This window comes from Tenrec ecaudatus, chromosome 13 (assembly GCF_050624435.1).
Source record: "Tenrec ecaudatus isolate mTenEca1 chromosome 13, mTenEca1.hap1, whole genome shotgun sequence".
Classification (NCBI taxonomy): Eukaryota; Metazoa; Chordata; class Mammalia; order Afrosoricida; family Tenrecidae; genus Tenrec; species Tenrec ecaudatus.
This window is the reverse complement of record NC_134542.1, coordinates 22,257,434-22,400,251: the sequence shown is the minus strand read 5'-3', so window position 1 is coordinate 22,400,251 and position 142,818 is coordinate 22,257,434. Positions and strand designations below refer to the sequence as shown.

The window sequence follows — 142,818 nt, the reverse complement described above, 5'->3', positions numbered from 1 at the left end:
TTGTCCGTGAAGGGTGGTCTGTGGAGAGCTGAGTCTCCAGAGAAGACTAAAGCCCTCAGGCTCTGGGGCCTTATGTGAGATGCCACGCATCAGAGACACAGGCAGAGAATCCTGGGAAGCGCGCTCCCTTTGCTGAACCTGACTGCGCAGTGCCCTCTCAGCATTATTGAGAAGCAGATTCCGTCGATCATGTCCACCGCCTCATTGCAGCCTTATTGAATATTTAATCACGCCATTTGCCTTCCCAGAAAAGAGCTCACAGAAGCCTGCGCAGTCAGGGGTAAGGAAGGGGGTCGCGGGGTTGGAACTGCCAGGAAGCATGCTGGCTAGGCTTCTCTCTGTGGGAGCACCCCCCGACTGGAAACCCCAATAGAGGACTCTGAGCTGAGGATGTGCAGGTGTCCGGCATCAGGCTGGAGCCTTGGAGACGAGGAGGAAGAGCTGACCTGGTTGCAAGTGACCGTGGCCTGCCACAGAAGGAAATCCAGAGATGTGTGCTTCATTCCCATTCAAGAGCCTGGCTCGAATCCAGCCGACCACAATGTATTTCATGGAGTGGTGAAACCAGAGGAAACCTTCAGATGCCAAGCCATCTTTTCACAGATTGGGAAACTGAGGTCCAGACTGTAACTCATCTCTGGCACCACGCCACCGATGAGTATTCAAGTTGTTTGTATAACCCCAGACTCAGGTTCCATTTTTGCCCATCCACAGTCCGCTAGCTACTCAACCACCAAAGGGAACTTTCAGCATGCAGAAATCCATTACTTAAAGGCCTTCAGTGGTCTCCCAGCTTGCTTAGAATTAGCTGTGATTAACCCTTTGGGTCTTGTTATAAGGCTCTGCATAGATGATTCCTGGACTCCTCTCTCTGATTTCTTCTATCAGCTCTCCCTCAGTCCTTAGGCTCCCGGCACGGTGACCTTCATTGTGTTCTTTAAGAATGACACATTATTCCCATCTTAGGGCTCTGTGCTTACTTACTTCTCTCATTAGGACACTCTGTCTCAGACCTTTGCAGACTTTATTCCTTCTCGCCTTTAGGCCTAAACTCAGGGAAGCCTACCCTGCCTTACCATCTCCTATTTCCCTCCTGTCAACACCTGCTACTGGGTCATTCAGCAAATTTTTGCCCTGTTTCATTACCTTATAAGAGTTATCTCCATAAAATGAACATAACCATATTAGATTAATTTGCTTATTCATCTGTTTTCCAAGTTAAATTAAAATGTGAACTCTGTGAGATCAAGAACTTCATCTTGTGAGGGAAATGAATGTACAAATGTGCTTTACACAATCGACGTATGTATGGATTGTGATAAGAGTTGCATGAGCCCCAATAAAATGATGAAAAAACTAAACAAAAACACTTCATCTTGTTTTCTTCTGTGTCCTTAACAGTGAGTGTGCTCCCTTGTTCCACTGATGAACGAATGAATCTCCGCTGAGCACTTTTTCTAATACCAAAAAGAGTCCATTCTTTTTTGTATCCATTTGCAAATCTCTTTTCTACTTATTCACATCTGGAGACGGGGAGTGGCCAGCCCTGCATAGTGGTTAGTTGAGAATTAAATAAGGGGAGTTTTAGGTCTGAACTTTATCTTCTAAGTTTGGGTTTCCACAGCAGAGCCCAAGGCTGGTGGAGGCAGAGGTGACTCAATACAAGGTCAGCAGGCTGGCTAGGCTTGTGGCTGGAATGTTGAATGAATTCAAGGTCAGCAGGACACTGATAGTTGCCAAGGTCAGGTGGGCTCTTGGCTCAAGTCCAAAGAATTGGAGCTCTGTGACACAGAGATATTATCCTGGCTAGCAGAATGAGACAAACCTTCCCCCACAACCCACTTCAATAGGAGCAGGTCACACCCCCCAGCTCTTTTCAATTGCATCAGGGCTGTGATCTGAGTTGTTAGGTGCCATCGAGCCAGTTCTAGCCCATAGCTACCTTATTTACAACAGATTGAAACTCTGCCCAATCCTGTGTCATCCTCACAATTGTTCTTATACTTGAGCCCATTATTGTAGCCACTGTGTCTATCCATCTTGTCAAGGGTCTCCTTCCCCCCACCACCCCCTTACCCCTGTACTTTATCAAGCATGATATGTTTCTCCAGGGGCTGGTCTCTCATGACACTATGTCCAAAGTATGGAAGACGAAATGTTGCCATCCTTGCCTGTGAGGAGCACTCTGGCCGTATTTCTTCCAAGACAGACTTATTTGTCCTTTGGGCAGTCCATGATACTTTCAAAAGTCTTTGCCAGCACCACAATACAAATGCATCAATTCTTCTTGGGCCTTCCTTATTCAATGTACAATTTTCACATGCATGTGAGGGCACTGAAGATACCTTGACTTGGGTCATGCACATGGTTGTCCCTAAAGTAACCTCCTTGCTCTTCAACCCTTTAAAGAGATCGTGTGCAGCACTCACCCAATACATCTTTTTCTCTTGACTGATGATACTCCCATGGGCATGGATTATGGATCCAAGAAAGACACAATCCTGGACAACGCCAATATATTTTTTACATGATCATAATTTTACCTATTGGTCTAGTTGTGAAGGTTTGTGTTTTCCTTACGATGAGTCAGACTGCATACTGAAGTTTGCAAGTCTGCATCTTCATCATCAAGGGCTTCAAGTCCTCCTCACTTTCAGCAAGCAAGGTTGTTGTGTCATCTTCATGTCGTAGGTTGTTGAAAACCCTTCCTCCAACACTGATGCCATAGTCTTCCCCACATAAGCCAGCTCCCTACAGGAGTAGGAGCTAATCCTTATACAACTACTTTGCTGTCCAAAATGGATCCCTTCATGACGGAGACCTCAACTGCCAAACTACTGAGAATCCTGGCCCAGCCAATTTGACACAAAACCTAACTATAACAATCCCCTCAGTCTTATGCTAACCCTGCTAACTCGGAATCTTTGGTGGTGAGAGTCAGCCTAAGAACCAGCACTTTCCCCAAATACCATAGGTGATCCTTAAAGAATACGTAGGTTTGAGGAGAACTCCCTTAGATCACAAGTTCAAGTCTGCTAGTTAAGCATTCGAAATGATTGTTCCCCTAATAGCTTCTCCATAGGAGCCTTCAGAGTCACACTTGGATTGCCTTGTGAATGCACACACTGAGTCTGAGGTCAGAATTGAGTGTCTTACGGCAAAAAAGCGTGGCCATGGTGATTGATGCTCTGAGTGCTGTTTTGTATTAGTTATCAGCTGCTGTGTAGCAAATTACCCCCAAACTGAATGTGCTGCTCTCATTTGGGAATACTTTTTCTGCTCACTGGCAACTCCTTGAGAAGGATGGGGTAGGGTGATAGGAGTTCAGAGCAGAGATAAGAGAGGAAATTATAATTCATTTCAAATTACAGCTTGTCAGAGGCTCAGGGTAAGTCTTGGATAAGGGAGGAAGGTGGGGTTGTGGTTAAGATGAGATTGTAATATTGCTCTGGTGAAATAGTTAAAGCTTATTGTGCCAACCTGGCCGATAAACACATGTGGGTTAATTGAAGGCCAGAGAGATAAATGCCTCAGTGAGCCTCGCCTTTTGAATTCTCAGTTCTCTTGCTTTGTGATGGTCGGACCAGGGTGCAGCTGACTTAGCCAGTTCCCTGCTTCAGCTGGCAAGGCTTACTTCCTGCAAGACATCATCCAGGAGAAGCCTCATGGACCTACCCTGATGCAGCCCTGGGTGCTGGAGCAGCCACTTGGAGACCCCTGCCAGTGCTGAAATGCTTACCCATTCACTGATTCGACTTTCCTCCTGCAGTCAGTGTCATTGTGTGTGTTTTGTGAGATGGAGGAGGACTTTGTGGATTGGTGTCAGACATATGGGTTAATGTTGGATTTGTGGGCTTGGGCAGCACTGGGTTGGAATGTTTGCTTGATGTGCACTTAACCTTTAGATAAAACTCTCTCTTATACATGAGTTTCTGTGGATTTGTTTCTCTACTGTACCCAGATTAACACATCTGGGTTCTATGATCTATCCTAGAAAGAGGCCAATGGCTTGATGTGATGCTGGAGTAATATGACCATAGTCTTTTCACCAAATTTGTATTGGCTATTTAGTACGTGTTAGCATTGACATAGGTACTTGTAGGTACAAATGTGCAAAAACACGCACTCACACAAACACACATGCGTGTCCTGTTGTGTGTCACTGTAGTTTTAGACAAATCAAAGGAGAAAATGGTACCAACATTCTATTTCCTGTTGGAAACATTTTTCCCTCATGGGATGTTAGTCATGGGGGATTTAGTTTCTACCAAGACACTGGGTTTAATATGGGAGCCTCAAAACTTTATCTCTTCCCATTTTTGTAGACTGGCATCTTCTCAAATTGCTTATATGATCACGGAAATGGATGCTGGCTGAGAAGTAAAAGACACTGTGTGTGTGCATTGCAAGGTGGGAGTGATAGTGCACAGAAAGCTGAAAACAACATTTATTATCTTAGAGTTTCTGTGCATCAGGAATTCAGGCACAGCTAAGCAGGGTACTCTGGCTCAGGTGCTCTCAGAAGGTTGCCATCAAGACATCTGTCAAAGCTCAAGGCTTCACTTGGGAAGAATCCACTTCCAAGCTCACTCATAGGGTAGTTGGCAAGATTCAGGTCTTCCTGGGATGCTGGCTGGAGGGCTGTTGGCTGGAGGTTACCTCCAGGTCCTTGCCATGTGGGCTTCTCCACAGGACACCTTACAACATGGCAGCTGGCTCCCACGAGCAAGCGAGAGGAGCCAGAGAGAGAAAAGTCGAGCAAGAAGGAGATGGCAGTCTTTTGTGTTCTGGTTGCTAAGGTGATAGCCCATCACTGAGGTATTTAATACGTTAGAAACAAGCCAGTGGTCCAGCCCACAGTCAAGGGCAGGGGGATTACACAAGGCCTGAATGTCAGTTGATAGACATCAGTGGCAGCTATTTTAGATGTTGCCTCCTACACCCGAACCTACATTTTTCATTGTCTTTGGACATGGAATATAATCTCCACACATACTGAACCCAGTATGCATTAGTTGAAGGTTCCGTGTGACACCTGGAAATATAATTTAAAAGGCAGTGTTACATAATAAGAAGAGCTCAGATTTTAGGTTTGGTGTTCCCTTTGTGTCAAAGTGGTTACATGGAGGCTGCTAACCACAAGGTTAGCAGTTCAAAACCACCAGCAGCTCCAAGGGAGAAAGCTGGGCTTTCTACTCCCATAAAGAGTTACGGCCTCAGAAACACAGAGGGCCAGCCCTAACCTGTCCTATGGGACCCCCCGGAGTTGGAATTGACTCTTTGGCACTGAGTTTGGTTTTTTGTTTTGGAGGATTTAGGTTCAGAGCTAACTGTTAGAATCTCTGTTTGGGTGCTCAAAGACTGCATGGCCTTGGATTTAATTTTACCAAACTTAAGCTTTCTCTTAAAATTTTGAAGAATGACATTTATTATCTAGTCTTAGAGATGCCCCAAAACACTCAAGATGCACTTGTTGAAATACAGATTCCCAAGTTGGTCCCCAAGAAGTTCTTATTTAGTAGACTTCGGTTGACACCAAGGAATTTCTATCTTTAGCAACAGAATTGTTCCCAGGTGTTCCTAAGGAAAAGGCTATGGCTCGGTGGTAATTATTAGCAAAATGTCTGTTGCCGATAATCGTGCAACTCTTTTGGAGGAAATATATGTTTGGAGAGAGCGGAGTGTGATGTCCTGGAAAACCAACTGTGCTAAAATAGGAAGAGAATTGGGGTCCCGTCCTTGTTCTGACACTGCCTTTCCTGTGGCTTCTTGCCACAAACATGGCAATTTCTGGACCGCTTTTGTAGTTTCACGTTCTGTAAACTCCCTGCTAGCCTTGATGATCACTCTCTAAAGACAGAAGAGATCATAGTTGTTAGCGTAATGACCACATGAACACTCTCCCGTCTCCTGGGAAGCATGCAAGATGGCCTCCATGCTGCGTCTGCTCTGAATGTCTGGGTCAGCTCTGTTCTCCTAACGTTTTGTTCCCAAAGACTCTTCCTTGCAGTCTCTCATTCCTCTACTCTCCTTCTAGTTCATCTGAGCCCAGCAGCATTGAGCATAAAGAAATATATCTGCAAACAACCTCATTTAGAAGAATAAATCCATTAAGGAGCTGAGAACTTTCTGGCGTGAAATGAAAAATATTGATTGCTTCCCACCTGTTCGCAATGAAATCCCATCCAGTTAATTAACCTACTCAGAGATGAAGTTTATTTCTGCCCTTCACCTCAGCTCCAAATCTTTAAAGCCATTAAAACACGTACCTGGTCAATGAATAAATCTTCTCGCAGAGTGGCATTCTGGGCCTTCTGTGATCTGGCTCCAGCCTACGTTTCTGATTTTACTTCCAGCTTCGAGTAACCTTCCAAGCCAGTTCACTGCCATGGAGTCGATTCTGACCCACAGAGACCCCAGTGGGTTTCCAAGACTGGCAATCTTTTTGAGAGGATAAAGCCTCATCTTTCTTCTGAGGAGTAGCTAGTGGGTTCGAACTACTGACTTCATGGTTAGCAACCCAACTTTTAAACCACTGTGCCATCAGGGCTCCTTTCACCTCAGTCAAATTGAAGGACTAAAGTATTCAGGGTTCCCATGGCCAGGCAAATGCCTCTCTCCTTCTCTGGATTCTAATCTATATATCCTAACTCAGTTCAATGCCACTTCTTGAAGAAGTTTGGTTTTTGATCTGTGCTATATCATCCCCACCTCTTCCCACATTCTTCTACCTCTCCTGATTGTTACTAAACTATACCCATGGCCTCCCTATTATAAATGTTCTCAAAACTTTTTGTACCTCCACGATAGTTGCTATTTTATACTATGTATGATGAGCAGACAGATCATTATAGGACGAGGGTCCTGAGGATGCAATTCCAATTGGATTACTCTTATGCACCACATCCCTCCTTAAAATGTTCTACCGGTAAGTGGTGTTCAATATTTCTGAGTGCTTAAATGGAGACTTGTTGATTTAATATTTCCTTTATGTGAATTCAGGAAAGTTGAAATCAAGCTAAAGTGAATGGAAATGCATAAAGATAAATAACCTAGGTGTTTTTGTTGTTGTTAGATGCCATCGAGTGGCTCCAAGTCATAGCAACTCTATGTCCAGCAGAAAGAAACTGCCTAGTCTTGCACCACCTTCACGATTGCTCTTGTGTTTGAGCCCATTGTTGCCTCCACTGTGTCAATCCTCCTTGTAGAAGGTCTTCCCCATTTTTGCTGCCCCTCCACTTTACCAAGTGGAGTCCAAGTGGAGTCCACTTTACCAAATGTAGTCCTTCTCCAGGGACTGGACAACATGTCCAACGTATTTGAGACAAAGTCTCACCATCTTTTAGGCATTCAGGCCAAACATCTTCCAAGACAGATTTGGTTTTGCTTTTAGCAGTCATGGTATTTTCAGTATTGTTTGCCAGCCCCATAACTCAAATGCACTGATTCTTCAGTCTTCCGTAGTCAATATCCAACTTTCACATGTATGTGAGGCAATTGAAGATACCCAGGCTTGAGTCAGGCACACCTTCATCCATCCTCAAAGAACCATGCTTGCTTTGCAATGCTTTAAAGAGGACGTGCGCTGCAGATTTCCTCAATGTACTGCATCATTTGGTCTCTTGCTTGCTGCTTCCATGGGCATTGATTTTGGAGACAAACAAGAGCTACTCCTTGAGGACTTCTAACTCTTCTCCATTTATTGTGAGATTACATTTTGGTCCAGTTGGCAGCATTTTAGTTTTCTTTAAACTGCGTTGTCATCCAGACCGAAGGCTACAACCCTGGATCTTGATCAGCAAGTGCTTCAGTCCTTCTCACTGTCAGCAAGCAAGGTTGGCTGTGCCATCTACAGACGGCAGCTTGTCAATAAGTCTTCCTCCAATGCTGATGTCACATCCTGATGCATATAATCTGGCTTCTCTGATTACTTGCTCAGCATTATCAATTGAATGAGTATGGTGAAAGAAAGCAACCCAAGCACACACATTTCCTGATTTAAAACCACCCACTATTCCCTTGTTTTCACAGCTGCCTCTTGATCCATCTACAGTGTATTAAAGTGTTCTGAAATTCCCGTTTTTCTCTAGGAAATCCATGGTTTGTTATGATGCACAGAATAGAATGCCTTGGCATAGTCAAGAAAACACAAGTAAACATCATTACAGTATTCGTGACTTTCAGTCAAATTCTATCTAACATCGGCAGTGACATGCCTTGTTTTACCTCTTCTGAATCCAACCTGAACGTCTGAAGCCTGTCAATGGACTGCTGAAACTGTTGTTGGATGATCTTCAGCAAAATTTTACTTGCATTTGACATTAATTGATATTGTTCTATAATTTGAGCATGCTATTGGTCACCTTGTATATAAACTAGCTAACACAAAGGGAAGACATGGAGAAATAAAAGAGCTGAATAGGATATTTCAAAGCAATGCTAGAGAAGACAAAGTAGAGTATTATAACAAATGTGAAAAGACCTGGGATAAAAACAACAAGGAAGTATGTTCTCAGAATTCCTCAAGTTGAAAGAACTGAGGGGGAAAACCCAAGCCTTGTATGGTAGTTATATAATCTGTTGTCCATTTGAGAGGATTAAGGGTGAAGGGGTGGAGTTTAGCCTGTCATTCAAATCATACCTTGATGACCTCATTTAGAGGCACTAAGGAGATAAATAGCTCACTGGAGGACACAGGCTCACTCCCTGGGAGACATTGCAGTTGACAAGACACATGGAACTACTCTAGTGCCCTGCGCTGGAGGAGCCACGTGGAGACCCTGCCAGACTGAGATGCTTACAATACTGCTGGATCCACACGACTTCTCACCAACTGGCCTGTGATCTTCCTGTATTCTGCGTCATTGCATGTGGCTTGTGAGTCTGAAGAGGACTTTATAGATTGGTATCAGACATATGGGCTAATCTCGAACCTATGGACTTGATCTGGACTGGGCTGAGATGTTTTCTAAATGTACTCTTTATACAAAGCTCTTTCTTATACACATATAAGTCTCCCTGGATTTGTTTCTCTGGTCTATCTGACTAACACACATTCCATTTCAACATTCAAGGATTCTATGGGCAATATGTTGAACAGCACAAGAACCATTAAAAGAAGATGGAAGGAATGCACTCTCCTGGCTTGAAAGTAAATTAAGCTTAAAACAAAAGCTAATTCAAAATACTGTTAATGACCATTTGGTTTTTTTTGTTATTTATTTATTTATTTATTTATTTATTTATTTGACCATTTGTTTTAAAGAGCCCTCATGACACAATAGTTGAGCACTCGACTGCTCACAGGAAGGCTTATGGTTCAAACCCACCCGATGACTCTGTGGGAGAAGAACCTGCTTCCATGAAATTTACGGCCTCTGGGACAGTTCTGTTCTATCTTATGGAATTGCTATGAGTCAAAACCAACTCAACACCACCCAATACCAGTGAGAGAGAACCAAAAGCAAAAGAAACAAGGGTTCAATTAAATCACCTAGTATCATTAGCAGCAGAGAATCCTATGTCATTTCATAATTCTACGTGGATGAACACCGGGGCTGTATACTTTGACCAGATTTATTCAGTCTGTGTGCTAACCATTTGTAGATTCCATAAACTTGCTTGATGAAAACAAGGAGGACTTGAAGCACTTGCTGATGAAGATCAAGGACTGCAGCCTTCAGTATGGATTTTCCATAGCCTCATATGCATGTAAAAGTTGTACATTCAATAAGGAAGACTGAAGAAGAATTGGTGCACTTGAATTATGGTGCTGGCCAAGAATATTGAATGTGCCATGGAATGCTAGAAGAACAACAAATGGATCTGTCTGAGAAGCAATATAGCCAGCATTCTCTTTAGAGAGCGGATGAGGAGACTGTGTCTCACTTACTTTGGACATGTTACCAGGCAAGGCTAGGTCCCTGGAAAAGGCCACCAGACTGGGTAAAGTGGAGAGGTAGTGAAAGAGAGGAAGATCATCGAGGAGATGGGGTGACATAGTGTCTAAAACAATGAGTTCAAGCATAAAAGCCTGCGAGGATGGTGTTGGACCAGATCATACTTTGTTCTATTGTGATGGAGTCACTATGAGTTGGAACCAATTTGACAGCACCCAACAGAAACAATTTATGGATTGGCCCATTTTGCGAGAGAAGGCTTTCACTGGCTGGTATTTTGAAACAGATTGCCAGCCCTTTCTTCTTCGTCTGCCTTAATCTACAAATTCTGCTGAAGTCTAGTCAGCATCACAGCAACACTGAAAGCTCTCCTGACATGAGCGCTAACCGCCCATGAGATAACAGTGGTCAGGCATTGAACCTGAGTCTCAGGAATTGAACCCAAGTCTCCCACATGGAAGGTGAGCCTTCTACCATTGAAAAATCATTGCCTTCACATACCAGCTCTGAAATGTGTCATCCCACAATTACCTTGTCACTGGAAGTCACACCCCACTGGCAAAACCAGTTGGCGATCCTACCCAATTGAGAAGAGTGGTGGGAAATGAAGTTTTTCATGCATCCTGGGAGAAGAAGAGAATCTTCTTGGGAACGACTGCCATAGCCTCTTAGGAGCTAGTTGACCTTCGGAAAATTACTTAGCTCTCGGAACCCGCGGCCCTCCTGTGTGAAGTGGAGATGACAATAGTCGTCTAACACCTCAGTTGGTTGTGAAACACACGGGATTTAGAACAGTGGCTGGCGCCTTGGAAGTGTTGGATTAATGGTTTGTGCTGTTGTTGTTTAGTGTCCTCAAATCGGTTCTCAAGGCACCACTATTAAATAAACCATAGAGACCGTTCAGCAGAGACTGAACGGGGATAGGGAGACAGCCACCACCTCAGTAATTGGCTTCCCACCAAGGTCAGGTTCTGAGGAGCAAGGGCGAGGGCCTATTCTGTAGGGTCCAAGAGAAGAGGGTTGGGTATGGCCAAAAAACATGGGTCAACACCATGGCCGTCTGACACAAGTGGCCCCCGTGCCTTTCTCTCTGGGCTTCCACCCTCCAGTCCTCCGGTTCAGATCCTTGTGAGAACCAGGTAACACGCTGAATGAGGATTTTTGAAGAGACTTTCTAATGAATGTGCTAGTTACAGAAGTCTAGGAGAATTAGGAGCCCCGGGGTGATACAGACAATTAGCATGCCCGCCTGCTAACCAAAAGGCTGGTGGCTCGTATCCACCCAGAGGCACCTTGGAAGCTAGGCATGGTGATCTGCTTCCAAAACATCAATCACGGAAAACCCGCTGGAGCACAGTTCTGCTCTGATGCATGTCAGGTCTCTGGATGTTGGCGTTGTATCCATGACAACTGGTCGTAGGTAGGTTAAAGGTAACGTATGGGGAACATGTAGTCACCAAGAAGGATAAAACAGGAGGTCTACGCAGCCTGTAAGTCAGAAATCACCAAAGTTGGCGATGGTGTCACCGAGATGACAAGAGAGCAGGAGTCGTGGAGAGGAACTGGTACCCACTGCCAGAACCCCAACAAAACAGAAAGAAGCAAGATGTTTGGGTCATGGTTTCATGGGACATCTTAGTTAATTGGCCTACTCTTTAGTGCTTCTAAGAACCCTGGTGGCACAGTGGTTACAAGCTGGACTATGACCGGAAGGTCCAAAGTTAGAAACCACCAGCTGCTCCATGGGAGAAAGATGAGGCTTTCTACTCCCGTAAACAGTTACAGTCCCCAAAACTCAGGGGGCGTTCTACCCCATCCTATAGGATCGCTAAGGGTCAGCATTGACTAGATGACAGTGAGTGTTTTTTGGTTAGCGCTTCTGTTCTACCTCCTAGTTCATTGCATAGTACTTGGGGTCTTAAAAGCTTGTAGGTAGCCGCCCAAGTTACACACACACACAAATTGGTCTCTATTCACCTGGAACAAGAAATGAATCTCTGAACAATTGTTCTGAGATAAATGTTGGACTTTAAACCCTGAAGTTTTCTTAAAACCAATAGCAGTTTCGCTTAACTAGTTCTGTCTGTCTTGAGCCTTGTGCTCTTTCAAGTTCTACGTGTCTGGGATCAAATGGACAAAAGTAACTCGAAAGATTTGATAGGAAACTGGGGTGGGTGTGGGTGGGTGAGAAGAACAACTCATGAAATGAGGATGAGGATCATAATACAGCTCGGAATGAGCTATCCAGCTAGGCGTATGCTTGGCTGTGCATATTCTCCACAGCAACAACAAGGTAAGTGATAATATAGTTACAATAACAACAGCACGCTAGTGTTGATTAATTATACCAAATGTACTATGCTGATTTAAGATGCTGTTAATCGTAGAAACTGCAGCGGGGAGGAGGTATATGGGCACCCTTTGGACTACCTGCTCAATTTGCTCTGCAAACTCAATACATTTCTGAAAAATAAGGTCATTTTCAAAGAAAACCAATTCCAGCCTCTCTCTCTCTCTCTCTCTCTCTCTCTCTCTCTCTCTCTCTCTCTCTCTCTCTAGCCTCCTTTTAATTCTGCTGATTCCAACCGTTGGCCAACCCCGATGAGGAGCAGAGGACAAGAGGCCTGATGCAGTCCATAGGGATCAGTTGCTGGGATATACAAGCCACCTGGGGATGGGCGCAAACAGCACACCTGTGCCCCAGCTCTCACTCTCTGGGCCTTTACCCGAGCCTCCATCTCCTCTTGTCCCTCCCCCTTCTCTGCCTTTCCTGCTTTCTCCTGGCCAGGTGGCCTGGGCATCTTCTTAGGTGAAAAGTGTCGGATGGAGGGAGCTTGTCTAAGCCACAGAACACCATCGACCCACCATGTGGAGGGAGCCCTTCACTGGAGCCATCTCAGAGTGTGCCCAGCCAGCCCCCGAGCTCCTGGGCTGTTATTTTGAGCCCAGATACAAGCAACCATCCTTACTTCCATGGTCTGTGTGAGAGAGGCAGGGCAGCAGATGCCTGTTGTTGTTGCTGTGCAACACCTGCTCACCTTCTCTTGACCATGGACCCCTCTGCCCCCCTCAGGGGTATCATGCTCCCCTCTCCACTCTCAGTTCACATACTTCATGTAGTGTTAACTCAACCCTGGCTCAGAGACGGTACATCTGTCCTACGCTACATGTCAGCCAATCATCACACCCCATTCTCCTGGAGACAGCGCTTAGTTCAATGTCGTTGTTATTGTTAGGTGCCGCTGAATCAGTTCTGACTCAGAGCTGCCTGATACATGACAGAATGAGACACCGCCTGGTCCCTCGCCATCTCACCCTAGTTAGTAGGCCCGCCCCCATTGTGGCAGCCACTGTGTGTCCATCGTCCCGGGGAGGCTCTTCTTCTTTTTCACTGGCCTTCCACTGGACCAAGATGGTGTCCTTTTCCAGGGACTGGTGTCTTTGTAGGAACTAATACTATTTAGGGGAATTTTGCTAGAAATGCAAAGGCAGAGACTACTGGGTTATTGTTAAGGTGGTGGTGGTTTCGAGATTGGACCTTATAGAAGACATGATGGTGGACTCTTCACTGGCCAACCTGATAGAGGTGATTTTCTAAGCCAAGAGATTCAAATATTGACATGGGGGGACCAAAGAACTCTGTGTGGTGAGACTGCTGCCTTGGGCATTGTAGAATGGTTAGCGTCATCCTGGCATCTACCCAATAGATGCCAATAGCATCCACACCTACAGCCCACTGTTGTGCCCATGAAAACATTTATAAACACTGCCAAGCAGCTCCTGCATGGCACTGTCACCCCTAGTTTGAGAACCTCTGGTCAAAGCTAACCACGGCAGGTGTCTGCCACTTGGCGGGGGTTGGCTCTGGGCAGGAAAGTGACGTAATCTCTTGATTGCATGAGGAGACGTCTTCTAGGAGATTCAGGATAAGGTTTCCTTTTTCTGACCAAAGAGCTGAAGCAAGAGGTAGATTTCCATATTTCCCTGCACATTGCGATATCTGAATATTGCATTTGGAATCGTATTGTGTGCTCGTGTGGGGAGTCACCTGAGAGAAAAATTGACACTCTGAAGACAAAAGGTGGGGAAAACTTGGCTCCTTGATGACATTGTTGAGGCACTTAATTAACCACCCTTGGGTCTCACTGGATCGTTTGATTTCTTGTTCTGAGAGGTGAAAAAGTTTTCTGATTAAGCTAATTTGAGTCAGATTTTCTTTTCTTTTTTTCCACTTCTGCCTAAAATATCCCAACTGACACTGACTTCAGTACTGGTGCAGACAGAGCTGGGAGCTTCTGGAATTCTTATGTGATCACAGAAGATCCTACCTGAGACTGAAGGAAACACGGGGATGCAGAGCCAAGGGGCGAGAAACGAGACAGATTCTAGGGTCCATCGTTGTCCAGGTATATATGAGACAATGTGTTTTCTTTGTTTGACTTTAGCTCATTGCAGTAGAGTTTTCTGTCCCCAGCAAGAAAACATGATCTAACTTCTACAGATGGCAGAGGAAGGAAGTTCCCAGTGTCATGAAGTCAGCTCAGAACAGACGAGTGATAGCAATACTTTGGATGCCAAGCTCCCTAAAGCAATTGTAAGCCTTTGACTCTGTCTATATGAGTAAATTAAAGTGGAACGAGGCACTACCCAATCCCCTCCAAATGGAAAACGTCTGCCTAAAACATTCATTAAATTAATGAACGCGTGGGGCTCAAATACGGGCATTTGTTACTACCTTACTCTTTCCGGACTCAGTGTACATGTTGCCCGGATGCCCATACTAATATGTGATCATGTTACATCCTCTTGGAGCTACAAGAGAAAACAGTTCAATGAAACTTGGCTCTATGCTTTCTTCTCTTTTGGCCGAGGAGTAAACTAAGGCCCAGCAAGAGGACAGCATGGTTACCCAAGGTCACCTAGTTACTGAGCGGCCAAGCTGGACGAGAGGGCAAAACTCCTGGCAATTCTGCCCTGTTCGTTCCCTCTCACCTCATTTGCCTGATATCAGAACCCATTTTCTGAAACGGTCCTAGCAGAGGTTGGGGAAACAGCTTGACCTCCCTGAAAGATTGGAGTCCTTGGGTCCTGCCAACCGTTAATGCCCGCAGCAGCGAATGGGAAGGCTGGAGACTCCAGTATACCCAGAAGTGCCTCTAAAGAAAGGCCTAGCAGTCTGCTTCCTCCCAACCATCCACTGGCAGTCCTACTCTGACGCACCTGGGGTCATCGTGAGTCAGAGGTCACTCCAGGACAACCACTCGGCTTTGGGGAAGGTCTGAAAGCCAGCATGTTGACCATCTCCAGCTTTAGCAGTGGGAGGGGACATGGTGTAATTCTTCCTGGAGCAACTGGGTCAGTCCTGGGAAACTCTGGGGCCACTAGGACGCCTCTCTCCGTTGGGACAGATGGCTAGTCTGGCAAAGCTGGCCCAGCTGCCTACTTTCCTTTGGGCTGAGTGGGGGCCAGCTGGATGCTGGAGTGGGGAGACCATCAGAGAAAGCCAAGTGAGGAGACAGGCCTTCCCAGTGACAGGAGGTACAGAATCTTTTGTGCCACCAACAATTCGATCCAAATTGGAAGCTGACACACAGGTGGAGTGGGCGGGCCCCTGAGATTTGACGGGTTCTCTGAGGCTCTGGCAGCCTATCTTCTCTACCCACCTGCCTAGGACACCCTCCCTCCTTGTTGGGGGTGCAGTCGCTGCCATTAGGCTCACTGAGGGTGCAGATGACAGAGGATGGGACGTGTTTCCTAGGAGGTTTGCTGGAGTAGAAAGGAGCCCCTTGGGTCTGCTCTTTTTAGCATAAAAAGCTAATGCTGCCAGGAGGTTGGAGAAGACAAGAGTGGCCTACTTTACAATGCTGCCTCCTGCAGAGACCCCTGTCACTCAGTTCATTCACAGCCAGATAACCAGGGCTTTTGAGAAAATTCGGCAGCAGAGTTCAAAGAAAAGGAAGCAATGGGCCCTAGAGCAGAGTTGGAGCTCTGCCTCCCCCCACCCCACACCCCTCCAGTCTTACTCACTGAGGTTTGATGGGTTTTGTTGGGTTTTTTTTTTTACCCTGCAGGACTCTGACTCTCCGTTGGAGAACTTTCCAGAGTGCTTGCTGCAGTCAGGCTGCTCGGTGCATGCAAAGCCCAGTTTTCCAGGTGCTGTAGAGTTGTTGGGACTTGTGATGACCCTACATGTGTCAGAGAGAAACTGTATTCCTTAAAAACAAACAAACCAACAAACCTCACTGCCGTAAAGTCGATGCCGACTCCTAGCAACCCTGTAGCACAGGGTAGGCCTGCCCCTGTGGGTTTCCGAGACTGTGGCTCTTTATAGGAGTAGAAAGCCCCCTCTTTCACCTGAGGAGTGCCTGGTGGCTTCAAACTGCTAACCTTACAGGTTGCAGCCCGGGGCTCCACTGTGTTCCTTAGGGTTTTTCCATGGCTGGTTTTGGGGGAGAGGGCTGTGGTGATGTGACATGACTTGATGTAGCTCTTCTCCCCATAGTCTTTATAACTCCCACCAAACTGACTGGGGGAGGGAGGGTATGCAAATGGAACGACGAGGACGCATTCAGGGATTGGTCATTTTTGCCAGTCTGCTGGGTGCAGGAGTCAGCTGTCTCAGAAGCAGGCCGAAGAATCCCACAACTTTCAAGTAAGCAAAGTCACCATCCGGGTATGTGGGAGACCCCTGCCAGAAGGCATGGAGGCAGCAGGGCACCAGACGCTGTGGCCCTGAGACCATGATGCTAGTTGAGGGTGGGTTTCACGGTCCACAGAGGCCGAGGCCCAGGATCCATGTGGCCGAGAGGCCAAGGACCAGCCAGGCATCCCTGCCAGCATAGCGGAAAAGCGGCTTTGTAGACACGAAAACTACATCTTTAATTTCTTATAACCTGTTAGCTCTCGTTATAAACCCCTGTGATGGTAAGCATTGTCTTTGAATTCTGTGTAGTCATTGCAGTGGATTATTGAAACCAGCAGAGAAGTGGAGTGACACGTGACGGATGGTTAGTGGTAGCAGACAAGCGTCCCCCACCAAAAAAAAACACAGAATTGTTTTTTCAAAATTATGTATTTAATTTTTTTTAACAAAACATATCACTTTCAAAGTACTCTCCATGACAATACATTTGACAAATCTGCGATTCCTTTCTTGGAAACATTTTTAAAACTCCTCTGTTTGGATGGGTGACATCACCTCCCTCATTTTTTTCTTCTTCACCTCTTCTATGTCCTCAAATCGCTGTCCTTTCACGGCCTTCTGCATTCGCAGAAACAAAAAGAAGCCACATGGAGTGAAGTCAGGTGGGGAAAGAGGCCTGCTGGTTTTAGCAACAGACTGGCACACTGAGATATGTGCGCAGGTGCATTGTCACGGTGGCAAAACCAGGCCCCTATCTGCTACAAATCAGGTCTTTTTTGTCGCACACAGTTACGCAGTCTTTTCAGAACCTCTAAACAGAAAGCTTGATTAACAGTCTGACTTGGTGGAACGAACTCCAAACTACATCCAGAATGAGGTTTGTCATCAGTCAACATTTCACCTTGTTTGAAATGAGAAAACCACTCGTACCTTTGAATTTTTCCCATAGCACTGTCCTTGAAAGCTGTGTTCAACATCACAACAGTTCCTGTGGCATCTTCTCCCAATTAGGAAACAAAATTTCACAGCCCCACACTGTTCTCAAATCGACCATCACAAAAAACGAGGTGCAAGCAAAACTGCTTTCATGAAAAAATTCTCTGTGGCCCAAGAGAACCTTCCCAGGCAATGCCACTGGGTGCACTAACTCAGAGCAAGTTGCTCAATGCTCACCGGTGGGGGTGGAGGTGAGGGATGCGTACTACGAAAGCTCCATCCCGCCCAGCACAATTCTGGTTTTCTGCAGGGTACCCCTCGTAGGGTAAAGGAAGTTGGGGGCGGAAGGCATGTATGACACCTGCCTTGTCAGTTTGTTGTACTGTCATCCTGTGGTGGTTGGTGTGATGCTGGGAGCTATGTCACTGGTATTTCAAATACCAACAGGGTCGTCCAAGGTGAACAGGTTTCAGCCGAGCAACCAGACTGAGATGAGATTATGAAGAAAGAACAGGCTGTACACTTCTGAAGGACTAGTCTCTGAAAACCTTCTGAATCGTGCCTGAGTATGGTCGGACTTAGAGCCAGAGGATGGTTCCACAGGTTGGAACATACTCAATACGACTGGGGAAGAGCTGGCTCTGCAGACTCAGTTCAGGCATTGTGCAGCTGATGGCTGCCAGAGCCTTCCTCTTCTGAGGAGGGAAGACTCAATGAGAAGAAACAGCTGCAAACAGCCTTTGGTAATCTGAATGCAGAATGTATAATGTATGAATCTAGGAAAAATGGAAGCTGCACAATCTGCAGTGGACCTCAGAGATCAATATCTTACACTTTCATGAGCCGAAGTCGACTGGTATTTGAATGTTGAATCATTTGAATCCTTGGTACTTGAATCATTTTGAATCAGACAATGATATGGTTTACCCTGTCAGAAATGACAAATTCAAGAGCATGGACATCATATTCATTGTCAAAAGAGCATTTCAAGATCTACCTTGAAGATCTCCATTGAAGATGATACGCTCTGTCATAGTCATATGCCTACAAGAAAATCCAATTAATACAATTATTCAAATGAATGCACTGACCACTAAAACTACTGATGAAGAAACTGAATTCTACGAACTTCTTCATTCTGAAGTTGATCAGACATGCACTCTTCCAAGACTTAGAATCATTTTTTTAAAAAACAGTTTATTGGGATACATAAAAACATCATACAATTTAGCACTGTAGTCATATCAAAAAGTATACAATCACTACCACAATCCATTCTAGAACATTTTCTTCCTTCTTGTACGCCTTGTTATTAGAAAAAATGTTAATGATAGGATCACATTGGGAAGAGAAGGTCCATACCTGTCCTTAGCAAGGGGCATTTCCTGCAAGATGAAATCAGAGCATTGTCATCACTTAGGGCACAAGAATGGATTCAAATCCCGTGGCCTTCTGAGCAGATTCCAACCGCAAAGATTCAAATCACAATTCTACCAAAAACTGTGTGATCATGATTGTATTATTGAATCTCTCAAACCTCTATTTCTCATCTGTCACATTGAGGCAACAATGGCACCTGCTCACCGGGAATCTGTGAGGATTAAATGATGAAAATCTCTATCAAGTGTTTATTGCTGTCTGGGATTTGTTTTTAATGCTGCATAGGTTTCGATTATAAAAAGAGGACAAGAAGGTGGAAGAGGAGGAGGAGGAAGTGGAGGACGAGGAGGAGGAGGAGGGATAGAAGCAGCAACAGCATATTCTGAAAATGTACCAGATTTGGGGACGACATGCATCTCAAAGTGCATGTGAAATGGAGACCTCGCTGATTTCCACCACAGCATCGGCCATTACTGATTAAACAATATGCAGTGGTTGAAGGTCTTGGATCTCCCGTGTCTTCCCAACTCTAGTGCTCTCTTCTGTATCTCACAGCTTCTCTCATAATGCTTCAGGAAAGAGGTAAGGTACTGGTTCTCTCCTGCTGTGCAACAAACTAACCCCAAATGGAGTGGCTGAAAACAACACCTCTGTGTTAGGAAGAGCTCTGGTAGCTTAGTGGGTTATGTGCTTGGCTGTTAACCATAAGGTCAGTAGTTTGAACCCACCAACCGCTGCATGAGAGAAAGATGAAGCTTTCTACTGCTGTAAAGATTTAGTCTTGGACACCCACAGGGCAAATCTACTCTGCCCTATAGGGCTGTCATGAGTTGGAATTGATTTGATGGCAGTGGGTTTATGTTTTTAGTTTTATATATCTTATAAGTTTGTGAGCCAAACATTTGAGCAAGACTTGGCTAGGTGATTCTTTCACTCCACTTATTGTTGGCAGAGATAACTTGATACTACTCGGTTGGCAGATAGACTGGGGTGGACAGTCCAAAGTGGTCCCACTTACCTCCCCGGTGCATCCGTAGGAATAGCCGTGATACAGTGCATCAGTAGGAAGAGTCGTGATTCAGTGCAGCAGTAGGAAAAGCTGTGATAGGATCACATCTATATGTCTACAAAGCCAACAGTTGGGGTTGCTTATGCATGACCTCTCCAGAGTAGTCAGATTTATTCCCCCCGCCCCCTTTTCCTGGAGTCAGATGTCTTATATGGAGATTGGTAGGTCCAAAATGAGAACATGTAGACCAATCTTTCTTATGTGAAAATACAAAACATTGGCAAATGCTCTGATTGTTTGTCCTTGTGTGGAGGAGGAAGCTCTTTAAGCCTAAATCTGAATCCACTGCCACAGAGTCAATTCTGACTCATAGCGACCCTATTAGACAGAGGAGAATATTGACTTAGGGTTTCCAAGACTATAAATCTTAATGGCAGCTAATACCGTCCTCTTTCTAAGTCTAAGAGCATGAAAGAAGGTGGCAAAGTGTGATAAATTTTAAATGTGGGTACTTCAAAATACATTGGGAGCAAGATAAAAATAATAAATCACACAGCATAAAAAATAACCACAACATACAGTGGTTAATGTCCTAAGGACAAATAAGTAGTACAAATCAATACAAAAAAAGTCTACAAGGAAATTAGGCAAAGTCAATGAATAGACAATTCCCCAAATAAGAAAAGTACCTGGGTTATAAAAATGTGGAAAATATCCAGCCTTGTTCAAAAAATAGAAATTAAAACCACTGTGAGATTTTTAAAAATCTTTTCAACTTTGGCTGACCCAAAATATTTTATCAGATCCTGGCAGAGATGTAGCAAGCTAGAACTTTCAATTCACTTCCTAGAAAGCAAATTATATAGATACACACACACACACATATATAAGCTTTATAAGTGTCATATTTTTGAACTGCTAATTCTGCTTCTATCAATTTACCTTAAGAAAATAATTATTACTGTACAAAGATTTATGCATAAAGATATTCATTGCATTATAGTACACAATAGCAAAAAATTGGAAAGAATCGAATGATAAACAATTATTCAAATTATACTATGCAGCCATTTAAAATGAGATAAAGTATATTTATTAGCACAAGAATTCTTCCACAAAATATTCTTTTTTTTAAACATTTTATTAGGGGCTCATACAACTCTTATCACAATCCATACATATACATACATCAAGTGTATAAAGTATATCTGAACATTCTTTGCTGTAATCATTTTCAAAGCATTTATTCTCCACTTAAGCCCTGTGCATCAGGTCCTCTTTTTTTTCCCCTCCTTCCCCATTCCCCCTCCCTCATGAGCCCTTGATAATTTATAGATTATTATTTTGTCATATCTTACCCTATCCGGCGTCTCCCTTCACCCCCATTTCTGTTTTCCGTCCCCAGGGAGGAGGTCACATGTAGATCCTTGTAATCGGTTCCCCCTTTCAACCCACTCACCCTCTACTCTCCCAGTATCACCCCTCACACCCCTGGTCCTGAAGGTATCATCCACCCTGGATTCCCTGTGCCTCCAGCTCCTATCTGCACCAGTGTGCAACCTCTGCTCTATCCAGACTTGCAAGGTAGAATTCAGATCATGGTAGTTGGGGGGTAGGAAGCATTTAGGATCTGGGGGAAAGCTGTATTCTTCATCAGTGCTACATCGCACCCTGACTGACTCATCTCCTCCCCTAGACCCCTCTGTGAGGGGATCTCCAGTGGCTGACAAATGGGCTTTGGGTCTCCACTCTGCACTTCCCCCTTGATTCACTATGGTAAAAATTTTTTGTTTTTGATGATGCCTTGTACCTGATCCCTTTGGCACCTCATGATCGCACAGGCTGGTGTGTTCTTCCATGTGGGCTTTGTTGCTTCTGAGCTAGATGGCCACTTGTTTATCTTCAAGCCTTTAAGACTCCAGACACTATCTCTTTTGATAGTTAGGCACCATCAGCTTTCTTCACCACATTTACTTGTTCACCCGCTTTGGCTTCAGCAGTTGTGTCGGGAGGGTGAGCATCATAGAATGCCAATTTAATAGAAGAAATTATTCATGCAGTGAGGGAATGCTTGAGTGGAGGCCCAAGGTCCTTCCGCCACCTTAATACTAAACCTATAAATGTAGGCACATAGATCTATTTCCCCATCCTCATATATATATTTGCATGTACATGTCTTTGTCTAGACCTCTATAAATGCCCTTTGCCTCCTAGCTCTTTCCTCTATTTCCCTTGACTTTCCTCCTGCCCCACTATCATGTTCCGTCCCCTCCTGGGTTATACAGCTATACCTCTTCTTTACGTAACCTTACCCTTGATCATTCCCTACCAGGCCTGCCACTCTCCCCTCACCACCAATTTGGATCCCATGTTGTTCCGTTGTCCCTGGGTTTGTTAACACCACTTCCTTACCCACCACCTCCCCCTATCCCAAGTCCCCCCGGAACTGTCGGTCCTGTTGTTTTTCCTCCAGATAGTTCATCCAGCCTGTCTTATTTAGACAGACCTGTGGAGATAATAACATGCACAAAAACAAGACAGAGGAAAACAAAGCAACATTATACAACCAGACAACAAAATAACAACAACAACAAACCACTGACAAAGAACAAAACAAAACACATCAAAAAAGAAAGGCTTGTAGTTAGTTCAAGGATCGTTTGTTGTCCTGTAGGAGTGTTTTCCAGTCCAGTCTGTTGGGGCACCATGCCCTGGCCCCAAAGTCCACTTTCAGCATTCCCTGGGGACCTTACCACTCCATTCCCTTGCTGTTCCGCTGCACTCCCCCAGTGATTTGCCTCGGTGTGGTGGGATCAGGTCATGCAATTCCCACACTGTGTCTCCGGTGCTGTCCCCTGTATCGACCTTAGTCACTGATTGGCATCATTTCTCATAGTGGGGCCAGCCATGTTGTTCTCTCTGTGGACTGGCTGCTCTACTCAGGAACATCATCATCACGGCCTGGTGGGCCAGGCTGTGCTCCACTCTCTCCTCCTGCCCCTTCATCTTCTCCCGTGTGCTCTGATCAGATATGTTCATCTCCTGGAGCTGCAGAGTCAGTGTCGTCCTTTGGAACAAATTCTTTTCGGGGGAGGGGCAGGAATCCACTTAATTTATGGTGCTGGGGCCAGCCTCCCAGACCTCTCCACTGGTTCCCTACTCCACGCTGGAATGTTGCATTCACACCTTGGGCACTGGGTTGAAGTCTGATCCCTCTTTCCCTGTGGAGATATAAACAATACCCTCCCTTGGGTGGATTAGTGCCCCATGCCCCCGCTCCCCTTTTCTTCCTTATATTCATCCTTTTATTTTTCTTTCCCCACCTCCTCCACCGTTGTCTACCATGTGCATCCCTGGTTTTGATTTGGTCTCTGTCATACTACACAGTCTTCACCCCAAAAATGTTTGTATACAGTAGCTTTTTCCCTGTGCCCCTTTTGCATTTTATTTTTTTTAATGCATTCAACATTAATCCACTTTTGTAAGTTATACAAGGTGATTTCAAAAACTTTGTGGATACAAGAGGAATAAGAGTAATTAAGGACAGGGTAAAGGGTAAACTTTTAGGGTTGTTTAGCCATCATTTAAGTTGTCAAATTCTAGTTTATAATTAAAAACAACTTTGTGGGAAAATGGAATGAAAAGATAAAATAACAATATAAATTTTATTTCTCATCACAAACTCTATCAAGTTCAAAGCATTGTTAACTTTTATTGTGAGTTGGTTGAAGGCTTGTGGGACAAATCAGTTTTCTACTCAACAATTCGTACGCATTTTGTTTCATGTCATTGACTGCAATCCCCACAAGGTTACACTGGCTCTTCCACTTTCTCACTGTGCTTCCTGTTTCCATCCTTCACTCTTCACTCTTCACCTTTTTGAACTTGGTCTTGGGTAAATACTGCCTTCCGATCTGAAATGGTTGAATTTTCTAAAGGGTGTGTATCTTCCTACTGTTATCGTTTTCCTTATAGGCCTATTTATTATTTGGTTGAAAATTGAACCATAAGGATGAGTTAATTAATGACCTGGAGAATGACTAAGTCTCGGAGGTTCCACCTGTCTCTACATTCAGAAGCCTGGTCCTTTTTTATTTTATTTTATTTATTTATTTTATGATTTTGAGTTTTCCTCTTTTATAGCCGGATCAATGCCAGGCCGACTTCTAGCAGCAAGTGACCTTGAATCTCCCCCACTCGTGTGGAGCTGACCAGAGCTGGCTGAAACAACTAGCAGCAAGTGGCCTTGAATCACACACACACACACACACACACACACAAACACACACACACACACACACACACCTGGGGAGCTGACCAGAGCTGGCTAATTGCCTGCTTTATCCTTGACCCGCCGCTCTGCGCATGGCCAGTTTGGCTCAGTGCCCACACCCGGCATGGCCTGTTTGGCTCAGTACCCGCTTTGTTCTCGGCCTGCCACTGTGTACCCAGTATGAATACACCCGGAACCAGGAAGACACCTTACATTCCAAAAACCCAGACATACCTCTATCTCCCAATCCCTGAATACTTTACCTTACATAGACTCGAAACAGCCCAGTTACATGTTCTCTGGCCATATAAGCACCACCTCTGTAGCCTGGGGTGCTACTCCCCTGGCCCAGACACTGTGGACCGTGGGATTTCGCCCAATAAAGCCTGTTTGCTCTAATTCGACTGATTTGGTCTTTGGCGCCTCTCGACTACCTTACACCTCTCACATCTAGAAACTTTTCATTAATCATTTTTCTAGGGGCTCTCATAGCTCTTATCATAATCCATACATCAATTGTATCAAGCACATCTGCACATATGTTGCCATCATCATTTTCAAAACATTTTCCTTCTACTTGAGCCCTTGGTATCAGCTCTCCTCCTCCCCACTCCTAAATCCTAGATAACGTATAAATTATTATTGTTTTCATGTTTTAGAAACTTCTCAGGTGATCCCTTCCCAAGTAGTTGGTCATCATAGCTGGGCACCAAAGAATCTCACACCATGGATGAACCTGGAGGACATTATGCAGACTGAAATACGTCAATGACCAAAGAAAAAGTGTTAGCTGAGGCCATTTTTAAAAAATTACTTTTTTAATAATTTTATTGGGGGCTCATACGACTCTTATCACAATCCATCCATCCATCCATTGTGTCAAGCACATTTGTACATTTGTTGCCATCCTCATTCTCAAAACATTTGCTTTCTGCTTGAGCCCTTGGTATCAGTTCCTCATTTTTCCCTTCCCACCCTGTTTCCCCCTCCCTCATGAACCCTTGATAATTTATAAATTATTATTATTTTATCTTATCTTACACTGTCCGACGTCTCCCTTCCCCTACTTTTCTGTTGTCCATCCCTCAGGGAGGAGGTTATATGTAGATCCTTGTAATCAGTCCCCCCACCATTATTTTTAACACTCAAGGAAACATTTACACACTAAAGAAACATCCTTCCATGGTTACCAGCAGTGAGAGGGGAGGGAAGGTCCATTAGGGACCAGAGGGTAGACAGATGGTAACTCGAGTGGAGGGGAAGGCAAGATACAGTAAGAGGGACCAAAATACTTACTGCCAGGAAGGCGACCCTACGTGTAGCGAAGCTAAAGGACGGAATAGAAGTGCCCCCTTTGTGTTCCTGAGACTGCAGGTCCGTGCAGGAAGAGACAACCTCACCATTCGACCGTGGAGTGGCTGCTGAGTTCGAATGCTGCTTGTGGGTAGCAGTCTAACTCATAACCCACTACCCTACCGGCGCTCCTCAATACGAAGGAGATGAGCAAAAAAAAAAAAAAGATGGAGGCAGGGGGAGTCCCTGCAAAGAGTACAAGAGTTAAGGCAACCAAAGTAAATACTTGGTCCGATGGATTAAAAAACGATCCGTCCCCATGTCCCTGAGACCAGGTCAAGGCACCTCTGAAAGTCATGCTGTCCAGCCCCTAAAGAATTGAGCATTTTGTGATGAGTTGTATGAGCCCCAATAAAATGATTTAAAAAATAAAAGAATTGCGCATTTAACCATGTCAATGCAGTCTTTTTAAAATTAGTCAGTGAAGGGAAACGGATGCCCTTTAAAGATTTGTCTTCAAGATTAGGAAACAAAAGGAAGCCAGATGGAGCCAAAAATCAGAACTACAGAGAGGATGCATAATGACTTCAGATCAGAACTTTTACAAATCACCCTCGTTTGATGAGAAGACTAAGGAGGAGAATTGTCCTGGTAAGGAAGGACTGTCTGGGGACGCTTTCTCAGGCATTTTCCTGCGAAGTTAGCGTCACTAACAAGCCAAAGACTTGACGCACTAGAAAGTTAACAAGCAAAATCCGGGAAGACTGCCCCTACCCCAAAAAAATAAAATAAAATAAGCAACTATTGGGACGAACTTTGTCCTTGATCTGCTTTTGCTTTGACTGGACCACGTTTACCTTTCGGTAGCCATAGATCATTTGATGTGCTGTCTCCAGCATCATACTGGTAAAGCACGTTTCCTAGTTCTTCCAAGAAGTGCCTCTGGATGATCATCCCACCTTTCCATTAATAGCTTTGTCCTGGGAGCACCCTTTGTGGCACCCATGGAACAGAAAGTCTGTTCCACTTTAAATTTTCCATCAGAATCCAATGAGCTCAACAGCTTGAGCTGGCTAAGGGGCTGGTGTTCGTTCCTGGGGTTGGTCCTCAGCATCGGTCCTCCTCAATTAAGGCACAAACAAGACTTTTTCCTCCCTTGAGCATTGAAGTGGATGGTCGGCCACTGTAGGCTTCACTTTCAATATCCACTCATCCTTCTAGGAAATGAGTTATCTATTTGTGAACCACTGATTTTTTTTAAGTTCTAAAATTTATTGTGATGATTGCAAAACTTTTTTTCTTTCCCAGAGTAATTTAATATAGAGGCTATAAAATATATTGTTGCTGTTGTTAGATGTCATCAGGTAAGTTCATACTTACAGAGATTCTATGTACAGTAAAGTAGTGTCAATGTTATGTTAGTGTTATTTTTGTTTTGGTTTTAATCATTTTACTGGGGGCTCATACAACTCTTATCACAATCCATATATACATCAGTTGTGTAAAGCACATTTGTACACTCGTTACCCTCATCATTTTCAAAACATTTGCTCTCCACCTAAGCCCATGGCATCAGCTCTCCCCTCCGTCCTCCCTCATGAACCCTTGATAATTTATACATTATTATTTTGTCATATCTTACACTTTCACCCACTATTTTGCCATCTGTCCTCCAGGGAGGAGGTTATATGTAGATACTTGTAATCGGTTCCCCCTCTACTCTAACCTCCCTCCACCCTCCCAGTATCACTACTCTCACCATTGGTCCTGAAGGGATCATACGTCCTTGATTCCCTATGTTTCCAGTTCCTATCTGTACCAGTGTACATCCTCTGGTCTAGCCAGATTTCTAAGGTAGAATTGGGATCATGATAGTGGGTGGGGAGGAAGCATTTAGGAACTAGAGGAAAGTTGTATGTTTCATTGTTGCTACACTGCACCCTGACAGGCTCGTCTCCTCCCTCCTCCCTGCGACTCTTCTGTTTGGGTCCCCACTCCACACCCTCCATCATTCACAATGATATGATTTTTTGTTCTTTGATGCCTGATACCTCATCCCTAGGACATCTCGTGATCACACAGGCTGGTGTGCTTCCTCCATGTAGGCTTTATTGCTTCCAAGCTAGATGACCACTTGTTTACCTTCAGGTCTTTAAGACCCCAGATGCTATATCTTTTGATAGCTGGGCACCATCAGCTTTCTTCACCACATTTGTTTAAGAACCCCTTTTGTCTTCATCGATCCTGTCAGAAAAGTGAGCATCACAGAATGCTGGATTATTAGAACAAGGTGTTCTTGTGTTAAGGCCCAATGTCCATGTGCAACCTTAATTCTTAACATATAAATATGAGTACATACATAGCTCCATTCCCCTCTCAACATATACATACATTTACATACGCACGTGCCTATTTACATATGTGCATATATTTACATATGCACATGCCTATACTTAGGCCTCTATAAAGGTCCTCTGCCCCCTCGTTCTTTCCCGTATTTCCTTTTCCTTTCCTCATGTCCCACCATCCTGTTCACCTTCATTCAGGTTTATTAATTCCTCGCTGCTACATTACCCTTGATTGAGTCCCACTAGGCATCCTACGACCTTCCTTCCATGGATTTTAGTTCACTTGTTGTTGCCTTGTCCCTGGATTGCCCACCCCCTTTCCTTTCTCCCACCTCCACTTCTCCCATATCACCCCTGGAACCATTGGCCCTGTTCTTTTCACCTCTGAATTATGTATCCCACCTATCTTATCTAGATAGACATGTAGAGACATTAATAAATGCAAAAACAATACAGTAAAAGCCAAATAAAACAACAAAGGAAGTCAAAACCAACAAAACAATAGCAACAACAGCCCCCAAAAAAAGAGCAAATACAAAATAACAATACGAGAAAGCCACTGACAAAAATGGAGAAGCCTATGCATAGTTCAAAGTCCGTTTGTTGGCCATTCCGAGTGTTTTCCATTCAAGTCGGATGGGCTGGCACACTCTGTCTCCAAAGTCTAATTGTGGTATTCCCCGGGGTCTATTTTTGGTATTCTCCGGGGAACCGCTGATCCTTTGGGGACATTGTCTCCATAAAATTTTCTTAAAGCATCAACGAGTTCCCTATTCTTTCACCCAAGCTTCTCCATACGTGTGCTTTCATTCTTGCTTCAATTTTAGCAGAATCTGGGTCGCTCTGGTAGAGGTTCTTTTAAAACAGCTGTCTGATCCAGCTTAGTGCCTCAAGCTAGATCCTGTTCAAACATGTTATCATAAATCAGTGTGAGTTTAATTGAGTCCAAAAAATTGTAATCCGTGCACAGCTCTTTCATAATACACATTTCCACGAACTTTTTGAAGAAGCCTCTCTGTGGAATCAAATTCAATTCATTCTGATCCCATGCGTTTTAGGATAGCATGATTATCTTTAGTGTTTTCACGGCTATCACTGTCAACAGGTCACCAGGCTTCCTCTTTCTTTCAGGCAGTCCATGGTGCGTGTGTGTGTGTGTGTGTGTGTGTGTGTGTAGAACAACTTGGGAGCCATACAAACCTCAGTTTCGACTACTCACAGCCACTTGAAGGTACAGTCTGCTGAGCATTCCCATATGACCCAGTCCACCAGACAAGGGGGCCTGGCCCCAATGGCAGAATCACAATCAACTCCCTCCTGGAACTTGGAATGGAGGCAATGAAAGTTGGAAGCAGCTAGACCAGTGGTTCTCAACCTTCCTCATGCCCCACCCTTTAATTCAGTTCCTCATGTGGTGGTGACCCCCAACCATAAAATTATGCTCGTTGCTACTTTGTAACTGTAATTTTGCTACTGTTATGAATCGTCATGTAAATATCTGATATGCAGGATGTATTTTCAGTGTTACAAATTGAACATAATTAAAGCATAGTGATTCATCACCAAAACAATATGTAATTATATATTGTGAACTATTTATTTCTAATGAAAAATAAATGAAATTTTGTCTTGAAGCATGGGTAACTGTCTTAATATAACAACAGTAAACTACATTGCTACATTTTGCAACAGTTTGCATAAAAAGCCAACAACAGCTTCTTTCTCACCAGATCGGTATATCTGCATGTGGGTGGACCCGCCTGGGGACAGAGGAGTGGTGTCTCAGTTCCTAAGACCATGGGAAATAAATGTTTTCTGATGGTTTTAGGTGACCCCTGTGAAAGGATCGTTTGACAACCCCCAAAAGGGTCGCCACCCACAGGTTGAGAACCACTGAGCTAGACAGACTGTGGAGGCTCCAGAGCAGACATACAGGTCCTGGTAAATGAATGGGTACACAGAGGCATTTGCCAAAAGAGGAGGCGGCAAGGGGAGCGAGGAAGCAGAGTCCCAGTAGGCAGAATATCCCAGGGTCTCACAGTCAGGAGGAGGTGCTTTGGTGTCTGTTGGAGTCTTGGTTCCTTGAGCTGCAGATGTACTCCGAACCCTGCAAGTTTCCCAAGAGTCCACTACAACACAAGCTCGCCTGTGTTGAAACCAGCAAAGAGGATGCCATTCCTCCGGCCCAATGTGCAGCGTTGGAAGCAGACGTGACGGACACATACCAGAATGGTGGTCCTGATTTCAGTCACAAGGCTGATGGTTGATGCAAATGGTTTTATGGGGAGTCTATATAATGTGTGTCATTTTTAAAGCTCTCTTGATTCGCCCTCACTTCCCCTAACAAACAAAACGCCAAATTCCTGAGAGCGAGAGTGAGCAGCTAATTCAGGTGTATGTTCCACCCCACCCCCAGAGACCAGCCAGCTATGACTAGGGGGAAAGGTAGCCCAACACAGACCTGCTCCTGAAGGCTTACTGACAACCAGAGGTTGAGGAAGCTCATCGAGAAAATGGGATCTTTGTGAGCCGAGCAGCCACCCTAAGAAATATTTTCTATGCAGCACATTAACGTATGATCCTCAGCTGGTCACTGATGAGATTTCATTCTATAGCTGAGCTACTTCTAAAGTGTATTATTGTATGCATATTTGTGAGTACATTGAATCGAAGCATGTCATTGTCATACCTAATGAAATCACCAATAATTCTTCTACATCACCTGATATTCCATTCATTTTCAAAATGTCCCGATTGGCTCAGGTGTTTTTTAGTTTTTAATCTAGCTCAATTCACAGCTTAATTTCTTGTCTCATGCAAAATCAGCCCATAAGGGTTGGTTGTCCTCATGCTGGGCCACGGGTTGACTCTTGTCACATCAAGGCTGAGGCCCCGGGCAGCTTATCTTCTGTTACCTGAGAGACTGTCTTGCTCAGCACTTACCCCAGATCCCACACAATTTCCATATGCCCCACTAGAGCACTGGTTCTCAACCTTTCTGATGCCGTGACCCTTTAATACAGTTCCTCATGTTGTGATGAAACCCCGCCTCCCCCCGACCAAAACATTATTTTCGTTGCTACTTCATAACTGTCATTTTGCTACTGTGATGAAACAGCAGTCCCTGTGAAAGGGTCATTTGATCCCCAAAGGGGTCGTGGCCCACAGATTGAGAACCGCTGCACCAGAGACTTCTAGAAATAAATGATCTATGATCACCTGAGCTTTAGAATAGAAGCTTCATTTTACCTATATAAACACCAGGACTTCCTCTTATGGCTTTTAGTGCATGTGAACTCTCTCAAGAATGAAACAAATTAAGGGAAGATTATATTTGGTTTGAGGCCTGTTGTTTAGCATTTGGGAGACACCGCCCCCCAGCTCCCCATCACAACAGCACCATCGGGGTTCAGTATGCATGTAATACTCTGCATCCATTGACTCTCAAGCTTGTGGTGGTTTTGCTTTTAGGAACTAGGACCCACCTCTTCCAGTGTGCCCTGCAGTAGAGACCTCCTGCTGAGAGGCACCCCTCCGTTCGGTGCCCTGGTCCCTGCCAACGCTAGGAGTTGGACCGACTCGGGGCAGAGAGCCGGGTTTGGGGTGTGGTTCAACTCCAAGTCTCTCTCAGTGCTTCTCAGCGTGCTTTTGCCAGATACCCAAGTCCCCAACCTTGAGGTGTTAGGGAGAGGAAACTCAATACCTCTGGGATTCGGGGGAGAAAGGAGGCCAGGCTGTCTGGGGCTTCCTGAAGGGACACTGCTGAGCCGCCCTGACTCCGGTCTGCCGTTCTGCTTCCGGAGCAAAGCTCCCCATCCACAGGCCCCAGATGCACCTCCCATCCCCGAGTGTCCCCACTGTGCGAGCCACGGTGCCAGACCCTCAAAAGTGCTGAGCTAGTGTGAGTATTATCACCCCCATTTTACAGGGTGTGGAAACTGAGACTTGGGGCAAAGACCCCAAGAGGCTCCCAGAAGCCTCCCCTCGCTTTCAGGAAGGGCTGGACAGTTCCTTCCAGGTCCAGGTGGAATCGGGGGGAGGGGGGGGTCTCTCTTTCCAACCTCTGTTGCTGTGTGACAGCTGTGAAGGTTGGAGGAAGTAGGTAGGGGGCAGGTGGAGTCCTGGCCAGACGGCGAGGTCATAAGTGGCTCTGTTGCAACAATGCATTGCTCTCCTTGTAATTAAACGGCTTCTCCCTACACGACTAGCCGGTCACACCTCAGCATCCTCCGGTAGACTGAGCACTGGACTAAGCCAAGGGCAGTGAAGGCTGAGAAGAAGAAGGGTTGGATGAAGAGGTGCCAGGTGGGCAGAAGGGGCCACGTGCCCGGTGAGACCCAGCCTTAGGTGCATCCTCCCTCTTCGGTGGGAAAGGAGTCCGTGTGACCTGGGCAACTGCGATGGGGCCTGATTTTACCTGGAAACTGATTGAGCCCTAAATAAAGCAAAAATAAAACTCAACCCCGCTGCCGTCAAGCCAGCCCCGAAGCACAGTGACCTCAGAGGACACAGGGTGGACTTGCACTCCGTGGGGTTTTCTTGGCTGTCATCTTTACAGAGCGGAGTGTCTGGCCTTTGGGTGCCAACTGCTAACTTTTTGGTTTAGTGTTTTGTTGTTGTTGTTGTTGTTAGGTGCCACTAAGTCAATTCCAACTCATAGCGACCCTGTGTACAACGGGGATGAAACCCTGTCTGGTCCTGTGCCATCCAACACAATGCTCCTGCCTCTGAGCCCTTTTACACGGCCACTGTGTCTATCCTTCTCATCGAGGGCCGTCCTCCCTCTCACTGCCCCGTGACTTTGGCAAGCATGATGTCCTTCTCCAGAGACTGGTCTCGCCTGACAACACATCCAAAGATGAAGTTTCATCATCCTAAGGAGCATCTTGCTGTCCCAGGTTTGTTTATTCTTTTGGTGGTCCATGGTACTTTCGATGGTCTTCACCAATATCATCATTTGAATGCCTCGGTTCTTCTTCAGCCTTCCTTATGCAATACCCGACGTTCGCATGCGTGGGAGAGCATTAAGAACTCCCTGGCTTGGGCCAGGCTCACCTTAGTCCTCAGAGGAGCGTCCTTGCTTCTCCACACCTGAAAGAGGGCTTGTGCAGCAGATAGACCAGTGCAATGTTTGGGTTCGTAGGGACGTACAAAAGACCCGTGTCATCCCGCCACCTGACTTCCCCATCTGGCTTTTAAACTCGGAGAACGGAAATATAAGCTTCACTGTACCTCTCAGGTGACTCTGCATTCACCTCCTTTGAGTAGATGCTGACTCACAGCGACCTTATCAGACAGGGTAGAACTGCCCCAGTGAGTGTCCATGATGGTAACTTTTTACAGACGTCAAAAAAGTCATGTCTTTCTCCCAAGGAGCGGCTGGTGGTTTTGAACTGCTGACCTGGTGGTAATCACTACGCTAACAGGACTTTGCACTGTTTCAAAAAATATACCTGGACTTGGGGAGTGGTTAGAAGGCCTATGGACCCTTTCACATATGCCGTGTTTCTTCTGCAGCCAAGGTTTCCAACTTCTGGATTGTCTGTCTGAAGGTCTGCAGTTACGAGCAGCCAAATGGCGCTGTTTAATAAAGCCCTGCTTCTCGTGTGTGATTCCACCTTCTCAGGCCCTGTCCTGACAACTTGCTTGACGGCGCTTACCACACAGAGCATATTTTCAAAGCCTTTCATGTAATTAGAGTGCGCTATTAATAACTTGCTAGCTATGAATGAAGGCTTGGAACGCGTTTGTAGGAGTTGATTTTGTTCCTGTTGATAGTGGATGCACCCCGCGCACAACACACACTCTCTAATTGCAGTTGAGAGCTAGAAGGGGAGGCTGAATGCCATCCACGCACAGGTCGGTAACCTTTCCACTCGAGAGTTTACGAGTTCAGATTTGTGGAAAGGACCCCAAAGGCCATGTCAGATAGAAAAACATCCCATCCACCTAGAATTCTCTGAGAAAGAGAAAATTCTGTTTCAACTAGTGTTGTCTCTAAGTGGCCACGTTTTCTGTGACATTTGCGATTCTGCCAGACAGGAGCATCTTCTCCACTATCTCTTTGTGTCCAAGGCCAACTCATCCTCGAAGACTCTGCTCCATCCATGCCGCCATCGTCATTCTCTACCGCCCGTACACACACCGTCTCTCCAGCCAACAACGAGGTGTTCTCCGTGATTCTTTGTCTATTCTATTTTCCATGGAGGGCACCTCATTTCCTAGTGGGCACCTCATTATTGGCTGAGCTAGACTTCAAGTTCTTTAAGGCAAGCCTTTTCTTCTTTATTTTCAACCTACGACCACAGTATCTTGCACGGAAATAATAAAGACTGAGCTGCAGAGGTGCCTCGTGGTCATCGCGCCCCACCCCCCCTGTGGACTGACCTTGTTCTTGCTGCACCACACCATTTTCATGGAGCATATTTGAAATCTTAGCGGTCACAGTCGAGTATTAGTTTCCTTTTCTGGATCACGTACGATGCTCCAGGCCAGGGGCTAAACATGGTGCACGAGCTTATTTCTCACAGAAAGAGGGTCGGAGAGGTGCGGTTATTTTCGGAGCCCATCAAATGTGAAGAGATCGGACGACTTCAAAAGGCAAAGGACAAAGTGCAAGACTGTTTATCTTCCGTTCATATAAAAGGAAGCAGGGAGAACTCTGTGTGTTCACCAAATGTGTATAAAACGCTTGTGGGGGGGTGGTGGTGAGAAACTGCTGGTGTTGACTGACAGCTGGGACAATTGGGGAGGGGAGCAGAGGGGGGCACAGGGGCAGACCCAGGTTTGGGAGGAATGAAGCTCCTACAATTGTACGAGCCAAGGAACCTTATCAGACAAAAACAGGACAAGATCATGATCACTCGATTCGTCACAAGGCTTTAGAAGAGAGGGAGGCAAGCGAGGGGCCCGGGAGCCGAAGACTCACTTCAAATGATACCATTTTGCTGCATGTTTTCATATGGTGTTTGCATCATGAGATTTCATTCAAGACCCAAAAGATCTCGGTTTCATTTTGTAAATGCCACTAGCCAACTAACAGCATGACACAAACATTTCCTTTTAAGAGGTAAAATGTAAGGAACCATTTTATTTGTTCACAAGCGGAGAAAAAAAGTTTACCTGAAGCGGGCTGGGGGGCGGGGCGTGCAGCTAAGAAGGAATCCTGGAGTCCTCTGTTCAATGGAAGCAGGATGAGAAGTGGGGGGTAGAGGTTTTTTTTCTCATAATTTAGAAGCAGATACTTGTGCCAGGAGTCTAAAAGGTTTTTGCATGTAATACTGGACCACACATCACTTGCTCTACAAATAGAATTAAGCAAAAGAGTCCTTACTCTTTCAGAAGCATACAGGGGGGAGGGGGGGAAATCAAATAAATACAAAACATACTGGACGGATTGCTAATGGAAGCTGATTTCCTGCAAGTCCTTGGGACCAAGGGGGAGTGCAGATGAGCTGCTAATGCTCTTTCCGTGGGTCTGATGGCCGAGGTTCTCCATTATTGCTGCAGGGTTGGGGGTTCCCAGAGAGAAAGCCACCCCGATAGCATTCAATCTCAGACCTGCTCAATTAGGATGATTTGTCCTGATGATGAATGGAGCTGTTGGATGGATCTGACCGAGCTGCTATCTAATGCACATGTCGAAGAACTCCACAGCCCTGCATCCCCGCCCCCTACTGCCTGGAACTGTAGCCAGCAGGCTGGCTGTACAGTAGGAGTGAATGAGGACGATGGGCAAGCTGCCTTCAGTCAAGAACAGCAGGGCGTCGCAGGCAGTTCCTCCCATCTCCCTGTCTCCTGTGGACAGACAAACCTGAACTTGCAGAGACTTGGGACTGGACACCGGGAAGGCTCTCCGAACAGAAGACTGAAGTCAAGAAGGGGAGGAGTGGATTTTTCTGGAGATCAACAAGAATCTCCTGCATCAGGTGATTTAGTCAGGAATTGTCTTCATTATGAAGCCCCTGGGTGGTGGGATGCAGAGGCACCTCAGAAGAAAGGCCTGGCAATCTACGTCTGAGAAAAAACGCCTCTGAAAACTGGGCGATGCCCAGTGTTGCGCTGACATGCTTAAGGTTGCCTCGTGTTGGGATCAACTCAAGGACAATCGATGGGGTGCTTGTTGTTTTGTTTTGGTCTCAGTTGCTGTGGAGCTAGCATGCCAGCCCTTGGAGGGTTCCCTCGCTCTCGCAATGCCCGAGGGGATGGGTGCCCCCCTGGCTTTTTCTGTTGAAGGCCACTCAGCTATGAGGAGGGCTCGGCAAACAAAGACAAATTAAATGAGGAGGTGGGTGAGGTTAAGAGCCGGAAATGCACCCTGCTTCCCTTCCATCCCTCACCAACTCAGACACATGAACCCATCAGCACAGACACTGCACGACTCAAAATAAGCTTTTTTCTCCAAGCCCTAAGCAGGTTAGATGTGTTGTTATTATCGTGTGCAGTGGGGGGAGGGGAAGAGAAGGAAAAGGTGAGCGAATGTGACATAAAAAGGAAATGGAAGACATAAGAAGAACCAAATCACACACACAGAGACCCAAAGAATAAACACAGACCCAAACGGAAGGACAGGAAGGAGAGAGTGGCACAGATAGGCTTTCATGGAAGAACAGTTGCCCTCTTGTGGCCTTTGGGATTCTTGCAACCATTAACTTCTAATCCAAATGGTCAGGTTTCACGCCTGTAGACACAAAAGCTTAGGGAAAAGAATGAGGCTGTTTGCTCCCAAAAGGAGGCTTGGTTGGAGTAGTGGGAGCTGGACTGCCAGGCACAAGGTCAGCAGTTCAAATCCAGAAGGGGTGCTGAGGGAGGCAGCCTGTGCTTGGAAAGATGTACAGCCTTGGCTATGTGTTTAGCTGCTAACCACAAGGTCTGCAGTTAGAAAGGACCAGCCACTCCTCAGGGGAAATATGATGCTTTCTACTCATGTAAAGGGTTACAGCTTCAGAAACCCACAGAGGTAGTTCCCCCTGCTTTATAAGGATGTCAGGAGTCAGAACCGACTCGCTGGCAGTGAGAGGGATGGAGCGAGCAATCTTTTGGAGACAGATCTCCACATCATTCTTCTGAAGTGCCTCTGGATGTTTGACTTTAGATCTTATTTCCGAGATTAGCCATATGATTATCTATATGATATCTATATCAAGGGGCTGCCTAGGTGTGTCTAAAGCCAAACCCACTGTTGGTGAGTCGATCCGGGCTCATATGGACCCTGTAGGCCAGAGTGAAAGTGCACACTAGAGTTTTCGCAATATTCTCAATGTTCAATTGCTCTTGTATATAAAGCTTTTTCACATATATATATACACATACATACATATATATGACTGTCTCCCTGAATTTGTTTCTCTAATCTACCCAGAACAACACAACTAGAGAAACAAATTCATTGACACTCATATATGTGTAAGGGATAACTTTATATCAAGAAGTAATTATGCATCAATAAGACATCCCAGGCCAGTCCAGATCAAGTCCATGAGTCCAATGTTAGCCCATATATCTGATACCAGTCTATGAATTCCTCTGCACTCACGCAACACATGCATTGATGCTGAATGCAAGAAGATCACAGGCCAGTGGATGGAAAGTCTTGTGGATCCAGAGGCAGTGGATGCATCTCCAGGGCTCTGGCTGCCATCAGTGTGGCTCCATGTGGCTTGTCAACAGGAATGCGGGGGAGAGAAAGAGAGAGAGAGAGAGAGAGAGAATGTGTCCTGCCTCCAGGGAGGAAGACAGGAGTTCCCAGAATCTTCAGAAGGCCATGCCCCCACAGAAGGACCATTGGCTATGACCTGATTGACAGGCTAGACTCCACCCCTTCGCTCAAGTTGACAGATTATGTAACTTCCACAAACCCCCAGGAACCCTGACATTAATGTGGGGTCCCCACGGAGAGGCCAACCTTATGGTTCAAGCCCACCAAAGGCTCTGAGCGAGAAAGGTGAGGCGGCCTGCTGCGGGCAAGAGTTACCGTGTGGGACTCCTGCAGGCAAGAGTTACCGTGTGAGACTTGCATCGTAGGTCCGCTGTGGTCACATCCAGCCAAGGGCAGTGGGTTACTGCAGCCATTGTGGCGTGTGACAGCCCTTGCATTCGTGCGAACGATGACATCGCCGAATGAATAGCAAGGAATTTGCAATGTTGGAGGAACTGAAATAGCAAACGTGTCAAGGTCTAAGATAACTGGAGCAGGGTGGTCGAGGCTGATGGGTGGCTTTTGGCAACCGACGCCCACAGCCCACCCCGCAGAAGAGACGCTCGCACGTTTGTTTGAGGGCGGCTGCAGAAGCAGCCACAGCCACGAATTCAAGACGCTTGGCGAATCTATCTGCCCAGCACACCGTGGAGGAATATAACACACTTCGGGCATTCTGCTGGGGTGAGGGGGGAGGGTGCAGGCGGGCGGGAGAGGGCAGGGAACGCAAAGAGGAGGAGGAGGAAGCGAACGTCAGAGTCAAAGCAATTAAGTCTATCAGAACGGAACAATCGCGAAGGAAGGTGAGTGTCTTGCCTTAGAAACTCGTGCACGGCTCCCCCGTGCTTTGGATATGCAAATATCTTTACTGAGCAGCGTACAGCACCCGTATCCACCCCAACCTCGCATCTGAGCCCTGGGTCTGACAGCTGTGGGCTAGATGTAATTAACCTGGGGGTGACACGCCCTTGAGGTGACTGTCAAAAAATTCCTCCGCAAAGCGGAACAGAGGGAAGAGGGAAGCCCAGCACTTATATCACTAGCCCAGAAGCGCCAGAGAGAGACTCCAGCCTGTGCAGGTGACCATACACCCATTGCTAGGCAAACACAAACACACATGTAACACATGTGTGTGTTTGTTTCTTTAATTGATGTCTAAAAGGTCCCCTAAGGCTCCGCATTCCAACCTGGCTTCTGCTTGTTCCGCAACAGCAAATACTGCTAGCCGCTAGCCTCCCTGGCGTCTGTTTCTTTATGCTTTGGACTGCCCGCAAGATTAGCAGTTCAAAACCACCAGCGGCTCAGAGGGAGAAAGATGAAGCTTTCAAGGCCATAAACAGTTATGGTCCTAGAAACCCGTGGAGGCAGTTCCCCTCTGTTCTATAAGGTCACCGTGAGACGGATTTGACTGGACGGCAGTGAGTAAAGGGAGATTATCGAGCCCCAGTGGCACTGTGGGGTAAGCGCCTGGTTGCTGATGTTTAGGTCAGAGGTTCAAACCGGCTAACCCACGAGGGAGAAAGCTGAAGTTATCTAGTCCGTAAAGATTTACGGTCTCAGAAATCCTACAGAGCGTCGCTAGGAGTCAGAAGTCAGGAGTCGCTGGTGGCAGAGTGTTTATGTGTTGGTCTGCAATCTGCCAGGTTCCACCCTATCCTATAGGGCAGCAATGATGATTTGAATTTCCAAGACTGCAGCTATGTACAAGAGTAGAAAGCCCATCTTTCTCCCTCGGAAAGGCTGGTGGTTTCAAACTGTTGACCATGCTCATTGCAGCCCAATGTGTAACCACCATGCCTCCAAAGGTCACTCCCAATCAATAGACACTCCTACGTACCTTTAACTATATCTTCACGAGGGCAAATATTAAGCACTAAAGAGATGGGTGCTACAGTAAATCGTGGTGAAGGAATCAGATGGTGCCTGGCTATTAGACAGAATAACATCTGGGGTCTTAAACAAGCAGCCATCTAAGTGAGGTACCACAAGAAGTCCACATGGAAGAAGAACAGCCTGTGTGATCCAAGGATTTAAACAATAAAATCCAAGAGTGGAGGAGGGAACTGCATTAGTGCTTACATTCTGAGCACCCAGTTTGCAGAAGGCTTTGGATGACAGAAGGCACCTTGGTGGTGTCGTTGTTATGCGTTGGCCTGCTATCCTCAAGGTCCACAGTTTAAAACCATTGGCAGCTCCATGGGAGAAAGACTGGACTTTCTACTCCCATAAACAGTTACAGTCTTAGAAACCCACAGGAGTCAGCATTGACTCGGTGGCAATGAGTTCGGTTTTTGTTTTTTGAGCTCATTATTGCAGCCGGTGTATCAATCCATCTTGTCAGAGGGCTTCCTCTTTGGGACTGCCCTACTACTTTACCAAGTGTGAAAATTAGGTTTGTTGTGCAACTAGGCTTTCATAGAAACATGCGGGCGGAGTTTAATTAGGTCACAAGCGTGACCGGAGGGCAACAGAGCCAAACGCTTTCCAAGGCCTCCTCCTGCTCTCTCTCTCTCCCTGATGATCAGCCCAGTGCGCTACCTGAGTTAGCTGCTCTGCTTCAACAACATGCTGTTCTACCTGGGGGCCCTGCAGTGCTCTGCTCCACCTGGACAAGGCAACCCGTGAACCCAGGTGGACCATGTCGCTGTGCTGTGCTGCTCCACTCTGAGACACCACCTCACCCTGCTGAGTCTGCCTCCTGCGGACCAACGTTGCACCTCCAGCCCGCCATTTTGCATCACTACATCATGAGGTTCTGCTGAGACCTGCTTCGCCTGACACACATCACTACACCATGAAGCTACCTGGTTCCACAAGAGACACTCTCCCCCTGCTTCACCTTCCTGCTGGCAAGCCACTCAGAGACCTGCCAGAGCCCCACAGATGCACCCATCACCACTGGATCCATGAAACTTTTCACCCACTGGCCTGTGATCTTTCTGCCTTTTGCATCAATGTTTGTGCTGTATGAGTCTGAAGAGGGATTTATGGACTAGCATCAAACTTATGGACTAGTATCGGACTTAAGGACTTGATCTGGACTGGGCTGGAATGTTTTCTTGATGCATAATTACTTCTTGATAAAAAGCTTTCTCTTATGAGAGTCCCTGGATTTGTTTCTCTAGTCAACCAACACACCAAAGATTATGTCTTTTCCCAGGGACTAGTCTCTCCTGATAATATGTCCAAGTACACAATATGGAGTTTCACCAATCTAGATTCTAAGGAGCATTTGTCTGCTCTTTTGGTAGTCCATAGTACTTTCAACTAGCTTTTGTCAAATCGTGTCATCTGTCTGAGCTTACATTAGGACTGCTGTTGATTTGGCCAAATTGTGCCCTCCACAGGGCCACCTACCTGGAACCTGAAAGGAAAGGGTAAAATACCACACAAGCTCTGCTTACAGTGGGCGCTGGAACAAGCTGACTTCAACAGAACGATACTTTATAGGGCTCTCAGTGACTGATATTTCAGGAGCAGACCACAGACCTTTCTTCTGAGGCACCTCTAGGTGGACTAGACTCTTCAACCTTTAGGTTAGCCGCTGAGCATGTTAGCCATTTGCACCTCCCAGGGACTCCGCCTATTAGAATAGCTAGCATCCAAAAAAGTGACAACATCAAATGCTGGGAAGAATGTGGAGCAATGGGAACTCTCTTTCATTGCTGGTGGGGAAGTGAAAGCTAAACCTAATCTCACCATAAAATCCAGCAATTTCACTCCTAGGTATTTACCCAAAAGAAGTAAAAAATGTATGTCCATTAAAAAACCTGCACACAAATGTTTGCAGCAATTTTATTCATAATTACTGAATGCTGGAAACAATCAACATGTCCTTTAATAGGTGAATCTACAAACAATCTGCGATCTAAATGAGCAATCAAGCCGTGCAAAGATATGAAGGGACCCCAGATGCATACTGTTTAGTGAAACAAGCTAGTCTAAAAGAGCAGCGCATTACATGACTCCAAGTATTTAACATTCCTTGGCAAAACTATTGTGGTTATATAATCATTCGTCAGTTTGAGGATTAAGAGTGAAGGAGTGGAGTCTAGCCTGTCAATCAAGTCATAGCCAATGAAGCTTTTGTGTGGGCATGGCCTTCTCCTGAGGATTCTTGGACCTCCTGTTTTCCTCCTTGGAGGTGGGAGACACACTCTTTTTCTGCTCTCTCCCTGGGAGACATCCCTGAAGAGAAGCCACATGGACCTACCCTGATGCAACCAGACCTGTGGAGCTGGAGAAGCCACGTGGAGACCCCTGACAGTCCTCAGATGCTTACAGTGCCACGGAATCCACAAGACTTCCCACCCACTGGCCTGTTTTCTTCCTGCATTCAGCATCATTGCATGCATGGGTTTTGTGCATCTGAAGAGGACTTTACAGACTGGTATTGGACAAATGGGCTAATGTAGGACTTATGGACTTAATCTGGACTGGGCTGGGGTGTTTTCTTAATACTCAATTGCTCTTGTATATAAAGCTTTTTCCTATACACATGAATGTCTATGAATTTGTTTCTCTAGTCTACTCAGACTAACACAAGTATGCTGTCCTTCTAAGGTGCTGTTACCCAGAACAAAACGAGGCACTGCCTGGCCTGCACAACAACGAGGTGTTAATAATACGGGAAGCTGTAGGTGAAGGGACCAAAGGCTTTATGGGAACTCTCATCACGATATGCTCTATTTCCGACAAACCGAAAGCTCTCTTAAAAAAAAAATTTTTTTTTAAGTTGACGGTGGAGAGGAAAAAGTGGTGGTGTTTGGAAATGAGATAAGCGGAGTCTGAGTATGTCAGTTGACTGATTTCCCCTCAAGAGCATCAGAATCACCGGTTAGTCTAAAGGACCTTGAGACAGTTCTTAAGGTGTGGCTCTTTGTCTCAGATTCGCCATCTGTAAGAGGAGGGTGAGTACATTTCATGAAGATGAAATAAGAGCATTCGTGTTACATGTGCACAAGTACTTTGGCCTGGGAAAGTGGGGATTGCGGTAGTTGGTGTGTTTAGATTACAAAAATAAGAATCCCAGGAATGAATGTTCTGTGAGATACTTTGTTGTCATTGTTGAAAGTATTCACACTAAAACACACTCCAGGTTCTACATGCAACATTCAGTGACAGCCATGTATTCTTTGAGCTCTGCAACCATTCATTCCATTATCAGTCTGGTTGTCTACGGTAACAGCTCTGACTCGGAGACTCCAGTTGTGGAAACCTCATCCATCCAAGCTGTCTAGATCAGGCGCTTGGTGGAAACCCATCGCGGGACCTAGAACTACAACTCCCAGAGTACCACTTCCGCCCGCCGCGCCCCGCCCCTAACGGGGCGGTGCTCCTAGAGACCGCTATACTCCTGGTCTAAACTACAAATCCCAGGAGATATTGCGGCGCCGCTCTCGTTCGTCAGCTCCTCAATCCCACGCGATTTCTCGGAACGGAGGCCGCATTGCCGCTGGGAAGTGTAGTTCGGCGGTGATTTAGCGCTCCAGGCCGGAGCGCTGCCATCAGGCAGGGGAACCAGCGGCCCCCACACGAGCTCCTAAGCCCCGGCGGGAAGGGTAGTCTGGCTGCGGAGGGGTCTGCGGTCCAGGTGCGTTTGGAGTGCGCCACGAGTGCAGAGCCCGTGCTGAGCGTCGCCGGAGAAGTAGGTAGACCGGGCAGAAGGTGGCGGAGGCGGACGAAACCAAATGCCAGTCTTGAGGAAGGAGTGGGCCCAAGAAAAAGGTGACTCCGATGGCGATAACAGGGGAGCCCCCTCCCTGCGGGCCGCGGTGAGGCTCGCCGCCGACATAGCAGAGCCCAGGTCCCAGCGAAGGGAGGAGGAAGGGCATCCTTGATGGTTTGCTCTGGTCCCTGGGATTACTTCCCCTGGCGAGTGCACGCTGTTAGCTCGCCAGACCCGGGACGCAGACACCCCCGGCTGGAAAGTTGGGCTGCCCTGGGCAGCTCTGGCGCTTGAGGAATTGGCTCTCCCGCGGAACGAAGGCTTTCCGCCTAACGCTTCCCAAGTGCTCGTACTTAGAGCAGGTGGAAGGGGGGGGGGGGCGCAGGGACAGGTGATGTTTGGGGTCCTGGCCCGAGGAACCCGTCCCAACAGGGAAAATAGCCTTTGTGATTTAAACCCTGTTACTCCCACCATATGTCATCGTCACGTTGGCGACTTGGTTACACCCCTTGGGCTGCTATCCAAAAGGCCAGCAGTTTGAATCCACCAGCCGCTCCGAGGGAAAAAGATGAGGCTTTCTATCCTCTTAAGAGTTAGTCTGGGCATCCCCTCACAAAGGAGTCACAGGGAAGAGATGAGCCAATCGGGGTGCAGCATAGCACCGATGAGATACACAACTTTCCTGTAGTTCTTTGGTGCTTCCTTCACCCCATCATGACCTCAGTTCTACCTTACAAATCAGATTAGACCAGAGCATGCACACTGCCCGAAACACAGGGACTCCAGGACAGATAAACCTCTCAGGAACAACAACGAGAGTAGAGATACCAGGAGTATTAGGGGAGGGTGGGGGAAGAAAGGGGGAATTGATCACAAGGATCAACCTATAACCCCCTTCCAGGGGGACCAATAACAGAAAAGTGGGTGAGCAGCGATGGAGGATGATGTAAGATTTGGAAAAAAAATAATGTTTAACTTATCAAGGGTTCCTAAGGGAGGGTGAGCAGAGCAGGGAGGGGGAAGAAATGGGGAGCTGATATCGGGCTCAAGTGGGAAGAGCTTGCTTTGAAAATGATGATGGCAGCAGATGTGCAAATGTGCTGACACATTGGAGGAATGTATGGACTGTGATAAGAGATGTAAGAGCCCCTCATAAAAGTTTTTTTTTAAGAAAAGAAAAATAAAAAACAGTTACCATGCCCCCCCCCAAAAAAAGAGTTAAGTCTCGGATACTCATAGGGGCACTTCTGCCCTGTCCTACTGGGTCATTATGAGTCGGGATTGACCCCATGGTAGGGAATGAGTGAGACACTGGGTAGAGGCAAGGTTAGCCAGAGAACTGAATGCCCAGCTCCCTGGTTCTAGAATATTGTACAAGTGTTTCCATTCCTGCGAGGAGGGCTGAGCTAAAAGGAGGAAAAAAAGATATATTGGATGATTGTATTTTGTAATAAATAAATAAATACATCTCCATATATGGCATGTAGGAGGAGCATCAAAATGCTTATTAAACAAAAATATCAGAATGTGAAGCTCTATGTCCTCGTCTAGGACCATACACTCTGAGGGCAGTGTTTCCATCTCTATCTAGGAACCCTGGTGGTGTAGTGGGCTGACATTAAGCGGCTCACCAACCAAAAGGTCACTGGTTCAAACCCACTAGTTGCTCAAAGAAATTCTTCCTCCTCCCAGACAGGTGAGGCTTGCCCGCTTCTGCAACAATTTAAATGACACGCAAATGAGTAGTTCTTTGCCCTATAGAGTCGCAGTGGGCTAAAATAGACTCGATGGCAGTGAGTTTGATTTGTTGAGCTGCTAACTGCCAGATCAGCAGTTCAAACCCACCAGCCACTCTACAGGAGAATGATGAGGCTGTCTGCTCTTGTAGAGACGTACAGTGTCAGAAACCCTGGGGAGCAGTTCTGCTCTGCCCTGTAGGGGCCCTGGTTGCTGTGGATGTGTGTCAACTTCATGGTGGTGGGTTGGCTTTGACCCTCCCCTGAGAATTCTGTACTCTTCAATTTATGCCTTGTCAAAAGAGCCGCTTGGGCCTCCTGGAGGGACTCGGCTCATGTTCTTGGCATTTGGGGGACACAAGGATGTCTGAAGGGGCAAGATCAGGACTGGAGGGTGGATGGGGGAAGGTTTCCCAAGGAGATGCTCATAGTAAGGACAGCCCTTACCACCTTCGCAGGCTAAGTAGACGCTTTGCTGTGATGGGGAAGAAAAGTTCGTCAGTGTAGCTCTCCTACCTTAGCTCACCAATGCAGTGTTCCGTTTTCTTAAAACACCCTCATCACAAACCCCAGTGATCGTTTTGGGCCCTTTGAGAAAATCTTATCACGGTCACTCCTTAAGAATTCCCCCAGACACTCACCCATAACCTGAGCTGACCCTTCTGCCTTTCATTTAATTGGCCCCTGAGAACCCCTGGGAAACCTGTTTCGCTTGGGACCTTTCCTTTTGAAAGGGTAGTGCAGTCTGAACCTACAGCCACTCTCCTGAGAAAGATAGCGCCTTCCGCTCCCCTAAAGAGTCACATCCTCCCACCCACCCCCCACCAAGCCGTTTACCCCTCCCCACAGAGCCCGGCCGGTCAGAGTGGACTATCGACAGTGAGTTCAGTGAGTCTGAGACAAGTGTGTCACGGGGAGAACTTGTCTGCAGCCACCACCGATGGCCAGGATAGGGTTAACCTTGTTTTGTGTGGAATAAACCTGTGCGTGTTTGAACCGGTGCCCCGGTAGCGATAGTTTTTGACCTACCCTCATATTTGAGTATACAGATAGAAAACGCCCGGTGAGGGGACTTATTGACGGGTGGTGATGTTACTGCTCCTCGTTTTGTATAATGAGCATGTATTTTCTTTCCTTCTTTATCTCAGTTTCCCAGGGCCACAGTGTCGCTCTGCAGTGCACTGGTGGGGCGGTCGTCGGGGTTGCTTGGCTTGGTGGCTCCCGCAGAGGCTTGCATGCATCTGTGCAAGGCTGGCCTTTCTCCTCCTTCCTAGTGGGAAACGGGTTCTTTCAGCAAGTGGCATGCCACGGTATGTGCCTATCTCGGTCTATTTTAATCTGTCTACCCAGGGACCTTTCTGGCTTGAAATGCTGCATTTCTCAGTGTATTGATTTGGGGGGCCCTGTACAGCCTGTTAAGGAGCCCTGGTGGCCTAGTGGATATGCCTTGGGCTACTAGCCGCAAGGGCAGTAGTTTGAAGCTACCAGCCGCTCCTCGGGAGAAAGTTACAACCTCAGGAACCCAGAAGGGCAGTTCTATTCTGCCCTATAAGGTCGCTCTGGGTCAGAATTGACTCGATGGCAGTGGTTTTGGGTCGTGTAACAACACCTTGTTTGGGGTTGATGAGAGCGCCTGTTCCCTGGGAGATGGGAGGGCTATGGTGATTGCAGATTTAGTTTTGGTCTGACCGTCTTTGTTTTCTCTGCTCGTTTGAAAAGGTGGTTATTTTAGCACACATCATGAGCATGCGTATGTGTGTGTGTGCATGTGTGCGTGTGCGTGTGTGTGTGTGAAGCTTTTGAGTGTGCTCCTGGGGCATTTCTGGGGAGCGATGTGTATGAAAATCAAGGTCACAGCTTGGTAGATAAACAAATTTAATGCGGATTCTTCATTTTTCCCTCTACAGCTCTTTCTAGCGTTCCGATGAAACATCGACATTCCTGTGTAAGCGTTTCCCCAGTAAAATGTCGTTGCCCCTTACAGAGGAGCAGAGGAAAAAGATTGAAGAGAATCGCCAAAAGGCTCTGGCCCGTAGAGCCGAGAAATTATTAGGCGACCAGCATCCGAGCTCAGGCAACCCTTCCCAGAATCCCCCGAGGGCGTCTTCTAAGCCAGTGACCCAGGATGGGGTATTCAAGCAAAAGAATCCCCCTAGTGCATCGAATCATCTGGCCACGCCAAAGCCAGCAGGCAGGATATGGAAGAGTCAAGAAGACAAGTGGACAGCCTTCCCAAGCCATAGGCCACCCTCAAGTCAACCAACCATCGCCAGGGACTTCCCTCCCCCGGCACAAAGTTCCACAAAGGTCCCCAACCAGCAGGACTTGGGTTATGAGTTCGGGCAAGGTTGTCCTCAGGTGTCCCACAGGACCAGAGTGACCCCCTCTGCTAACCCAACTCCTGAGCCCTTGGCTAAACCGGTGGGCTCCCAGCAGGTGCCAGCTTTTCCCCTAGGACAGGCCCCTGCGGATCCTGAATTAGCGCCGGAGAGCGCGAGACCCTCCACCTCCGGGCAGCCCATTTCGGACGTCTTCTATGGTTCAGGGAGCTTGCCTTCTCGGACAGAAGGGAAACTCCAGCAGGATCTAGGAAACTCCCTCCAGAAAGGCGTCAGCTGCCAGCAGGGCAAGTGCGTCCGTGCAGGAGACCGCTTCCGGGTGAAGGTCGGGTACAACGCCGAGCTGCTCGCCGTGTTTAAGAGTCTGCCCAGCCGGCGATACGGTAATGAGCTGCCTGTCTCCTCCCACACGTGGCTTTGGCTTTGTTCCTTTGCTTCTGTCCCATGGTTGCTCTTCTCTTTCTGGCGCCTCACACGTCTCCAGCACGGCCTCGACCCGTGCCGTCCAGTGGTTTAGCGTCTCATTTTGAGCCCAGGTTTCCCTGTACAACGAATATTCCCCCAAACAGCTGTGCAGCTCAAGGCGGCCACACGGAGAGCAGATGACTGGCTTCTGCCAGGTGCTCTGTGTAGATTGTAGCACTTGGGCCCAGCACCGGTTCTGTGAGATGCTGGCATAGTGGTTATGCGGTGAGCTGCTAACCACAAGGTCGGCAGTTTGAAACCACCAGCTGCTCTGAGGGAGAAAGAGGAAGCGTTCTCTGCCCCTAAACACTTGCAGTCTGGGAGACGCAGCAGGGCAGTTCTCCTCTGTCCTGCGGGCTCGCCGTGAATTGAGCTAACTCCATCGCTGTGGGTTTGGCTCTCGGAGGCTCATTGGTTCCCACTGTTAGGCTGCCGGGACTTGGTCAGCACGGTGAAGCTCTGCCCGGCTTAGTTATTTGGTAGATGGAGCCGGGTGTGGTCAGCTCTGCAGGCCCTCAATGCCCATGCCCCTTCTCATGCCGCTCTGCCTGGCGGCCCTTGATTCCAAGCCCTTCTCTCTTGACCTAACTCTGCCCAATCCATAGATGCCAGCATCTCCAAGGTCCAAGGTGAATTCTTTTTATTGAAAAACAAAAGACTGGCTCTTGTCTCTGTTTATTGTAAGAGGAGTCCCGGTGACATAGTGGCTGAAAACCCCAATTAGGCCATCGGTTTAAAGCCCTCTGTCAGCCTCTCTGAGGGAGAAACGTAGCAGCCAAGGTTTACAGCCTGAGACACGCTCTGGGGCAGTCCTTTGTCCTTGAAGGCCCCTCTGAGTTGGACTCGACTCTGGCAGTGGGCTTGGGTTTCTCTCCACCTTGACCTTGGGCGTACGGACATCAGCTGTGGCGGTGTTTGGGACTTCACTGTTGTGTGCAAGCAGGGAAGAGCTCTTGAGTGTCCTCCTCTGTCCGTTTCATTTCAGATCCTGACTCCAAGACCTGGGACTTCTGCATGACGGACTACAGTGCTCTGAGTAAGCACGTGTGCTTCATGCTCGGGGAGGATCCTGGGGGGTGGCCGACATGCGCTTCCCTGTAGCTCCAGGGGCTTCACTGGCAGCGAAAGCTCTCAGGGCGTCATCCTCATGCCCTTCTTCCTGCGTGAGGACGGCAGTGCCAGCACTGTGCCAGGGACCTCGCTCTGATTCCTTACGACGAGCATGGTGCAGATGGGGAAACGGGCCAGAGAGGGTGAGTAGGACCCACAGGCTCGCACGGCAGGTAGTGACCCTGACGTTCAAGTCCAGTCTAGTTTCAGAGTGCTTGTCCACAACCACTGAGCCACACTGCGCTCCGCAGTCCCCTGAGCTGTGGCCGCCTCCACACAGGAGAAGAGGGAGGCCGGCACGGCTCACTTCTTTGCTGGTTTGAAGGCCAGCCTCAGAGCTCTCTGGGCCTGGGGGAGTCACCCACATAGCTTGGTGGGGTGCTCATGGGCACCTAGGTCCCTGCCAAATTCCTGTTTCCCTCCTGGGCCTCCACTCTGGGACTGCACGGCACAGACAGCTGCTTAGGTGGCAGGAAGCTGTTGGAGATCGTATGGGGTATCGTTTTTTGCTAGTTTTTTCCCTTTTAATCCGTTTGCTAGTGTGGGGAGGAAGAGTCGGGCGCTGGGGCGAGATGGCAGATTCTGACACCTGGTAGTCCCCCTGTCGCCTCCTCGGTGTGTGAGTCTGCGTTGACTAGAGAAACAAATCCAGTGACATGCTTACATGTACAAGAGAGAGCTTTATACCAAGACTAATTATGTATCGAGGAAACAGCCCAGCCCAGTCCAACTCTCCTAGTCCAGAAGTCCCTCTCTGGACTCCTGCATTCAGAAGCAGTGACGCAGAATGCAGGGAGGTCACAGGCTGGTGGGGGCGGGGTCTTGTGGATCCAGTGGCAGTGGAAGCATCACAGGGCTCTGGCAGTTCTCCACATGCCCGCCAGCAGGAAGGTGAAGGCAGACAGAGAGGGGGTGGTTCCCAGGACCTGTCTTAGGAGACGGCCATGCCCACAAGGGGTCATCACCACCACGCTGTGACCCGATTGACAGGCTAAACCCCCCTCCACTTTCCTATGTCTTCAAGTTGACGTGATATTATGCATCTAGCACACATTCCCTTTGCTCTGCCATTCTGTCACGCCCGTCCTCTGGCCACAGCACATGGTGACATGATTTCAGCGTTTGCACACTCAGTTCGGTTTTCTCGGTGGCATGGTCAGGCTCTGCAGTGGCCTTGCACACCCCTGACAGCACAAAATTCACACGGCAGCTCTCAGATGAACTGTAGGGTTTGGTGATCGGTAGTTTGGCTCCTCTGTATCCTCACCAAGGCGCCCTGGTGATGTGGATTATACGTTGGGCTGCCAACAGCAAGGTCAGCAGCTCGAGCCCCCAAGACACTCCAAGGCAGAAAGAAGAGGCTCCTGTAAAGACTTACAGCCTTGGACTCCCACAGGGGCAGTTCTCCTCGGTCCTGTGAGGGTCACTGAATCTACTCCATGGCAGTGACTTTGGTTTTGAGAGTTGTTGTTTTTAATATACTCACCAAAGGAGTCCTGGTGGTGCTGTGGGTTAGGCAGTGAGCGCTTAATCCAAGGTTCAAACCCACCAGCCACTCTATGGGAGGGTTAGGAGACGTCCTGCCCTGTGTGGGTGAGTGTCGCTGCGAGTCAGAATGGGTTTGATAGCAGGGGTTCCGTCCTTGCCAAGGAGGCCTGGTGGTGCAGTGGTTCAGCGCTCCATCTTTAGCTGAAAGGTTGGCAGCTCGAATCCACTAGCTGCTTCATGGGGAAAAGAAAGGGCTGCCTGCTTCCATAAGGATGTATAGACTGGGCAGTTCAGCGCAGCCCCGGGGCTTCACTAGCAGCAGCAGAGAAGAGTAGAGGCGTGGGCATGGGGCTCGGGTGGTTTGTAGCGAGGCCTCAGTAATGACTCCACTAGGACCACACAAGTTACCTAGCAAGCTCCCCTGGTTGGATTCCTCTTCGCCTGTTGACTTCTCAGTTTGACATCTTTCAATTTGAAAGTTGTGGTCCAGAAAACACTGAACTTCCCAAAGCCCCAGCTCAAGGGTGCTGCCAGCCTTCCCACTGCCACCACACAATGCTTGTCTAGCCTGTCTCCACATACAACTCCCTGCGCATGAGCTGTCTGCCTCCCTCCCTCCACCCACCTTGTTTTCGCCCTTCCCTGCCTGCACCTCTGGGGATCATGTGGAAGTTGCTGCCCACGCAGTCACTTCCTCCTTGTTCCTCTTTTGCAGTGAAAGCTGCTCAGCGCCTGGCCACGGTCACCCTGCAGCCTTTGGAAGGGGCCAATGGCAGGGAGTCAGCCTCCACCCCCAGTGGGGTCCAGGCCAGCCTCCCGCTCGCCCCGTCCCTCACCTTTGTCCAAGGCCGATGCATGCTCATCTCCCGGGTCCGCTTCGAGGCTGACATTGGCTACTCTGAAGACCTGATCTCACTATTCCAACAGATGACTTCCAGGAATTATGGCAAGTACTGTGGGGTTTGTCTTTCTCTTTGAAGATATTCCAGCAATCACGTGTTTGTTTGTGTCTGTCTGGTCAGCTGTTCTTCCCCTCTAGAGGTGATGCTCACCTTGCTCCAGATTTTGGGCACTCAGTGGGGGCTGTTTCCCCTTGAAGTCTCTCAGATAGTCCAGTTACTGTCTGGTTGGTGTGCCCAGTGACCCCATGTGTGCCAAGGTAGACTGGGCTCCAGAGGACTCTGAATGGCTGATTTGGGGAAAGAAAATCACCAGGCCTTTCTTCCTAGGTGCCTTTGAAGGGTCTCAGATGGCCAGCCTTCCAGTTAGCAGCTGAGCATATCTCACCACTTGTTTTCCTCATCCACTCAGGAAAAAATTAAGACTCGTTACTATCGAGTCAATGGAGACTCACAGCGACCCTCTAGGACAGGGTAGACCGGCCTGTGAGTTTCTGAGACGGTGACTCTTTTACGGGAGTAGAAAGCGCCATCTTTCTTCCTCAGAGCAGCTTCAGGTTTCAAACTGCTGACGTGATGTTAGCAGCCTAACTCGTAACCACTATCCCGCTAGGGTCCCTAAAATAGACCCAAATGCAAAAACCCAAACGTACCGCTGTCGAGTTGATGCTGAAACCAGAATTTAGGAGATTCTTGCAAGAAAACACTGACAAAGGGACTGGATGACTTATGGGGTTGAAAGGACTCGCAAAGAGAAGACCGCCATGACTTGCCCCAGTCCAGTGGCTCAGTGCCTTAATCTTGGTAGAATCTCCTAAGGCAGTGGTTCCCAAACTTCCTCATGCCAGGACCCTTCCATAAAGTCCCTCATGTTGTGGGGACTCCCCCCAACAATAAAATTCCCCCAATCATAAAATTATTTTCCTTGCCACTTCATAACTGTCATTTTGCTACTGTTATGAATCGTAATGTAAATATCTGATATGCGGGATGTATTGTCATTGTTACAAATTGAACATAATTAAGGCATAGCCATTAATCACAAAACAATATCTAATTATATATTATGAAATATTTGTGTGCTTTCTGATGGTCTTTCACAGGGTCGTTGGACCCACTAAAGGGGTCGCGACTGACAGGTTGAGAACCACTGTCCTGAGCTCTTGCTTCAGCCCTTACCCCTTCAAACCCATCAATCAGCCTTTAGTTGCTAGGAGCTATGATGGCTTCCTGGTGATGCTTTGGGCCCTAATGAACAGGCAGGTCAAGAGTTGCAACCACCCTTGGAGAGAAAGATCTTCCATAAAGATTTACAGCCTGGAGCTGCTAGGGAGACCTTGGTTCTTTCTCCTCTGTCCTGCAGGTGGCTGTGAGCCAAGGCTTGACTTGATGGCAGTTGGATGGGTCTTTATTCTGTCCTTAGCTGAGTCCAAAACAGGTGGTCGCCATAAAAGGAAACGCCTTTCTGTAGCCTGCAGATTGAAACCTTTGTGCAGCTGTGGAGCCACCCGGGGGAGGGCTGGTTAAAACTCGGTCACTGGACTCCACCCCGTATTTCTGATTCAGTAGCTCTGGGGTGGAGCCTAACGGTTTGCACTTCAGACAACTTCCCTAGTGAGTCTGGGTGAGTCTGGGTGAGACTGGGTGAGACTGGGTGAGTCTGGGTGAGTCTGGGCGAGTCTGGGCGAGTCTGGGCTGCTGCACTGGGCTCCCAGTTGAAGTCTCCACACCGCTGCTTGTTAGCACACACGGGGTTCTTAACTGCCCCCCATCTGGCTCCTCTCCAGAGAGAGGCTTTAAGGCCCAGGCGCAGCATCTCTTTTCGACATCTGCAGGCGAGCCCCAGTGGTGCTGTGGATTAGGATTGGGGGCTGCTGGCGCAGTGGGTTACATGTTGGGCTGCTAGTCACAAGGACAGCAGCTCAAAGCCACCAGCTGCTCCGCAGAAGAAAGAAGAGGCTTTCGATTCCCATAAATAGTTACAGTTTCCGAAACCCACAGGGGCAGCTTCACCCTTTCCCTACCGGGTTGCTGTGAGTGGGAATGCACTAGATGGCAATGAGTACTGCCAGGTTGGCAGTTCAAACCCATAAGCTGCTCCACGGGAGAAAGATGAGGCTCTGTAAAGATTTACAGTTTCAGGGAGTCTATAGGGTTACAATGAATCAGAATTGACTCAAGGGCAGACAGGTTTAGGGGCAAACCACTGGCCTCCGCCTGACAGATGTGCTTTGTTCTTGGAGGTTCTTAAAAGGAGGAGGCAGGCCTCTGCCTCAATGTCAGATGATGGGGCTTTTCTGGATCCGTTTCCCCCAGCCTGAAATGGCTACAGGCATCTCCTCAGGCAGGTGGAAGACTGGGCTGGTCAGCACACCGTGGTCAGGGACGGCTCTAGGAAAGTCCCTGTGGCAGCCTCCATGGAACCCTTTCTCCAAGGGTCGGCCCCTCCTGGAGGAGGGTGATGCTGCCTGGGACGCTCCTTCCTGAGGTGGACGGCGGGTCATCCCCTGGAGCAGGCTGTCCACAGAGCCGGTGTGCGATCTCCGGGGGCCGGGTGTCTGCTGACTCTGCCCCTGCGCGTGGGGCTTCAGGTCGGGGTGACTCTTCAAAGGAAAACCGACATCATCTGTGTCTGTCAGTAGCCTGGGAAATCACACTTTCCACGGCGCCCGCTATTTTGGGAATGGGTGCAGCCAAAACATGAGTGCTGCCTCCTGCCCATGCCCGGAGAGTCAAAAACCATCATGGGATTTGGGGGATCGCAGTTGTCCCTGGAGGTTCGTGCAGGCTGCTCTGCCGCTGTGGGAGCCAGACTGTTGTCAGGCATGGTCTCCAGGTCCAAGTCCCACCTTGAAGACCAACCGTGTCCACTTCTGGTCAGTGGGTCAGCTTACACCAGGCTCCCGGCCTCTTTCTCTTTTTTTTATTGTTACTATGCTCACTTTGTTTTTCTTTTTTCCTTTTTAATACTTTTATTGGGGACTCTTTCCATTTATCTTTCAAAGTGATCTTTCTTTTTTTTTTTTTACATTTTATTAGGGGCTCATACAACTCTTATCACAATCCATACATATACATACATCAATTGTATAAGGCACCTCTGTACATTCTTTGCTCTAATCATTTTCAAAGCATTTGCTCTCCACTTAAGCCCTTTGCATCAGGTCCTCTTACCCCCCCCCTTCCTCCCCACTCTCCCCTCCCTCATGAGCCCTTGATAATTTATAGATTGTTATTTTGTCATATCTTGCCCTATCCAGCGTCTCCCTTACCCCCCTTCTCTGCCGTCCGTCTCCCAGGGAGGAGGTCACATGTGGATCCTTGTAATCGGTTCCCCCTTTCTAACCCACTCACCCTCCACTCTCCCAGCATCGCCCCTCACACCCCTGGTCCTGAAGGTATCATCCACCCTGGATTCCCTGTGCCTCCAGCTCCCATATGCACCAGTGTACAACCTCTGCCCTATCCAGTCCTGCAAGGTAGAATTCGGATCATGGTAGTTGGGGGGAGGAAGCATCCAGGATCTGGGGGAAAGCTGTGTTCTTCATCGGTGCTACATCACACCCTGACTGACCCATCTCCTCTCCTAAACTCCTCTGTGAGGGCATCTCCAGTGGCCGACAAATGGGCCTTGGGTCTCTACTCTGCACTTCCCCCTTCATTCACTATATATATATATATATATGTATATATATATATATATATATATTTGCATGATGCCTTATACCTGATCCCTTTGGCACCTCATGATCACACAGGCTGGTGTGCTTCTTCCATGTGGGCTTTGTTGCTTCTGAGCTAGATGCCAGCCTCTTTCTTGACGCTGCCCGCTGTGGCCAGCAGGCCTGCTTCCCTGAGCACCTGGCTTTCGCAGGAAGCATCACCTTGCTGCCTGGACGCCGTGCCTGAGTCCATGCTCTGTGAAGTGTGTTCAGGCAACTGGTAGAGACGTGCTCCTGTGTCGGTGACTTGCCGCTGCTGGGAGTGACGTGTGCAGCCGCCCATCGCAGGCGGCCCTGGGTGCCATTGACGCTTGACTGGGCTAATCAGCAGGTGGCCTCCCACTCATCAGAGTCATTTTTAACCTGGTTTTCTTGAGGGTTCTCTACCCGCCAGGTGCGCTTTCATAAGCGTTTTCACAACCACCCTGTGCAGTAACGGTTACAATGCTGTCACTGTTCAGATGTGGAAGTTCAGTAACTGCTCCCCGGTCACGCAGCTGGCAGGGGCAGGGCTGGTCACTCTGACATCACGCACCTCACTGCCTCTCCAGATAAAATGGCGCTCGCCACCGGGCCCACCTTACAGGGGCAGGGCCCATGTGAGAGGCAGGTGAGATGGTGTGTGCAGAGCTTGTGGCACCTGCCTTAAGGTGCCAGCCGTGGATATTATCTGAGGCTTGGCAGTTCAGGGTATTTCTAGCCTGCTGGGCCATCCCCAGCCGCACTTGCCACAGTGCCCTTTATCTCGGCTCTCACAGCACAATCTTATAGCGTCTCTGCTAGTCTGTCTCCCCTGTCTGCTGGGACAGCCTCCAGGGCATGTGCCTGCTTCCTGTCTGTGCCCTCAGCCCCAGCCTCGGGGCTAGACTAAAACCAAATTCATTGCCATTGCGTCAGTGCCAACTAATAGCAACCCTACAGGACAAGGTGCAACTGCCCCAGTGGGTTTCCGAGACTGGAGCGCTTTGCAGGAGTAGAAAGCCTTTCTCCCGTGGAGTGCCCGATGGTTTCGAACTGCTCATCTTGTGGTTGGCAGCCCAGTGTGTAACCACGACACTCCCTGGGCTCCCTGCTGTACAGTTGGAGCAGAATGGGGGTTTCCGAAGCCTGGGAATAAACAGAAAGTGTACTAGCACTGTTGGGTAAGTGATAGACTGCTAGCCTCAGGGTGGTCAGTTCAAAATCACCAGATGCTCGGCACACGAAAGGTGAGGCTGTCTGCCTGCAGTGAAACCCTTTCGAGGGTCACTGATAGTAGGTTTTAGTTTGAGTGCTGGAGAGTCTGAGGATGACGTCTCATGTTTTCTGATATATGTGTAGATGTATGTATGTATTTATTCTGTTTTGATGTTTTTCCCAGATGTCAAGACCCGGAAGTGGAATTTTCTCTTGGAAGAGCACAATAAGCTAAGTGAGCAGCCCGCCTTGCTTGTTTTAGACCATGCTATTGTTGGAGCTTCAATGAGCTTTCTTGACTTGGATGTCTTTGAAAAGGCCCCTACCCTCCCCCTCCCTCTGTGCTTACTTCCCATGCTTGGGTGCTGGGCAAGTCAGGGTGGGGGCACCCTCAGGCAGCCTTGACTGAAGGATGGCTTCCCTGGAGCTGGGGCACACACTCAGGACCCACCTCCTCCGGAAGGGGTTGCCGTGTGGGCACACTTCCCCCAGCTTGGGAGCCTGTGCCTGTCGCCAAAGGGAGGGGAAGGCCTGGGCAATCAGAGGTCCCCTGAGATGCCTTGCTGAGGCTGAAGCTCCCAGCATCCTTTTGGAACTTGTTGGTCAGGAAGATTGGCCAAGCTCAGGTATAGGAGTCAGCTGGGCGCTTATGCAATTTCATGTGCAGGGTCTGTGTACAGATAGCTTACATTTTTGTTTGTTTTGTTTTAAATCATTTTATTGGGGGCTCCTACAACTCTTGTCATAATCCATACATCCATACGTTGTGTCAAGCACATTTGTACATTTGTTGCCATCATCATTCTCAAAACATTTTCTTTCTACTTGAGCCCTTGGTATCAGCTCCTCATTTCTGCCCCTCCCTCCCTGTCCTCCTCCCTCATGAACCCTTGATAATTTATAAATTATTATTTTGTCATGTCTTACACTGCCCAACATCTCCCTTCACCCACTTTTCTGTTGTCCATCCCCCAGGGAAGGAGTTATATGTAGATCCTTGTAATCAGTTCCCCCTTTCTACCTCACCTTCCCCTTCCCCTTCCCCTCCTGGTATCACTACTCTCATTGTTGGTCCTGAAGGGATCATATGTCCTAGATTTCATGAAGTGTACATCCTCTGGTCTAGCCAGATTTAAAGGTAGAATTGGGATCATAATAGTTGGGGTGAGGAAGTATTCAAAAACTAAAGGAAAGTTGTATGTTTCATCATTGCTATACTGCACCCTGACTGGCTCATCTCTTCCCTGTGACCCTTCTAGAAGGTGATGTTCAGTTGCCTACAGATGGCCTTTGGATCTCCACTCTGTAGTCCCCTTCATTCACAATGATATGATTTTTTTGTTTTTTGATGCCTGATACCTGATCCCATTGACACCTTGTGATCACACAGACTGGTGTGCTTCTTACATGTGGGCTTTGTTGCTTCTGAGCTAGATGGCCACTTGTTTACCTTCAAGCCTTTAAGATCCTAGATGCTCTATCTTTTGATAGTCAGACACCATCAACTTTCTTCACTACATTTGCTTGTGCACCTGCTTTGCCTTTAGCAATCGTGTAGGGAAGGTGAGCATCATGGAATGCCAGTTTAATAGAACAAAGTGTTCTTGCATTAAAGGAATACTTGAATAGAGGCCCAATATCCATCTGCTACCTTAATACTAAACCTATAAATATATGCACATAGATCTGTTTCCCCATCATCATATATAAATATATTCACATATGTACATGCCTATATTTAGACCTGTATAAATGCCCTTTGCCTCCTAGTTCTTTCCTCTATTTCCTTTTACTTTCCTCTTGTCCCACTATCATGCTCAGCCTTCATTTGCGTTTCAGTAATTCCTCACGGTTACATTGCCCTTGAGCAAGCCCTACCAGGCCTCCTTCACCCTCCTCACCATCAGTTTTGGATCACTTTTTGTTACCTTGCCCCTGGGGTTTTTAACATCCTTTTCTTTCCCTCCACCTCCTGCTCTCCCATGTCCTCCCCAGAACCATTGGTCCCATAGTTTTTTTCTCCAGATTGTTTATCCCGCCTATCTTATCTAGATAGACCTGCAGTGATAATAATATGCACAAAAAATAAGACAGAGCAAAACAAAGCAACAAAAGAAAATAAAACAACCAAAAAAAAAAAACCAATGACAAAAAAAAGAAGAAAAGCCTGTAAATAGTTCAGGGTTTGTTTGTTTACCTTTAGAAGTGTTTTTCTGGTCAAATCTGATGGGATGCCATGCGCTGGCCCCAACGTCTATTTTTGATATATTCTGGGGACTTCATTGCTCTGTTCCCCTTGTTGTTCTGTTGCATGCCCTTAGTGTTTTGCCTCGGTGTGGTGGAGTCAGACTAGGCATAATCCCCGCACTGTGTCTCCAGTGTTGTCCCTAGTCGGGCTATGGGTCAGCGAGGGATGTCCTGTCTCGTAGTAAGACCGGCCACGTTAGCCTACGTGGGCTCAGCCAGTTTCTTCTGTGTGCCTTGCTGGGGCGTGGCCATGGCCATGGCCATGGCTGATCATCTGCTGGAGTGTGGGCTGCCCAGCCAGTGGAGGTGTCATTTGGTAGGCCCAGTTAAACCCGCTTGCCCCTCAGGCCAGGGCTTTAAGGAAAAGGGGCAAGCAGAATCCTTTGCTTGCTCTCCTTCCCAAGTGTGACTTGCGGTGTGCCATGGGGTAAGTCAACATTCTAGTGGGTTACACTCTGGGCTGCTGACCTCAGGATCAGCAGCTGGAGCCTACCAGTTGCTCCGGGGGAGAAAGATGAGGCCGTCTGCTCGCGTAAAGACTTGCAGCCTCAGAAATCCACAGGCCCGTTCCCGTGTCCCAGAGGGTCACTGGGAGTGGAACCGACTTGGTGGCAATGGGTCTGGTTCTGGTTTTAACCTGCATGCAACCACAAACAGCCGAGAGTAGCAGCATGAGGGGAGCTAAGCCTGTGCCTCACCCACGGTTTAGAGCGTAGCGGTTCCTGCTCTGGGGCAGAAACAGGAGATTGATGGTGGCCACGCGTCGAACGATGACTTTAACCAGCCCTTCCGTGAGTCTTAGCTTCTGCACTTTGGAGTTCGGTTGCGTTTGAACCTGCCAGCTCACTGTGACAGGGTCTGGAGGAAGAGAAGACTGCTGGCAGAACGCCTGGGCCAAGAGAAAGGTCCTGCTGGCTTTCCTGAAGCAGCTCTGGGCCACAGTCAAGTCAGGGACCGAGAGAAGGCTAAAATTGTCGGCATTGTCGGCCAGTGTAAGCCAGATACAGGAAACTGAAAAGCCGGGGCAGAAGACCGCACCCGCATATGAACCACGGGGGAGCTGCAGCCCTCTCCGCCCTGCAGGAGCCCGCTGGCTCAGCAGTTCCAGCACTCGGCTGTGTGATGAAGGCTCCGGCTGCTCTGTAGGAGACAGGTGGGGAAGACTGGGGCCTGGAGACCCCATGAGGCCGTCTCCCCCCCACCCCACCTCTGGGGTCACGCAGTCGGAATCAACTTGATGGCACTGGTTTCGGTTTGGGGTTTTTCTCCTCACCCTGAGGTGTCAGTTCCTCGTGTGTGAAATTAGATGATTGACCCTGAGCTAGCAAATGTGCACTTGAGACTAATGAAGCAACGGCCCGGAGGCCTGCTGAGCCCGGTGACGTGGTACAAATGGCTCGGTTTATGGAAGGTGGATCTCCCGAGTGGCTTGCGGCCTTTGGCTCACAGAAGGCCTTTGATTATCCTTGGCTGTCACAGTCCACAAGGGTCCCGTGTCCCCCTCAGTGATCCTGTCTCATCGGCCGCTGCATGGACACGTGGGGTGGCTCTGTCGCCCTGTGCCAAAGAGCCACTTTACAGGAGTGACTCCTGAGTGACTCGTGGCACCAGACATCCCCGTCGTCTCCCCGGCGCTGAGGCAGGGACATAGAGAGGGCAGAATGCGGTGGGAGGCAGCAGTGATGGGAAAGCGCTGAGGTTGGCTTTTCCCTCTCAAATGGCCGGGGGAGGGGGCGTGACGCCTAGGAGCGCACCGCATTCAGCAGGGGCCAGAGGGTTGACCCTTGTTAGCATCCGTTTGCTGTGTCCGTTCTGAAGAAGACCCGGATGAAGATGGGAATTGTGTCAGGGTTCCTGAAGTGCTCATCCTCCTGAATGTCACAGTCAGTCCGGTTTTCTCTGCAGGGGTGAAGTGCAGCTCAGCCTCCAGATGGCTGGTCTCCCTTAGAGGAGCTCTGTCAGCCCCCCTAACTTCCTATCATGGCGACCCTGACCTCGGAGTCTCTCTCCAGAATTGACGGGCATTGACATTTTAGTGAGGGTCAGAAGTGGATTTCAGGGTATGGAAAATACTAGGCAATTTAGAGTAGCTGTGGATGGGCCAGCCCTCCCTTTGAGCGTTGCAGCAGCAGACTCAAGACGCCTCGTGAGGATGTGGAGAAAACCCAAGACCACGCGGAATTGCCAACCCACCGCCTTAGAATAACACTGGGTAGAGATGAAATGCACTTTCTTTTCTTTCTGTTCCCTTTCCTGGAGCCCAGGGGTCTGGTGGTGCTGGGGGCTGCTAGCCGGTGGCCTTTAGACCCGCCAGCTGCTCTTAGGAGGAAGAGGAGGCTGGCTGTGCGCGCGAAAGGTTTGCCGCCTCGGATTCCCCGTGGAGTGGGTCTGCTCTGCCCTGTGGGGCTGTGGGGAGGCAGAATCGACTTGCTGGCAGTGAGTTTGGTGTGGGGTCTGGATTTACTACGCCCTAGAGAACAGTTAGGGTGATGGTGTCTCTGCCTGGGAGCCCCTGAGCCGGTCAAGAAGAAAGAGCAGTTGAAAATCTGGCAGCAATGGCTGTTCTTCTCATTCGACTTTCCAAAGAAGAGCGAGCGGTCATAACAGAGAAGCCCATCTTGAGGGCTGCAGCCCGCAGCACAGCCGACAGTGGTGGCTCCGGCCGGAGGGACCTGCAGGTCAGCCGTCCTTCCTCTGCCCGTTGCCCTCGGCAACCCTACAGGACAGAGAACTGCTCTGTAGGTTTCCTAGGATCCGGTAAATCCTGACTGGACCAGACTGCCACATACATCTCCCACAGAGTGGCTGGGGGACTTGAACTGCTGGCGTTTGGGGTAACAGCTCAGTGCCACCAGGACTCCCTTTTTTCCCTGCTAGAATCGTAGCGTTTGTTTGTATCCACTTTTTCCTGTCTCCCTATTGAATAAAGTTTCCCTCCCTGCCCCCTCTTAATTTTTAAACGGGAAAAATCGATGAACTGAATAAATGGACTTGCTTTCATGTATATGTAGCTCTCTGGGGAGATGCTCCCCCTTTCTGGTGTCTAGCACCAGCCCTTTGGGAGGACAGCGTGAACAATGCCAATGACACTCCTCACAGTGACTGCTGCGACACTGGCAGGCGGCGTCTCGGGCTTTGCGGACCATGTGCACACGGCCACAGCCCCTGAGCCCCACGTGTCCTCCTGTGAGAAATGTCATGGCTGGCTCAGGACCATGTTATTGACAGACGGTGGCGGCAGCCTGGATTGGCCCAGAGGCCCTTGTGGGCGAGTCTCTGCTGCCACACACAGGTCACCACTGCAGGTCCCCGGGACTTCGTCTCCTTAAAGGGGAGAACACTGGCATCTTATCTTCACTTTGACTCCGCCCTTTGCTTTTTATTTTGTTTTGTCTCTTCTTTTTATTTATTTTTTTATCCCCCCCACCCACCGCCCCGTCTCTTCTTTTTCAAATAGTGTGGCATTCCTATAGCCATCCTTTGAATCTTTGCTGTGTTTCCGTTCCTATTGGGCGGAGCTGAGAGTGCCCTGCCTTCTGGGAACCCCAGCAAGAGAAAGCATAACAAAGCTGAGAAGAGGATTGACTCCACTTAAGATTTGCTCCTTTTGAATTGGTGCTTCTTTTGAACTGGTGAGGGGCCCTAGTGAAGCCATAGGTTCCACGTCGGGCTGCTAACCTGCAGGCCAGTGGTTCAAACACCAGCCACTCTGGGAGAAGATGAGGCTGTGGCTCCCATGGAGGTTTGCAGTCTCAGAAACTCCAGGGAGCAGGTCTGTGGGTCGCTGTGAGTCAGAATCGACTCAGCAGCAGCATGTTTGGTTTGGACTCATCTTTTAGAACCTGGGATTACTAGGGAACTTTTAAAATTTATTTTGATCACAAAATAGCTAGTGTTTCTTTCTGACATTTGGGTGGTGTAGTTTATCGGTTCTGCATTGATAGGCATCTTATCTGGAGAACTGTTCTCTAGATTCAGGTGTTTGCCCCGGGGTGGGGGTGGGGGGGGGGAAGACAGCTGTCATCCTCAGTGCTCCCTTCCGCCGCCGTTTTTGACACGCTGGCATGCAGTGGGGTTCTGGTCAGGGGTCTCAGTCTACGGAAGCCCCTTCTTCCCCCAGTTCTTTTGGGCATGAACCCGCAGCTCACACGTCTCCGCTCTCCTTTCTAGTTGAGAGAGTGCGCTGCCTCCCGCAGGTCCGGCTGGATCCGCTGCCCAAGACCATCGTCCAGGCTTTTGCCTCTCAGCTCGAGAAGACGTCTCTTCACCTCATGGCTGATGTCCCCGAGGCCGACCTTTCCGGAGTGGATGCCAAGCTCGTGTCCAGCCTGATGCCCTTTCAGAGAGCTGGGGTTAAGTACGTCCTTCCCGTTCCTCTTTCTTTCCCACGGGACCCTGCTCACTCGTCGGGCTCTGGGTTCACCTTCCACAGACACCGGGCAGCATCTCGGCAGTGCTGTGGACGTAGCTTTCAAGTTCTGTGGGTGAATCAGGACTCAGGGTTGCAGGTGGGCAGAGCCCCAAGAGATGGTCAGCGAGCAGAGCAGGCAATGCCGAGACTCACAAGACCTCGTCAGGACGCCGCCCTCGCAGCTCTGCTGCGGCTTGGCCTGCTTTGTCCTGGGCCGTGCGCTCTGGAGCAGGAGCACCTTGTTGCTCGTGGGCCTGGTGCTGGTCCCAACACTCATAGTGGCCTTGGCAGCCAGGAGGCTTGCTGGTTAGTCCTGGGGCTGGGTAGGCACGGACAGTCCTAGAGTCAGGAGTTGTGCCCCCCACCCCAATCTCCTTAGTCTCCACAGGTCAGGTTCTCTGATCATAGAAAGGAATACACAAGCCTGTATCGTATGTCCTACCCTGTCCTTTCTCCCAGAATTCTTTCTGAGAAGCAGGACAGGCTTGTACTTGTCATCTAGGGAAAAGAGAGAAGGCCCAGGAGCAGAGAGAGGAGGTCTTGGACTAGACAGCTTGGCTGAAAGAATCGAAATTATCAGCCAAGTTGATGAACTGAGACAGCCGGCCTGCTCGTGGCCTGATTCAGTCACTCTGGTTCGACCTCCCTGCTGACAGTTGAAATTTCCATCCCACAGACACTGAACCAGAATCTACAGTCTAACGAGGGTGATTCTGGGGCTCTTGTTTTCACGGAGACTCCGGTTCTGTCTGTCTGTCTGAGGTTGGAGTACATCGTCTCGGCAGGGACCAGACCAGAACAAACTAGTGGGAAAGGCTGGACTGGAGTATTTTGTCTGCCACGCTGGGCTCCTGACATCCTTGACACTGAGCACTTTGGGTACTGTTGGTCCTTCTGCAGTCCTGTCCCAGATTTCCCTCACCCCCATCCCCGGCCCCACGTTCCTCCCATTGCCTTCCGCCTTCCATCTCTCTCACACGTGCACTTGGGAAAGCTTCATCTTGCTCGCTCGCAGCATCTCTGTCTGTTCAGATATATGCTGAGGCCCTCGTTTTAACCAGGCTCAAGGTGGTTCTTCCGCACCCTACCCCACTCCTGGGCATCAGGTTCTTTCTGGTTCCCTCAGAGACCTCGGGTCCGAGTGTCGAGTGTGTGGGAGTCCCGGGTGTGCATGGATGCCACAGCATGGCCAGCCGCCTCTCCTTGCTCTCCCGGCAGCTGGGAGCAGCTTGTGGTTCTGGGAGTGCTTCAGCACTTTCTGGTTAACCCCATCCTAGGAAGGGGCAGGATTGGTGAGGGGGGCCATGCTTTGTGATGATCTTAATTGGCAGAATGACCAGGAAGCTCCCTCAGGACTCCTTTGCTCTGTACCCGCTTCCTTGCCCATCTCAGTGGTCCTGTCCCCTAGGTGAGAGAGGCGAGGCACAGTCATTTGCCTGCATGGCTCAGCTTGCGGAAGTGCATTGGGGCTCGTTTCCTGTCACCCAGTTGGCCTGGAGAGGATGACACTCGGCCGTGCAATTACTGCTCTGCCATCTGGCGCCAGTTTGTTTTTACCTGCCCCTCGAGGCAGGGCAAACAAAGGCAGGGTGTTCTTGGGGTCCTTGCTGCTTCGAGTACAATGACTGGGTGGAAATGGTGAGTGGTGATGTGGAGGAGCCCAGAACCAAAGCCATTCAAGGGATCAGGGTCTCCCGATGGCTTGTGCCGCCCCAGCTGTCCCCCATCCTCCCTGGCCACCAGATTTGTAGGCCAGGGGGTTGAGAAATGAAATCTCTTCTCACCTGTGTTTCCCCTTACCCAGTGGTGTGGGGGCTTCTGTCTACCTGCTTCCAGGAAGGGTCTGGAAAATATGAGAGAGACTAGTGTGCAGAGGAGGAAGGGCAGCCGGAATGCTCCTTGGAAGCTGGGATGGTGAGACTGCACCCCAGTCTTCAGGCCTGATATCTAGGGGGACTCGTCCCTGGAGAAGGACGTCATGCCTGGTCAGCGAAACAGAGGAAGACCCTTGATGCCATTCACTGACCTAGTGGCTCAAGCATAACAGTGGCGAGGCTGGCACAGCACTGGGCAGTATTTCGTTCTTGTACATAGTGGTGCGTCGTATTGCTAGGGGTCAGAACTGACTTGATGGTACCCAGAGCTCCAGAGCAGAGGCTGGGCCTGCTCAGTCAGGGCTCAGGTAGCAAGCACACTTTGGTAGCCAAGGCCCAAGGTCTGCGAGGAGAGATCCTTCCGCTCACTGGGGTAGGCAGTTGTGACTGCAGGGAGGACCAAGGTGCCATGACACGGCCCCTCTTGTTTGCACTGAGCCTCAGATACCCCTGGATGTCTCAGAGGCTCGGGGGTGCAGCTGAGGCCCTGGGGCCTTAACACTGCCTTGGAAAGGCGGGCACTGATATTCCAGGTGATTCGGAAAGGCCTGCGCAGCCTGGGACTCTTGCAGTCCATTAGAAAGATGATGGGGTGATCAGCGTAAGGCTGATGGGAAGAGAGCTCACCCTGTATCTGCTCTCTGAGTAAGGAAAGAGGCGATTGGCTCATGATTGGCTTCCGGAGTAGATGGCCAATGGTTGAGTAATGCGGATGCAGAAGGGCTGGGCGCCGGGCGTCTGGCCCTCAGGCTCCTTTTGACCGCTCTCAGATTCATCCTGCAATGGCGAGCAAAGTCGTTTTTACAGTCTGGATCGATCCTTTTTCTCCTTTGTGTGGAAGGATAGTTACAGTGGAAACACTTCACCCGGCACTTACAATGGTGGAAGAGCTTTCTGAGTTGGCGTTATCGCCTCCCAGCAGCGAGTCCGGGCAGACTGCTCACGTGTCCACGGCCAGCTTACAGCCGTGGGAGCTGAGGCACGCACGGAGGACTGGGATGACCTGCCTGGAGGTGTAGGGCTGCCGAGCCTGGGCCACGCTGCTGCAGGATAGTACCAACCCAAACCACCCTCCCTGTCCACCCAACAGGGCAGGGCCATCGCCCGGCAGGGTTTCCAAGGCTGTAAATTGCCATGAGAGCAAACTGTGGAGTCTTTCACAGAGCAGCTGTTGGTTAGCAGCCAGGCCCCTAACAGCTCCGCCTCCTTCCAGAAGAGCACAGGAAGCCCTTCCTCACAGAGTGTTAGCAAGGACAGCTGCAGGAAAAGGTGCAAGTACCTTGCCCCTGCCCTTCCGGACAGAGCAGAACTGCCCCCATCGGGTTTCCACAGATGCATCTTTCCCCCACGGAGAACCTGGGGGGTTTGAACCGCCGGCCTTCTGATTGGCAACTGAGCGCTTGAACCAGTGTATCACCAGGGCTCCTGGAGGACCTTGGAGGCTGCTCTGTCATGAACCTCATTGGTGCAGGAGGTGGGCTACCTCTTACACAAACACTCCTGCCCTACCCGTCTCTTCTCCTCTGTGGTCCGTCCGCTAGCTCCTCCCCTTGGCCTTGGTGCGAGCCCCGCCCGCTCAGATCCTCAGAAACTCCGTGCTCCCAGCCCGTGGCCTCTCCTGACAGCAAAGGTCCTCCTTCCTTCCTCTCTGGGCAGTTCTTCCAGTTCCACCTGTAGTCCCTCCCAGGGCCGGGGTTCTGGGTGGTACAAAGTTAAGGGGTGGCTGGCTAAGGGGCTGGAGGAAGAGCGCACCGCGCTACCTGCTGGCTAAGGGGCTGGAGGTTGGAGTCCACCCAGAGGTGTCTTTGAAGAAAGACCAGTGATCTACTTAGGAAAAATCGGTCCTTAAAGCCCCCTGGGGCACAGGTCTCCTTAAACACACTCAGTGTCACCTTGAGCCGGAAGTCACCTCTCTGGCACCTGGTTTCGTGGGCTGTGCTCACTCTCCTTTGTCCCCCTTCCCTGCACCTGGCCAGCATGTGGATTGAGGCTGGCGCTGCCCGGATGCCTGTGAGATCACTTCATGCTTCCCCTGGGTGACAGACTGCCCTGCCTCTAGCTCCATCCCATGATGGGTTGGTACCCCCTCCCTGTGACCGTGGAGGGCAGTGGGCACCCATGGACCAGCCACACAGGCCAGAGCTGAGCCCTGGAGGAGAGGTCCTGGGTGCTTTCCTGACCTTGTCTTTCCTCAGTTTCGCCATAGCGAAAAGAGGCCGCCTGCTGCTCGCCGATGACATGGGCCTCGGGAAGACCATCCAAGCCATCTGCATCGCGGCCTTTTACCGGAAGGAGTGGCCACTCCTGGTGGTGGTGCCCTCGTCGGTGCGCTTCACCTGGGAGCAGGTCAGTCCCCGCGCACGTCTTCCTCTGTGATCTCTTCACGGGCCTCCCGAGCCCAGAGGCAGGCTGGCCTCCCCAGGGCAGGAGATGGTTTCCTGACTTACAATCAGGCCACAGCCTTAGGGAAGAAAGCCAAGGAGAGGCTGAGGCCAACCACCGGCCGGAAGGTTGGTGGTTCAGACTCCCCCAGAGATGCCCAGGAGACACCTCGTGATGTCCGAAAGCCGTGAATATCCCTGGGCGTCACCGGGAATCAGCTTCACAGCGACAGGCAACATGCTGGGACACCCCACCACCTGTTTTTTTTAAATCGCTTCTCCCTCAGGGCGACCCCTCTGTCTCAGTGTAGAAATGGGGCCCCACTGGGTTTCCAGTGGCTGGTTTTTCAGGGGTCACTCACCAGGCTTTCTTCAGGGTGCTTCTGGTGGACTCCAGCCTCTCACTTAGCAGCCAAATGTATTGACCATCTGCACCCCCCAGGGGCTAGAGAAGTCCTTAGCACCCCTCTTTCAAAGTACATTTGCTTCCTGCATCCTCCTTAAGCCTATAACAGCCGGGTGATTTAGACATGAAAGCTTCTGACCCTACTGACATGGGAGACCACTGCACCTCGAAGAGGCTTCATGTGTACTTACTGCTACCGGGGAACCTGGGGTCACACCCTCTGACTCCTTGGCTCCTGGCTTGAGATTTGGGGCCCCGCAGGAGGCATTGTGGGTAGGCTGTGGACTGTAGATCACCACATTATATCGCCAGACACGAGAAGCGGTGTCTGATCCCCAGCCTTCAACTTCTGCCGTAAAGCCAGGGGCCTGGCTAGGCAGGGAAAGGCATGCAGAGCCCCGAGGCCAGTCTCAGTGGTGGCCCCCAGTGCGGAAGAAAGACCTCGGTCATTGTCATTGGTAGCCTGACCTTGCTTGTGCTGACCTCACCAATGACCTCACAGCCGGGCATCTCCCGAAACCTCAGTGAGTCATACCTGCCATAGCCAGCCAGGTGCCTGGCTGCCTCTCAAACTGGAGAAAGGCCGAACCTGAAGAACCTGCATCTGGACGATGTACCTGTCTCTGCCCATCCGAGTGATCTGGATTCTCCCAGCTCTGCCAGAGTGAAGCATCCGTGAGCCTTTGCCCCGAGCACCCCCAGAAATCCTCAGGAGGAGACCGTGGGTCGGATGGTTATAAGTAGGACTGAGACTTGGGGAAGAGCCAGCCTGTCTGGTAGCAGAATAGTGTCGCCCTGGTGGTCAGGGCCACACTTGACCCGCAGGTACTGCTGCCCTTCCATCGGTGACCCCAGGCTCGGAGGTGATGAGATTTCTAGAGAGAACTTTGCAGACAATGCTGACATCCATATTTTGTTTTCACAGATACAATGTAATCACTCATTCATTCTAAGGAGCTTTGTCCGATCACCACAGTCGCTCTCGGGACATTTTCTTCTCATACTCCTTGTTAGCTCTCCATTTCCCTTCTCCTCTCCTGCCATACCCCTCATCAATCTGGTTACTGCCCCTATAGATCTACCTGTCCTCGGTTTCTTACACAGGGAATCTTGCAAAATACAAGCAAGAAGCAAACAAACAAACAAAGCCAACAACAATGACTAGACACAACATGACAGCAGTGTTTCCATCGCCATCAGGCAATATCCACGGTCTGCCTTCAGCGTACACGAAAGTGGATTCTTTCCAAGCAGAGGCTGCCATCCGGCTCTCACTCCCTCACTCACTCACTGCCGTGGAATCGATGCTGACTCACAGTGACCCTCCCCGGTCAACAGAGAACTCCTTCCCAAATGACATAGACAAACCATAGACATAACCAAACCAAAGCCCTGCCATCAGTCGATTCCGACTCATAGTGACCCCATAGGACTGGGTAGAACTGCTTGGTGAGTTTCCAACGCTGTAACTGTTTGGGGAGTCGAAAGTCCCATCTTTCTCCAGCTGTGTGAATGGTGGTTTCAGTTGCCCACCTTTCAGATCACAGCCCAACTCGTAACCACTGCGCCACCAGGGCTCCAGGTAGAAACCACATAAGCGAAATCCACAGACTTTCCGGAGTGCCTGTCAGCCAGTGCCCGCTCGCAAGGAAGGACACAGCCTGCTAGTGGGAAGGGCCGGGCAGTGGACGACAGATGGGGGTGACGGGCCGACTCCTGTGCTTCTGGGGACGTGAAGGCTGAGCGTGGGATGGATGGGCTGGCTGTGCCATTGCCTTTGGCTGGCTGACCATTCCCCTTCTGACCTTCCCTCACTCCCAGGCCTTCCTCCGGTGGCTGCCATCTCTGAGCTCCAAGAACATCAACGTCGTGGTGACCGGAAAGGACTGCCTGACTGCTGGCTTGGTCAACATCGTCAGCTTCGACCTTCTTAGCAAGTTGGAAAAACAGATTAAAACTCCTTTTAAAGTTGTCATCATTGTAAGTGCCTTGGCCCAGGCTTTCAGTAATTTCTAGCTCTGTGGAAGCTTTCTCCTAGACGCTCGCAAACCCTCAGATCTGGTCAGGCTGCCTGCCCAGGTTACCAGCGAACCCTGTTCTGAATCTCTTATCTGTTAAGGATCTGTAGGTGAGTCAAGACAGGCACCAGTGCTTCCTCTCTAGCCCGAGTGTGGGGCTAGAAGCACACCCCAGTGAGGAACAGTGTGTCAGTGACTCTCGTGGCTTTGGAAAGTCTGAGTGTCATGCTTGTCCGTGCACAGAATGCAGCGCCATAAATGAGCTCCTTGTTCTCAGCACAATCGGCGAGCCTTTTACGGAGAATCCTTTTCCGTTCTCTTGGCTCACTCCTCACTGTGAACATAGAATGTTGTTGGTCGATTGCTGTGTACAACAGAAGCAAACACTGCCTGGTCCGGTGCCACCCTCACAGTTGGTGCAGTGAGCCCACGGTGACAGCCACTGTGTCAGCCGCATCCTATAGAGGGCCTTCCTCTTTTTCCCCTGTCTCGCTCCTTCACCAAGCACGATGTCCTTCTCCAGCGCCTGGTCTCTCCTGATGACGAGTCCACAGTGCCTGAGGTGAAGCTTTGCCATCTGTGCCCTGAGGAGAGTTCTGACTGGACGTGTTTCCAAGACAGATCTGCCTGTTCCTTTGGCAGGCCATGGTGCTTCCCCAGCACCACGATTCAAACTCCTTGACGCGCCTTCCGTCTTCCTTACCCGTTGCCCGACTTTCACATGCACATGAGGTGACTGAAAACACCCTGGCTTGGGTCAGGCATGCCTCCTTCCTCAAAGCAGCCTCCGTGCTGGTCAGCACTCTGAAGAGGTCTTGTGCAGCATTAGATTGAACCTACAGAGGCACCTGATCAACGTGGTGCATCTGACGGCCTTGCTGGACTTCAAGCCCTGAGGGCAGGGCCTGTCTGAGGCATCCTGGGGAGACCCCTGACTCTGCCCCCCCATCCACCCGTGCAGGCCGCATGATAGTACGATGCATATCTGGGGGCGGATGGGGCAGGGGGATCGCTAGGCCGCCTTTCTAGGTGGACAGAGAGAGGGGAGCACCTGATCCAAAGTGGAGTTGAAACCGTGCCCTCAGCTGCAAGAGAGGCCTGGCGTCCCGTGGGGCTCTGTTTCTGTCCCCCTGGGGTTGGGCCTCCTTCACCCACATTCTGTTTCTTTGCAGGACGAGTCTCACTTCCTCAAAAACATCAAGACTTCCCGCTGTCGAGCAGCCATGCCCATTCTCAAGGTGAGTGCTTTTGAGCCTAGGCGTGGGCCAGCCAGGGCGCCCAGGGCCCGAGGCTGTGGGGATTGGCGTTGGCGTTACCATGGAAACCTCTGCAAAGACATTTTGCCCCTTGGAGTCATCATTTTACTTCTTGAAAACTTACCTGCCCATGGAGCCCGTTCCAACTCAGAGTAGACCTGCAGCAGGATCCATGGGGTTGCCAAGGGCTGTGATCCCCGGCAGCGCGCAGCCTGGTCATTCTTCCAAGGGCGTTCTGTTGCAGGGTGGGCACAAAGAGGGCCCAGATTGCCCGGTCACCATTGTCCACTTACAGAAACTGGGTGGATTCGAAAGACTCTAGTTTGATTTTCACAGGCACGGGAAAGGAGAACTTGAGGTGGGAAATTGCCCTCCAGGTGCCCGCCCATTTGTTCTCACAGGCAATGAGCACGGGCTGAGTGAAACGGGTCTTCAGACAGACACACATCTTGGAATAGCAGGGCCAGACTGGGGAAACAGACTTTGGTTTTCATAATGATGGTGCGTTCCTGTGCTTTCCCTACTAGAGACCCTACATCTCAAGGAGGCAGGCCGGGTCTCTAGGTTCCAGTATTAGTGAGTGGAGAAAGATTCCCAACTCCCAGATAAGAAGCACATCTTTGACTTGGCTGGTATCCTGGAGAACTTGTGCCTGGTGGCCATCACAGGATTCTCTGAGACAGGTAGAGGGGTTGCAGATCGGGGCACAGCTGTGGAAGATTTCTAGGTATATCTTGACAAACTATGTAATTCTCTTAACTGCTGTATTTCCATCCTGAGTACTAGGGGTTGACTTTTCCAGTCCCCTGAGCAGTCGCGCGTGGATGCAAACCACCCTCTTGGTTAGCTAATCTGCCACCCAGGACCCCTCAGGCCTCTGCCGACAGCTTTGTGGCCCCGTCCATTGCTTTCTCGAGCCCATGCCTCGGATGGAGAGCCCAGGCTGCCTTGTCCCTTCCTCGGAGTTGAAGGCCACCAGCTGTGACAGACTCCTCCTCTGCCCTCCTGCCTGGCTAAGGGAGCGGACTACCTGCTCTTCCTCCAAGCCAGTGGTTCGCAACCTGCCTACGGCCGCCACCCTCTCACACAGTTCCTCATGGTGTGGTAACTCCCCCCAACCGTAACATTATTTTTGTTGCTACTTCATCACTGTCATTTTGTTAATGTGATGAATCGGAGGACCCCTGTGAAAGGGTCATTTGACCCCCAAGGGGGTCACGACCCCCAAGTTTAGAAGTGCTGATTCTAAGCTGTTCAGGCGGAGCTCCTTGTCTGTTCTCAAAGGCGGATGCTGGGAGTCAGGGTCCTTAGAACGGAGGGAGATGTGCAAATTCAGAACCAGACAGGTGGGTGTCTGCCAGAGTGCTGGCGAAGCCAGGCCCCCTGAGCCTGTCTGTCAGCAGAAGGGCCAGGTCCACCGGCTCTCAGTGCTTGTCAGGGCGGAGTCTGGCGTCTGAAGGGAGAGGAAGAAAGGGGCCGCAAAGGAGGTGTCTGTCTTTCCCTGAGGTCTCCCAGCATGCATTGTGGGCTCTGTGCTGTCTCCTGGCTCCTGCACCACCCCCCACCGCCGGCCAAGGGGAAACTCCGGGTGTTCTTCCATCTTTCTGGAGTCAGTTTATGCTTAATACTGAAAATGCAAAAAAAAAAAAAACAAAAAAAAAAAGTACCTTTAGAAAGGTGGGGTTTCCTCTCAGGATGAGTTAGAGACCAGCACGCAGGACTTGGGAGGACCCACTTTGGGTGGTATAGACTGAGCTACGGCACTGTGGGCCTGTGGGGTACTCTGGCAGAGCCCCCGTGCTGTGGGGCCAGCTGAGCATTCAAGCGGCAGTTTCTGCTTCTGAAAGGAAGCCCAGAGACTAAATGTGCGAAACAAGTGGGCTAGTTGTTGACCGAGCTCAGCCTTGACCAATGCATCTCATCAATCCCCAGCCCCAGCCCCCTCCCCCCAAAAAATCATCATCATCATCATCTTCTAAGTGGGTTGTGTCACAGGCTCCGAAAATAAAATCTCTGCTTAACAGCAACAACAAATCCTCTGTTCAAATTGCCCACCCGGATTTATGTATTATGAGCCATTTATGGACACATCTAATTAAAGCGTTTTCCCCAGGGTCGTGACCCTGCCTTTGGGAAGCTTTGACATGTTTTCCTTAGGGGGAAAAAATGTTACTAGACCTTGCCCGGGTACTGTGGTCCCAGTATTACGGCCATAACTAAAATGTACTCGGTGTCCCTGATGGTTTAGACAGAAGCAATTGCACAATAGACAGATGACTTCATTAAAGTTATACCGGCCGTGCGAATGCCCCCATCTGCGTATGAAGCTGAGCTACATGCTGGTCTCTGAAATACGTGCTTCCGGGCCAGACCTTTCACAGCAGCACTGCATCTCTCATATCGGGGCTGGCTGGCAACACGTTTAAAACCAGTCTTTTAACTGCTCATGAATATGCATGGATATTTCTTTGGACGGATTCAGAGTATGTGACAGGCCCTATGCACATCACCTGCTACCTCTGTGGGTGCCTTGAAACCCGTCTTCTCTGTAGCACTGACTTCACACTGGAGTGTTTTGGAGGGCTGGGGTGGGAGCCGGAGTTCTGTGCTGTTTTCTCAGCCAGAGCCTCCATCTCTCCTCTGCTCGGTCTTTATGTAGATCGGACTTTCTCGGTCCCTTGGGTTTTGCAAATGAACTCAAAGGCAGGGAGTTTGGCTTTGCACTTATCCTCTGTTGTGGGGGCTGCCCTGTGCGTTGTAGGCTTGTCAGCAGCATCCTTGATCTCTCTCTACCCACTGCTGGTGTTGGGTGCTGTCTAGTTGGTTCCGACTCATTCCTAGCAACCCTCTGGATAGCAGAACAGACCACCACCTGGTTCTCCCCCATCCTCACGATTGTTCTTAGGTTTGAGCTCATTGCTGCAACTGCCGTGTCAGTCCAACAATTCCAGGGCCTTCCTCTTAGTCACTGCCCCTCCACGCTACCAAGCATGATGCCCTTCTCCAGGCGCTGGTCTCTGCTGACAACCTGTCCAAAGAACATGAAAGAGGTCTCACCATCCGTGCCGCTAAGGAGCATTCTGCCTGTACTTCTTCCAAGACAGGCCTGTTTGTTCTTTTGTCTTTGATACTTTTAATACTCTTTGCCAACACCACAGGTCAAATGCTTCAATTTTTCTTCAGTCTTCCCTATCCAATGTCCAACTCTCACATGCATAGGTGGCAATTGAAAATACACTGAAGGTCAGGCACACCTTAGTCCTCAAAGTAACATCCTTGCTTTTCAGTGTTTTACAGAGGTCTTGTGTGGCAAATCTGCCCAATGCAATGTCTCTTGATCTCTTGACTCCTGCTTCCTTGAGCTTTGATGGTGGCTCCAAGCAAGACAAAATTCTCGACAACTTCAATCATTTCTCCGTTTATCATGGTGTTATGCCTTGGTCCAGTTGCAAGGATGGTGGTTTCTTGGCCTTGAGTTGTATATAATCCCGCCTGAAGATTGCCTGCCTTGAACTTCTTCAGCAACTGCTTCCAGCCCTCCTCAGTTTCAGCAAGCCAGCTCATACTATCTGTATATCGCAGGTTAATAAGCCTTCTTTCAGTCTTGATACCATACTCTTCTTCATATAATCCACTTTTTCTGATGATTTGTTCAGGATGTCCCTAGCATCCCTAAAATTGTGACAACCAAAACTGCCTCCAGACACCACCAGTTGTCCAGGAGTCGGGGTGGTGCACATCAGCTTTCTTCCTCAGCCAGGTGAGTTAGCTATTCAGGTGGAGCTGATGTGCACAGGGCCAGCCTTTGTCTTTTGCAAGGTCACACTCAGTGTAGACTTCATAGAGCCGTGGTTCTCAACCTGTGGGTCATTCGACCCCCACAGGGGTTGCCTAAGACCATCGGAAAACACCTATTTCAGATGGTCTTAGGAATGGAGACACCACTCCTCTGTCCGCCTCCAGGCGGGCCTGCCCACATGAAAATACACCCACATATGATTACCCGCTGTGAAGACTGTTACCCATGCTACACCATGCGTCAAGACAAAATTTCATTTATTTGTCATTAGAAATACTTCACAATATAGAAATACATATTGTTTTTGTGATGAATCACTATGCTTTAATTATGTTCAATTTGTAACTATGAAAATACATCCTATCAGATATTTACATGACGATTCATAACAGTAGCAAAATGACAGTGATGAAGTATAGCAGCAAACATAATTTTATGGTTGGGTGTCACCACCACATGAGGACCTGCATGACAGGGTCTCGGCATGAGGAAGCTTGAGAACCGCTGCCCTCCGCCCTGTGTGCAGCTGTTCATGGATTACAGTAGACACGGTGGGGCCGAACAGAGCGCAGCCGGGATGGATCCCCACTTAATAACGGCTGACACGCTCCTCTGGTGTCTGTTCAGCTGGCCTGTCCACTGACGCCCCCTGACCTTAGACTGGAGCGACCCCCTCGCTCTGCACTCTGGGAAGGGACTCGGTCTACCTGCACGCCCCAGCACAGTGATGGCGGCGGCGGGGGTCTGTGTTTGGAATGAAGTGCAGGTTTTTCAGGTGGAGAAAACTTTTCTCCTCTCCCTCCCCTTGCATTGAAACGGTTTCAAGGAGCTCATTGTTATTTTAATGAGTCTGCATGAAGCCATGCAGGAAATTAGAAGGCCTGGGTAATTGAACTGTGGAAAATTACAGCCGGAGAACAGCGCACTCGTCATGATGGAATTGGGTGGTGGCGGCTGCTGAGGGGGCAAAAGTGCATCTGGAGAATTGCACAGGTGATGTATTTATCATTTGCCTTCCCGCTGTTGCACCTGGATTTATTTTTACCAGGCAACATGTCTGTTTGAAAACTGAATTCCCCACAAGCTCCCTAACAGCCCCCACCACCACACCCCAAGTGATTTACCTCCCACGATTGCCTTCCACCACTATCATTAAGTCAAGGTCACAGTGGTTAACAAGCTGTTTCTGGACTGCTGAGCTTCCGGCAGGGTTCCTTCCCGGAGTGGATGTGACTTTTACCTCCAGTGACTGGGTGATTGTAGGCTCCAGCACAGCGAGGAGTGTCTCTGAGGGGTGGCTTCTGACACCCCTTCTGGAAGGATCTCTGACGTCTTGCCGTCCCCCCACTGCCCTTCTCCAGTGCCAGCTCCTCTGAGTTCCCCCCCCCACGATCCTCACAACACGCCTTGGGTTCCTCCTGGATGGCTTCTCAGCTTCCAGGGCGCAGTCTGGATGGCTGACTTCCTGCTAGGCTTTGCACTGTACGGTATGAACAGCCACGGGGCCTAGTCTCTGATCCCAAGACACGTGTAGTCCGAAGGATTAGTGATTTTCTTCCTCTGAACTGTCAACAACAGGCCAATGGAAACAGGTCTAAGGTCGTGGGGGGCGGGCAGGGGTGGGGGAGAGGGAGCGTATAGCTTAGAGCAGAGCTTCTGACGACACTGGTGATGGCTGCACCCTGGGATTGACTCGGTGCCACTCAGTGGTACCCGTGGATCCTGCCGAAGTGGCAGCACACGTTTGGCTACACGCGTCTTTACCACAATAAACCAAGGAGAGGCAGCTTCCAGTCTAGTGAGTGACAGAAGGAACTGAAAGTCAGTGTGAAGAGAGGCCGGCAGTAGGTACCAGGAAGACTTGAGGAAGCACTTAGGAAGCAGAGGTGGCCTCTGAGCGGCGCCCCTCCCTTCTCTGGTCACCCAGGGTCTTTTTCCCCCCCGTCTGGCCCGCCCTCCTCGAGCTCAGGCACGGCCACACACCGTTCTGGAAAGCACCAGCCAGCAGTCAGGCACCCTGCAAGTGCAAGCTGCTTGTGCTGGATCCCAGGGGCCTGTGCCGCCCTGGTGCCACCCAGCTCTGCCCCGTGGGGCAGGGCGCCTCTCCTCTGTGCCTCCCTGTGTTCCCAGCGCCTGGGGCTGTGTGTTTTCCAGGTGACCAAGAGGGCCATCTTGCTGTCGGGCACACCGGCCATGTCGCGGCCCTCGGAGCTCTACACGCAGATCGTCGGGGTGAGGCCGACCTTCTTCCCTCAGTTCCACGCCTTTGGACTGCGCTACTGTGACGCCAAGCGGGTATTCACTCCACCCCCCACCCCTCCCCTCCGCCCTCTGTTCCTTCTCCCTGTACGGACAGAAGCAGCCAGGCCAAGACTTTCCTTCTGTTGGCCTGCCTCTGACCTGAGAGTGTGTGCAGGGAAGACAGAGCGAGGCCTTCTGGCGTCGCCCCCGGTGGTGAGCCCAGGCCGGTGCTGCACAGGAAAGGGGCCCCTGGGTGCAGGGGCCGAGAGCCCTGGGCTTGCCCCAGAGAAGCCTGAGGGGGTACCAGCTCAAGGCGCCCAGGGTGGGGTCTCGTCCCTGCATTTTCCCTCGTGAGTGGATGCACAGTGGAATGAGGTGTGCCTGGTCAGTGGCCAGAGCCTGCACCCTACAGCCGTTTATTTCCATGAACGCCTGCCAGTCAGTGCAGGAACCTCTGCAGGTTCGTCCTCCAGAAATGGTTGGGCCAGCACAAATGGCACTGCACCCCAAGTTGCTTCTCCTTCCTCAGGTGGCACCTGCCTGGGGGCCACCAGGAGGGCCTGGAGGAAGCAGGGAGCGGGGCGCCCTGAGCTTGTGGTTAGGGTGATGGAAATGTTGGGACATGATTGTGGTGGTGTTGGAACAAGAGGGTTACGTACGTGATTAATGTCATGGAACTGGGCGAGTACAAACTTGAAACGCAAATGCTTGGCTATGTGTGTATTGACCCCAGTCAAAGGTGGGGGCCGGGAAACAGTGTGAAAAAGGAAAAATCTTCTAAAGCCTTCTGAATTCAGACCTCAGGGATACCCTATTTATAATTAAGTCACAAGTTTGCAGAGTTCTGCTGACATCGGAAGGGATTCAGGTGGTGCTGTTGGGTAACTGTTTGGCTGCCAATGACAAGGTCAGTGGTTCAGAGCCACCAGCTGCTCTGAGGGAGAATGATGAGGCCTGCCCCCATAAAGACCGGCAGCCTCGGCGACCCCGTGCAGGGTTGCTCTGAGTTAGAATTGCTTGGTGTCAGCGGGTGGGAGTCACAGCAAAGGTATTGTGAGTGTGGAGAAATGGCAGCTGTTACTCAAGCCATCTGTGAAGGAGAAGACTCACAATGGTGTATGAATACGATTCCTTGTGAATACTTTGTTCAGAGTAAAACGTTTTTCTAGTACTTGAAAAACACCCACTTGTGTTCAAAGTACTTCTACTATAATATAAAGCTTTGCAAACTTACTTGCATCTTAGCTGGTTCCTGAAGCAGGAAACTTCTCATCGTCGAGTGCCCGGAAGAGCCTGATACTTCTTTACCAGAATCTGCAGTTCACCGCCACAGACAGGACCAGCTTAGAATACCAGCACATGGTTTTCATGATCCCTCAAAGCCCTTCACGTGTGATTTTTACCCTAGTCCTATTTGCAAATAACTCACCTTTGGAAAAGGGTCTCGTCTCCCTGCACTCTCCGGGGAGAGGGATTGTTGAGTTAGGGTGTCCTTTCCTGTGCCCTCCCTCCCCCGGAGAGAGCAAGCAGAGCCAACAGTGTGCCTACGGTGTGGCAGTTAACAGGACAGATCGATAGTCTCTAAGCCCACCAGTTGCTCTAAGGGCAAAAGATCAGGCTGTCGGCTCCTGTGAAAACTTACGGTGTCGGTGGAAAAGATTGACAGGACAGCGGGCTGCCAAAAGAACAAGCAGATCTGTCTTGGAAGGAGGACAGCCAGAATGCTCCTCAGAGGCACAGATGGGGAGACTTCGTCTCCAGACTCTGGACATGTTGTCAGGAGAGACAAGTCCCTGGAAATGGACAACATGCTTGGTAACGTGACGTGGCAGCGAAAAAGAGAAAGACCAAAAGCTATTTTTAGAGGTATAAATATAGGCATGTATATATGTTTATTTATAACATATAGGGATATAGGTCTATGTACATATATTTATATGTTAAGTATTATGAAAGCGAATGGACTTGGGCCTCTAATCAAGTCTTCCCTCAACACAAGAACACTTTGTTCTAATAACTTGGCATTCTGTGATACTGGCCTTCCTGACATGATCGCTGAAGATAAAATTGGTGCATAAGCAAATGTGAAGAAAGCAGATGGTACCCAGCTATCAAAAGATTTAGCATCTGGGGTCTTAAAAGCTTAAAGTTAAACAAGAACCATCTAGCAGGGAAGCAACAAAGCCTGCATGGAAGAAGCATACCACCTGTGTGATCACGAGGTGTAGATGGGATCAGGTAGCAGGTATCAAAAGATCCCAAACTCGTCCCCCCACCTTCTCTATCATAAACTCAGTTCTACCTTCCAAATCCTGCTAGACTGAAATGTACATTGGTGTAGATAAGAATTCTGGACACATGAAATACAGAATAGGAGGCGGGGGTAGGGAGGGGAAGAATGGGGGAACTGATCACAATGATGGGTATGTAACTCCCCCTGGGGGACAAATAACAGAAATGTGGGTGAAAGGAGACAGCAGATGGTATAAGATATGAAAATAGCAATAATCAATATATAATTGATAAAGTATTCACAAGGGTGAGAGGGAGGGGGGAAAAAGGAACTGATACCAAGGGTGCAAGTAGAAAATGTTTTGAAAATGACGATGGCAACATATGAACAAGTGTGCTTGATAACAATTGATTTATGGACTGTTACAAGATCTGGAAGAGCCCCCAATAAAATGATTACTAGAAAACCGAAGCGATGGAAAGTGTAATAAAGAAAAGAGGAAGACCCCTGAAGAGATGGGTTGCCCGGCGGCTGCACCGAGGGGCTCCAACGTGAGAACAATCGTGAGGATGGCACGGCCGGGCGGTGCGTCGTTCTGTTGGTGCATAGGGTCGCTTTGACTTAGAGCCAATTGGACAGCACCTGACAGCCGCCACCTGCTAGCCCACCACCTACTCTGAAGCTGCTGCTCCTGTGGAGAAGTAAAGTCTTGGGAACCCAAAGAAGCAATTCTACTCTGTCCTATTGGATCCTTACGCATCAGAACCAACTCCGTGGCAATGAGCTTGGTCTTGGTTTGGCTGAGGCCTGACTGGCGTGGTCGCTGAATTCCCACCTGCGTGGCCAGTGCCCCTCGTGCAGCCAGCACCGCTTGTCTGGAGGCCTGTGTGGCAGTAGGATGCTGGTTTTTCGGTGCTCCCAGACTAAGACAGACTAGGAAGAAGGGCGTGACAATCTGCTCCCCAGATCCAGCCAGTGAAAACCTTGGACCACAGGTCTCTGACCTTCCGCCGAGTGAGGGCACAGCAACACCCCCCACCCCCACCCCATTGTGTCCTGAGTCCGCCGGGTGATGGGCGGCAGCTGTATAACAGCAACAGTGGCCTGGACACCGCTATGTCCTTCCCTTTTCTACAGGCCCAGTGCCTGATACTGCGTGACAAGCTTTCCCTGCTGCGTGGTCGGATTATAATTGTCCCCAGGCCAATTTCCAGTCTTTTTGATTGTTGGCTTTAGGCCTGCAAGGTGAAGAGTCAACAACATGGGAAATTAGGAGCATGACTACCACATGAACTACGATACACTCTTGTCTCCAGAATTAGGTATTTTTATGCAGTGCAGGTGCCGGCCAGAGCCGCCGCTTACTGGCCAGCTCCACTTACTAGCCAGCCCCCAGCGTGCTGAGAAGTCCCCAAAGAGAGTGCCCCATGGGGAGCGTGTTTGCAACCCCAAAGCTCTTGAAAGGCCTTTGCTGAGAACTTCCAGGGGGCTTCAGAGTGTTATTTTTAAAAAGAAGAAACCTTTTGATCATGTCCTTTCCCCACCTCTGACCATCTTACCAGCCTCAGTTCCATAGAGGGCGATAGGTCCTAGAGCCTCCAAAGCGGGCACACGGAGCTCCCAGCCTCAGATAGCTGTCCTCTGCCTGTGTGCCCGTCCATCGCCCTCAGATAGCTGTCCTCTGCCTGTGTGTCCATTCATCGCCCTCAGATAGCTGTCCTCTGCCCGTGTGTCCACCCATCGCCCTCAGAAAGCTGTCCTCTGCCTGTGTGTCCGCCCATCACCCTCAGAAAGCTGTCCTCTGCCTGTGTGTCCGTCCATCGTCAGTGGTACGTTGGTAGAGGATGGAGCCTGCGTTTTACCTGGGAACGAGCTGTGTGGCTCTGAGGAGGCTTTTGAGCTCCCAGCCTCTTGGGAGCTCTGGCACCCTGAAGGGAGCGCATGCAGGTCTGCGTGGTCTCTTTGGCGCCCACCCTTGTAGAGTCGGTCCCGGCGGCCGCCTTGTGTAGGATTTCTGAGGCCGTCCACCTGAACGGGAACAGATTGGCCCAGCTTTCTCGCTCGAATTGACTGGTAGACTTGAACTTCTGACCTTGCCCTTGGCAGTCTCACACTTCCCAATGGAGCACTCTGAAAGCCACCTGTGGATTCAGCCAGATGGGCAGAGAGATGGGGAGGTTCCCTCCTTTTGAGAAGGTCGCACCTTCCGGGAGGCACCATCAGGCTGTGACCTGACTGACAGGTAGAATGCCCGCCCTGCCCGTCTGATAGCTTCAGGTTGACGTGAGATCGTGTATGCACCACACTCCCCGATCCGTGTTTCCTTCATGTCATTCCGGACCCCTGCTGTCCCTTTCCCCTTCTCACTGGGACTCTCCTGTTGATGGCATCCTTCAAAGGAGCCCTGGTGGCACAGGGGGTTAGGTGCCAGGCTGCTCACCACAAGGTCAGCAGTTGAAACCCACCAGCCACTCCCCAGAAGAAAAACGAAGCTGTCTGTTCCTGTGAAGAGTCACAGTCTGGGGAACCCCTGCAGGGTCCTTCCCTCCCGCCAGATAGGGTCGCTCGCCGTGGCTTGGGTGGGCCACGTAGAGCCTTGTAAAACCACGTGCATGCCGTTTTCTGACCAAGCCGGGCGTGGGGATGGTGGGTCTATTGGATCGCGTCCTGTGAGAGGTCTCACCTCACCTCGTCCCCTTCTCCACAGCTGCCCTGGGGTTGGGACTACTCGGGCTCCTCCAACCTCGGCGAGCTGAAGCTCCTCCTGGAGGAAGCGGTCATGCTGCGGCGCCTCAAATCCGACGTCCTCGCCCAGCTCCCCGCCAAGCAGCGCAAGATGGTCGTGGTCATCCCAGGACGCATCAGCGCCCGGACTCGGGCCGCCCTGGACGCCGCAGCCAAGGAGATAACCACTCAACAGAAAACCGTGAGTCGGGGCTGGAGACGGCTGTGCGGGGGGGACACGACACGTCCGCCGACGGGCCTTCCTGAGAAGGCCGTGCTCAGAGTTTTCAGACCTGCCTCTTCCTGGACCTCCTCCCACTTGACTGGGTGAGAACTGGGGGCCCATTTCGTTTGCAGTTTGATACTTGTCTGGCCCACCTGCCTTGTGCGGGTGGGTCATGTGCTCAGCTGCCACTCGCAGCTTGGAGGCTCAAGTGCACCCTCAGCTGCACCCAGGAAGAGAGCCCTGGCGATCTGCTTTCAAAAGTTAGCCCGGCCACTCTGCAGGGCACAGCCCTACCCTGGCACCTGGGGTCGCTGGGAGTTGGATTTGACTCTGCGCAAACGGTTTCTGGTTTTCATACTTGGTGTAAGTCGCTGTTGACAGATGTCTGAAAAATGAACCCAGAGGGACTGGGGGGTGGGGGGGTGGGTCTGCATCTCTCAAAGAAGTGGAAGCAGGTTTGGTCAGTCTGGTCACCACGGCTGTTAGAAATCCCCCTTGTGTGTATGCTAGGGGTTCATCCTCCACCCCTCCCAGGTTGCTTGCTCCAGTCACAGTCACATGGTGTATTCTTACTGGTCCTGCTAGCCCTTTGAGCCCCTGACACCGCAGCAGCGAAGCACATCCTGAGAGCCCAAGGTCCGTCCCAGGGCTTCTGAGCAGCAGCCCTGCCTCCCACCCCAGCATCTCGGGGCTCTTTCCGCTGCTGTGCTTTTAGCTTTTCCAAGCACAGCGATTTAATATCTGTCTTTAGTGTCAAACTGTGCTAAGCACTAGAAAGCAATCTACACCAGCTCTGTTTCCGGCCTCTTGGGGTGACGCCTTGCAGTTTTCGTTGCCAAGAAAATCACAGTCATGGGCATGTGCGGCATTATCATGAAGGGCTATCTGGACTCGCTGATGCCCTGAATAAAGACGCTCAGCCTTCTGGGTGATGACAAATGACTTGGGCGGATGAGAGGCAGGGTGCCTGCTTTTTCTTCACATGTTGCTTTTGCACGTGCCGAGCAGGAGAGCTGGGACATTTCAGAACGGGTCGATGAGAGGAGTCGCTGGGAGCCTGTCTCTCGGTACTTAGGTTCTGCCGTAGTACAGGTGCTGGGGAGGTGACCGGCTCCGCTTGCTTTCCCAGTGCACCAGTCGCTGTGAGCATACAGCCCCAAACACGCAACCCTGGCGCTGTCTCCTGGCAATGCTGGACGGGACAGTTGAGCTGCACGCCGTCAGGTTCTCAAGACCTGGACAGGCCTTCCTTCCACGCACCTCTGGGTGGGCTCACCCCCAGTCTTTCCGTTAGTAGCTGAACACTTAAACATTTGCACCACCCAAACAATACTTAGCTCTCTGCCGTCCACTTGATTCTGACTCTTGGTGACCCTACAGGATGGGGTACAACTCTCCCTTTGGGTTTCCAAGACTGGGACTCTTTACGTGGGTAGAAAGCCTGGTCTTGCGGTTAGCAGCCCACCGTGCTGCAACCACTGTGCCACCAGGGCTGCTTTAGACCAAGAGTTCTCAAACAGGATCCATCTGACAAGTCAGTGACCTGATTTCAAAAATAAGACGACTCACTGTCCTCCAGACAATGCCGGACTCACTGTCCTCCAGACAATGCCGGATCATCCCGACCCTGTAGGACAGGGGAGACCTGCCCGGTGCGTTTCCGAGACTCTTTCCTTACGGGAGTAGAAAGCGCTCCGTCTCTCTCCCATCGCCATCAGGTGGATTCCAACCCATTGTGACCTTAGAGAAGGCTGTAAACCCGGATAAGTGCAGACAGCCTCCACCTTTCGCCCTCAGATTGGCTGTGGGCGGGACCACCGGCTTTATGTGGCCCTCACGTCCCTGGTGGCACCACCAGGGCACTTTTTGGACACAAAGACGTGATCATTTACAAGGCACCATGTGTTCTGCTAGCAAATACGTTTCCAGGCCTGCACTGGGTTCCCCCAGAGAGCACCTCGGCCCCTGCCTGGCCCAGCTCCTGCCAAGTTTGAGAACAGCTAGGATAGAAACCAAAAAGCACTCAGGGGGCATGTGAAACCAGGGGCCAGTTGCATTAACTGGCCGAGAGGCAGCTGTGAGTGCCAGATGATGGCCACAGTACACCGTAAGAATGGAAGGAACAGGGATGTTGCACTGAGTGCAGCAAGGTGAGACCCCTTTTCAACTCCTACCGACGCTCACAGCTTCTCCAGGCGGCGGGCTGCCTGTTGCCCAAGCCGATGACAGACGGAACCGCAGCTTTTCTCCCCGAGTTCACAGGCGAAGATAGGAAGGGGACAGCCTGGGCACTTTGTCGTGCTGGTTGTGGTTAGCTGCGGTCAAGCTGACCCCAGCTCATGGTGGCCCTGTGTGCAGACTCCACCTGTGTCCTAGGGTTCCCAGGGAGCAGGTCACCAGGCGCTGGCTTCAGTGCAACTGCCAGCCTTTCGGGTAAGCAGTAGTGGAGCACTGAGTCATCCGAGTCACCCAGGGACTCCTGGGCATTTTACAACTTTACATAGTTATGCAAAACCCTTCACTTCATTAGCATATCGGTTTCTCTCTTTTTTTAACCTATAAAAAGGGAGCAGAGATGTTCCCTTGAGAACTAAAGTGCACAGGGTGCAAGGTTTCCCGTCGCCTTGTGCGCATGTGAAAGTTGAATGTTGAATAAGAGCCGAAGAGGAATGAATGCCTTTGAATTGTGGTGCTGGCCAAGAATACTGACAGTACCGTAGGATGCCAAAAGTCCAAATAAATCTGTCTCCGAAGTACAGTCAGATGGTAACGCTTGGTCTCAGGGACTTTGGATGTGTTGCCAGCAGAGACCAGTCCCCGGAGAAAGCCACCATGCTTGGTAAAGTGGAGGGGCAGTGGAGAGAGGAAAGCCCTCTAGGAGATGATTGGCACAGGGGCTGCAGCAGTGGGTGGAGGCATGGGAGCCTTGTGAGGGAGTGCAGGATGGGACAGGGCCTCCTTCCCTTGCCCATGGGGCTGCCAGGGGTTAGAACCGACCCCGTGCCACCTAGCCGCCACCTAGCCGCCACCCCCTTCAAGCCGGTGCTGGAAGAGAAGGGGAGCATAGGGTATCGTGTAACGGTTATTTGTTTCAGAAACACCCCCGAGTCGCAACTCTATTTTGAAGATTAGGAAACAGAGGCCAGAATAACAGTGTAATTCCTCAAGAACGCAGCTGAGCGAGAACCCCGAGCTCGGCTCAGTTTGCCATTAAGAGTTGCTATCTGCTTCCTTGGAGTCTGAGGGAAATTAAGAGTTTATCCGTGAAAAAAAATTGAGTTGGTAGAAATTACCTTCAGCGGGACACTGAAGTGAGATAGTAAGTCATTTTAGTTGATAAGACAAATCCCCGAGAACCCGATTCCCTTTGGTGTTCTTTAATGTAAATTCATTTTTATAGTGGAAAAGCCAAGTAGAAAATGGATTTGTTTGCTTTGTGCTGTGGGCCATCAGACTTTTATCATGATAACACCACTGATTGGATGCATTTCTAAGCCGCAGTGGATCAGATGGGAAGCAGTGCCATAACTGAAAGGCTTAATTCAGGAAGGAGCTCTAAAGCCAGTATGAGCCGGGAGTTGGCCCATTGACTTGGCTTTCAAGCTCTGGCCGGTTCTGAAATCCCGAGTTGAAAGCACTAAAGCCCAGAACCATGGTTTCATGGTTTTCGCCTGTCGGAAGACCCTGTGAGCCCCTGGAGAGACTCCTTGTTTTGATTGTTACCTTTCAACCCAGAGTTTCCTGCATCATGGCAGCTCCAGTAAAGTACCACTGGCCTGTCAAGAGCTGGTCTGCCTTTGTGCCCTTGCACCATGCCATTTGGAAGGAAACATTAAAAAACAAAAACAGAAAACCAACCATGAATTACAGAAGCCAAGGTGAAGCAGGCAATTCATGAAATAGAATGTGGAAATGAAAGCCTTTTCTCATTTTTCAGCTAAAATAATAGGCAGCTCTTCACAGACTAAGAAAAGCTGAATCTAATCATCTACTGTCTAAAACCTTTTTTTTTTTGATCAGCGAAACTTAAAAGAGTCGAAAGTTGGAACAAGTCTGTGCTGACTCCTGGTGCCAATCTCGGTTGGCCTGTCAGTTGCTTGACAACCCACTTGCATTTCCAACATACGAAAATAAGTGTGAAACCTCCTGTGGATCTTACTTAACCAATGTCTAGGAGGGAGAAACAGAGAAAACAGGTGATTTCAAAGGCCTCGGGCTGCGGCCGGCCGGCCAAACAAACGAGATCATTAATGGACCAGTGCTGTGTCTACCTGATTTGGAGGGGGAAAGACTTAGCTTGGAGAGTTTCGTTTTTTTAAATGAAACTATTTTCCCACATTAAAAATGCAGTAGACATCTATTGGGTCACGTCTATAAAACAGAAGTACTTAAAATGCGTAACATTTATGGACTGCTTCCTACCTGCCAGGCTCTGGGCTGCACGTGGAGGAAGTCATTCAATTCTCACAATCGGGATTCCAGCCCAGAGCCTGTACTTCTGAGTGGGTGCACGTTCTGGCCCTGCTGTCCTATAGTGATGTGGCCTTGGCTGGCATGCCTCGGTTTCCTCATCTGCGAAATGTGGTGATAATAGGTCCTACCTCCCTCATGTTGCTGGGCTCCCGTGCGTCACCGCCAAACTCAACCACCTGTGTATTACAGAGTCGAGCTGCCCCAGGGCTTTCTTGGCTATAATTTTTGTGGAAGCAGACACCCTGTCTTTTCTCTCACAGAGGTAACTGGGTAGGTTTGAACTGCCGACCTGTTGGTTGGGAGCTGAGTACTTAACCACTGTGCTAGCAGGGCTCCTTCCCAGGGCAGTAGTTCTCAACCTGTGGGTCGCAACCCCTGTGGGGGTCGAATGACTCTTTCACAGGGGTCGCCTAAGACCATCAGAAAACACATACTTCCCATGGTCTTAGCAACCGAGACACTGCTCCTCTATCCGTCTCCAAGCAGGTCTACCCACAGGCAGATACGCCCACATACGAGACCCGGCCTGAAGACTGTTACCCATGCTATTACCATGCTTCAAGACCAAATGTCATGTATTTGTTATTAGAAAGAAATACTTCACAATATAAAATTACATATTGTTTGGGTGATCAGTCACTATGCTTTAATTATGTTTAATTTGTAACAATGAAAATACATCCTGCCTATCAGATATTGACATGATGATTCATAATAGTAGCAAAATGACAGTTACGAAGTGGCAATGAAAATAATTTTGTGGTTGTGGGTCACCACAACATGAGGAACTGTATTAAAGGGTCTTGGCATTAGGAAGGTTGAGAGCCACTGCCCTAGGGCTTTAAGAACGGGCTTCAGGAAAGCAGAGAATTTAATGGTGTGTTAGTCCAGGTAGACTAGAGAAACAAATCCAGAGACACTCATATGTGTAAGAGAGAACTTTATATCAAAGAATAATTATACATTAAGAAAACAGCCCACTCCAGATCGAGTCCATAAATCCGATATTATCCCATATGTCAACACTAGCCCATAAATTCCTCTTGAGACTCATACAGCTATGCAATGATGCTGAATGCAGAAAAATCACAGGCCAGTGGGTAGAAAGTCCTGTGGATCCAGTGATGGTGGAAACATCTCAGCACTGGCGTGGGTCTCCATGTGGCTCCTACAGTTCCAGGGCTCTGGCTGCATCATTATAGCTCCATGCGGCTTATAAGCAGGAAGAGCAAATGGAGAGAGTCTCTTGCCTCCAGGGAGGAAGTCCGGAGTTCCCAGAATCCTCAGGAGAAGACCATGCCCACACAAAGGCCTCATTGGCTGTGGCCTGATTGACAGACTAGACTCCACCCCTTCGAAAGTTGACAGATTATGTAACTGCCACAAATGGCCTCAATGAAAAGCTGTATGCCTGTCCAGAGCCTCATCAGAAATAAGCCTGAAGCTTCAAGAGAGACGTGCTGCCCTGGGCTCATGGCTTCCGTGAGACTGCCCGGGAAGCTTGAGGTGTTCAGAGTGCTGCTACAAAACCAGAGGGTGGTGGGTTCCACTGCCACACAGGTAGGAAGTGGAATGACTCCAGTACAAGTGACCCCCACAAACTTCGGTGTTTCCTGGGTACCCTCCTCCTCTCCTGTCAAGACCTAGCAGAAAGACGCTGTCTGTCCAAAGCCAAGAAGCAGTTGTGACCAGGTAGCTCTTTCTGCCATCATGGGGTCAGCCGCTTCAGGTACAGTCTGCCTGGGGCCGCGTTCCTGAGTTATGAGTCCAGGGCTAAGCATTTATTTAGAAGCAAACTGCTGACCTCAATGGATGCTTACAGGTTTTTTGAGATGATACCAGAAGAAAGAGACTAGTTAGGATTAGCTTTACTCGATCCATCAAGTCTTTGTCAGACAGGCGTGGACACAACCTGGCAGAGGGAAACAAGCCGGAGACAAAAGCAGACTCCCAGGTGCGCTGGGTCAGTTGTCACTTGGGTGTAGGGGACAGGTGGGCTTAGCCAAGGCTGCGGTTAAGCCGGGTAGATCCCTAGCTGAAACACCTTTTCAAAGAGCGCTCATCTCCCGGGCTGCCTGGAGTCTTCCCGTGGTTCTGGGAGGATGCCAGGGCAGCTCTGAGGAGGAACCTGAGACTGGAGACCACAGGCCGGTCTTTTTACAGCTCCTCTCGGCAGTGATGAAGGCAGCTCACCCCCGTGTCCTCAGGCGGGGGCTTCAACCTCTCCCCTTGCCTTTTAACAGAAGCAGCAGCAGAAAGAAGCTCTCCTTCTCCTCTTCCACCACACGGCGGAGGCCAAAATCCCGTCTGTCATGTAAGTGGCCACCCAGGGTGGATCTCTCTCTCTGTCTGTCTTCTTGAAAAACAGATACCTATTATCTTAGCTGCCAGAGCAATTTAGCCTGCTGTGTGAGAAACCTGAGCCGTGAGATTAGATTAGAGCTGCCTTGAAAATACAAAACAAACATTAAAAAATGGACCAGTTCTTCAGCAGAAAGGCTTCCCCTGGAGTTTGAGCAGAAGGGGCGGCCACGCAGCCACTTTGGACATTGGCCTCTCCGTCCTGTCTCCTAAAGTGATCGGTTCTAGTCTTGAGTCATTCACCAACTTCATACAAGTCTCACTTGCCTTTCTTCAAAGAGGAACAGCTCACTCTTGTTCAGTTGTCAGTATGGGGCAATTCTACCCACGTGCATTTTGCTTAGCTCTTTCCTCGTGGAACACGCCGGGGGAAACCGGCGGGATGGTGGTCCAAGTGATTCGGCTGCGATGACCGTGCATTTCGTGTGGGGTGAGCAAGCACACCAGAACAGACTCAGAGCTGCCCCAGGTCTCACCGCCCCGCTGGCCTCCCTCTCTGCCCGAGTTATCCAAATCTACGATTCCTCCCAGAGAGACTGCTGGGCTCTACCACCTTTCCTTCTCCCCCTGGGCTCTGCCCTTCCCGTTGTTTACCCTGTGAGAAGAGGCACAGGCAGGTGGGTGGTGTGAACAGACCAGCCACTCTGTGAGAGAGAGATGAGGCAGTCTGCATCCATAAAGACTGACAGCCTTGGAAAGCCCCCACCTAACCAGCCCTCTTCTGTCCTCCAGGGTCGCTGGGCCCCATAGCAGTGGGCTTAGTTTGGGTTTTGTGTTTATTAAAGACCAGTTGTGATTTGTACGGCCTGGAAACTTCTCTCATGGAAACTAGTCAGCACTGCTCCTGCCGAGGCAGCTGCTCCTCAGGTGCTGTGCAGTCAGTCACAGACAGGCAGGGTGAGACCTGCGCGATGCAGGTCTCCAGTGTACAGTGCCTGGGAGTTTCCAGACACCTTTGCCTCTGCTAATGAAGCCCACATTTCCAGCATCCTTGTGGGATGTTTTAGAAATTCCGTAGCTGTAGAGTCCACGCCGGTCCAGGTGTGGACTCCAGGTGCCTCGAGATGGGCTCAAACCTCCAGCCTTTCGGTTCACAGCCAAGTGCATTCACGGCCTGCACCACCCAGGAACAATCAAATAAGTGTCCTGATCCAATTTTTAGAGACTCGTGTAAATCCCATATAATCTCTGGACCTAAGAGTCACCGCCCAGGATTCAGTAAAAATTAGAGCGCAGATCTTAAATCCCTTAATTTGTTCTGCTAGCTTTCCTTTCTTTTGTTATTTCTTCTTTTTATCCTTCACCATCTTTGGATGTAGAGTCCAAGGTTATTTTGGCCAATTTCTCCAGGCCAGTCACTTAGAGATGCGGGGGCGAGGGTGTGGTGTGGGGGGTGTGTCGGGGGGGGAAGCATGGCAACGCAGCAGAACCCAGTCCAAGACTCAAAGGGCAGAGCAGCATTGGAACAATGGGGACCCGTGGTGTTTATGAGTCACCACCAAGTCCATTTTGTGGCCTTACGGCATTTTCATGCTGTGACAACGTAAACTTTCTTGCTGGTATCATGGCAAATTGTATGTCCCTCAGAGTAATTCAAGCAGATTCTATTCGTTCACAAGTTGAATTCAATTTGGGTACCCTGGCCGGTCATAGTGCTGCTTACAATAATGCTGAGGGCATTCCACGTACCTGACACTGCCTGCCTGCCTGTAACCGTGCAAATGCTTGAGATTCATCTTCCGGGAAGATGCAGCCGCTCTCCGCTCTCTGCCAAGACACCCCACATCGGGGGCGAGTGAGCGCCGTGTCTTTTTAGGGAGCTCGCCTGTCCGTTTTCCCCTGTTGTAGCGGTTTCTGGGCCTGGCTCCGCCCTCCTGTAGGATTAGGACCCTCCGCAGGTGCTTACCTTGGGGAACTTGGGAGGGTCTGCTAACTGGGTGACTCTCAGTCCTATAGCGCACCCCACCCCACCCCAGGCCAGGGAGATGGAGAAAACCGTGATTGGAGGGGGGTGGTCCACTAGAAAGAGAATGAAGACAAGTTGAGCGAGATCTTTCTGTTTGTATTCCTTTAGCTCAGGAATAAAAAAAAAACATCAGTCACCATTGGCCCATTTGAGGTGTGAAGTGGACAGGAAGCAGAGTTCTCCCTGAGCACCAGGCATTCCCTGAAGGCCTCTTATTACATATGTCCCAACATTAAATATCCAGAAATGTGTTTACTGTCAAACATTCCATAACTCCCCTACTTCCAAAAAATCAAACTCACTGCCATCCAGTCAATTCTGGCTCACGCATAATGTCCCTATAGGATAGGGCAGAACTTCCCCTGGGGGTTGTCAAGACACGCACTCTTTATGGGGGTAGACAGCCTCATTCTCCTTCAGAGTGGCTGGTTTCGAACTGCTGACCTTGCGGCTAGCAGCCAACTCATAACCCCTTCACCACCAGCGCTCCCCACCACCCACCTACCTGCTTTGGAGTTTTTAAATCTGCAGCAGACCCTACAACTTGTGAAAACACACATTAAAATAATGACAACGGAGGTGAAAACTATTGACTATCTTCTATGGCCCAGCCCTGATGTAGTAAGTTACCAGATACACACACCATATAAGGATACTTCACTTTATTTGTATATGTGAATTGCCTAACAAACTTAAAAGAAATCCCTTTGCCTCTGCTCACATGGCAGAAGGTGGTGGCCCAGGGGCTCCTAATTTCACTCCTTCTATTGACATGCCCGGCTATGAGGGGAGGGGAGAGCTCACCTCCCAGAGGAGGGAGGGAGAGGCTGGAGGGCAGGTACCCTGAGGATGTCTACTACAGACACAGTTCCCTTTCAGTAGTTCACAGCAAACGGATGACTTGTCTAGGAGCCCTGGTGGCATCGTAGCTTACAAGTTGGGCTGTGAACTTCAACGTCAGTGGTTCGAACCCCCCAGCCGCTTCTCAGGAGAAAGATAAGCACCATCAAGATTGACAGCTTCAGGAATTCACAGGGACAGACCTAGTGTCCTACAGGGTCGCTGTGAGTCAGAATTGACTTGATGGCTGTGTGTTCCGATGAGAATGGGTTTACATTATCTTTCTGTCTTTGTCGATTGCAGTGAGTATATCCTGGACTTGCTGGAAAGCGGCAAAGAGAAGTTTCTAGTGTTTGCACACCATAAAGTGGTTTTGGATGCAATTACGAATGAGCTGGAGAGGAAGGTAAGTTCCCTTTGGAATTCAGAATGCTTCCATCGTTAGTGTGTGTGGCCTCTCAGCAGGCTGAGGGCAGTTCCCAGCAAAGAAGCAAAGAGGACAGCTGCTTCAAACATTGCCAAAGATTTCTGAGGACCAGTTCTTCCTGGTGGGGGTCAGAGGATTCTTCCTAGCAGCATCCTTTCTCACTCATACACACACACACACACACACACACACACACACACACACACACACTCTCTCTCTCTCTCTCTCTCTCTCTCTCTCTCTATCTCTATCTCTATCTCTATCTCTATCTCTCTATCTCTCTCAGAGGATTCTTCCTAGCAGCATCCTTTCTCTCTCTCACACACACACACACTCTCTCTCTCTCTCTCTCTCTCTCTCTCTCTCCAAGCATGGCCTTGCTCAGTCCCTGGAGAGGTTCATAGCCACGTCTTATCAAACACTAGGTCTTACCAAATTGCCCTCCAAGGCGGTGGTTTGAAATCATGATCCACCAACAGCAGCTAGGCTTCTGTCTGTCCATCAGTAGTTGCTATTGCCACACTTGTTTTGACCATCCGGTGACAGGACCTGTTTTCTCGTCCATATTTTAATTTAATTTCCCCTGACTGCCTGTGATCTGTGTATCCTTTTATGCTGTCTGTGATTCATGCTTTGTATGACTGCTTTAGGCAATCTTTCCATCCCATTTTTCCTTTCTGAAGATGTTAGCTCTTTAATCTTCAAACTTGCTGGGGTTGGGTGTTCTGTATGATGCGATGAAGGAAGCCAGCGAGTAGACTTAAAAGCTGTAAACTCTACACAGAAAAAAATCCAGAGGTAGCGCTCTTTTTTTTTTTTTAATTAAAAGATCATTTTATTGGGGGTGGGGGGGAACTCTTACAGCTCCTAGAACAATTGTATCGAGCATATTTGTACATATATTGCCATCATTATATTCTAAATATTTACTTTCTGTTTGAGCTCTTGGTGTCAGCTCCTCTTTTTTCCCACCCTCATGACCCCTTGACAAATTATAAATTATCTTTATATCTTACACTGCCTACTGTCTCCCTTCCCCCACGGTTTCTGTTGTTCGCCCCCTGGCGGGGTGGTGGTGGTTATGTTTCAATCATTGCAATCAGTTCCCCCTTCCTCCCTTCCACTCCCCACCTTGCCCCTGCCCTCTTGGTATTGCTACTCCCATTCCTGTTCCTGGATTCCATGTATCGTGAGCTCTTATGTCTTACCTGTACCTGTGCACATGTTCTGGTCTAGCCGCAGTGAAAGGCAGCACTGCGGGGTGAGGAAGCCTCAGGGAACTGGAGGAACACTGTGTGTTTCATCATGCTATACTGTACCCTGGTTGACTCATCCCTTCCTTGTGACCCTTCTGTGAGGCGATGTCCCATTGTCTACAGATAGGTTTGGGGGTCTCTGTTCCAGTCCCTCTCCTCAATAATATGGGTTTTGTTTGATTGTTTGTTTGTTTGTTTTGGGTCTTCTGATATCTGCTACCTGATCCCATGGACACCCCATGATCAGACAGGCTGGTGTGCTTCTTCCATGTGGACTTGTTGCTTCTCTGCTACATGGCCGCTTGTTTAACTTTAAGCCTTTAAGACCCCAGAAGCTCTGTCTTTTGATAGCCGGGCACCATCAGCTTTCTTCACATTTGTTTATGCACATTTGCTTGTTTTGTCTTAAGCGTTCAGTAGCACTCATTTGTAAGAAACCCAAGACAATTATTGAAAAACCATTCAAAGTGTTAAATGTTCAAGAAGGTGCCTGGATACCATTAAATACACAAAAACGTGATACACTTTTATGTGCTGACAACCACAGGTTAGTAGATCAAGCTCACCAAGACACTAAAACAGCACAAAGTACTGATACAATTCCCCTCAAGGAGAGTGCAGAAACTCAGGAGGAATGAACCAGAAAGAAGGGATGTATGCCGTTCTCTGTGAAAGGCTGAGAAGTAGAAAAAACACCAGTCCTTTCAAGCTAACTTGTAGGGTCAGTTTACTTCACGTAAGCATTCCAGTTGGATGTTTAAGGAGGGCTTTCTTGTTCCAGAGGGAGTCGCAAGTGCTCTGCAGGAGCTAGCATCAAGTCAACCTTGAAGCAGGACCGTTCCAGAGGACTTGTCCCTCCAGACATTAGCATCTGTCATGAAGCATTCGTAATTGACACTAAATCATGCCAGTCTGGAGTGGGCTCATTGGCTGAAGTAACTGGGAGAAAAACTTAAAACTTTACCACTTCTGATCTTGAATTCCGGAGAAAGCAGAGATCCTTGAGTCTAAAATGCTAGGAGGAATTGTAGAGGAGCCTGTTGATCACTGGCTGGAGAATGGCTTTCCAGGCAGCAACACAGTGAGGGAAAGGCCAGGGGGAGGAGCCAATGGCTACGACCTGAAAGTGCAGACCCAGCTGCCTCACCCTTGCACGGCGCTCACATCATGGCACCTGTGAACATTTGGAGCAGCTTTGCGGGTGGGGCAATTCGGCAGCGTCTTTCTGTGCACACTCATTTTCCCAGACTTCCCTACTAGAAATCAGCCCTGTGCCAACAGATGTATGGACAGGAAGATTAGTTATGTTGTTTGTGATGTTGAATAGCTAGGAACCAGATGTCCACCAGTTGGTATATGGTTAGATAAATTATCCTCCATTCAGCCATAGTAGGTGTTACTGTAGATGAAAGGGATCTTTACACTCTTTAAGTGCTGGAGGAAATCCTAACATTGAAGCTCTTGGTGTCTTGGTTTGCTATACGTGTGGGAGGCTTCAAAAAGTTCATGGAAAAATCCCGTTATCTTTTCATTCCATTTTTCCATGATCTTTCTGAAGTCCCCTTGTATTGGCCTGGAAAACCGCCCCTGGTATAATTTTTAAAGGCTACATGCATAATCTTCTAAAATTGTGACGCATGGGAAACAGTCTGAATCACATGTACCCAGAGCATGAACAATGTTCTGCCTAAGCCATCCTCATCACCTTGCTTAGCTTTCCTATATTTTCTTAAAGATGATGTCTTATTTTTATCATCAGATGAATGAAAGGCATCTAAAAATACACAGGAACAGACACAGAAAAAGGAGTTGAAGGAAATAACCCGGTGCGCCTGTTAGCAGCCTGTGGGACATGGACACAATAGCCTTCCCTTACGGAAATAAGCAGAGTGTGTGGATAGGTCGGTCATCAAAGAAATAACACCAGCAGTCGGCAAGATAGGAAAACACTCAGCTCATATGCAAGTGAAGGGAACAAATTAAAATAAGATCCTGTTTTTTAATAAAAACCTGTCAGATTCGCAGAGGGCTTTGAAAGGTGTAGCCCTGGCTGCTGAGAAAGGCACAGGGAGCCAGACGTGCTCAGACAGGACCTCTGAGAAAGCAGTGTGGTGATCACCGCCTGGCGCCATTGAGTGGATTCCAACTCACGGAGGATCTGGGAAGGGTTCCTGAGGCTGAAAATCTTTCTGGGAGCAGGCAGCCTCGTCTTCCACCCTCAGAGCCGCTGGAGGGCTTGAACCTCTGAGCTTGTGGTTAGTTGTATTATCTGACAGTGATTGTGGCTGTTAGGTGACATCGAGTGAGTTCCAACTCACTGCGACCTTGAAATTGCTTGGTAGTTTTACAACCTAGATGAATCTCCAGGAGATTTCCCAGAAGCATACTAGTGGATGATTCTGTTTCTGTAAAACTTTAGAGGAGCCCTGGTGTGGTGGTTATACATTGGGCTGCCAACCATAAGGATAGCAGTTCGAGACCATCACCTGCTCCACGGGAGAAAGAAAGACAGGCTTTCTACTCTTAAAACGGGACAGTCTCGGGCACCCTCGGGGGCAGTTCCACTTGCCCCAGTAGGGGCACCCTGAGTAGCACGAATTTGCTGGCAGTGAGTTTGGTGTGATGTCAGAGATAGGATGGGGACAGATTCGGATTGCCGGGTCTGCAGAGGGGGTGGGGTGGTGGGTGGAGGAGGAGTCGGGAGGTGGGTGTGGACATAGAGGGACCTCACCGGGGTTTCTGAGGGGTGGGAACTGACATGGAGATGGAGACCTGAAAACCTCAGGTACTCCCTCCTGCATTCGAGCTGATTCCGACCCTTGGCGACCCTAGATAGGACAGGGTAGACTGGCTCTGTGTAGTTTCCCAGACTACGTCTTTGTAGAAGTAAAAAGCTTGTTACTCTCCAGAGGAGCAGCTGATGGTTTCGAACTGCCGACCGTAGAGTTAGTAGCCCAGCGCCTAACCTCTGGGCCCCCAGGATCCCTTGAAAGCCAAACTGGGCGATGGAAATGGAATTTGCGCATGCGCGCACACGCACGCACATGGAAACCTGGGATGAAGGAATCCCGGTAACCACCCAGCGGGGCGCTTGCTCCCATAAAGGATGCAGGCTAGGAAACCCTCTAGGACCACCACGAGCCCCAGGCGCCTCCGTGACACCTAAGAGCGCACGGGGCCCCTGATTACGTGTGGGGCCGGTGGTGACCGGGTCCTAGAGTTAGGCAGGGTGACCCCACCGGGAGCCTGGCGAGCACGCAGGCGTCGCTGAGACTTCCCCTGACAAGTGCAGCGAGCTCAGCGCACGTTTTCCTTGAGTATCGAGGCCCGGACGGCGCTGGGAAGGCAGCTGGCGGGCTGGGCCCAGTGGACCCAGGTGCTGCCCGTTTGGAGGGGGACTCCCGGCCGCAGCCCCTCCAACGTGGTTTTGTCCCCTGGCCGCGCAGCACGTGCAGCACATCCGCATCGACGGCGCCACCTCCTCCGCGGACCGCGAGCAGCTGTGCCAGCACTTCCAGCTGTCCGAGAGGCACGCCGTGGCCGTGCTGTCCATCACCGCGGCCAACATGGGCCTCACCTTCTCCTCGGCCGACCTGGTGGTGTTCGCCGAGCTGTTCTGGAACCCAGGGGTAAGGGGCGCTCACCCCGGTGAATGGACACGGCTTTCAGTGGGGAGACTGGGTCCAGCGGCTTCCTTTCCCTCGTTCCGGCCCTGTCTGTCTCGGGCGTGAGCCCACACACCCCACTCAACTGGCACCGGCATGTCTACAGGCTAGTTATTGGGTCCTCCCAGTGACCTGCTAGATAGTGGCATCACACCACCTAGTTAGAGGAAAAGTCCTGTTTTAGAAGAATCTGAGAATCTCTCCTGGTATGAGGAAGTTGGGGCCCAGGACCTCATGGCTATCCTTTAGGGGAGCACTTAAGGCTGCCCCCCGCCAGGCCTCGGAGGCTTCAATAACCAAGGAGCTGCTGCAGTGGACTGGAGGACTGGGGGGTGGGGGCGGTGTCCCGAGCATTGCCATTGTGTCCTGGGGCATGAGGGTGGTGACAGGAGACAGGAGGTGTCCGCTGGAGCTCAGAAAGCAGGCGCTCCCCTCTGGCGCCCCGACAGGCTGTGCTTTCATGGGGTGGGCACCGTGGGTGCTGTAGCAGAGGTGGACTTGGAGGCTGCGAAGCCCCTTGCTGGTTGGTGGTGCTTCCCTATCAGGAGACTTAGTACACATGCAGAAAACCACGCTCCCCGCTCGCTAATAGGTGTGGACCTCCGGGTAGTGCACGCAGCTAACTGACCCACTCAGCTGCTCACCCACCGTAGGTAGGAGGTGGGAATCCATCCAAAGGTGACACGGAAGAAAGGCCTGGTACTAGCCTTCCTAAAAGAGTGGGCTCCGCTGCATGGTGGGTGGGTTTTCTTTCTGTCGTCTGTGGCCTCTCCAGGGTGTTTTGTTTTGTTTTGATCTGAAAGCTGGCTGGTTTCATTTCCCAGTGTGCAGGCTTCCCCTCGTCTGCCACCACATGGCCTGATGGGGCCTCCACTTGCCCTCATGGCACCCCCAGTGTAGCCCAGGCCACAAAACCCACTCACAGTGCCTGGCTCCTGGCCCTATTGCCCCAGGCTGGGTCTCATGGGGCTCTCAAATTTGTTGCAGTGGTAGGTCACTTGGCATGGTAGTTAGCCGCTTTGAGGAGGGGTCGTGGGAGGTTGGGGCTGGCTCAGGCCTTCACCTACATGCCTCTGGTCCTGGGACTCACAGGTGCTGATCCAGGCCGAGGACCGGGTGCACCGCATCGGACAGACAAGCTCTGTGGGCATTCACTATCTCGTGGCCAAAGGCACGGCGGATGACTACCTTTGGTATGGCCTGGGGGGCTGGGGGTGGGTGGGTAGGGATCCAGCAGAGGGTGATCCTGAGGACGTCTTGCCTTTGCTCGCTACATGCTTCTGCTGAGCTCGCGGGGGGCCACAAGAAGTCCCCTCAGAAAGGCACCCACCTCACCACAGCCATGTGTGGCTGCTTCACCGACCTTCACTGGGGGCCTGCGTGGAAGGAAGACTTTTGGGAGTGAGGGGAGGGGGCCTGACGGGGATCCTGCTTGTGAAACGCTGCCCTTGGCCCTGAGGGTCCTTGTTCAGGCTGACCGACAAGCTCCTTTTCTCCCTGGTAAGATGTGTGGGTCTGAGAACCCAGCCCACCAGGGCCGTGAGCAAAGCTGGGGCCAAATGTCCAACCCTGGGGGTTCGTGCCTGTCATCTCAGCTAGCATTTCCCAAAAGCCCCTTCCCAGCCCCATTTCCCCTCTGCAGTAGGAGGTTCCTGGCCTGTCACACTCTTTCCCACCCCCATCTGCGTTCCCCACCCTCGGACTGAGGTTTCTCACCGTGGCAAGGCCTATGAGTCACCCCCCATGCCTCCCGTGTCAGTGTGGCCCACACTGGGCAGCACACGCTGCCACGAGGACGCGATGGCTTCCCTCACACCCCCCATCTGAAAGAGTTTTGAGCCTGGTGACGATGGGAGCCCTAACCCGGAGGTTGTGTGACAGCTGAGAGGGCCCGACGCCCCCCGGGTGGCCTGGGAACAGTGACTCCTCACGCCGCTCGTTCTCCCTGCCAGGCCCCTGATACAGGAGAAGATCAACGTCCTGAGTGAGGCCGGCCTGTCCGAGACCAGTTTCTCCGACATAGCAGAAACCACCGATTACTTCTACAAGGTAACACCTGCGTGTGACACCCTTGCCACGGTGCGGGGGAGGGACCCTGCTCTGCCAAGCCTGTGAGTTCCGCGTGGGAAGATGGGACTCGAGTCCCAGGACCACCCCCAGCTCCAGAGCATTGTGGTACAGGCCAGCCGCCCTGCTTAGTCCAGCCCAGCGGCCTTTGTGGCGTGTGGAGTGGTGGTGTCCACTCTGCCATTGCTGCCATCCCTGGGCCACTAGCCACCGACATAAAACTCCCCTGGCAGTGGTTGAATGGTGTGGAAAAGTACAGGGCAGCACCCAGCAGGAGGATTTCCACAGAGACGCGGCCCCAGAACAGAATGCAGAACGCTCAAAGTAGGGTGCTGCTCTTTTAGGTACCGTTTTGGCCCCTCTGTGGTGTTAGTTTGTTTCAGTGTTTCCATTTTATAGCGAGGTAAACTGAGATTAAGCTCTGGGTGGACTCAAAGAGTTCATGCATCAGCTACCAACTGAAAGGATGCAGGAGTGAGTCTATCCAAGGTGCCTGGGGAGAAAGGCCTGGTAACCTTCTGCTGAAAAACAGCCCTGAGAATCTCAGTGTCGTGCAGTTCAGCTCTGACACACAGGGGGCGCAATGAGCCAGAGTTGACTCCACCAGCGTTATGGAGTTTTCTGACTCCATAGAAGCCACTTTGGGGTTTGATGTGGTTTGGTTTGGGTCTTAAAACTGAGACACAGCAGAGCAAGGATCAAGACATGTGCATAGTCCCAGGTCGAGGAGCACTAGCTCCTGGAAGCAGGCGTCCAGACTCAGCTGGACAGTTCCACTGGGATAGCAGCCTCCTAGTCCCAGGCCGAGTGCGAGGCTGGCAGGCTGGTGGAAGGGCGGGAGACGGGCCTCTGTGTCCTGTGGAGAGGCCAGCCTGGGCCTCAGCACACCTGCCACAGTCTTTTCCTCCTTGGGGTTCAAGGAATGTGGTGAAGAGCAGGAGGTGGGGGGGCGCCTCCAGCCTTTTTCCAGCTCCGGTGGTGGACCAGAGGCACTGCCAGCTGGGGGAAGACAGGATTAAGGGAAGTGTCTTCATTCTATTGGTTGGCCTGAGCTCTGAGCTGCACCCAAAAGGGTGGTTTTCAGGGAGTGAATAAGGGTCTGGCCCTGAATGAAACCAACAAGACCTTGCAGGTGACTGTGAGACTGCAGAGCCTGGGGACTGAGTGCATCGATCATTTCTATCAGCACACAAAATCCGCCCTTCCTGAGGTGGTCACCAGGGTAAATCAGGCTTGATGGATCCTCATTTTAAAATGTCGAGTATACGTTATAATTTCTTGAGGTGCATATAGTTATTTATAGGATTCTTCTCTTTCAAGCTTTCCAAAAACCTTCGGCTGACTGGTAAATCTGGTGCCGTCCCCGTGTCCATCTCTGTCCTTGAGAGAACAAGAGCCTGCATCTTAAAGGGTACACACTGGGACCATATCCCTCTGGAACAGACTGCCTGGTGGAGCGGCTTTTCCTTGGCATTGTTCAGAGGGAGCCTGAGAATGCCCTGGAGGGGGGAGGGCTCTTGGCTGGGGAGGTGGTCTTGACCTTTACTGCCAATTCCACGAGGGACGGCAGGGCCTAAGTGAATCGTCGGCACTCCATACGTGACGTGCCCCAGGATCAGTTTTCCCGAAATTCCTTTCACAGTGTGGAGGGATTCTATGAAGCAATCGTGAGATAGTCGTGGCCTTCTAGGGCCACAAAAGGAACCTTGGTGGAGTAGTGAGCTTCTGGCCACAAGGTCGCTAGTTTGAAACCAGCAGCAGCTACCTGGGAGGAAAGTGAGACTACCTACTGTATTGGGAACCCACAGGGGCAGTTCTTCCCTGTCCTGTAGGGTCGCTGTGAGTCGGCATCGACTCACTGGCAGTGAGCCTGGTCAACAGCAGCAAGGACTTGTGTGAGGATCTAAAAAGGTACCCTGTGCACAGCAGTTCAGTGCTACCTGAAAGGTAGGTAGTTCAAACCCACCCAGCAGGAATCCTCGGGGGAAAGACCTAAGTATCTGCTCTTATAAAAATCACCACCTAGGAAACCCCATGGGACAGTTCCTTGGCCTTCACCGTCTCCAAGTCAGAATCAGTCCTAGCCACAACAGGCTCTGAAAAGTCTGGAAGAAGCGCCTGGCTTGATGACACAGACGCCACACGCATGCTGTCGGTGGTTCTAACTCCTCATGACCCCGCAAGGCAGAGTCGAGCTGCCCCACAGGCTTCCCAAGGTTGACATCTGTGCAGAAGCAGGCAGCCACGTTTTCCCCATCAAGCGACTGGTAGTTCAAACTGCTCACCGATCGGTTGGCAGCTGAGTGCTGTAGACATGGAGCCTGATGACAGGACCGAGGACATCCTGCTAAGGGGCAGAATGGAGAAATTCTCTGTCGGCCAAACACCTGCCAGCTGTTTGTGGTGGGAAGAGGCCAACAGCAGAAGTCACATTCAACTACTGCAAATTGAGAGCCCCAATAGCACTGTGGGCTAGACAGTGGGCTGCTACTTGCAAGGTTGGTGGTTCAAATCCATCAACCACTTTGAGGAAGGACAAGACTGCCTGCTCCTATAACATTTCATTGTCTCAGAAACCGTAAGCAGCAAAGTCAAAAGCAGTGGGTTTTTGGGTATCACTGCTTGATCCAGGTGACATGACCACTGTCAAGGAGGTAGGAACTTGGTGCAGGTAGGAACTGGGTGCAGTTTGATGTGTGGGATGCCATCGGGATGCCTCGGTCGTCTAAGCCCAGGAGACTCGCAGGAGGCTGCCACACCGGCACAAATCAGCTGGCCTGTACGAGGAGCCTGGATGGGGTAGGGGGCGGAGTGAGGGGAAAGAGGGTGTGGCTGTGGGCGGGTTTAGTTATAGGGAGTTGTGGGTTGTCAGTGGAGATGCTGGAAGTTTACTACGAAGTGGGGGTGGTCAGGGTTGGGAAGCTAGGTTTAGGAGTGCTCAGGAGAGGTGTGAGGATGAGCCCTTTTTGTATCTTGGGTAGAATTATGGGGCGTGGTTTCAACACTATACCAGCCGCTGGCCATGCACCCCTGCAGCTGGTGGGCTGATTAGCTCCCCTGAAACGTTAAAGTGGTCAGGACAGGTCTGTCCAGCCTGGCTTGTCTAGAGAAACAAAACAAGTGGACATGATAGATATAAAAAGAACTTCCTATCAAGAAGGCATCCCAGCCCAAGTCAAGTCTGAGGATGCTAGCCGGGCCATTTTCAAGCTCACGTAACAGCAGGCCCATGAGGCCGCCTGCAGGCAGACACACAGTCCCAGCAAGGAGGTAGGTAGACAAAGGGGCAGAGAGGGAGGGAGGGAGAAGTTCCCAGCATCTCCCTTATAAAAAGGGTACTCCCCCAAGAAGGCCTCACCAGGCTACCCACCCTACCTCCCGAAGAGTACCATCAAGGTGACATAAAATCCAGCTGCCACAACGGCTGTTGAATTTCTCAGGGTGCTAAGTGTGTGTGTGTGTGTGTGTGTGTGTGTGTTCATATATATATATATTTAATTAGCCATTCTGTATATCAGGTGTAAGCCATGGCCCAACCTACAAAGTGGGGTGTCAGTTATAGTTTAACCCCTTGGTGGAGAGAAGCTCTGGGGAAGTGAGATTATAGGAACTATGTCAACATTGAAATAGTCATTTGGAAAGTTCGGAGCCAAGAGGCATTTCCAACATCTAGTGTGCCGAGCCGATCACATTCTTCCTTGCTGCGCATTGCCAGTTCTTATACCCTTAGCCCAGGAGAATCGGAGAAGGCAGGGCGCCGACTAGCCGTGTGCCTTGTGCTCTCATAAAGAGCCATCCTAAATGGTAATAATAACGAATAAGTGCAGACCTGAAAGACCCTGACCGGGGAAGCCCGGCTTCACCTTTCTTCTTCCTTTTCTTTGTCTGGTGAAGGACCCTATGCAGCGGACCATCTACGACCTGTTCCAGAAGTCCTTCGAGGACGACGGAAGCGACCTGGAGCTCCTGGAGGCACTGGAGACCTTTGACCCAGGAAGTGCTTCTGGCAGTGGCTCCCAGGAATCGGGAGCACCCCAGGACCAGAGCACACCCACCGCCAGTCCGCCCAAGAAAAGACAATTCGAGTTTTTTGATAACTGGGACAGCTTTACCTCTCCCCTGTAAAAGGGTCAACTCAGCTTTTTAAAATCACGGAATTCATTAAAATAAAAAAGGCATTCTTTCTTTTTACAAGCTTGTCATCGCGGGCTGCCTTTCTCTGACTCCATGCTGGCAGGGCTGACAGGCGAGTGTCAGTACTTCAGTCCCCTCTCCTGGGTCTTTGTGAACCTTAGCTTGTCCCACCGGACATGGGGACAGTGGTCATTCAGGATTCCTACATAACAAGATCACTCTGCATCTGGAGTGATGGCAACCTGTGGTTTTGTAAAGAATGAAATGCTTGCTACATTGTCCCTAATCTGGATGTTTAAAATGCACCTGTTCAGCAGATACTTACATTGCTCCCACTTTGTGCCAGGCTCTGTTCTAGGGTCTGCCCCTTTGTGGAGTTAGTGGGAGAGGGAGAGAGGCCGTCGTCGATTACCAGCCCAGTGGAGACAGTTGCAAGGCAAATAGCGGCTTAGAGCAGGGCTTGGCAAGTTTCCTCTGAAAATAGGCATGTAAAACAACTCACTGCCACTGTGGCCATCCCATCGCATGGCCACCCTGCTGCACAGGGCAGAAGTGCCCCATGTGGGCTTCTGAGACTCAGTCTTACGGGAGTAGAAAGCCTCCTCTTTCTCCCAGGGAGCAACTGGTGGTTTTAAACTGCTGACTGTGTGGTTGGCAGCCCAGTCTGTAACCCATCACAAGGCCAAAACCAAGCTCACTGCCGTCATGTCGACTCCAATTCCCAGTGAGCCGCTAGGGCAGCACAGAACTAGCCTTGTGAGTTTCTTAGACTGTAAATCTAATGGCAACAGAAAGTCTCATCTTTCTCCTGCAGAGCATTTAGTGGTTTCAAACTGCTGACCTTGCAGTTTGTGGTCCACCCTGTAACCCACCACACTACCAAGACTCCTGTAACTAGGCACGTAGTACATAGCTTTTGCTTTATGGGCATCTTCTGCGCAACTGCCCAACGCTGCCAGGTTAGAACGAAAGTACCCGGATCTGGCCCAGCCCGTCTCCAGAAAGACGCGACTGCTGCTGGTTCAGCCTCGTCAACAGCCAGGCGAGTGTGGGTGCCACTTCACGGGCTCCGGGGGGCTCTGGCCAAGTTCTTGGGTCTCCTGGGCTCACTCCCTACCTCAGTGAGCTATGCCTGCTTCCTCCAAGGATGCAGTTAGGAGACAATGATACGGGTGAGAGTGCTTTGTGAGAAAAAGTGCGGTATGTCCATGGTTATGGGAACACGAGCACTGGGCCCCCCGGCTCCGCCTGGAACATCACTTTATCCCAGTAAGTCCCTACTGTAGTTCCAGGATCCCTGCTCGTGCAGTGGTTAAAGCGCTCAACTAAGAAGTGAAAGGCCTGTAGATTCAATCCATCAGCCGCTCAGTGGGAGGAGAGGAGAGGGGTGGCAGGCTGCGTCCAGAGATGGCGCGGCCCAGGATATCCTGTGGGGCCATTCTACTCTGTCCTGGAAGGTTGCTCTGGGTCAGAATCAACCTGACGGCCCTGGGTTGGCGCAGTAGGTTTTACTGTCATCCGCCCGGTGCCTGCCTCATAAAGAGTGGCCCATATGATGGAGTAGGGGACCACTGGTGGGCTTGCCCTTGTTCCTGGACATAGTTGGCATTTCTAGCGGAAGCCACTCTGTGCTCAGGATGCCCTGCCATGCCTTCACGGGAGGCCTCAAGTTTGCACTTCAGTTTCAGCTGCTTTGGAGAAAAACTTCCCTTTCCCTATGCCATGCCCCTGGGGCCCTCCAGGGCAAGGGGTATTGATCCACCGAGGCCACGTACATTCAGTATTTATTGATAGCTGCCATGGTCACTGGCCCCCAACTCGGGGCATCCGTGTGCGTGAATGGAGCAAAATGCCTATGCCTGCAACGCATGCATGATCTGTTGCTGATTGGGCCATTGTGACTAGATCATTCCATTGAAGAAGTACAGACGGAAGTTCCGTAGACTCGAGGATGGCGAAACTTTGTCCGCCAACTCTGGACATGCTATCAGGAGAGACTAGCCCTTAGAGAAGGACGTCGTGCTCGGGAAAGTGGAAAAGAATGACTCTCAGTGGATGGACTGACACACATAACAGACTCAGACTAGCAACAATCGTGAGGCTGGTGCAGGGCCAGGCGGTGTTCCTTCAGTGACAGTGCTGCTGTGAGCCGGAATTGACTCCATGGCACCAAGCAACAACATCCCAGTGTCCCTCTGCAGTCAGTGGGTCCCATGGAGCCATTCCCAAGTCATCCAGTAAGAGCTGTCTGGATCTACTGATAGAGACAGTGAGGCTGGCAATCGGAACTTACCCATTCCTTGGGGGAGGAAGACCTAGTGTTTGTTTCTCTGAAGATGTTAGCCTGGAACACCCTATGAGCATTTACCCAGGGAGACTTCTGAGAAAGCAGGGAGGGGTAGGAACAAGGGATGAATGGAAACAGGAAACCAGGAGGAAGCGGGGAGAAGGCTGTTACACTGTGGGGATGGTGATCAACACCCTGAAGAAAACAACGGGGATGGACAACAGAAAAGTGGGTGAAGGGAGACATCCGACAGTGTAGGATATGACAAAATCATAATTTATAAATTACCAAGGGTTCATGAGGGAGGAGGAAATGAGCTGATATCAAGGACTCAAATAGAAAGCAAATGTTTGGTTTTTTAATCATTTTATTGGGGCTCATACAACTATTATCACAATACATCAATTGTATAAAGCACATTTGTACATTTGTTACCCTCATTCTCAAAACATTTGCTCTACACTTAAGCCCCTGACATCAGCTCCTCATTTTCCCCTCCCTGCTCCCCCCTCCCTCATGAACCCTTGATAATTTATAAATTATTATTTTGTCATATCTTACACTGTCCAACATCTCCCTTCACCCACTTTTCTGTTGTCCACCCCCAAGGGAGGAAGTTATATATAGATCCCTGTAATCAGTACCTCCTCTCTACCCCACCCTCCCTCCACCCTCCTGGTAGTCACTCTCACCACTGGTCCTGAAGGGATTATCCGTCCTGGATTCACTGTGTTTCCAGTTCCTATCTGTACCAGTGTATATCCTCCAGTCCAGCCAGATTTGTGACGTAGAATTGGGATCATGAGAGTGGGTGGGGAGGAAGGAAACATTTAGGAACTAGAGGAAAGTTGTATGTTTCATCGTTGCTACACTGTACCCTGACTGGCTCTTCTCCTCCCCAAGACCCATCCATAAGGGGATGTTCAGTTGCCTACATCTGGGCTTTGGGTACCCACCCCGCATTTCCCCTCATTCACAATCATATGATTTTTTTTGTTCTTTCATGCCTGATACCTCATCCCTTCGATACCTTGTGATCACACAGGCTGGTGTGCTTCTTCATGTGTGCTTTGTTGCTTCTGAGCTAGATGGCCGCTTTAAGACCCCAGATGCTATATCTTTTGATAGCCAGGCACCATCAGCTTTCTTCACCACATTTACTTATGCACCCATTCGTCTTCAGCAATCATATCGGGAAGGTGAGCACACAATGATATGGTTTTTTGTTTTTTGATTCCTGATAACTGATCCCTTTGGCACCTCGTGATCACACAGGCTGATGTGCTTCTTCCGTGTGAGCTTTGTTGCTTCTGAGCTAGATGGCCGCTTGTTTACCTTCAAGTCTTTAAGACCCTAGATGCTATATCTTTTGATAGCCGGGCTCCACCAACTTTCTTCACATTTGAAAGCAAATATTTTTAGACTAGTCTTGGCAACAAATGTACAAATGTTCTTGACACAATGGATGTATGTATGGATTGTGATAAAGAGTTGTACGAGTCCCCAATAAAATGATAAAAAAAGATGCCCACAGTTAAAAAAACAAACAATGTGTATGAACATTTCATGGAAAAGTCATTTTATCCTCCAGAACATGGGGGATTTTTGTTTCGCTTTATTTTGTAAGTACTTATGATAAAGACTTTAAAATGGGGCAGTTCTTTTGCCACAAGAGGTTGCTGTGGGTTGAAATCAACTTGGTGCTTAACAACAGCTTCTCAAACTGTATACAAGAAAATCGCATTCTGTGAATGCCCCCACTTGTGCTATTTCTGAGACAACCAAGGGTCGATTGAATTCTGGCCTCACAGAAGAGGTCTCCCTTAGCTGGGCCATGAAGCTCAGTGGTTTGGCAGCTATGTAACCGTCGTCATCCTGCATGATTGGATGCGATGTAATTACCACCTGTGTTCTCCATTCAAGGACAACCAGTGACGTGTGCATAAGAAAGAGATTGCATCAAGATCGACCAGCCCACATCACTGCAGGTTGGGAAAGCCCTGTCTGGCTCAAGCCCAGAGGTCCGTTTGGGATGTTGCTGGTATTTCCAGTTCCTTTCCGAAGTATTACGTTCCATACGCCGTGATAGGGCCGCTGTGACTCCACAGCTTAAAGAACCGCTCAATAGAAAGAATGTTAACGTCTTCCTTTTGTTTTTGAAAACGAATGCATTTGCGTGTTCCTGAAGTGCAGGAGCGACCCCGCAGAGATTTTATGGGAACGCATTAAAGTTCTCTACACTAATGGGGATGGAGACGGATTAGCTCACAGAGAAGACAAACTGAGATTTTTATGAGAGGCACCGTTCTCCAGAGTCACTAGGGACTGATTTCCTGAGTGCTATTTGTACAATCTCAAGCTTGCTGTTGAAAGAGGATTGTTCAGTTTCGACCAAATTGCTCTGAACATGAACAGTGTTCTCCTCCTGGAGTGCCTCGTTTTCAGCCACTCCGTAGCACCCTCACTCCTGCATTCATTGTCTTGCAAACCCTCTGAAGGCCAGAGACTGCCGCCAGGCTTGCCGGCCGGTGGAGCACAGTAAGGGATTAGGGAAGGGTGCAGGAGTGGGATGGGAGAAGTGGTAGAGTTACTAAATAATGATCTGAATTCGGCCATAAAAACAGCAGGAAAGTACTCCCTGGCGGGCCCCAGTGCAAGTCTGGCTCTGCCTCTCCACTCCCCAGGTCATCTGTTTCTTCAAAGTGACAGGAAGGGCATAGCAAGCCAGTTTCCTCCCATTGCTCCCATTTGTTTGCACCAATAGGAATGTGGTTTGGGAATAATGTATAGTTTTCTAAAACAGGATTTAGCTTAGTGGAGACGTTTCCAGAAGTCACCTCCCAGACGCAGTGTTTTTCCTCCCATAGGAGAAGGCACTCTCAGTGGCCTGCTGCCTCTCTCCCACCCCTGGACAGTCAGGGGTAGTAGCCACAGCAGCTTCATTGTAGCCAAGATGAGGGGATAAAGGAGAAAATGAAATGACCAGAGTCTTAAGGGGCAGCGGAAACAGATCTGCTGTAATTCCCTGAATATGCATCTACATCAAGAGACACTGGCATCAGGTATTGTTATCATGATCACTGTCCACACGACTTCAATGATACAAATAACTAGTCCTTACAAATGACCCCCGGGTGCTTGAAAATTCAGCCTGGAAAACCCCTGCAGCACAGGTCTCCTGGAAGGAGAGTTCTCGTTAAACAGAACCCATTCCACACAGCAACTCGGACTGCAGGAGTCAGAATCTGCCGCAGGACAGTGGGTTGGGGATATATATATTGGGGACACACACACACACAGATTTGGGGGGCTTGATTACTTTTAGAAAGTACAGTGTAGTGAGGAAGCAGTTGGACAGGAGGTAAAAGGCAAGATTTAAATATGTCGCTGAAAAACACAACAAAGCTAAACTCACTGCCATCTGGTAGATTGGGACTCAGCAATTCTAAATGACTAGTCACGGCATTGTTTCCTTGTCCTTAAAATGGGGGAGGAAACAACGGTAGCTGTGTAACATTTTTTGAGATGTCTGTAAAATGTTGTGGGTGGGAGGGAGGGGAAAAATAAGTAGCTGATACGAAGGGCTCAAGTAGAAAGCAAGTGTTTTGAGAATGATGATGGCAACAAATGTACAAATGTGCTTGACACATGGATGGATGGATGGATTGTGATAAGAGTTGTACGAGCCCCCAACAAAATGATTAAAAAAAAAGATGTTGTGGGTGTGTGAAGGCACTCCTGATGCAGTGTTTTGTCTCTGCAGTCCGCGAGTCCAGGCGATCCCAGGGCAGGTACACTCAAACGCTCTACCTGAGGCTGCGCGCAGGTCTGTGGGTGGAGTCAGCGGCGTGGAAACCTCCAGAGCATAGAGTTCACTTCCTAGACGGGCCTCCTAGCCGCCACTTCCGCCCGTCCGCCTAAAACCACGCCTGCGCGCTGCGTCCCTTCCTCTCTGGCTCGGGACTAGTTTGCGGCAAGATGGTGAGTTTGAGTCCTGGCGCGGCCCAGCTTTCCATCTGCCTGCATCGACCCTTCGGGTGGCTTGAGGGCCGTGTCGCCCCCCTGCCGCAGCCCAGAACCTTCCTGGCCGCAGCGTCTCCCCGTGCGGGGGCGCCGCACTCGCTCGGGACGCCTCCGGGGGCGGGGTGGAGGTGGGGGCCCCGGCGGGGTCTGGCCCATCCTAGCCCGGGGTGCCTTCGGAGCCCGGGGCCCTCCCCGGTTTTCTCCGGCCGATTTGGGGAGCACTCGGTCCCCGGAGTGTGGCGAGGGATGGATGCTGTTTTGTGTGGAGGCCTGGGGACCTGGGGCGTGGGTTCTCTTCCCGGACCAATTCTAAAAAGGGCTGGGGGTGTTTTTTGCTTTTTCCAAGGCCAAACGCACCAAGAAGGTCGGGATCGTGGGCAAATATGGGACCCGTTACGGCGCCTCCCTCAGGAAAATGGTGAAGAAAATTGAAATCAGCCAACATGCCAAGTACACTTGCTCCTTCTGCGGCAAAGTAAGTCGGGGGCGAGGGCGGTGGTAAACCGTGGGCCCGCCTGGACCCTGGACCGTACCGACCAGGAACAAAACTACGTATGTGTCGCTAAGGGTCCCAGTCAAAGCCGGACAGTGGTCAAGTTGATACTTAAATGGGCCCACCGCAAAGAGTTGGAAGGCCTGGCGTGTAACACCCTGCTTGTTCTGCTCGGTAATAGGGGCGGGTGTTATGTTTGCACGTTGATTGTGTGTAGAATTCCCTGTGTTCAACAGGTTTGGTTACATTTTTGGTTGGGCCCGCAGAGGAAGGTCTGATAATGAAATAATGCCTCTGTGGGTGTAAACTTGCTTCTGCTGAACTTCAGGGGATTAGAAATACAACCTCATAAAGTACATCCCCTCCAGGTGTGGTTGTGTGTGTGTTTGGGGTTCTTGTGTGCTAACTCGATTCCTAAGGATCCATTCTCTCACAGACCAAGATGAAGAGACGCGCCGTGGGCATCTGGCACTGCGGTTCCTGCATGAAGACAGTTGCCGGTGGAGCCTGGACCTACAAGTGAGTTGTGGGTGTGGAGCTGGTTTCTGAGCCTCTTGTCTTCCCATCCACACGTCTCAAAACTGAAGCTTGGTGGGATTTTGGATATCCCAAGGCTCTTGAGAGAATTTGAATGAATTTTTATTCCTCCCAAGAGTAGAAATAAAATAGCTAAAGTCTGGTACTCGGGGTACTTCAGAATTTTGTATGGCCACAGGGGGGTTTTGATGGTAGAATGAATTAGTATTCATAGACCTACTGTGATGAGTAGGCTTTTCAATTCTTGAATCTAGTATTTTGAAATGTAAGATTTATCTTACTCTGCCCTACCTACCTAACATTGTTTCCTAAGTTGATCTTAGTTCTGGAAAGCCTCTGCTCCCAGTTAGGTCCGCAGTGCAGTGCTGCTTGCTGGGTGCATGTGCTGAGCTCTATCGCTGCCAAAGCTGCAGGTGTGAAGTCCTGTGGGCTGGAAGCTGTGCACCTCTGGTGTTGTGCTGTCTAATGCCAACCTTAAAAAATGAGTCTCATGAGGAGGAAATGGGGAAGAGGTCTTGACCTGAAGATTGTAATGTGAAGATGGGGTACTGACACTCATTTGCAGCTTTATGCTTACATCACTATTTCTGTTGGAAACCAAACTTGCTTTTCTACCCTCTAGTACCACCTCTGCTGTCACAGTAAAGTCTGCCATCAGAAGACTGAAGGAATTGAAAGACCAGTAGAAGCTCCACTATCTGAAACCTCTGGCCTGTAATAAATGGGTTAATTTATGTAACGATTGCCATGCCTTGTTAATTGTCTTGACTTTTTAAATTTATGTTTCTATATGTTCACCTTATTGGAAAAACTACAAATTGCACGTTTTTAGCATCTGGAGGTTTATGCTAACAGATGGAACCGCACACAAGACCCAAAGGAACTTCAGAGCTGATGAGCTTCCATGGTTGATGGGTTTTCTAACTACGAGTCCCTGTTCACCATTTTGCTTAGAAGTTCCTAGAGGGTAGGATACATGCACTTGCTGCCTTGTTTGTGGTGATCTGTCTATGCACTGTCTTATCTTCCGTAAAAACATAGCTAATCCATACTGTGGGGAGTGTCAATTCTAAGTAACTGCTTATGCAGTCCATTGAATCTGCCCGTTTTTCTTGTTATCATTTCTCACTTTGTTAAGTTATGTATGGTATAGTAGTCTCTTCAGTCTGCCCTCACTCCATTCCTAAACAAAGGTAACTCAAGATGCAAATCAAACCTGTAACCTGACTACTTCCCCCTTAACCTCTTCAGGTCAGATCAGGCACAAAGGATGACCCCTCTGTGTGTGGCAGCAGTTTGCACTATACTGTTCCTGTTGGGCTTTCTGTAGCAAATTTTGTGCCACCTAAGTATGAGGTTTCTGTTGTGCATAGGTCACTGGTTTGGGACAGACTTGATGGCATCTCCCAACAGTTCTGTGTAGCTTAGTGCCATACTTAAAGGAGACAGGAGCACCAACTCAAGGTACAGGGACATGGCAGCTGTGTGCTCTAGGTTAGGTTAGCCTTCTGTTGTCTCAATAGTGTTTGAGTCTGCGAAGGCTTCAGTGTTACCCTTGTTGAGGCTTTTGAGCTTGGTTCTGTGGGCAGTTGTAAGTACTGGGATACTATTCAACATTGTTGACAGTTTCAGCCCCGTGAGTTGTCAAAAACTCAAGCCATCGAGTGATTCCCATGCAGCTGCACTACAGGACAGAATTGGCAAGGCTTTGCAGAAGCAGGCCGCTCATCCATCTTCCTCGGCTGTGGTGTGTTTTGCGGTTCCGTCCTGTACTCACTGCCGTGCCGGGCTCCTTACAAAGCCCTTCAAGTCCAGCAGACGTACGCTTTCCTGTATGCCTTCCTCACAGATGAGAAACCACCCTGCAGGTGATGGCGCTGCGAGTTTTGAGCTCAGGGAACTTTAGCTTCAGAATAATTCTGCACATGCTATTGTTTTTAATGATTGATTATTTTAAATGAAAATTGAAGATGAGGTGGGCAGGTAGGAAAAGTAGTGTAAGACTAATCATAGTTTTGAAGCTAAGGAAATAGTAACTTTCCAAGGCTGCAGAGAGGTAGGCTTCCTTGTCTGTGTTTATGCCACTGAACTTGGCCTATGGACCTAGCATCTTTCCCTCCAGACTGTTGGTCGCCTTTATTCAAAGCAATCCTGGTCCTTGTTTTCAAGTCCCTTTGAGATGGAGTTCTTGTCATTGAGTTGAACATGCGTTCCTCACTATTAGGCGTATTGGAACATCTTGATTTTACCCTAAACATTTACACAAGTACTGTGATAAAAACGGACCCAAGAAGGGGTATGATATAGGGGAGGAGGTAACTTTACAGGATTATGGACTAGGTTTTTGAGCCCCTACCTATCAGGCATTTAGAGGAATAACATGTTGGGTGTGCTCTTCAGGCTTCTTTGTTGGTTTTGAGGAGTTGAGAGGCAAGGCTCAGGTTCAAGTTGATCTGGCACTTGAGTCTGAGACTTAGCAGATTACAGAGATTCTTCGGAGTCCTGACAACTGCTGGAGGGTGTGGAGTTCATGAATTCCTGCTAGCAGTTTTTATGCATTTAAATAACAGATGTTTGATTTTGTCGCTAGCTGAACAAGAAATTTCCATATGACCTAAACATTCTGTTGAGAGATGGAAATGGTATATACAAAACGAGTCCAGAAAGAAGTCAATCGGCCTAGCATTCGGTTTGAATTCCAATGGACAATGTTCACAGAGTATCTGCCATTAACATTTGGACTGCTGACTGAGAAGTTGGTGGTTCGAGTCCACCCAAAGATGTCTTGGAAGAAAGGCCTGGCAGTTTACTTCCAAAAAGCTGTGGGAAACTACAGGGGAAAGATGGCAAGCTGTAGTCACAGGTCTATGTAAACTTAACTGTGAAGGTGTTGGTTCCAACTCTCAGTGACCCGTGCAAAGCGCTGTATCAACCCACCCTCTACTGAGGCCCTTCCCAGACATCCCGTCGGGTAACGTGTCAAAGGATTTAAGACAGCATCTTAACCACCTCTTCTGAGGAACATTCCAGTTAGAGTTTTCTAAGACACATCTTGGAAGCATTACAACCCAAGTCACTACAACACGGCAGATTGAGTGGTGCTGTAAAACTTGGGCAAAATATAAGGAAAACCTCACCTTTATTACTGAATCCCAAACATTGTGAGATTAGCCTGTCGGGGAGGGAGAAAGCCACAGTAAAACAGCAAGCTTAGCCACAATAGAAGGGAAAATACAGTGGGTTTGTACTCTGATTGGATCCTTCAGAAATGAGCGTAAAGACAGTCGGAAATGACACAATTTATCACTAGCAGATCCACACATTCTGCAGAAAATAATCCCAGGACCAAGAACTAGGTCTGGAGAATTCCTGCATTGTTCGTGGAGCAATTCTTGGAAATTAGGGACAGTCGGAAGGGATAGAGACGTGAGGTACAGACACGATGTAATGGTGAATTCAGATGCAACAACAAACCTGCCTGCTCCGTGCCATGCTCACAGTTGTTTGACCACTGCGCCCATCCTCTCTCTGCTCCACTTTACCAAGCATGTTCTCCAGGCACTAGTCTCCCAGATAAGAGTCCAAAGTCTTGCCATTCTAAGGAGCATTCTGACTTGCAGAGTTGTTGGGTTTTATTTTCACAAAACACCCTTACCACTTAATATATTTATCAAATCTACGATTCCATTCTTGAAACATTTTTCAAACTCATCTATTTGAATGGCTTCTACCCCTTTAAATCGCTGCCCTTTCATGTCCATACAGAAAAAAATTGGAAGTGAGGTCAGCTGCATGGGGCAAGTGAGGCATGCTGGTTTTTGCCCAAAACAGGCACACATGGCCTTGTGAGCAGGTGCATTCTAGTGGCAAAGCCAGTTTCCCATCTGCCACAAATCAGGCCTCTTGTCACACATTGTTATGCAATCTTCAGAACCTGTAAATCAGTGGTTCTCAACCTTCCTAATGCCACGATCCTTTAATACAGTTCCTTGTGGTGACAGCCCCCCAACCATAAAATTGTTTTTGTTGCTACTTCATAGCTAATTTTGCTACTGTTATGAAGCAGGCAACCCCTGGGAAAGGGTCTTTTGACGCCCAAAGGGATCGTGACCCACAGTTTGGGAACCGCTGCCATAGACCGTATTAAAATAAGCCCATAGAGAAAACCTGTCAAAGCAAAAAATACTAAATCTAGAGTAAATCCAGAATGAGTGAAGAGAGGGATCAGTGAGCAGGTATATTATACCATTGTCCCCTCTACCAGAATGAAGTTTACACTGATCTGTCTGATACCCTCACCTCTGAACAGAGGATCTTCCAGTCTTTTGATGTTTCAGTTTTAATATTTTCTGCTTTCATGATTAAAAAAAATCATTTATTGGGGGCTCCTACAACTCTTACCACCATACATACATACATACATTGTGTCAAGCACATCTGTACATATGTTGCCCTAATCATTTTCATAACATTTGCTTTCTACTTGAGCCCTTGGTATCAGCACCTCATTTCCCCTTTCCCCACCGTCAGGAACCCTTCCTTGATAATTTATAAGTTATTCTTTTTTCATGTCTTACGCTGACCAATGTCTCCCTTCACCCACTTTTCTGTGGTCTGTTTCCCAGGGAGGGGGCTCTATGTAGATCCTTGTGATCTGTTGGATCTTCCAGTCTCAATCCTCAGAGGTACTCTGTAGGTGGATTTTGGGTTTCTACTGCCCTCCATAAAAATTATAATTAATACCTTGTCATCGAGGTAATATTGATTCATAGCAACCCTCTAGGATAGGGTAAAAATAGCCCTTTGAGTTTCCAAGACTTAGCTGTCTGCAGGAGTAGAAAGCCCATCTTTCTCCCTTGGAGTGGCTGTGGTTTTGAACTGCCAACCTTACGGATCACAGCCCAGCCTGTAACTACTATACCACCAGGCTCAGGTTCTTCCTATTTGTTGTTCACAGTTTAAACTCTGATAAAGTGTAAGAAGTTCTATGAAGCAGTACTCTGTCCTGCGAGGCTGCTGAGTCAGAATTGACTCATTTTAATGTTTAGTGTTTCTAAATGTCATTATTGTTTTAATTTATAATCCCTAATGACATGTAACGTAATATTTATTTTTTAATAAATGAATAATGCTACTGGTGTCTATGTAAGGTATGTATGTGTGTGTACCTTTAGGTTGATGCCCATTCATAGTGACCCTATAGAACTAACTGGTAGAGCAGCCTTGTCTTTCTTCCGTGGAGCTGACTGGTGGTTTCGAACTGCTAAACAATACACCACCAAATCTTCATTCGTATACAGTATGTTTAAATTCCAAAAAATACCCACTGTCAGTAAGCTGATGCCAACTTTAAGTGACATTTGATAGGGTTTCCTAAGCTGTAATTTTACAGGTGCAAATAACTTCATGTTTCTGGCACTAGGACACCCGGTGGGTTTGAACCAGCAGCTTTGTGGTTAGCTGTCCAACCCTTCCCTGACTGTATCATCAGGGTTCACTTTTGAAGACAGATCCCTGGTTAGCGAACTGAAAGAGATCTATATTTATACCCATAAAGAAAGGCTGCCCAATAGAATGTTAAATAACCAAAGATAAAATCATCAATATCACATGCAAGTTAAAATTTTGCAGAAAATAATTAAAAGATAGTTCAGCAGTACTGTCAGAGGAAACCAGCCTCCAACAACCGAAGGGCCAGTAGGTGCAATTGTACGATGATAATATGTAAAGATTATAGTAAAGTCATAGAGGATAGGAAAGATCAGGGAGAGAATAAAATGAAGGAGTCAGGACACATTTTATGGTAGCATGCTCACCTCAGCCCCTCTCGATGGTCCACGTGGAACTGGGAGAAGAGAGAGCAAACTTTTACTGTCTTGGGACATTTATGGGTAACCATAAGACATGCACATTCAGTAGTTACACGTGTCGAGCTCACAGGTGAGGAAACCTAATACCTGTATTGGAGGAAGGTTTGAGGGGGTGAGGGTGGGGTGCTGGGTGAGAGCCAGAAGAGAGAAAAAACGGATAATGTCTGCTTCTATAGGGAGATAGTGAACCATGTGCTAACTTTAAGGCAGCATAGCTGTTAGGGGAGAATCTGTGGGAATGATATTTAAAGCAGGATAATGTACTTGCACTTTAACTTAGCAGAGTGGAGGCTTTCCTACCATGGAATAGCAACTTTCCAGATTCCCTGTCATAAATCGGGGACTCTAGTCTTCATCATCGTTCCCTCAGTGTTTGACAAGCAGCTGCCCGAAGTTCTAGTCAGATCCAGGAAAGGATATCACTTTGACCTCTGTTGGATCTTGGCTGGAAGCAGAGAATACTAGAAAGCTGTTTACTTGTGTTTCCTTGACTGCAAAGACCTGCGACTGTGTTGGCCATAACAAACTATGCCTGGTCTTGAGAAGAATGGGAATTCCAGGGCACTACATTGTGCTCAAAGGGAATCTAAACAAGAACCAAGAGGCAGTTGTTTAAACAGAACAAGGGACTGTGGAATGGCTTAAAATCAGGAAAGGTGTGTGCCAGGATTGTATCCTTTCACCAGACTTACTCAGTCTGTGTGCCGAGCAAATCGTCCATGAAGCCGGCCTCTGTGAAGGATTGGAGGAAGGCTTATTAACCTGTGACGTGCAGCTGGCACCACCTTGCCTGCCGAAAGCCAGGACTTGCAGCAGCACTGCCTGACAGTGACTGCAGGCTTCAGTGTAGATGGCAACTGAATGTTGCCTCACATGCATGTGAAAGTTGAACAATGGATAAGGAAGATCAAAGAATCGACGTGTTAGCAAAGAATATTGAAAGTGCCATGGTCTGCTGGAGCAGCAGCAGAATAACACAAATCTGTCTTGGGAATACAACGAGAATGTTCCTTAGAAGCAAGGATGGTGAGGTTTCATCTCACGGTGGCTGCATGGGCTAACAGAATCATTGCGAGGATGCGCAGGACCGGGCAGTGTTTCATTCTGTTGTGCAAAGAGTGTCTGTGAGTCACAGCCAACTCGACGGCGCCCAACATTCACGGAAGAGCACTCTGCCAGTGGGAATGCAGAATGGATGGCACCGTGGCCCAGTCTGCAGTTTCTTACAAAACTAAACATAGTCTTGGCATGGCATTCCTGGGTATTGACCCAAATTAATTGAAAACTGTCCATACACCCAGTACAGCAGTTTTATTCATAATTTAAAAAAACTGGAAGCAACCAAGATGCCCACTAAAAGGAGTGTAGATAAACTGTGGTGTGCCCATGTTGTTAGGTGCCATTGAGTCAACTCCAATCCTTCGTGGCCCTATGCACAACAGAACGGAGCACACTGCAAGGTCCTACCCCCTCCTTACAATTGTACCTGTGCCTGAACTCATGGTGTCAATCCACCTCATCAAGGACTTCCCTGTGTTTCATCTCCCCTTCACTTGACAAAGCATCATGTCCTTTTCCAGGGACTGGATTCTCCAGACAATATGTCCAAAGCATGTAAGACACAGTCTTGCCATCCTTGCCTCTAAGGAGCACTCTGGCCATGCTTCTAACACAAACTGGCTTGTCCTTTTAGCAGTCCATGATACTTTGAATATTCTCCAGCACCACAGTTCAAGCACATCGATTCTTCTTTGACCTTGTTCAGTGTCCATCTTTCACATGCATATGATGCAGTGTAAGATACCATGGCTTGGGCCAGGCGCGCCTTAGTCCTTAACATAACATCCAGAAGGGACAAGGCAAAATCAGTCATGAGGGTCCATGTTGCCTGTGCTATGATTGTCTCTCTGCCTTCACGGAAATGCAATCCATTCAACTATGTTCATATTTATGCCCCAACCACAAAAGCGAAGAATTCTATCAATGACTTCAGCTGGAAAGTAATCAAGTGCGATTAGGTTGCATTGATAGTTATTAGTGATTGGAATGCAAAAATTGGAAACAAAGAGGAAGACATGCCCATACAATAGACTTATTTAACAGCCAAAGGAATGAGCAGCCAAGCCATGAAGTCGCAGAGGAGCTTTAACTGCATACTGTTTGCTGGAAAGAGTCTGTATGCAAAGGCTCACGCCTACTTGTGAGTCCAGAGATACAACATTCTGGGGAAGGAAAGCTGGCTCTGGTCGAAAGGTCCGGAGGAGGGGAGAAGGAGGTGGAGCACAGAACCTTTCAGGGCAGTGAACCTGTTCTTACAGTAAAGGGGAGACTGCGTTGGTCAAGCCCATGAGAGTGAACCATGATCACAACTGTGGACTATAGCACGTCAATATTGGTGCATTAACTGTAGCAGATGCACTTCAGTAATGCTGGATGTTTCCTAAAGGGGGCTCGGTAAGGGGGGCGGACAGCAGGTGGGGTATATGAGCACTATTATTTAACCATTTTCTGTAAACCTAAAAATACTCTAGAAAACAGTTGATTGCCCTAAGGGAGGATTTTTTCCCCCAATCATTTTATTGGGGGCTGTTACAGATCTTATCACAATCCATACATCTATCCATTGTGTCAAGCACATTTGTACATATGTTGACATCATTGTTTCCAAAACATTTTCTGTCTACTTGAGCCCTTGGTATTAACTCATTTCCCCCCTCCCCCACACTCCCTCCCTCATGAATCTTTGATAATTTATCTTTTTTTTTTTTCATGTCTCACACCAACCGCTGCCTCCCTTCACCCACTTTTCTGTTGTCTGTCCCCCTGGAAGGGGGTTATATGTCAATCATTGTGATCATTTCTCCCTACCTCAGAAAGAATTTAAGGACTGCCAAATGAAATTACATGCCCTGATAAGACATGTTAGAAAGGCAGGCCTGAAATATAGAGGCATGGATATAAATAGTGCCCTGGTGACCGAATTGCCAAGTGCTTGGCTGCTAACAGTAAGGTCAGCAGTTCAAACCACCGCCCAGTCCATGGGGAGCGGTACGCCAGTCTGTCTCCAGGAAGACTTCCACCCTTGGAAACACGATGGGGCAGTCCTGCTTCACCCTATAGGGTTGCTATGAGTAAGATTCAACAGCACAATATATATTTTTAATGACTACAAATAAGGATAAGACTGGGGACATGAAGACCATAAGAACACAGAAAGGGACAGTGGGGTAAGGGGGCAGCAAAAAAAAATACAGAAAGGTGGAAAATAAAAGGCTAGACAAGCATTGATTCATGAAATCAAATGAAATTTCTTTTAATATCGGACAAGGACAACTTTTAGGCAGAAGGTCTCACTAGAGACTAAAAGAGGGGCATTCATATGTTAGTCAAATATGAAAAACTCATGAGTGTTTTCAGCCTGTCTGGCATTGACGGAGGTGAAACACTAGGTAAGTGGGTGCCGAGGGCTCTTCCTGAGGAACAAATGCAGTGGGTTTTATTGACCCTGCCAGGGCATTCGGTTGTGTGAATCCCCGAAAACGATGGAGAGCAGTGAGAATGCGAATGCCAAAACACATCGCTGTGCACATAGGGACCCTGAGCACGGACCAAGCAGACCGATTCAAGGGCTTACAGGAACACTACTGGATCTAATCAATATATCGTCAATGTCAATGAACAAGAAGACTCAAGTTTGAATCTCTGTAAACCATGTAAATTACTTTACTTCTAAATCATCAACACCTCTGTGAACCAAAGAATATTAAAAAAATTTCCAGTCACAAAGTCACAGAAGCAGATGATAGTATTTCTATGTTAACAACAACAACAACAACAACAAAACAACAACAAAAAGCCAGGCCATTTATGTATGACGTATCTCCACTACATTTTGTTGCCCAGATTGGCACTGAGCCTTGATGCATCCCCGACCACGTCAGCAGGGAAACACAGACGAGTCGCTGTGTGACTGTCACTGTTGTCGCTCTCTGGGTTTTGCACTGACTTTGGAAATCACATTCATCAGCTAGCATGACGGAATGTCTACTAGCTCCTCCAGGTAGTTTGAAGGAGGGTGCTAACAGGTAACCTACTTGGCTGCTGACCAAATAGTTATGGATCTGAATTCACCTAGATGCACAGGTTGCCAAACTTATTTGGCCTATTGTCCTCTTTTCAGGAAAAAAAATATTCGATGCCCCCTCCCAACTAAAACGTTTGTACTAACACCCCCAATCCAAGATAAAGTGTAGGTGTCTGCTTTTGCAGCCCCCTGGTTATTCCAGCACTCCCTCCTCCCCAAGGTGGTGCCCCGTGGTCTCTAATGGGCGGCCTCTGAAGGAAGGCCTGGTAAGCGCCGTCTCAAAGTCAGCCCTTGAAAACCCTGTGGGCACAGTCCCACGCTGACACCCAGGGCCACCACGAGTTAGAGTCCACTTGATGTCACTGGAAAAGCAAGGTACACATATGAGGGGACCTCAAAAACTATGCGCCTTTGTCTTTTTGATAGGAGGGGGATAGTGCGTTTGGAGTCTCTTCCACCAGGTCTGACTGTTAATGGAGCTTTCTATGTAGAGGCTCTGAAAATACTGCATACAAGTGTGGGACAGAAAGAGCCTGATTTGTGGCAGACGAGGGACTTGTGCACCAGGACAATGCACCTGCTCTGTAGCCTGCTCAGTGCGACTGGGTTTTGGCAAAAACCAGCATGCCTCTCTTGCCCCATGCACCTGACTTGCCTGGCCTTGCTCTGTGCAACTTCTTTTTGTTTCTATGAATGAAGAGGTTCATGAAAGGACAGCAACTTGATGGCATAGAAGAAGTGAAGAAAAAACAAAGGAGGTGCTGTCAGCCATCCAAACAGATGAGTTTGAAAAGTGTTTCCAAGAAGAGCATCACAGATTTGACAAATGTGTTAAGTGTAATGGAGAGTATTTTGAAATTGATAAGGTTATTTTGTTAAAAAAATTTTTAATATATACCTTTTAAAATTTTTCCCCTTTTTAAACCGAATATTTGTATCACATGCAAGAAACACTTTATTGAGGATAATTCCAAAACAGCTGCCACATTACACTGCCAGAGAGCTGCCAGAAATTCAAATTCAGAAGGGGACATAGAATAAAGGATATCTATCATTGCTGACCTCAGATGTATTTGGACTGAACGCAGAGAGTACCAGAAAGATATCACTTGTGTTTCATTGATTATGCAAGCACATGTGACTATGGGTTATAGCATTGAGAAGAATGGGAACTCCAGAGCACGGTGCTAATCCCTCCCACCTAGTCATTTCTGACTCCTCCTATTCCATGAGTTTCTGACCCTTTAACTTTTTCCTGGAGTAGAAAGCCTCATCTGTCTCCTCAGAGCAGCTGGTGGTTTCAAACTACTGACCAGCAGGTTAGCAGCCTCACCTGTAACCACTATGCCCCCAGGACTCTAGCACCCTTGTTTTCATAGAGAACCTGTATATGGACCAAGAGAGTGGTTTGAACAGAACTAGGAAATGCTGTGTGGTTTTAAACCAGGAAAGGCATGGGTCAGGCTTGTATCCTGTTACCAGGTTTATTCCGTCTGTGTGCTGAACAAAATATCTGAGAAGAAGGAGGATGTGGTCTCAGGAACTGAGGAAAGCTATGAACCACCTGTGATATGCAAATGAACACCCCTGTTTGCTGAAAGCAAAGAGAATTGGAAGCACTTGCTGATGCAGGCCTGAGACTGCAGTCTTCAGCATGGATGGCAACTCGGTGTAAAAGGCATTCTCAAATCCTCACATCTAGACCAATAGAGAACATCATGATAAATGGAGAAGAGATTGAAGTTGAGAAAGGATTTCATTTTATGGGAGTCCACAATCCACACTTACAAAACAGCTGTCAAGAGCTCAAATGACACATTGCGCTGGGAACATCTGCACAAGACCTCTTTGAAGCATTGAAGAGCGAGAATGCTGAGGACTAAGGTGCCCCTGACACCAGCTTGATTGCCTCACACGTATGTGGGAGCTGGACAATGAATAAGGTCGAGGAAGAACTGATGTCTTCTAATGATTGTGCTGGTCATGAATACTGAACAAGGCATAGACCACCATAAGAAGAAATAAATAAAGAAGAAGAAGAAGAAGCAAATCTGTTTAGAAAGAAGTACAATCTTTGTCTCATATATTTCAGACATGTTATCAGGATGTCATTTTTGGTAAGGTGAAGGGCAACTATCGGCTCAAAGGTAGCAATTGTGTGGGTGGGGTGAGAGTGGACAGTGTGCTGCTCTGTTGTACATGGGATTGCTATACATTGAAGCCAACTTGAGGACACTTCATGAGGACAAGGACAAGAACAAACCACACACACACACGATTTTGGCCTTGGGACAAAATGGATTTATAACAAATTAATTCAGAATCCAATGTATTTGTTAAAATAAAAGTGATTGTGTTAGTCTGGGTTGACTAGGGATAGAAATTCATAAACACTCACATGTGTATAAGAAAGAGGTTTATTACAAGAGCAATTGAGTCCAGATCAAGTCCATAAGTCCGATATTAGCCCATGTGTCTATACCAATTTATAAAGTCCTCTTCAGACTCATGAAACACGTGCAATGACAATGAATGCAGAAAGGTCACAGGCCAGTGGGTGGGAAGTCTTGTGGATCCAGTGGTGTTGTAAGCATCTCAGCACTGACAGGGGCCTCCACGTGGCTTCTCTAGCTCAGGGCACTAGCTAAGATCCATGTATCTTGTCAGCTACTATGTCTTCCAGGGAGTGAGCAGAGAGAGAGAGGGTGTGTTTCTCACCGCCAAGGAGGAATAGAGGAGTTCCCAGAATCCTAAGGAGAAGGCCATGTCCACACAGAGGCCTCATTGGTTATGACCTCATTGATGGATAGACCCCACCCCTTCACTCTGAATCCTCAAACTGACACCAGATTATGTAACTACCAGTTATTTATGGACAGATATTATCCCTTCAATTAGCAAAGCTGAGAAATTTGCTAGCATGAAGTTGCTGCAAACATCCTATAAAACACCAGGGGGCGGTAGAACCTAAGGAGAAGGAAGGCTCATGGTGCGGGCGCATAAAAAGGGCCAAGTGTAAAGGTGCAGCTTAGTAAGTGCTGCGTGGCGTTTAAATTTCCATGATGTGACCAAGCTGACTGACGCGATGGGGGGGTCGGGGGGGCCGGGGGAGAGCATGAAAGAAGTTCATCATTGTTGGTCTTCTGATATATGCTCAAGGAGCTGCCCCTTTGACGATAAAACGTAATGTTCGCGTGGCTGCGTTTTACATAAGGGGATGATCATCTTGACCAGCTAGTGGTCAAGGCAAAACTCTTTCCCAGGACCATGGACCGCTGCAAGGACCGCATCGAATGAGATCTCGGCGAGTTGACGCTTCTGGGACGATGGTGTGCAGGTCTTTGACGGCATGCTCAGGCTCCTCCAGGCTTCTTGTCCCTGCAGATAGTTTAGTTACGCGGTGAAGATACCATCCTCGACTCTGGGCTCCACTGACCAAGTCAGTCATTTGACGGGGACAGCTGCAAGGTGTTAGGCGTGGTCGTTGAGTGGGTCAGCGGCCCTCGCTGCCAGCACGCAGTCTTAGGTACACCACGGGTACGGAGACTCCAGAGTAGGGCAGTTGCTTCATTTTCAACCGGGACACTTTACAAAACACATGCTTCAAGGAGGAAGCACCCAGCAGTCAGTAGTTCTGTGGGGGCTAACTGTGGGGCTGAGGGCAGGATCAGGGGTAAACTTGAAGGATTTCTGAAGACTCCATAATTTCCATCCTCTCCTCTCTTTTTTGTGAACATCCAGTGGTTTCTTCATGTATGTCAACAACTTTGGAAAGATATGGCCAAAAACCTTGTGTGCTGTCTCTTCTGGCCTTCCTGCTCCCCCCTGAGACTGGCATCCACTGGCAGGGTTCTGACTTTTTTCTGTGGGGGATGGTAGAATGGACCATGCTATGCTGGGGACCCCCAGAATGGAGGTTTGCCAGTTCCTAAGAATTCAGTCTTTCCTCTCTCCCCCAGTGAGGCCCCCACAGTGCAGCCCAGCATGGGACCAAGTCGTCAGGGGGGCTCAGCAAAGACTTAGTGACAGGCTGATAGATGGCAGCCCCACCCTCTCTCCCACTCCTGCAGGCTCAGCTGCCTGAGAGGTCTGCTTTTCTGTGTTGTGTCAGCAGCAAGAAGCCAGGGCCAAGGTCAGCTGGAGGTGGGGGTGGAAGGTGGAGATGGGCAGGAAGCTGGAGGGGGAGTAGAATTTAGAATCCAAATGAAGCCAGGGCCAGAGAGCCTCAGTGGGGGGGGGGGGGGGAGGGCTGGAGGCTGTGGTCATGGCAAAGCTGACCCAATGACTAAGGGGCCTGCAGATTTTGAGTCCGTTGGCTGTTGGTGAGACGTCAGGGGGTGGCCCAGATCTTACTGCTCAAGTCCCATGTATGTGGGGTCCATAGAATTGTCAAGACTCTGGCCAGTTGGGAGGGTCGCCATGAGCAGGAATTGATAGGCGACTGATTCAAAGCCATGATGATCTCCGCCTTATCCCTTTGCCGCTTCCACTCTGCCCTTTAGAGATGGCAAAATAAAGTCAGAGGTCCATGGACTCTGCTGATGGAAGATGGGAGGGCAGCCTCTCAGATTCCCCACCAGCCGAGTGCCTTTGCCAGACAAAACAAAGGGGCTGGCTGTCCCTGCGGGCTCTACATGCTGGTGGTGAGGGCAGAGAGAGAGCTGGGCAGAAGTTGACAGGGGGATAGAAGTTCAGAGAAACCAACCTTCCACGAAGCCTTAGGGGGGAGGGCGGGAGTGGGAAGAGGTAAGCCTGCGCTGCTACTTCCTGGTCATAGTGATGGAGGATGCTTAACCAATAGTGTCGCCAGAGCAACCAACCTAGGACAGGGTCTTGGGGGTGGGACAACATTGGGGTCGCCTCGTGCCACCTGATCACTGTCAAGAGAAGGAGATGGAGACCCGGAGCAGGCAAGGGACTGATCCAACGTCACGTCACAGAACATGATAGCAAGCCCAGGCGTGACCGGAGCCTCTCCACGGGCGTGAGCTCAGCGTGGCCAACTTCGGAATAAGCCATAGGAGGAATGCAGGGTTACGTTGGACACCGCATGGGGAGCGTAATAAATACCTGGTCAGGGTCTGAGTGACGCTCTGAGTTGGTCCTTCTCTTTCTCTAAAGGCCAGCGCCTCCTTTCAGATCTCGACAGCTGGACTCTTCAGCCCTCTTCCTGTCTGAGACTGGGAGGTCGAGGGAGAGGGCCATGGAGAGTGACAACGTCCCCTAAAGGAGATCTCGGGTTTCTCCGTCAGGGAAGAAGGGGGATGCGGTGAAAGCTCACAGGAAGGGCTGTCTGAGCAGAGGATCAATGGGCCGCGGGTCTGGGAAGTTGGCCTGGGCCCCACCAATGCCGTTCAGCAGAAGGCGCTGGGCTTCCCATCGTGGGGCCACACTGGCCCCTGCTTCTTCCTGGGGGTCCGAGGGGCCTTGTAAGGGTTAGAAGGATGGAATGAGCTGCTTTTCCTGGAACCAGAGGCACAGTGGCGGCCAGATCACCCCTGGAGAGGCCTTCCCCGGCTGTCTCTTCTGTGGTAAGCGACTTCCATTCTCAGAGGAAAACCTCCCTCCAGAGCAGGAAGATTGTCTGCTTGGGTGGCACATTGCTCACACAGTGAGCCGGGGATTCTGGAGGGTTCAGTCGGGGGCAGCCCTCCTGTCCCTGGGTGCCGCCGGCTCTCTGCGCCCGGGCACTCACACCCTCCTGGACTTCTTCCTCCAGGGGGTTTCCTTAATCTTGCAGCAGTAAGTAAGACTGTGGACCAACAGCTCCTGGTTTCAAAATGGAAGACGTAGGTCAGTTCACACCGGCAGGCCTCTCTCGGAGTCTGAGTATGTCCCAGCCGGACTGAGGAGAACCTGGACTGGGCCCAGGGCACCATGTGGAGTCCAAGGCTGAGTTCGGGCCTCAGACTGTTGACATCCCAGGATGGATTTTTCTTGATATCTTTCTTTTCTTAGGTCATTTTCCCGGCCTCTGCGGGCCTCTGTCTCTTCTGTAAAATGAGCATCGTAGTACGATCCCCTCCAGGGTGTGGTCAGGATACAGTGAGCTCATCTTTAGAAGGTGCTTGGTCAGAGGCACAGTTGGTGTGCACGTCTGCTCTGGGCCTCGCTTCTGGCGTGGAAACTGAGGCTGACGGAGCAACACTAGCTAAGAGGGTCACACAACCAGCCTCATCATGTGTGTGAACATTTTCCCTGACTGAGTAAAGAGGGCGGGCAACAGCATCTGGCTTCTGAGAGCGTCATGACTCAGAAAGGTCAGTGCTTGAAGCAGAAAATGGTAATTTCTTGCTCACATTCCACATTCCCTGTGGGTCAGCTGGGAGCTCTGCTCCTGTCACCACTGTCCCCATTCCAGGACCTATGCAGACAGAACACACATTGGCTTCTAGCTACTCCATTGACCTGGAAGGGCCCCAGGTCACACCTGCACACATTTCCTGGCCAAAACCAGTTGGGTAGCCGCCTTGGAGGCCAACAGTGTGGGCCAGCACAATCTTCTTACTGGGAGGTCAGCAGATCCTGGAGACGAGTCATGCCATCTAGGACAATACGCTGTCCAACAAAGACATCCTTCCTGCCAACTACTTCCTGACACCTGCCCCACGACGTCATAACTGGTACCCAAAACTGTACGGTCCTGCCACATCATCAGCCCGGCTTCCACTCCTTGAAATAACTTCTGGAAACTCCAGGATTATGGACATGATCCAAACTGCCATTCTTTGGAAAGCAACCATGCATTCGTCCCTCTGGTCCCTCATTGGACGAGAAGGTCTCCCGGGGAAGAATATCAGAGGGGGCTGGTCCTCGCCCTTTGTGCGTCCTGGGGATCCTTTCACAAAAGACCGCCAAGCCGGCAGGCGGCTTGCTGATACATCTTCCTGGACTGCCCTTTCTCTGCCTGTCTTTCTTTCCGGCTCCTCTCTTTTATAAGTGTAGCCCAAGCTGTTTTCCTTAGTGTGGCCCGAAAATTCCTCCTGATTAAATGCAGCCAGCCTAAGGTACTTTGCTGGATGCAGTAGTCTCTATGGCATTTTTGTAACTCTTGACCTGGTTCCCAAGCACTCTGGTTGGATGAGATTCACCTTAATGGGGCCTGAGCCTGGCGCGTCTTCTCTTCTGTACCTGCCTGCTCTGGATGAACAGCTAGTTCGTCAGCAGCCATCCTGAGGGTGTCCTGAGACTTTACAGACCTTATAGTTCTGTTTGTTTCCCGTGGTTACCCTGAAACCCGAAATCCGAGTTCATCTCTCTATGTGATTCCCCAAAGCACAAATTCCAAAGCCGGCGGTGTGTGTGTATTCGCTATGTATTCCGCTTTCAATGGGGTGCCGCAAAGACAGTTTAATCTGCACAGCCGTGGGCTCCTCGCTGGTGCACGGTTTCTAACCAAAACTGTCTCCATCTCCTCCTGACTTGGAATGAGTCAGTTGGCTGGGATGGATGCACCAGAGCAAAACACCTGCACTTCAGGGACATCAGGACACTGCCCTAAAGAATGGACCCTCCCCATTCTAGAACGACCTCACGTTCACTCAGCTGTTAACGTCCTCCAATACCCTATTTTCAGATGAGGTCACATTCACAGGTACAGCAGGCAGGCCTTCACTACATGTTCTTGAGGGACACAGTTCATTCATCATACCCCCATCCCATGTCATCATCGTACCCTTTGTGGTGCATTCCATTGACTGCTCCTCTGGTAGCGATAAGCACTGATCTGGGTGGTCCAGTGTCCTCCAGCAGGGAGACTAGCAGCAAGCTAACGGTCTATGGGCAGGCTGCTGTGGATCCACAGAGGAGGCTCATGAATCTAGTGGGGAGGTGGCTGAAAAGCTCCCTAGGGGAAAGCTGACATTGCTGGAGCTTCATTTCTAAGCAGGCCGAGTGGGAGTTATGCAACTGGCCGGGGTTGTGTAGTGACCAAAAATGTATGTCCTTTAAGAAGTAAGTGCTCAATGAGCAAATGAAAGGGGAGGAAGAGAGAGTGGAGCACATCCTGGCCCACCAAGTCTTGACGATGACATTCCGGCTCAGAGCAGCCAATCCACAGAGAGGACCATATGGCCGGCCCCACTATGAGACACGAAATACCTCACTGACCTGTAGCCCTACAGGGGCAACACTGGAGACACAGTGTGGGAATTGCGTCTGATCTGATCCCACCACACTGAGGCAAAATGTGGGGGGAGGGCAGATGCTTGCAGGCATCTCCCTGAGGGCGATCAGTTGCCAGACTGCAGAGGGCCCTGCTCTCTGCTGCTGGGGACAATGGATTATTTCTCGCTGAGGCTTACAACCATTAGCTTGGTTCCTGTAGGTGGGGTATAAACCCTACTGCTAATGGTTCTTATGGAGATCCAGAGAACAGGTCAGACTAGCTCCAGGACATCCGAGGTTAGGCTGCCATCCTGTATCTAGGATCCGACGCCCATCTTGCCACATGTATACCCCCAATCCCTCCTCTTCCTATTGCGTGTATAGCCCTCTCATTGCTGTATAACCTATAGTGCACCCCCTTCCTGTGACGTATGTCTTTACCTGTAATTAGTGGGTTTGCACGCTCCCAAAGGTAGATAGGCCTGGGTTAGCAATAGAGAGCCGGCTCGCTATCTCTCCCTCTCTCAGCTCCCCCTCTCTTCTCCCATCCACTGTTCCCTTTGCCCTCCTTCCCTTCCCCCTCTCCTTGGACCATCAAGCAGGGCTGAGGTGAGCAATGCTGTCATGAAATGTGTCTGACTCCATTATTACAATATCTCTTTTATCACTCAGGCTCTCAATGACTTTAATATATATATATCTCAACAGTACAATTGTGTTTATCAAACCCATGATTAGTGGTGGTGGGCTGGCACCCCAACTCAAACCACAGCAAAACACTAAGGGTGTGCAACAGAACAGCAAGGGGAACAGAGCAAGGAAGTCCCCACGGAATACCAAAAATAGACTTTGGGGCCAGGGGTTGGCACCCCATCAAACTCGACCAGAAAACACTTCTAAAGGCCAACAAATAGTCCTTGAACAAAGTACAAGCTTTTCTTTTTTGTTGTTGTGGGTTTAAAAAAAATTTTTTTTTGTCATTGGCTTTTTTGCTGTTCTTTTCTTTTCTTTAGTTGCTTGGTTTTGCTCTGTCTTGTTTTTCTGCATATTATCTCCGCAGGTCTGTCTAAATAAGATAGGCTGGATGAACAATCTGGAGGAGAAAACAATGGGACTGACAGTTCCAGAGGGGATATAGAAGAGGGGGAGGTTGGGGAAAAGGAAGTGGTGTTAACAAATCCAGGGATAAGGGAACAACAAGTGATCCAAATCAGTGGTGAGGAGGGTGTAGGAGGCCTGGAAGGACGTGACTAAGGGCAATGTAACTGAGAGAAATTACTGAAACCCAAATGAAGGCTGAGCATGATAGTGGGACAAGAGGAAAGTCAAAGGAAATAGAGAAAAGAACCAGGAGGCAAAGGGCATTTATAAAGGTCTAAATAAAGGCATGTACATCTGTAAATATATTTATATATGAAGATGTGGAAATAGATCTATATGCATATATTTATAGGTTTAGTATTAAGGTAACAGATGGACATTGGGCCTCCACTCAAGTACTCCCTCAATGCAAGACTACTTTGTTTTATTAACCTGGTATTCCATGATGCTCACCTACCCGACACAATTACTGAAGACAAATGGGTGCATAAGCAAATGTGGTGAAGAAAGCTGATGGTACCCACCTATCAAAAGATATAGCATCTGGGGTCTTAAGGCTTGAAGGTAAACAAGCAGCCATCTAGCTCAAAAGCAACAAAATCTACATGGAAGAAGCACACCAGCCTGTGTGATCATGAGGTGTTGAAGGGATTAGGTATCAGGCATCAAAGAACAAAAAAATCATATCATTGTGAAAGATGGGGATTGTGGAGTAGGGACCCAAAACCCATCTGTAGGCAACTAAACATCCCCTTACGGAAGGGTCTCGGGGAGGAGATGGGTACAGTGTAGCAACATGAAACATACAACTTTCCTCTTCCTCTAGTTCCTAAATACTCCCCCCGCCCCCGCACTATCATGATCCTAATTCTACCTTACAAATCTGGCTAGACCAGAGGATGTACACTGGTACAGATAGGAACTGGAAACACAGGCAATCCAGAGCAGGTGATCCCTTCAGGACTAGTGGTGTGAGTGGCGATAGCGGGAGGATGGAGGGAGGTTGCCTAGAAAGGGGGAACCGATTATAGGAATCTACATATAACCCCCTCCATGGGGGATGAACAACAGAAAAGTGGGTGAAGGGAGACGTCGGACAGGGCAAGACACGACAAAATGATAATTTATAAATTACCAAGATTTCTTGAGGGAGAAGGATTGGGAAGGGAGGGAGGGGGAAAACTGAGCTGATGCCAAGGGCTTAAGTGGAGAGTAAATGTTTTCAGAATGGTGAGGGCATCAAATGTATAAATGTGTTTGACACAATAGATGGATGTATAGACTGTAATAAGAGTTGTATGAGCCCCCAATAAAATGATTAAAAAAAGAGTAGTAAGTTCCCAGCCCCTCTCGTGTAGTAGCAAACAGTCTTGGCCTTTGGGGCTTAGCTAACCTGAACAGAGGTTCTTTCAGGATGGGCCTGGGATCACACAAAGGTGTGTCTCTCAGGAGACTTGTTCCCAATGCAGGCTTATGGGACCTGACCCTGGAGCTCTAGGTGTGAGACCCAGAAGCTGGTATTGCAAACACGTGCCTTGGGATATTTTTACCATTTAAAGGTCGAGGATTATGGCTGAAAAGGCAGCGTAACAGTGCTGCCAGGGGAGAGGGCCCAGGCCAGATGGGACGAGTGTATTCGCCACAGAAATACACTGAAGTAAGAACATATCTGTGCTACCACGGGGTCTGGGGCCAACGTCCTTGGAAGTGTGGGGCAGAGGTTGGGGATCTGGCGTTTCTTTTTCAAGGTTGCTGCTGACTGCTGTTGAAGACCGGCTCGCCACACCTGCCAGCTACTCTGACATGCATGGTCCCCTATACTTTTAAAAAACTAGTGTTGCCTTTTATGTCTGGCTCCCTTCCAATCAAACAATTTAATGATAGGTTCTAGTCCAGCCAATTCAGGATCTAGGCGAACGGTGAGTGAAAGCTGGTGGCATCCTGGAGGCAGGCCTGCTTACTGGCCTCGGTTTGCAGTGGAGGAAGCTGAGGCTGGAGAGGAGCATTGATCTGCCCACGCTCGAGTAAGGTAGCGAGGAAAGTGACCATGCGGGACACGATGGAGTTCTTTGAACATGCCATCTGTGCAGTGATCCCAGTGACTCTGGTGACCCCAGGGAACAGCGGTGATGGCCAGACTGATGCTGCCAGAGAACTCACTCATTCAGGAAAGCAAAAAGACAGTGATGAAGTAGCAACGACAATAATGTTATGGTTGGGGGGTCGCTACCACATGAGGAACTGTATGAAAGGGTCATGGCATTAGGAAGGTTGAGAACCACTGATCCACAATAACCTGTTAGTCATCTATGTGGAGAGTCATCTCCTTCCCCATCGTTTTTTTTTTCTTTAATGGTTTATTCAGTCATTTATTTATAGCAGTATAAACTTGTGCATATTTATTTTATACTTGGAGATTCTGAGCCCAAATCCAAATACTACTTAATCTATTTTGTTGTTAAAATTGTTCCAACTTTGGCCATTAGGGGTCCTTTTAATTGGCTTTCTGCTTCTTTGGCATATCTATGTAAGCTTTCTTTTCTTTCTGAGAAAGGTGGAATTAGATCACTTCCTCACTTTCTGGTACTACAAGATGCTCCACATTCATCTTGCCTATTTCTATACCAGTCCTGGAAGCCACCGTTTCCCTAAGGAGCTCTGATTACTCTTACTGGACAATGGTATTAGGTACCAAGCCCTGAGTCCTGGGTGTGCTCATTGTTACTGTGGTGTGAAGACACACACATTAAAAAAAATCATTTTATTGGGGGCTCTTACAGATCTTAAAACATTCCATACACCAATTGTATCAAGCATATTTGTACATCTGTTGCCATCATCATTTCCAAAACATTTTCTACTTGAGTCCTTGGTCTAAGCTCCTCTTGTTTCCCCCTCCCTCCTCCACCTCCCACCTTTGTGAATCCTTAATCAATTATATATAATTACTATTTCATGTCTTACACTGTCCATTGTGTCCCTTCACCCATGTCTCTGTTATTCGTCCCCTTGGGGGAGGGGTGGTGGTGGAGGGGTTAAGCCACTGAGAGCTTTCAGGGTGGCGTTTTTCCAGCATCTTCGTTTAAACTTTTTAGTTCCTTGACACCCTGTATGCCCGTCTACCAAGTAACCTCACTCTTCCAAAGATCTTGAAGAAAGATCTTTCTTTCTCTCCTTTTTGGGTCTTGTCCCATATTTTGCCACATTCTTTCAGTCCTTAGAGCCTCTGCTCTCCTTCAGCTCCCCCATCCCCACCCCCATGGTCGTTTTCAGGCGTTTTCACATGTCCCGTTTTCATGGCAGACTCTAAAAGTTCAAGACCAACCAAAGCTCCAGCAGAATTCCACAGAAACCAAGCAAAAGGGAAGCAGGAGGAGAAGACAGTTTGCATGTACATCACAGTGGCTGCAGCAAGGGGGTCAAGCCCGAGAGCAATGGAGAGGCCGGCGCAGGACGGGGCCATGCTTTGCTCTGCTGTATGTGGGTTCAGTAGGAGTGAGAACTGACTGAATGTCACCCAACGCTGACAGCAACACGTAACACCTCAAAAGCCACCACAGCCAGCAAGTGGATTTCAACTCAGAGTGCCCCTAGACAGGGCTTGCTTGGTTGTTGGTGTTTGAATGATATTATCGACATGCAATTCACAGGTCATGCAATTTACCAGTGCAATCTTATCAAGAAGAGGTGTGCCATTCTCACTGCAGTCAACTTCAGAACATTTTCTTCTCATTCTCCTTGTGTTGCTAGCTCCCATTTCCCCCCACCCCCTTCCAAGACCCTAGGAAATTATCAGTCCAGTTACTGTTTCTAGAGATTTATCTATCTTGGATTTAATTTACAAAAAAATCACACAAAACACAAACAAGAAGTGAGGTAGTTAGTTTATTGTGCCAACCTGGCCAATGAACACATGTGGGATTAATTGAAGAGCCTCGCCTTTCTTGTCTCTTGCTCTTTGATCATCGGACCAGTGTGCTGCTGCCTTGCTTGTTTTGTGCCTCAGTTTGCAAGCTACACTTCCTGTGGGACACCTAGCCTGTGGACTGTGTCACTGTAATCTGAGGGTCCTTCAAGACCTGCTTCATCACACTATTGGAATTTACATCTCTTGAGCTGGGGACTGTTGGACCCTGTCATCTGGCTGGCTGTTGGTGACCTGCCTTGCTGTTTGCTGCCTGTGCTGGGATAGCCTGAATTGCTCTACAGAGGGCAACCAGTGGCCCTCAAGACTTGAAGGACTGCCAGTGTCTCACAATTGTCTCACGGGAGTGAGTTGCACTGAGCCATTTGTACTGCTTTATAATTAACTGTTTATTTCTTATGTTATACATTTATCTATCTTTATAAATATATATATAATGATTAGCATTCTGATTTTGTTTCTCTAGAGAACCCTGTTGAACACAAGAAGCAAGCAAACAAACAAAAACCTCCAACAACAATGACTAGAGAAAACATAGCAAAACCTCAACTGAAAAGAGAGCAGAAGAGAGTAAAAACTGAAACAACTTTAAAACGAGTCAAAAGGGAGATCAAATGGCCTAACTACGTCTGCCACAGTGACTTCATAACGCTCTCTGTCTGACAGCAGCCTGTTCACATTCCCGGACTCTGTTCAGAGGGGTCACTGAAGGCTGCATCCACGTGCAGACCCTGCAAATGGACTCTGGGCTCCCACTGTCCTTCATGGGCTTCTGAAGACCAGGTGATCACAATTTAAGGTCTGATACAATTTTCTCCTTCAGATCTGGGTTTGATTATTCACAATCCTTGGGTCATGAAGGCTAGTGGGCTTCTTCCATGTGTATTTAGTTGATCAATCATTTAAATGGCTGCTTCTTTTAAGGTAGGCCATTCCATCTTTACTCTTGCAGACAGCCCCATCTTTAGAAAAGCTACTTGTAGGTTTGAACCACCAACCTTTTAGTGAGCAGCCCTAAACCTAACCCAATGCTCCCAGAACGCCTTACATCTCTCGTTAAAGGGACTCTGTTGGCATGGTGGGCTATGAGTCGCACTACTGGCCACAGGGCTAGCTGCTGCAGTAAAAAGATGAAGCGTCCTGCTCTGCAGAAGAAAATGGAGGCACTCTCTTCCCATGAAGATCTGCAGCCTCGGAGACCCACAGGGCAGCTTTCCTCTGTCTCCGAGGGTCACTGTGAGTAGAAATGAGCTCACTGGCAGTGAGTTTGGTGTTTTGTTTCTCTTCATTTCCATTTAAAAATCAAACAAACCTCTAGTTCATTTAAGAAATAAATGTATGTAGATTTGTGGTTTGAGTCCACAGCATGATACTCTGAGTTGTATTGAGGCTGCTTAAAACAAATGGCAATGAGACGACTATTTATTTCTAAAACACTTTGTTCATCTCGGGGGAGCGAGAGCCAGAGGGCTAAGTTACATTGGTCAGGCTTCACAAAAGTTTGTAGGAACAAAGAGGGAAGAATATGAGGAGCTTTACCTAATGTGGAAACCCCAAGGAAGTTTTTTAGGTTAGACCCAAAAGAAGTGTCAAATAGAATCTCTTAGTTTGATATTGTTTTTCTTTTACTTATTTTCTTGGCTAAGAGGAAATAGAATTCATAGCCCTATCACAATATTCCAAGTAAAAATGTTTGGGCTTGATCCTGAAGAGTCAAAAGCATTTGGACTCCCTTAAAAACTTAATTTTTTTTCTTTCTTCCTGAGAAAGGCGTAGCAGACTGTAAACAACTAAGTTATTTAAATTCTTTTTCAAAGAGTTTAACTCCCAATACATCTTACTAAGTAGATGCATCTCCCTTCAAGATGGGGTTAAAAGTAATGTAATAATAAGTCTTTATATTGAAAGCAAGACGCTAGCTAGAAATTCCCCACCCATCACTTTTGAGGGGCATTCATAGAAAGTCATGAAGTCAAAACCTAATTAATTCTTCTTTCTATGTGGATATGTGGATGTCAAAAGACCCCAAAGCATGCTTTTCTTTTCTTTTGTTTTTTTTTGAACATTGATGTTAGGTTTATTTTTACTACTTGTACATACTATATCAATTTCACCCTAAACATTTTTTGTTTATTTAAAAAAATCATTTTATTAGGGGCTCATACAACTCATCACAACCCATACATACAACCATTGTGTAAAGCACATTTGTACATTCATTTCCCTCATCATTCTCAAAACATTTGCTCACCACCTAAGCCCATGGCATCAGCTCATTTCCCCTCCCTCTTGTTCCCCCTCCCTCATGAACCCTTGATAATTTATAAATTATTATTCCCCCCCTTTTCCTGAATGTCTGAAATTTCTATAACCTTGCTCTGTAGATATTGTAGAGCAAGGCCTCCAACCACTTCAAAGCTGCTCTTGCACGCACTAAAGGAATGCACGGGGTTACTCCAAACCCAGTCATGCTAGAGGCTTGCAATATAAATTATTATTTTGTCATATCTTGTCCTGTCTGACATCTCCCTTCACCCACTTTTCTGTTGTCAGTCCCCAAGCGAGGAGGTCACATGTAGATCCTTGTAATCAGGCCCCCCTTTCCAACCCACCCTTTCTCCACCCTCCCGGTATCACCACTCACACCACTGGTCCTGAAGGTGTCATCTGCCCTGGATTCCCTGTGTTTCCAGTTCCTGTCTATACCAGTGTACATCCTCTGGTCTAGCCAGATTTGTAAAATAGAATTGGGATCATGATAGTGGCGGGGGGCGGGCGGGAAAGGAAACATTTAGGAACTAGAGGAAAGTTGTATGTTTCATCATTGCTACATTGCACCCTGAGTGGCTCATCTCCTCCCCGTGATCCTTCTGTAAGGGGATGTCCAGTTGTCTACAGATGGGCTTTGGGTCTCCACTCTGCACTCCCCCGCCCTCATTCACAATGATGTGAATTTTGTTCTGATGATGCCTGATACCTGATCCCTTGGACAACTCGTGATCGCACAGCATCCTTTTCCATTGAGGTAACAATCCAGCAGTCCCCCAAGTGCAAGAGCACACTTTCCTTCCGGGCTCTGTTGCCATCTAGTCTTTCACAGAGGGTCCAAGGAAGAAAGAAAGTCTGCTCATCTTTCCCCTCACAGCACCATGCTTTTCTTTCCACCGACTCTTCCTGTAGGTGACTCAGATGCTGCTAGCACCCCTGTGCCTCTCTGTGGTCCCCTCCCATCCCCCCCCAGGCCTGCCCCCCGGGGTGATGGTGAAAGGACTGGTTTCCCTTTCTTTTTTTAAAAATCATTTTATTGGGGGGCTCATACAACTCTTATCACAATTCATACATCCATCCGTGGTGTCAAGCACATTTGTACATTTGTTGCCCTCGTCATTCTCAAAACATTTGCTTTCGACTTGAGCCCCTGGCATCAGCTGCTCATTTTCCCCCTCCCTCCCCCACCCTCCCTCCCTTGCCCCTGAGAAGTTATAAATCATTGGTTTTCCATGTCTTACACTGACCGATGTTTCCCCTCACCCCTTTTTCTGTTGACCATTCCCCAGGGAGTGGGTTATATGTAGATCCTTGTATTCAGTTCACCCTTTCTGACAGAGATGATCTCTTTTCCAGATACATAGGGGTGGACGGAAGCAGCCCCCGTGGTACAAATAGCTAGGAACTAAAAGGCTGCTTGTTCAAACCCACCCAGAGCATCTCAGAAGGACAGGCTGGGTCCTCTGCCTTTGAGAGTCCAGCCAGGCACCCCTATGCAAAGCAGTTCTCTGTACCCCCTGGGGGTGGCATGCATGACAGCTGGCTCAGCACAACTTGTCTGGATTTGATTCTGTTTGAGGCAGATTGGGACTCTGACAGCCGAATCATCTCTGAATTGAACTTAATGAGACTGATGTCTTGAGACGGGGAGGGAATTGCCTGAGGTTCCCCCAGAAAGAACTTGCTGAACTGGCCTCTGCCCGGTGGCCAGGATGGAGACTGTCTAACACACAGTGGGGTGGGAGCCCTGCTCATTCATCAGTTCTACCTGCTCACCCCGCTTGAGGCCCGGGAACCTTCCTAGCAGAACAAGATGCAGCAAGAAAACATGAATCCAGGGGGTACAGTTAGGCTGATGAAGTCCAAATGAGTTTTGGGTCTAATCCCTCTCCCTCTGCCTCCAGACTTGCTGCAACCTGTCGCTACACCTGGTGGAGTCTGGTGGCTGTCCTCAGAGCTGGGGAGAGTGGCGGAAGCCAGGACCAGCTAGGCAGGCTTCAGGGAAAGTAAGGTCCCAAGACCATCCGCTGCTGAGACTTCTATGGAAAGGGAAATCTTCTTGTGAATGCTGTTACTGGGTGCTGTCCAGTAGGTTCTGACTCAGTGACCCCATGAGACAGAGTAGACCCGCCCATAGCTTTTCTTAGGCTGTCATCTTCATGGTGCTATGGGTTAAACATTAGGCTACTAACTGAAAGTTGGTGGTTCGAGCCCACTAGCTGCTTCTGGGGAGAAAGATGAGGCAGTTGCCTCTGTAAAGATCTATATCTATATTATAGAGGGCAGTAGGTTTGGTTTGGTTCTGGAATCTTTACAGAAGTAGATCGCCGGGTCTTTTCTCCTACCAGCTGCTGAGTGGATTCTAATCCCCAGTGTTTGGGTTCACGGCCAAGCACTTAACCATTGAGCCACCAGGGCCTGTGTTTCCTGACAGTAAGGTTACCTGTAAGAGACAGCATTGCACCAAGCAGGCATCAGCAAACTGCTTCTTTTCTTTTTAACATTTTTATTGGCACTTAATCCACACGTCATACATTCAATAATTCAACCATATCAAGAAGAGTTGTGTAATCATCACCACCATCGATTCTAGAACATTTTCTTCTGCCTTGTACTCAATGTTATTCATGTAATTATTTCTATAATTATAGCAAAAATATACACAAGAAGACATTCCCCAGTTCAACAACTTCTACATGTATAATTCAGTACCATTGATTAGACTCTTCGTGTTGTACAACCATTATTAATATCCTTTTCCAAATTATTCCACCACCATTAACATAGACTCAATGCCCCCTAAGCAAAAACTCTCCCACCTTCACCCACGGTAACCATTGGTCAAGTGTGGTTAGTTGTTTTTAAAGTCATTTTATTGCTAAAATATATATCATACCCTTGCATAGTTGAATTGTATTTTAAAAGAGTTGTATCTACATCATCACAATCATCACAATTAGTTCTAATGTTCCCCACTCTCCCACATTCACTGAACAAACTATTTCTGTAAAGTGCCAAAGAACCCACTGCCCTTCAGTCAATTTCAACTCATAGAGACCCTTTGGAACAGAGTAGGATTGTCCCTTTGGGCTTCAGAGATTGTAAATCTTTACAAAAGCAGAAAGCCTCATCGTTCTAACCCAGAGAAGTGGGTGGATTTGAACTATTGACCTTATAGTTAGCAGTCCACTGCATGACTTTGTGTCTGTGCATTCTCTGCAGCCACTGCTCAGCTCTGGCCTTGGAGAAGTAAATACAGCCAGAGAGATGCAAATGCATGGGGCTAGTTGTGTTCTTATAAAATGTTATTTAATCACACTAAAATTTCAATTTCATATCATTTTTATGTGTCACAAAATATTAGTCTTCTTCGGACTTAAATAAAAACCCCAAAACCATTTAAAGATATAAGGATTATACATATCTTGCTAGTCATACAAAATGGGTGTTTCAAAGCAAAGGAGATACAGTGTCTACACTCCTGACATTGGGTGTAAATGTAAGAGTCAAATAGGCTTGGGGCGAAATTCCAGCTCAGCTACATACACTTGGCATATGCGTTTTGGTGGGGCCTTCAACTTCTCTGTCCCTTGGTGTTTTTATCCACAAAGGGGGATAATAATGTCTACAGCATAGGATCTTAATAAGCACTGAATGAACATCACATGGACTCTATGAAGTCTTCAATAGAGGGATAATACTGCTTTTGTCATATATCCAAACACCAGTAATGGTACTGAGGGGACATATGGTTCAGTGGTCAAGTTCTCTCCTGCTATGCAGGAAACCATGGCTCTCTCCCAGTCAATGCCCCACCTGCATCACCACCCCGACTCTGTCAGCAGAGGCTTGTGTGGTGCCACCATACTGAGCAGGTTTCAGCAGAGATGACCTGGCAATTTACTTCCAAAAATCAGCCAGTGAAAAGCTATGAATCGCTGTCAACAGCATCTCAAAAGGCTAGATGAGCAACTTAGGGGCAATGAGTTTAAGTTAGTGTTGGTGGAATAACTGAGAGAAGGTGAGTGAGTGAGGATGTCTGTTCAACTCGATGAAGGTAATCAATTGCCTACAATTGTGCACGTTTTCACTAATGACACCTCCTATGGCTCACAACAGCTGATTGTGGGGTGTTGGAGGACTGGGCAGCAATAGGGTCGGTTGTACGCGAAGCAGGGTCAACTCAACAGCAGCTACCAACCAACAAACAAAGGAAACTAACAAAAGCCAAACCAATTCTGACTCTTGGTGACACGGTGGGAGAGAAGAGAATTGCTCCGTAGGGTTTCTGAGACTGTAATCTTTTTAAGGATAGTTTTCTTGATATACTGTCCACATAGCAGATACTTCCGTAGTTAAATCGCTTTTAAAAAGAGTTTCATGTATATCATCATAGTCAATTCCCTCTCCGCTCCTGCATTCGTTGATTGCTCAATGAGGTGTTGCTTTGTACAGATTGATTTCTTAATTGGTTGACCTCTGTTCACACTGAGCGTGGGTGGGGGTTGGTGCCAGGGGAAATTTTCCTGTATCAGTTCTTATAAGGGCAGACCCTGGACTCTCAGTTGAAAACCTGTCCCGTTAATGCAAGGGGAGCATTGAGGTAGTAAATGCATGGTGGCTCTAGGTCTCCTTTCATTGTGCACATACTAAGTCGGGGTCTCACTGAGGTCCAACAGCCTCCATTTCCACAAGAAGCTGTGAATCTTTGTGAGAGCAGACAGCTTCATCTCTCTCCTTCAGTGTCCAGGAGATTTGAAGAGCCAGCCTTGCGGTTAGCAGCTCAGTGCTTAACCCACTGTGTCACCAGGGCTATTCAATCACCATAAGTTGTTTAAAAACAGCTATAGCCCTTTGCTCTTGACTAGAATCAGCTCTTCTGATTTTTTCCATCCAGTTCACTTTAACTCACACTCATGGCTCTCTCTGGGTGCACTGGGAGAGTAAAGTTGAACTCGACACAGTTCTTGCCAATGAGCTCAGTCTTCCCCAGGAGAGAAATAAGGTTCAAACCTCAACACCCATAAATCAAAGCAGTCACCAGGAACAGGACCCTTAAAGAGGCAATAGCATCTCCCTGCTTATGAAATGCCAGTAGGTCCTGTGCCCAATCTTTCCTTGACATGTTAGTACTGTTTAAGCTGATAGGACTCCAAGAGGCGGGGGTTACTGTCATCCCCACTTGATGAGTGTGGGAAACAGAGACAGGCAGAGGTTAAAGTACTTGCCCAATACTGTTCTCTGGTAAGCAGAGAGTAGAGATTCACACCCAAGCCTGGCTCGACGCAGAGCCCGAACTTTACCCCTCTGGTGGTGGAAAGTACCCCTGAGAGCTCAGGGATTCATTCTGGCGACGGTGGTTGGAAGGAGTCCTAGTGGTGCATTGAGTATGAGTTGGCCTGTTAACTACAAGGTCAGCAGTTTGAAACCATCAGCAGCTTCTTGGGAGAAAGACAGGGCTTTCTATTCCCAGAAAGAGGTGCAGTTTCAGAAACTCACAGGGGAGCTTCTACCCTGCTCGCTGTGAGCTGGCACGGACTCTGTGGCAGTGAGATCCTTTTTGAGGCACTGATTGGAAGGAGGCGTAGTGGTGAAGAGGCTAAGAACTCGTCTGCTCCCTAAGGTCAGCTGTTCGAATCCATAAGAGGTTCCATGGGAGAACAGAAGTGGTGCCCAGGGAACAGCTGGCAGCAGTTCTACTCTTCCATATTGTTACAAAGAGTTAAAGTTGACCTGCTAACACAACATAGTGATTGAGGATCTTCACAGAGGAAGCAGGTTCTTGAGTAACTCTTGAAGCTTCAGTAGGTCTTCCCCAGGTGCTGATGAGGTGTGGGGTTGGGGTAGGAGGGCTCAGGCACTGAAAAAGCATGCGCAGATGTGTCTTGGTGGGATGTGGAATGTTCTAGTCATGATTGGGAAAGAGCACACAGCCCTGTTAGGCCCGGCATAGGGTGCTTCCTGGACCAGTGTCCTCTCCCTTTCACGAGAATTCTTGTGACTTTGAGCAGAGGTGGAGGAGAGTCAAGTTCTGATAATCTCACCACACTCACTTCCTGGCTCCCAGGAAGTCCTCCTCATTTTAAAGCAATTTTCCACCTGGTGCATTAGCTTTGTCTTAAGTTCTCTCTTGGCTCCTGGTAAGCCTTCACGGTATTGGTAGAAGTTGGTGGAAGAGTTAGCCTATGGTTCATCGAATCCTGAAGATGTAACCTAGTCTGTTGAGATTTAGTTTGCAACCGTGCTTCCCTGGTAGTAAAGCCATCCTCTTGAACCTGCTAATGATTTAGGGATGCTCTTGAACCAAGAAAGGGGAAGCAGTCCAAGTTCACCTGCAGCATCACGGGGGCTCGTGTTGGACATGCAGCAAGCCCAAGGTAAGTGTTGGCTCTTGTGTTACTATGAGTCATGTCATGGGTAGATGCTGTGGGCCAGGCCCTGTGTTGGGAGCATTTCCTCCAGTTACACGTTCATCTTCCCTACAAGGCAGGCGTTGCTGAGTCAGGTTTCCATATGAAAGCAGTAAGGTTTGAAGGATTTATGTGACTTGCTCAAGATGTGCCACTCCTCTTGAGGGGTCTGGGGGACACACAGGCGGGGGCCAAGGTGAGAGAAAGTGGGCAGGGTGGGCCATCACCTCCTGCTCTGGGATTTAATGTTGCCTCCTTGGGGTCTTATCCAGTTTATCCTCAGACCTGGGCTCCTGTGGAGGTCGGGCTGAGCTCTGGAACCTGCCAGCGCACCAGGATTGTTTGCAGCGATCTGGGGATTAAGTGATTGAAGACCAGGACAGCGCAGCACAGCTCAGGGAGCCGGGAGCAGGGCTCCTACATGGCTCCTTCTTGTATCTGCCTCTCAGCCAAACGCGAGACTTCCTGCTTAGAAACAAACAGGCTGTTCATATGTATACATCTGAGGGGGCTTTACAAAGGTCATGGGAAAATCCCATGCTCTCCTCATCCCGATTTTCCATGAACTTTTTGTGGTCCCGTCCTATGAGTGAAGACCCTCATGGCTCCAATCATGTCCCAGGCCTAT

At 49.0% G+C, this 142,818-nt stretch overlaps 2 protein-coding genes and 1 non-coding gene across 6 annotated transcripts; 2 read left to right on the top strand and 1 right to left on the bottom strand.

Moving 5' to 3' along the window:
• The first annotated feature begins 42,935 nt into the window (after positions 1–42,935).
• On the top strand, positions 42,936–103,142 carry SMARCAL1 (SNF2 related chromatin remodeling annealing helicase 1). 4 transcript variants are annotated; one of them, XM_075529015.1, is made up of 18 exons: positions 42,936–43,071; positions 46,031–46,192; positions 46,790–47,604; positions 48,672–48,722; positions 51,000–51,230; positions 56,266–56,316; positions 62,499–62,685; positions 66,809–66,959; positions 69,222–69,380; positions 70,591–70,656; positions 76,628–76,768; positions 81,655–81,873; positions 88,614–88,684; positions 91,841–91,943; positions 96,667–96,849; positions 97,978–98,078; positions 98,838–98,934; positions 102,847–103,142. In XM_075529015.1, the coding sequence occupies exons 3-18, from the start codon at positions 46,848–46,850 to the stop codon at positions 103,075–103,077; spliced, it is 2,799 nt and encodes a 932-aa protein (XP_075385130.1). In that variant the 5' UTR covers positions 42,936–43,071; positions 46,031–46,192; positions 46,790–46,847; the 3' UTR covers positions 103,078–103,142. The 4 variants fall into 4 exon arrangements, with proteins under 4 accessions (XP_075385130.1, XP_075385132.1, XP_075385129.1 ...); XM_075529014.1 differs by having other exon boundaries at positions 42,956–43,205; XM_075529017.1 differs by lacking the exon at positions 46,031–46,192 and having other exon boundaries at positions 42,942–43,071.
• Positions 103,143–109,246: 6,104 nt separating this feature from the next.
• Positions 109,247–115,560, top strand: RPL37A (ribosomal protein L37a). The gene is made up of 4 exons (XM_075528997.1): positions 109,247–109,354; positions 109,743–109,871; positions 110,326–110,408; positions 111,049–115,560. The coding sequence occupies exons 1-4, from the start codon at positions 109,352–109,354 to the stop codon at positions 111,110–111,112; spliced, it is 279 nt and encodes a 92-aa protein (XP_075385112.1). The 5' UTR covers positions 109,247–109,351; the 3' UTR covers positions 111,113–115,560.
• A 20,302-nt stretch (positions 115,561–135,862) lies between these two features.
• LOC142425234 (small nucleolar RNA SNORA9) lies at positions 135,863–135,997 on the bottom strand. Its single transcript, XR_012779583.1, has one exon. It is a non-coding gene; the product is annotated as a small nucleolar RNA SNORA9 (small nucleolar RNA).
• Positions 135,998–142,818: the final 6,821 nt, after the last annotated feature.

Bases quoted from the DNA above. Each gene is read 5' to 3' on its own strand.
- SMARCAL1 (XM_075529015.1), top strand. From the start codon at position 46,848: ATGTCGTTGCCCCTTACAGAGGAGCAGAGGAAAAAGATTGAAGAGAAT. The intron at 69,381-70,590 runs GTAAGTGCCTTG...GTTTCTTTGCAG, and splicing joins CTTTTAAAGTTGTCATCATT to GACGAGTCTCACTTCCTCAA. The intron at 91,944-96,666 runs GTAAGTTCCCTT...CTGGCCGCGCAG, and splicing joins CGAATGAGCTGGAGAGGAAG to CACGTGCAGCACATCCGCAT.
- RPL37A (XM_075528997.1), top strand. The intron at 109,872-110,325 runs GTAAGTCGGGGG...ATTCTCTCACAG, and splicing joins CTTGCTCCTTCTGCGGCAAA to ACCAAGATGAAGAGACGCGC. The intron at 110,409-111,048 runs GTGAGTTGTGGG...TCTACCCTCTAG, and splicing joins GGTGGAGCCTGGACCTACAA to TACCACCTCTGCTGTCACAG.